A 137,801-nucleotide genomic window follows, 5' to 3' on the forward strand; every position below is an offset into this window, starting at 1 on the left:
CTAATATGACCAAAAGCAACAATTTTTCTTCTAGAAAAGCGGTGTGATTTGTGCGTATAGAATGACGTAACAATTTCAATGAGTGAACTTCAGATAATCTTCACCACACAATCTTGTGACTGTAATTGAAGAAACTGACAAGCACACTCCTGACCGTGGAATCAAAACAAGTTCAGACCATTTTCTGGTTATTGTCTTCTTTACATGGCGGTGATGACTTCTTTAAAAGGGCCCATAATTAATTAATGACTTCTTTAAAAGGGCCCATAATTAATTAATTTGGCTGTTTTCCTCTCTCACTAACTCAAGTTTAAAATGAAAAACTTTAAAAGGTTGTTTTAATGTCTAAATATTTATATAAAATAGAAATCGATAAATAGGTAAAAAAAAATGTTATCCTAGGACCAACTTATGGCCTATTTTTTTTTCGAAATTTTTTCTTACATTATTTCTGTGAAAAAGATTACATAAATTAATTGATATTATACTAAATAACTACTAGATATTTTTTATTGATAAATTTTTATTTTAAAAAATTAACTATTATTAATATTATTAAATCTAATTATGAAGTTAATTATTAAATTTATTTGAATCTACATTTGCACGGTGTTGCTTTCGGTCATGCATTATTTATGCAGGTAAAAGGGCAGGCAGATAACTTTTGCACGGATTTATAAAGAGTATAATGTATCTATTATCTTCATTTTATAAAATAATAATATTTAATTACTTTTATATGAAATAGTATTTAAATTATTTATATTTTTTAATAAAATGTATTTTATACTATGATATATAGAATGAAAAAGGAGAAAATAAAACTTCAAATATAAAAAAAATAGAAAACGGCCTCTTGGAGGCAGGCAAACAACATAGCCAAAAATTATGTCTACGCAAAGTTTTGACAAACCCATTTTTCACAAATCAGAACTGGAACTATCACAAGTGTTTTTGGTATTTTTCTATCAAAATATGAATCAAAAGAAATGAACATAAAAAATTTCAAAGAAAAATAACATCTTTAGTTATCAAAACGAAAAATGTCAATTAATTAAGAAAAAGTGAGTATTATTCATGCACTACTCATCGCGCGCAAAAATACTATTGCATTGGATTTCCTGTGAAAACATATCAAACAGAATCCAGTTCTCTTGATTATGACTTGTTCAACATAAAACAAACAAAACACCATGAATGTAATTAACCACTTAAAACATACAAAACACATACACACTAAACAAACACTAACACGAACCCTTTGAAGATTTTATTATTTTTTTATTCTATTATTTATTTAAGATTGGTCAACTATTAATGGTTCGATCATCAACCCACCAACTTTGGTAAGTGTCGACAGGAAACAAGGAATCTCGCACATCTACAACCTTTTTTTTTCTTTTTTGTTTTTCTCTATTGGCCTTTTAGACCATTTTATTTTTGTAACAATTTAAAGCACTTGTAAAGTTAAATGTATTTTTTATTTTTATTCTCTATATACAAGTTTGATAAATTCATATAAATTAATTTCCAATTTGTTATTATCCAAGGCCCATAGAATCATTTTTTTTTTCTTGTAGTTCAATGATTCAATCAAATTTAAAAATCTCAATTTATCATTGATTTTGAAATATTATTTTCTGAATGACATGCATGAAATTGCTCAAAGTCTTGACACGATTAAAATTTGAACAGTGGATAACTATGAGCTAGTAAAAATGGACATGAATTTGTCCCCAATTTGAAAACAAAGTTTGGGCTTGCCCCCCATTTTGAAAACAAAATTTGGGCCTAGGGACATGCCTTTGTTTAGATAAATCTAAACATACGCTCCTAATATGAGAGTCCAAATGAACCATAAAATGAGAAACACAAGTTTGACAATAATCAGGCAACACAAAATGGGATTTACACCCATTAATGATAAGTGATAAAAAGAAGTTAAACAGTTCATCCTTTGTCACTAATTGTAATATGAAATATGGTAAAAAGAGAAAAGTGGACATGGTTTTGGCTCAAAACAAGTGGTTGAACACGAAAATTAATGTTTGGGCAGAGTTTAAAAATGGGTATGGTTTGAACAAAATTTCATACAATTTGGGCTAAATTTTGGATAAATTTTGGGCCCAAAGGGGAAGGTTAAACTCAAAGATGAATTGGGGTGAATTTTACGGATTTTTTTACGTGAATAATAGACAATGCTATGACATATAGGGTATGTGTTAAAAATAAAATTCCTAATGAATGACCAAAAAGATGCCCCTGATATGCATGAATGCGTGATTATTTACCAGAGACTCTTTAAACAAGTTGATCACAATGAAAGAATGAGAGTAAATGCCCCAACAATTATAACCAAATCTCTAAACACATTATTTTTTCAAAATATATGTTTTTTTTCTTGTATTTTTTCTACTCATTTTTTTTTTTGCAAAACAGAAAGTGAACGTTGTTGAATGGATTTTGAAAACCACAATTTTATTCAAAATAGATAACTAAATTTGATATATATTTTTTTTGTTATTTTCTTGATAAAAACAAAAACATGTCCACATATCATCTCAAATCACGATTATCTTTATTTTAAAAAAAACTTATTCACAAAAAAATTAAATTGTGACAAGTTAGTTACTATTATTTTTGCATTTCTATATTATTTTTTTGTGTTTGGAGATTTGTTTGCAATAATTGTAAGGGAACAACCCTTGTAAAATTGTTCTTTCATGAAAAATGGACTGCGACGAAAAAAGATAGAGAAATGATGCATTTGAGCAATATCATGTCATGCGAATCAAATCAATGTTTCAAAATCAATGATAATCATCAATTTATTTATTTTGTTGATAAAAGGATGATTTATTTTGTCTTACTTTTTTTTGTCAAAAGAATGATCCCAGGAACTTGATAACAAGCATAAATGAAAAATAATTCAATATGAATTGAAGCACAACACATTTTTTTTTAATTTTTGTTATTTTTTTTTCACTCATGATACATTTATTGTTAAGAAAAAGGAAAATGTGAATAATAAATATGGAAACTAATCTCCCTTTTGTGTCCTATTTGGTATGGGTAAACTTATTTTGGTCTAAGCTTTTTATATGCTAATTCAATAGTAGTTCTAAGTCATCTCACAAATCTCTAGAGTTAAAGTCATCCTCAGGACATAACCACAATAACAGACGATCTAACAAATGTGGTATGCCAAGAGGAAGCAAACTCTAGATGAAGTCTTCCAATAGCCAAGTAGATCCAAGATCTAACATGACAATCGTTGGACCTCCATTCCTTAAGGATCACTCAGACCTGGGTATAGGGCCCAATATTAAAATAAATGTAATAGTCTGCCGTGTAAAGTGTGTGAAGGAAGAAACTTAAGACTACTAAAAAAACACACCTACAAAACAACTAGAAAAATCCCAGGCAGATATAACATGTCTTTTATCCTAGGGTTCAATATTAAACAATTATAAAAAAATGCAATTAAAAGAAGTACACAAACGCAATTACTTACCATAGAAAGACATACATACAACTATTCCAAATATTAAAAAAAAAAACACAATAATATACACGCTCAATGAGAAAAGGAGAAAGAAAAACATAAAGAAAAATCACATCAATTTTTGCACATTTAATTAAATGGCTTGACTCTCTTAAACTTGGTCCCCAATGGAGTCGCCATCTGTCGCAACCGAGATCGCGATGGGGAGACGGCGGAACTCTTATAAATAATTAAAGAAGTTTGAAAATCAGAGTTTGGAGTCGCCATAGTTTATTTTGGGAAACTACGGAAAAACAATAAAATAAAGACATGGTCTATGAAAATCAGATTTTCTGAGTTCAGGAGTCGGTTACCTGTACGGAAGATATTAACACCCTACAACGCCTTCCTGAAGACAGTACCTTTAATTAAATGTGCAAAAATGATGTGGTTTTAAAAATGATTATTTTCCCCAAAAATAACAATGCAAGACAATACAAATAAAAGAAAAATATTTTTTATTTTTAGGAAGCCCGACAAGGATTGACCTTGCTCCTACATATTCTCATGTGAGAAATCAGGGTACATAGTTCTTTTGAAAATAAGTTTGGAAAAAGGTTTGAGAAATTGATGTGGGAAATTGTTTGGAAGATTATTTTGGATTTTGGGAAAGTGAGCCTCACAAGGATTATCCTTGTTCCTATGTATCTCCACTTTTGATGGAGGATCAAGGATCACGTAGTTATGACTGCTTATCATTTGAAAAGGGTTTATATTTTTTAGTTTTTGAGATTTTATGATTTTTTTGGTATTTTTAGATTATCTTGAAGAAAAAGTTGTCATGATGTAATCAACAAGCTAGATATAGAACAAATAGATGATAAATTTATTTTTGTAGTTTTTTAAAAAAAGTTTTGTAATTTTTATGATTTTTTTACATAATTGAGATGATTGAGAAAGATTAAGATGAAGAAATAATTACACAAAAATTTACACTTACTTGCAAGAAAACTACATTTTTTTAATTTTTTTAATTTTTTTAATTATCAAACAATCCGAGACTTGACATGATAATAAAAATGATTATGAAAAATGTAATTACCAAGCAAGTCTGAGACTTGATATGACAATTAAAATTATTATGAAAAATTGAATTATCAAGCAAATCCGAGACTTGACATGATAATCGATATTTTTGTGATTTTTTATTAGAGATAAAAAACAAAATGGTTTATAAATAAAAATTAAGAATAAAAAACAAAAAAAATTATGGAACAATAAAACAAAATTTAACAAGATAATTCAAAATAAAAAGAAAAGGTGAAGGGATAAGAACCTGGATGAGAAGACAAGGAGATAGTCCGATGAAGATGCAAGTGAAAATAGAAGCTTCAAGAGATGTAGATGTTGATATGGAGGAGAAGAGGTGTGTTGAAGTGTTTGATGATTGGAATGAAGAGAGAAGAGATATGTGTATGTGAAGATATGTGGTGTGTGTAGAAGAATGACAGTAGGGGAGAGAAGAAATGTGTGGAAAGATATGTAGTATGGGAAAGAAGAGAAGGATATTGTGTGATTGTGTGTGTAAAATGGAATGAAGAGTGTATGAGTATTTATAGAGTTATGGATGGAGAAAGTTGATAATAAAAATAATATAATTAGTAGGTGGAAAAATTAGATGAAATAAAATATAATAAAAAAAGAAAATAGTAAAAGTTAGTGTGGAAATAAGTAAAAGAAATAATATAAAAAGTTGGTGAAATAAAATATAGTAAATAGTAAAAGTTAATGTGAAAAATAAGTGAAAGAAATAATATAAAAAGTGGATGGAAAAATTATGTGAAATAAAATATAATAAAAAAATGAATAGAAAAAGTTAATGTGAAAAATAAGTGAAAGAAATAATATAAAAAGTTGGTAGAGAAAGTGGGTGAAATAAAATATAGTAAATAGGAAAAGTTAATGAAAAATAAGTGAAAGAAATAATATAAAAAGTTGGTGAAAAAAGTATGTGAAATAAAATATAGTAAATAGTAAAAGTTAACGTGAAAAATTAGTGAAAGAAATAATATAAAAAGTGGGTGGAGAAATTGGGTGAAATAAAATATAATAAAGAAAGGTAAGTGAAAAAATTAGAAAAGTTAGAAAAAAAATTAAATAAAAATAAATATATAAAAAATGTAATAGTAAATGAAAACCGTAGGCTATGTGGAGGGTGATGTAGAGAGTGGGGTGTGATAAGAGAAAAAAGGTGGTGAGGAAGTAAAAAACGTGTGGAATTATTTTGGGCCATTGGGTTAAAGATTAAAAATTTAATTTGGGGTGCAAACAGTAAAACAAATAGAATTTTTTCTTATTTATTATTTTTTTTATTTTTTATTTATTTATTTTTTGTGATGAATTTTATTTATCCAGACAAAATTGGATGTTGACAAATATCAAATAAAATATTTTAAGATATATTTTTTCCAAATTATCTTTAATCATAAACATTTATCAATTATTAAAAAATAAAGAAAACCACAAGATCAAATTTTTGTTGTTTGTTCCCTCTTCTTAGCTTAGCCAAATTTCTTTACTTTTTCATGCTATGCTTGGATTGACTTTCTTCAATTGTAGAAAAAATAAAGAAAACTGCAAGATCCAATTCACTTCTTCACTTTTTGTTGTCTGTTCCAATGCTAAGGTCTATAATTAGGTTAGAGCTCTGAAGTCAAATTTCAATTAATGTAAAAATTGAAAATAATTATCATTAATGTTGTATTTATAGTGTTTTGACCTTATTGATCAAGGGTTCAACTTTTTGTGTATCCATCAACCGTAAAATTCATTGACCTAATTACTTATTTCAGACCCAACCATGAACTTTAACGATGTAAAGAGTCCATCCATTCTCTCAACAAAATTCTTACTAATTTTATTCACTTTTATTTATTTATTTATTTTATTTGTTTTTGCATAGTAAAAGAAGTTAGAAAAGTTGAAAGTTTTTTCAAAGCGCATATTTTCTTAGGAAAAGTAATTTTCAGAAAACTTTTATATTTATATATGTCTCTTTGGTATATTTTTTGAAGAAATATAAAATATAATTCTATCTTATGATTAAAAGTATATTCTAATTATTGCATTTTGTTTTTCTTAGCTAGTTGTACCTATTTTGCATAAGATAGTTGTTTTGTTTTGATTGGAATGAGTTTTAGAAGATTGATATGCATTAGTACGCTCAATTCAATTTGGTATTCTCATTTTTAGAGTGCACTATAATCATGTCAAAAATTAATAAATTTAAATTTAAATTTTGCACGGGTTTTCAAGATGTGATGTAATAAAATATTTAAATAGATTATTTTGCAAGATATTTTTATAATGAATTATTTTCGCAAAAGAGTTTAGTCAAGAAAAATAAAAGTAATGAAGCCTCTAATAGTTCATTTCAACTTTTTAGAACATAATTAATTTGCTGAACAATTCAATAGCTCACTCGGCTTTTGTTATTGTCATGGAATGAGTTTATTACGTTGATCAAAATCCTTTTAGGCTTTGTTCTTTTAGAGTGATTTGGAGGAGATGATTTGGGAGAGATGATTTGAATGGATTTGAGTAGATTTGAGGATAATTTTTTTGTTGTTTTTATGAGTGGATTTGTGGGTAATTGAGAGTGGATTTGGAGATAAAGTTTATGAGAATTAGTGTAGGATGTGATAGATTTAAAAAATTTGTTTAATTAGTAGAAATTAAAGATTACCAAAATGTCCCTAGTAATATAAAATGTTATTTGTTAATGTTATATTTAATTGTAAAAATGTTTATAAAGAGTAAAAAATTAAAAATAATAATTAAAATTAATTTTTTAAAAGTAAAAAAATTATAATTTAGTAAAATGAATTTATTAAAAAAATTATAATTTTTAGAAGTAAAATGAATTTAGTAAAAAAATTATAATGCTCAGAAGTAATTTGCAAACAACATCTATTAGAACATCAATTTTTGGAAGTGCTTATCAATTATAATAATTAGTTTTAATTATATAGAAAAGCATTTGAATGAATTGATTTCATCATTTGATTATTGTGGTATAAATTACAAAATTGATAATCTGATTGGAAAGAGTAAATGGGACAAATTCTACCAATTTAGCTCTAACAATTAACCTAAATAAAGGAAAAATAGATATACAACAATTTGCTAATAAAGACTAATTATTATAATTTAAAACTAATTATTATAATTGATACTACTGAATCTATAATTGGATTTATTCCTAGGACACTACCACACCCAATAAAAAGAATAACACACCTTTAAGAACTTAAAAATGTAATAAAAACCAGTTCAACAATTTATTCTAGTTTGGACCCAATTAATTTGTTATGTTTTGAACAATTTCTTCTATCTACGCATATTGTGGCCTGAAAATTTAAATGAAATGAAGGCAAAACATCACACAACACAACAAAATAGAGTATATACAGCACAAAGTAAACATGATACTTTTTTAAATTTCAAACTATTTTCATCAAACAAGTATACTTGGACTTATTTTCTATCATCCAAAACTTCTGTAGCTTACTAATATTTCTCAAACATACATTACCTTGTATAAGTCATCGAATCTTGAAACGAGAGAGGAGAACTCACTTATTTCCAATATCCCAACCACAGAGATTGGCCACTTCCGTCACAGCTTCTCTCCATCTCTTACCTTCCTCCATATTGCCTTTCATTTCTCTGAATCTGTATTCACCATTTTTCAAACTATGAAAACTCCAGAGTCTTCAATGGCTTGCAGCAGCTCGGGTGCAATGGATTCACCATTTTTCACCACTTTATCATCTTTCACTGCATCGATGCTTTTTCTGCTTCCACCGGCTGCTCACGTTTTAACCCAATACCCCTCCCCGTAACCAAAAAATAACGGTTTTCATACGTCTGTAACCGGTTACCCCTTTGAGGGAACCGAATACACATCTGCACACAATAATTCAGACCACTGGAACCGTATACCCAGTGCCTGTAATCGATTACGCCACCCACTTTGGCACTGTTGATCATCTTCTTGTCAAACCCGCGGATGCTTCTTCATCTTCAATCCGTAGCTTCTTCATTCCATCAACACGCACAACGTCCTTCTTCCTCCTCCTCTACAACCCTGCAAATGAAAACCAACAACATGTGCTTGGATATACATCACACTATGTTACTAACCTAACCACTTTGTCTTCTTCGTCTCAGCAAAACACTTTGTCTTCTTCGTCTCAGCAAAACTGGTCAAGTGATGAAAGCCACTCTACTTCCAGATTCAGGTTGCATCATTGACTGGATTCTCTCCCAGCAGATCATCATCATATGATACTGGTATCCTCAACCTATCATGCACAGATATAGCTTTTTCTTCAGAAGGTGCCGGTTCATGTTTATTTTGCACTTGGGAAACATGAAAATCACTGTCCAGATTAGAAAAACAACACCTCCATTGTCGCTGGATAAACGGGAACAATACTTTTTATCTTTTAATATTTTGGTTCATGTATGAAAGCACTGAATGGGAATTATGCAATTAAGTCTTTCTATGATAAATCATCGCAAATCCTCGCAAATCGTTGGATTTCCATCTGAGCAAATCGTCGCAAATCCACGCAAAGGAACAACGTTGTTTTTTTGAAATCCATCGCTTATTCGCGTGCACAATACATTCACTCCAAACGAACACAGGCTTTAACTTTCTAAAGTTGGTATCACAAACCAATTGTATGAGTATATTTACCTGCACCCCTTCTTCATTCCTTCGTTCCTCTTCACTGCCTTCGTTCTTTGTGGTTCCTCCTTTGTATTGTGGTCTTGCATTATGTCCTGATCCTTGGTGTTCGTGCTGTTGGTGTGCCATTTGTTATCCTACTAGTGCTCCTACTCGAGTTGTAAGGTGTCCTTTTCAGGTAAGTTTAACACAAAAATATATGTATTTCATAAATCATCTAATTTTTAAATCAGTTAAACTTTTAATTGGTTTTTAAAATCTGATTAAGAGATTTCCTGTTTCCAAAGTCAATTAGTAGGAACAGATCTCAAAATTCGTCCACACTTAATCCGTTTTTGAAAGCGGGGCTCTTAACCAAATTTTAAATGTGCATTAAAGGTTCGATGGATTTTGAAAGCGGGTGAGTTTTTAACCAAATTTCGAAAGCCGGTTGATGGTTCAACTAATTTCAAAATCCTTCATTCTTAAAGCAACTTTCAAAATTCGGTTAAGGGTTCGTTAGATTTTGAAAGTCGATTAAGTGTTGGACGAATTTCAAAATCCGATTCCTTCTTTTCTTTTATATATTTTTTACTTTTTTTTGTTTCAAATTTAATTTTTAATGTTAAATTTTTTTCATTAGTATGAATATTATTATTTTCTTCGTGTCAAAATTTTCTTCTTTCATCAATGAAGTGGCGGAGGAAGATTACACAAATAATTTTACAATTGATTTAATATTTTTCTTACGTGATGAGTTAATTGAATGGGTTCGAGGGATTACATTTGATCTTGGCTTTGTTCTCGTAACTTATAAGATCTAACACAACTACTAGTGAACACGGAAGAAAGATGTTTGTCTTATTAGGTTGTGGAAGGAGTGAGAAATACAGGAAATACAAAATTGATGTTCATCCGAGTGTATATGGCACAAGAAAATGTGAATATTTCTTTAAGTTGACGGGAAAGACCTATTCTAATGGAGAGGGGTGGGTGTTAAAGGTAATATACAAATATCCTATTGAACAGTCATTACTTGTTTACATGAGTAAAATTCAAGTAAAGCCTTCAAATATTCTACTGACTTTAAAAAAAACATAATGTTTTTAATGTCACAATAATAAAGTAAATATATAACACAAGGTATACATACAAACGATCTTTGAGAGGGTCAGTGATGGAAGCCTCCTTGGTTGTAAACTTCAATGTTAGATGCTGAAAACTCAATGTGCAGCGGATGAAGATTAATTGATGTGGTTGAAGTGTTATTCGGTGAAAGTGTGATATATGTATGGTGACTTTCGAACAAGAAAAACAGGAAGAAATTGTTAAGCATTTCTTTACTTGAATTCAAAAGTGATTTTACAAAGGCTAGGCAGTCCTATTTATAAGTAAAGGAGGCCTTTCACTCTATCTACAATTCCCTCCAATTTTCAAACTTCAAGTGAAAAAGCCAGCTGAAATATCACATTTTCCATGCCAATTCACACTTAAAACCTGGTAATCCATAACAACAGTAATTTGAGGAGGATTCTTGATTCTCTTTCTTTCCGCTTTTAAATCTTCTTTTTCCCTTAGACTTCATGAACTTGCTTAGCTTTTTAATGATCAGACCCATATTTTCTTCTTCTTCTTCAAAGTCCTCATCTTCTTTAATATTTTTTCCTTTTTCATCTCGAATTTGAAGGCCACCGTCTTTTTCTTGCCTTTCTCTTCATCTTCATTCAATCTTCTGAGATTCAGTTCATGTTCTCCGAATTTACCAAACAATGCAGCCATTGACATGGTATTGAGATTTTGTGACTCACTTATAGCGGTCACCTTTGGTTGTAGAGTCCTATCCAACGATTTGAGAATTTTTATATTTAATTCATCGATGTCGAAAGACTTACCTCATCCAATGAGATGATTCACAATGTGAGTGAACCATTTCTGAATACTGATTTTCTTGCTTCATGCGGAACATTTGATACTCTTGGCTTACAATATTCCTTCTAGCTCTTCTAACATCATCAGTACCTTCATGAGTGATCCTAGAACCTCCCATATTTCTTAAGCAGTCTTACATATTGAGATCGTATAAAACTCATCAATAGTTAAAGCAAATGATATTATATTTCGATCCCTTACATCTTGTTGGGATCTTCTCCTATCGTCAGCCTTCCATTGGTCACGACGTTTACGTTCCTGTAAATTGTTAATAAAAATAGTAGGAACAAAAGAACCATTTATGATAGTTTCCCAAATCTCAGTATCAACAGATTCCATGACTATTTTTGCATTCTGACTTTCTAAAAATCATAGTTTTCTCTAGTAAACAAAGAAGGTTTGTTGATAGAGGCATCCTCAACAAAGGCTTGATGTTGCCCCGTCATTGAATTACTATCAAAACAAACTCTGATACTAATTGTCAGAGAAATGCAAAAGAATGGTTAGTGTGAACAACAAACCAAAAGGGGAGTGAATTGGTTTCTTATCGCAAATTGTGCTTTTAATAACTTTCTCTTGTAATTTAATTTCCTTAATAATAAATTAAAGCAATTATAAATAGTGTAATTAAGAGAAAAAATTGCACAGAGAATTTTATACTGGTTCAGATCTCAAGGATCCTAAGTCCAATTGTTAATCCAAAAGAAGATTAAAGTTCCATTATCACAAAACCAACAAATTGTTACAATCACAAAGAAAACAACAAGTTTAAGGTTTAGAACACCTCTCTAGTTACCACAAGAGATGAAACTTACTCCCTCTAAAAGCCACAAGGGATGAACACCTCCTTCAAATTCTTCATGAAGGATGACCACCTCCTTTGAATATTCACAAAGGATGAACACCTTCTCTAAATCTTCACAAAGGATGAACACCTCCTCTGAATCTTCACAAAGGATGACAAGCTTCACTTAGCAACAAAAACAACACCCAATCACAACCCTAGTGAAAGTTCTTGCTCTATGTCAACACCAAGTTCTCCAAGCCATAGCACAAGGGTTGCACAAACCCTAGAACACACTTATCACAACACATAAGCAAACAAATAAGAATTTTGTATTTTTGTATTTTAGAATTAGAGTCTTAAATCAATATAGAAATATCTCACTCAAGGATACCTCCAAAAGTCCGTTGTCAGCTATTTAATGTGTGATAGTCGATTATCCACTTATGATAATCGATTATGCACTTAATGAATGCACAACGGCCAAAAACATGCATTAGAACTCCAACGGCTAATCGTGGAATCGATTGTGGTAATTCATAACCGATTATGGATAATCAATTATCATAGGCTGGTAATAGATTATTCCAAAGACAACATGAGTTTTTAGCTACTTCCAAAGATCTCTATGCTAATCGGTTAATGCAGAGTTTTTCTACTCCAAATAGAATTTTAAAGTATACAATACATGGAATCAAGGATAAATAACATTCTATACATAAAACTACTAAATTACAAAAGCTTTAACACAATACAAGTCTCCATGAGGATCTTTGCCAAGAGTTTTCCATCATCAACTATAATTTCATCGTAGTTCAAATTTATGTAGATAATGTTATATTTGGTGCTACTAATGAGTATATTTACTAAGATTTTTCCAAGATGATGTAGGATGAGTTTGAAATGAGCATGATGGGTGAATTGAAGTTCTTTCTTCGATTGCAAATAGAGCAAGAGGTCGACGCATACAACAAACGATGTACGTTAGGGAGTTGGTCAAGGAATTTAAGTTGGAACAGGAAAAGTAGATGAAGACTCTTATGCATCAAACAACTAGCTTAAGGCTAGATTAAATCTCTACAAAAGTGGACAACACCATCGACCGACAAATGATCAGTTCATATCTTACTCCATCTAGGCTTGATATAATTTTTAAAGTTTGCTTATGTGCTAGATTCCAATTTGACCCTAGGGAAACCCATATGACTGCTATTAAACAAATCTTTCACTATCTTATTGGAACCTACTAACCTTGATGTTTATTATAGAAGTGATATCTTTACCAAACCCTTAGTTGAAGAAAGATTTGAAAAACATGATGGGCACGAGACTTATTGAGTGAATGTCTTAATTTAATGTGTTTATTTCTCATCATTTAGCATTCAAAACTAAACATCATAAGACATATCATCTAGAGATGTCATGCTCTTTTTTATGGTCTAAGACAAATCGTCTAATAGACACCTCTGATTGCATGCATAATAGTGTTTAGTGTTGTGCCAAATTCTCAGTAAGCAACATCTAGGATAAAAAGACATTTCAAATTTCGTAAATTAAGCATAAGGTTAAATATGTTTTTAGTCCTTAAACTATTGGTCGTTTCTGGTTTTCGTCCCTGTTTCAAAGTAAGGTACAATTTCGTCCTCATTTTTTTCGAAACGTTCGTTTTAGTTCTCGAAAACTAAACACTGTTTAAAAATTTGGTCCTCATTTAGCAACAAATGAGGACTAAAACCAAAATTCCGAGGACTAAAACGAACGTTTCGAAAAGAATGAGGACCAAATTGTACCTTACTTTGAAAGAGTGAAGAAAACCAAAAACGGTCAATAGTTTAGGGACTAAAAACATATTTAACCCTTAAGCATAAACATATGACATGCATTTATTGAGACATGATGGTAATTATTACTCACCGGTCATAGTTCCCCAAAAACCCTTTTTTCCTCAAAATGTTATTGCCTTTTTCAAACCTTATAAACCAAGTGTGTAACCTATGTTTCTCACACTTTTCGTTCAAAGAATTTCTCCTTCTAAGATTCTCTCAAACCTTTTGCACTTTGCCTCCCTTAAACATTGCTCTAAACCTCAAATCTCACATATGGTCGATCTATTGAACCTAACTATTGAAGTAGCTTACGCCACAACAAGAATGACATGTTGCCTTAACTCTCACAAGCTTGAGAAAAAGAAGAAGAAGGATGAACAATGTATTGACCCTCAATGACTTCACACTTATGGATTCAACATCCTCGCTGATGTCTACAGATGTGTACTTAGGAAGGTTTCTAGATGTAACATTCCCATCTTCCCCAAGTACAGTACGAAGCATCTAGTATTACTTTGATGCTCGTATACATCATCTTCCTACACTTAGGAACAGAGGATTAGAGGATCAACCAAGGATGGGTCCATGGAATATGGTAAACAAGAAACTAGTGAATGATGAACACTGGACGTGCCTAAACCTATCTGGAAGAATACACAGAGATCTACCATATCAACTTTGTTAAAATCCGATAGAAATGTGTAACAACAAGGCAACGCACTGTAACCAGCCTAACACACTTTAAGTTGTTTATCACAACCTTACCTGACGACAAGATATATTATTGGATCAAGAGGTTCATCTGTGAAATGAAATTAAGAATAGTATCTCAATGTTGACAGCATAAACATTTGGTAGAAATGAAGAAATCACTTGTGAAAGAGTTGCCTCTACTGAGAAACATCGGGAAGAAATATAAAATCTTCCTCAAAAGATTTCTAAAAACATCATTTGGTATCAAATTTCTGAAGACATCGTCCAATCTCTACTCAAGAAGCTTCATAGGCCAACGAATCAATCACCACCTCCTCTCCTCCTTTTATTGTCTAACCAACTCAACAAACAATCACCTCCACTCCATAACCCTGAAACACTCTACCCATAAACCTTGAACTACCTTTTAACCCAACGTCTATTACCTTGTTGCAAAGAAATGCATGATATCATGGCACAACATTTTGCTCACACTGTTGCAGAACTTGCTATTATTCTAGCTTAAAAGAATGAGGGGTTCCTAGAATTGGTCACTACCATCAACACCCTCACACAAAAGATAATCCTTTCGCCTACACCAAACACCCAACCACTACCACCTCCATCTAGGAAATGATGTCCTTTCAAACCCTTTTTTATATTTATCAAATAAGAGGGAGAAAGTATGTTAAACACTGATAGGTTATCTAATTTAGGGGGAGTTAACGGGTGTATAGGGGTTAGGGGGAGTACATTTTCATAAAGAGGAGAACGTAAAGTCTTATCTTTGTTAAAACATTGAATTATTTTTGAAAACAATTTTTTACTCTTATACATTCTCACACCATTTCATTCACTCTAATATTGTCAATACATTTGGTCTATCATATGATCTCATATTATTTATGCATTTGCTTTGTCATATTTTCTCTAGTATATATATGATATGCAGAGTTACCCTGATACACATATACGTTGCATAAATTATTTATCACCTATGTTTGCTTTGGTATGTATGTGTATCGCATAAATGATTGATGACTTATGGAAGTCATATATCATTCATATTTAATGTTAAATAATTGCTCTGATGTTATGACTAACATAATTAAAATTATTATAAGTCATTTATGATCTCGCTCACATATTTGTTGGCTTTGATAAGTAAATGCTACAAGATAACGTTTAAACATATGAAATAGCTATAATATGTCAACTATATGAGATATCATTTACACTTATTTTTAGTAGTTTTGATATATAAGATGTCATTTAAACTCCATTGCTATAGCTCTCATATATAAGCGATATAAAATACCTCTTACACTTACTTTTGATTCAATAGCTCTAAGATGTAAACACTATGTGAAACATATCGTCTAAACTCATTTTCTCTTATAAATTGAATATATATAAATATTATATCATGAGATGAGCAAACAATTCATAAAAGTACAATTATGCTCTGATCATAAATAAAAAAAACATTTTTGAAATACTTTGTCTCTAATCAATATTGTCTAAATTCTTTCAGAACTCTTATAAACATATTTCTTTTAATATTTGTATTTGTTAAACATAAAAAAATAAGGAGATTGTTAAGACAAGATCGTCTAAAGAGAATAAAGTATCTAGCAACTCAAGTTTCAAAGTTTAACAAACAACATTTAGCGAAATATCGTTTAGTGTACAATAGTGTTTAAGCAATTTAAACATTGTTATTAAAAACTAGATAAATGATAACATGTCAACTATAAAAGGTTCAACAATATTTGACAAAAACACGTATAGAGAAAGTAATAAACACTAAATATATCTCATCGATTGATACTTCTTTGAAAAAGCTTAGACTTGCACTAAGCGCTAATATTACGAATCATGCTTCAACACTCTATCAACGTATAGAACATTAAATGCATGAACATACTAGATGTTGTCTGCTCTAATTTTTCTCTCTTTATCTATGTAGATATTGATAATATCAAGATCTACTCAAAAGTATTGCACGTGGATCAAAAAGACATTTTGAAATAGGAAGACATTCTTAGAATGTTTCCTAAAGCTTTATGTTCTGCCAAAGTCGTACAAGACCTCATTGTGAAAGCAACGCTTCTCTTCGCAAGCTATAGATAAGTACATATCGTCCTACGAGAAGTCACCTAATGTCAAGAAGATAAACTCTCTTTGAGTAACGACCATCTCTTGAAAAAAGCTATAAAAGGAGCACTCACACAAGATGATGGCAATGCTTTACCTAGGAGAAGCCAAATTTAGAAGCAACCAAGGCATGGTGTTCACGGTTTCAATGAAGTAATGATGTGCAAAATTTGTGGTGGTGTGGAAGGTGGCTTGTGTCACGGTTTTGATGGCTTGTATGGTGAAGGATGAAGTGTTTAAGGGTTCTCTTAAGATAGGTTGGGCTAACTCTTGGAGGAAGGTGGCTAGAGGAGGTCACTTGGGTTGCTCTAACCTAAGGTGACCTTACAAGAGTATAAGTGCACAAAATGATAGCATAACCTTACTCTATTTCAAAGGTGAATACATAAAAGAGAGATGTAAGACCCGTACAAAATAAAAATACATTTTATTTTAATTATTTTATTTTGTGATACCAAATAATAAATTATGGTGTGAAATGGTGTGCAGAAAATATTAAGAAAGTGAATAAAAATTAATTAATATTGGTTTTTATTTTTATTTTCGAAAATGCTTGAAAGAAGGCTTAAGTAGTGCTGTTTGCAATATATGAACAGTGAAAGGGACCTTGGCTTAGTGGTTGTGTGCATTTGTGAAGGGGGGCGCTAGATCTTGAGGTCGAAACCCCCATGGCCTAAATTAAGGTTTCCTATCTCCTTTTTATGGTGAATTTCGGTGTGGTAGCAAAAGAAAATCACATCTCGCTTCATGTAAGTTTTTTTATGCTTCTGGCATGGCCTCAGTTGTAACACCCATAGTGGGATGCGACGTATATAAATTTTTTTTCCAACACCAATTATATAAAAGATGTTCTTCGTATATTCAAAACCTTTATTTAAATATTTCACAGAAGCAAATACGACAAAACAAAACTGTTGTTCTCACAAGACACGAAAGGCTAACACTCAAATCTCTGTCTCTATACGAGACTCAACTCCTTAACGTATCACAATACGAAAAGTTCACTCAACTGAAAACATTACAAGGAAATTACATAGTCTATGTTCACATCACAATTACATACATATTCTCAATAACATGCATTACTCATCCAATCATAAGGATTATAATAAAATTCTCGTTACAATTCAGATATAGTCCCAATGATAAGTATTAATTCATCAAACACAAGCTTCACAACACCATGATAATTATTTAATTAAATTAAACACTACCAGGAGTAAGTAACTTCACATGAATCCACAATAGTATAATACCCCTTCGGTCTACAAGTCTAGGGAAAGATTTGCACACAAACTCAATATTGTTCTTCATGCCCAAGCATGAAATGGGCTACTATTACTTCTACAAAACCAAAACCCACTCGATAAAAAAAACAATTTTACTTCAATCTCTTTTTAAACAAAAAACAAAAAAGGGGCCTCACCACCTCACATACTAACATCTTTCAAAAGAAAGAACTCAAGCTGAAAAGAGGAAGCCTAGCTCTATAGACAAAGGCCATATACACCCAACATTTAAAGGGAAAACTTCTTCTTTGAAAATTGCGACATGGGACCTACAACATTTTTATTATTTTTCACTTTTCCAAAACCACATTCCTCCCTCCTTTCACACCAAAGCCACAACACTCACCACTTTTTTTTTCCACACTTCTTTTTCCCATGCTCTACATACCCTAACACATAACCACCTACCTCTTCTACCTTGTTTCTTCTACTTACTAAGCAGTCAAACTCCCTTCCCTTTCCTCTCTTATTTTTCATCTTCCAAATTTCCTGCACCCACCACAACATCATACCCTTCATTATCTCCTTCAATCCACTCAACTAAACACCTAACTCTTCTACATTGTTTCTTCTACTTACCAAGCAGTCAAACTCCCTTCCCTTTCCTCTCCTATTTTTCATCTTCCAAATTTCTTGCACCCACCACAACATCATACCCTTCATTATCTCCTTCAATCCACTCAACTAAACTCTCTTTGCACACTAAAACTGAGATTCTCTCTTCTTCTCTCGACCCACTTTCTCTGGTCTTCATCATTCCTTGAATCACTTCCCTTAGCAACCACAAATTTATTTCACCCATCAATCACCACTGGTTTCCCAGTGATTCACACGTTCACAGTACCCAATGAGAAGGTTAAGACCTTCACCCTCAACCCATTACGGTCTGCTTATGGTAATATCCTGACAAAAGCAAAGCCTAATGAGAGAGTAAGGGCCTCATAAACCCAACGAGTCAAACAAAGACAACCATATATATATAGATATGTATAGCATCACCAAAATTGTTCAAAGACAAAACACAGATCACATAAATATATTGATACGTTCAAAACACGATGTGAGGAACCACCCTCAACCTATGAAAATTCATTCATGCACCAATATAATTTCCTAGGGACATGAAGTGCATCCTAGCAACCCAAAGTAAACCCCCAACATAAAAGCTTTATTTTTAAACTCAATACTCCAAGAAAAACACATGGTTTTCTTCAACTACCTAAAAAACACTAGAAGGGGAGTTGAATAGTGTTAAATGGAAAAGTATTTTCGCAACCCTTCAAATATAGCACATTCATCGAGTACTAGATTTGTCAAATAAGTATTTAAAAGTTTGACCTTATAAATGATTAAGAATCGTTTAGTGCGAAAGTTACTAGTATGTAAAAATAAAATGCAGTTGCAGGTTTTAATAAGTGAAGAGTTTAGACAAAAAAAAATAATTGCACAGATATTTTATACTGGTTCACTTCAACTTAGTTATGTCCATTCTCCTCTATCGATAGAGGGTTCCACTAAAATCTTCAACAAGATTACAACTGAGTATTCTCACCACTCTTTGTATTCTCAGTCAATGAATAACCTTTTGTTACCCTAGACTGGATGAGTATTCGCATTACTCTTGGTATCCTCAATCGGCGAATAACCTCTTGTTACGCTAGACTGGATGAGTATTCCACCACTCCTAATATCCCTTATCAGCAAATAATCTTCTGTTACCCTAGATTAGTTTGAGTATGACTGCTTAGATTTCCTTAACTCCACTAAGTTCAACAAGTGTTTTAATTCTCTTTAGAATTGCAATCAACAATTGCTTACAAGCCGTTTAGACTACTACTATCATGGAGAGAATATATGTTCAATACAAAAGTAAGCAAATATTAGAATGAAGCTTGATAGTACTACTTGATTTCTCATTTTCTCTTCTTACAAAAATAAGTAGATATTGTAGTAAAGCTTGAGAGGACTCTAAGTATTTCACTCTATTACTCCCTCTTCTTTCTTCTTATGAAAGTAAGCTATTATTTTGATGAAGCTTGAGAGTATTTGTTTTCTTGAGTTCTTCTCTTTCTCTCTATTCTTGGTTAGAGGAATTTTACATCAATAGATCAAAGAGATTTCCTTACTCAATTTTGATGATGTTTATTCTTGATATTCTTCTCTCCTTGATGATATAGTCATTTTGACGATGTTTGTCTTGAGATTTGATAATATGACTATTTGAGGAAACTTGTCTCGAGGTCTGATTACTACTAGCTATTGGTGTAGGTGTTTGTCATAGGATGGAGTCTTTTTTTTTGCCATAGCAAACATGCTTTTCAGAATTTTATCAAAAGCATATTTGACTTCTCATTTGGCACAACTTTCGATGAATGAATTCATTCTTATTTTATAGATGAACGCTTGTAGTAACTGTCCTACACAAGATGGAGTTAATGTCTATATAGTAAGTATGCCTATTTCCTGTTTACTTTGATGTTTTCAATCGTTGCTCATTTAATATTGTTTAGAGTTTGTTCAAGGTCTACTATTTTACTAAGAGTGTGTTTGATATCTTTTAGTCTGTAAGAGGCTTTTGTTGTATATTGTATTTGGGTCATCATTTTCTAAGGTGAACATTCTGTGAATGTCATGCACTTTTGATTTATTTAGGTCGTAGGTGAATGTGTGTAGTACATTCATCAAATATCTCTTGTCACTTTTGTTGCTTTTGAATTTTGAACATTTAATGTTCGGGTTGACATCGGGGATCGATGATCGAGGCTTTGGGATTGAGTAATTGAAGATGATTGATTCGTTTATGTTTAGAGCATTAGGAATCTTATGGTTATTACCTCTAATCTTATTATTTGTTTTATCGGTAGCTTACAACATACTTGTTTGTCTTTATGTGTTTGTGAATGAAAATTATCGGCAATGATTGTATAATGTATTATACATGAGCAGATGATGTTATAGATTTTCCATAAGCATGATTTCTTCGAGCGATGACGGGGAAAGGTTTGGGATTTCTTTAAAAGTTATTGTGCTTAGACTTTTCAGACAATGTAATTGGAATTATTTTATTTCCTTATTTATTTTAGTTATTTTTTAATAATGTAATTAGACAAGTCTTTTGAAACTATTATTTCTTAAATAAATTATGCACATTTAAATATTGAGGTTTTTAAAAAATATGTTTCCCCGCTATGATAAAAGTTTGAAATTACCGATTTTTGTAACAACTCGTGACACCCTGAATTTAAGGAGTTACAATAATCGATTACAATAAGTTGAAATCATTTATGGGTCCACGACTTTGTTGGTAATCGGTTATAATATTATTGTAATCAATTACCAATGGTTGTAATTCAAATTACAGGTCATTGCAATCGATTATAATTATATTCCAATCGATTACTAAAGGCAAAAATGGGTAAAACAAATGAAAGTAATCGATTAGGGAGTTGGTAATCGATTAATAGAGGGATTTGGCCATAGAAAACTTGTGATATTTGCTTTATACTCATCATATATTGGATAAAATGTATAAAGTAGAAAATAAGATACAATATAAGGCATAAATGTAGTTTATTATTATTGAAAGATGATAAATACAAAGATGTAAGAATTATTGACGATATGGACAAGTCCCCTTATGATGACCTTCGTTGTTGTAGTAAGAACATTTTTAGGCTTATCTAAGGTCAGACGATCCATCTCATTATAGATTCTAGTAGTAGTTGGTCTTCTCGATGCCTTACGTCACATTTAAGGATTTGGTATGAAGTTTGGACCAGTATAGCATACGAATAATCTTCATTTCAGAAGGGGTGAAATTGTACTTCATATACCTTGTAAATATTGTGAAGAGTGTAAACCAAATTGGTATATTGCGTTAATGGTATATGTGAATATGCACAAACGAAAATGTCACGATGACATGGGGCGAATAGCTTGGAAGTGACCAAAGTCACACAACCATTCATTTAGCCTAACATTATACAAAATTTGATGTGGGCGATATTGGTGGGAGGTTGAGATTTCTTGAACGTCACATTCAAAATTTTCTCGATCAAAGCGATGATTATGAAAAAATGGCGATGGTTGTTGATTTTTCTGAATAATGTCAGTAATTTCTTTTGGATATTGGTGGCCTGCTATTAATATGTATTGCGTTTTTAAGCTTTGTTCAACAAACCTTGATTGTGTCCTCCCAAATGTTGTTTTGATTAAAGCACAAATTGATAATGAATGTGCTCCCTTTTAGCATAGAGTTCATGTACTCAACTAGATTTGTGATCATAAGTCAATATCTTCTGTCTCTATCAAAAGCCTGAGGCCACTTTAATAAAAAATTTTCTATCCAAGCTACTTGTTGGGGGAATTGGTTTGTCATTCTGGTAAGTTTTGTCATTACAATTGGTTGCTTCACCTCGTTCACTGCAACAACATAATAAAAAAATTGTAAGAATTCGTGTAGGAAATTTAAAAAGTAATTTGGTAGCAAAGACTAGTTAATTAGTACTTAATTTTATGAATTGTCGCCTGAGTTCTTGATTTTTGAATTTGTTGTTGAAGTTGGAGACTAGATGACATATGCAATAAATAGAATTTATACCATCCTTTTCCCAACCAACTTCTTTTAATCGTAAGGATGATAATATGTCCTTCCCTTTGTCAATGGTGATGCAAAGATTTTTGTTAAGGGGTAATATGCTATTGAAGTAATTGACAAAACCATATTAATGCCTTCTTTCTCTCACCTTTGACAATACCAAATGCCAATGAAAAAGATTTCTATTATCGTCTTGAGCAATGGTGGTGAGTAAAATTCCATGATATTTTGAGGAGAAAAGTTCCATCCAATTGAGTAAAGTTCCATCCACTTAAGAAAAGTTCTGCATAATATGTTGAGGAGAAGAGTGGAAATGTCGGTGACCCAACAAAAGTCTAAGGTATCGAGCCTATTGTAGAATCGTTCCCTCCTTTAGCAGAAAATAACAAAGCACAAAAAGAAAGAGAAATCCTCTCGAAGGCATCAGTCACCTACTCGATCACTTAAGTGAGGTCGCTTTGTCTTAGATAATGAGTTTGGGGAGGTACACTCTTCTTAGCCCTAATCATAGAATGTGTGAAGGAATCAAAATCATATTTACATCAACTGAGAATGAGATTGTGAATTGTTTGAATTTGAACATGCTATTTGATTCCTTCGTGGAGCTCCAATCTCGTGTCTTAGAGGTAAAGCAACAAGATTGTGAATTGTTTGAATTTGAACATGCTCTTTGATTCCTTCGTGGAGCTCCAATCTCGTGTCTTAGTGGTAAAGTATTAATTGTGATCATAACTAGTGAAAGGGGGCTCCTCGGCGGAGGTGGAGAAGCTATAGGTTGAGGTTTTAAATTTGAAAAGGTGTTTGAGGAATATGTCAAAGCAAAATGAAGGTTTTAAGAGGGAGCTATTTGATCATATGGTTGATTGCAACTCATGGAGTACTTGATGCTTGCAAACCGAGGTTAGAGAAAAGGAGACAAAGGTCAATGGTGAAAAGCCTTTTTCAGTCGCAATAAAAGCCAAAAAACCAAGGTCTCTCTCCCCCTAATGTAGATACGGAAAAACTCGGGATCAATCCAAGGACATGGTCCTTATTAAGCTTAAATTTGCTAAGCTAACCTAGGTTAAAAAAGAAAAGAAAATGCGATGGGGGAATGAAAATAGATTGAATGAATGAATTATTATCTGAACTATTTAAATGAATGAATGAATGAAAGATTTTTGTTTCTTTAACTGCAACTCAGAATTCACCTATGTAGGCCTAGTATGCATGAAACTAAGAATCTTGTTTAAAATTAGCCTTTGTGACAGCACCAGAATTTATACTAAGAAACATAGTTTTATGCACTTAAATGGTTCAGCTCTGATGTAAATGTACTATATGCAGTATGACATGAATCTAGCATTATTAAATTGGTCAAGAAGATGCCAAGTATGCAAGAACTCTAAATGGGTATTAAAGATTTATGCATGAGATTGGAAAATGATTACAGAATTTAAAATCCTAATTAATAGAACGCATGACAGATATTTTTTTATGCACTTTTTCTGGTGAATACATAAATTTGAGTTCTAAGGATGCAAATGCACTTGAAATGACCTAAATTAATGTAAAGGTGTTATTTCTAAACAGATGAAGCAAAATGATCAAGTGATTATTTGCAGAAAATGATATGAAACACACAAGGCCAATAACATTAATATGAAATGATGATTATGAATACTATAATGCAGAGAAAGAAAATGTCTAACCTAAAATCGCCAATTGGGTGTTAATTATTATGCACAGAACTAGAAATGTGAGTATAGTGCAGAGAGAGAAATTGGAATCATGAAAAAGATACAACTACAACTATTGAATTTCTCAAGTCCATCACAAAAACCATTCTTTATACTATTATTAGTCATAACATATATACTCAAATTAAGAACTACACACGAATAAAAGGTAATCCGAAGAATAAGAAAACACAAGCCATGAAGAAAAAAATTAAAGAAATTGGGAATTGAAATCTACCCAAGTTTGCTTTGACCGAAAATTTTACTAAAAACAGAAACTTGGAACCAGAAAAGAAAAAATTTGCAACAAGAAATTATAAAGATTAAGCATAAAGGTATCAACAATTGAAGAAAAAGAAATTTGAACAATCTGATTTAGTAATTTGAATGTACCTGAACCCATCTCCACTCAAGAAGACATCTTGGTGATGGAATGCGCACTTTGGGATCATTTAATTCCAAGAACGAATCACAAAATTTGTAGACTAGAATCCAATTCAAACAAACTACAAACAGGAAAGATAAAACCTGAACTGTAATTATAAAGACTAGAAACTATGTGTACAAGAAACATTGAAGAACATTAATCCAAAGACAATAAACTGGTAAATCGTAGAATCAGAATCAAATGATAACAAAACCAAACCATTTGCATTTAATTCAAGGAAAAATGGTACAGGAAGATTACATTATAGATTCATAGATTCATGAGGCCTCTTTGTACTCACAAGAGCCTGTAACGTAGTCCTAGCCTTATACAACAAATTCAAAGGGGTAAAGAACTCTCTCCGCCAAAACTGTTTGAACTCTGTACAATTGTAGAAGAAAAGTAGCGAAAGAAAAAATGGAAAAATCGTTGCTCTCATTCTACTCTCTCTATTATACTCCTATGACAGATTACCTCCTCTACGAATTACAGATTACATTATAGATTACACAACTCTCTTTTTTTTTACACGCTTTACTACCCAACTCTGTACTCTACTATCTGCAACTACAACCCCTTTTTTTTTTATTAACTTCGTTCTTTTATTAGGGAGAAGAAGAAGAACTCATCTCTAACCGCATTCGAAAGCATAAACAGATTCATGCTTCCCACGAATCACATTCTTCAAAACGGCCTCTGGTTGCACCCACTGGTTAGCCCCTTATAGGCAGCATCATCCTTAGGCCATGGTCCCGAAATCTGGTTCAGCAATGCCTCTCAAAAGGCTTCTCCTTGATGCTCTTAGGGTTGGCTCGAACCCTAACTTCGATTTGGGAAAAATTGAATTCCCTTCCCCACGCCTCTCAACTCCACTTTGCGTTTGGTAAGCAATGTGGTGCGTTTCACGCTGTGTTAACTTGAAGGTGAAACACTGTTTCTAAAGAAAGGAAAGCGATGATTTGCGTGGCAGAAGGTTGCGGATTTGCGAGCGAAGAAATGGAGTGATTTGTGAGATAGGACTCTTTTTTTCATCTCGCTAGAAGGAGGAGATTTACGCTGATTTATTCGCAAATTACGTGTATGCCCTCGTGATTTTGTTAAATACCACGAAGGAAAGAAGCGTGTACTGTGCATTCATGAGAAAGAATAGTTACAGCAGCAAGGGAGTTGATCGGAGGAAATATATTTTTGTGATTTAGATGTGGTTGTTGCAGGTTGGTTGGATGTGGTTGAGAAGACGAAGAACGGGGTTGATTGCAGCTTGATGTTGAGGAGCTTGATGGATGAAGATGAAGTTTACTGAAGCAGCTGCGCTTGAAGAAGAGTTTCATGTTGTTCAGGCCGTGTATCCGGTTCCACTGGTTTGAAGAAATTGCACACAGAGAGTATTCGGTTCCATAGCTTCTGCTATTCGGTTCCAGCTTGCATGGGATTTGAAGAATGCTGCGTATTCGGTTCTACAGAAGTTGTATTCGGTTCCAGTGAATGTTTGAGCATGTTCTGAGCGTGTATTCTGTTTGAAGAATGTTGCGTATTCGGTTCTACAGAAGTTGTATTCGGTTCCAGTGAATGCTTGAGCATGTTCTGAGCGTGTATTCTGTTCGTGGGTGCAATATTCGGTTCCCCATAGCTGCATTCTTCCTCCCTCGCGTTGATTCCTTTCCATAACCATGTAAACGTTTGGTTGATGCTTTCGTGTTGCAGGTTGTTGGCGTCGCTGTGCAGGAGATCATGTCCATGAACGTGCACATGCAGACGAAGAGCAATACAAGACAGAGGGAGTTGAACGATTCTAGTTTTAATGGCAAGACGCTAACCCTTTCTATCTTTCTGTGTTGCAGGGTTTTGGGAACGAGAAGGTGTATTTGGTGGTGCATGAAATGGTTCGAAAGGGTAAGAAGAAAAGGAAGTAGAGAAGCTTTGTTGCATGGTTGATGATGCAGGTTCAGGGAAGAAAAAATCATTACTGTTTGAAAGGAACTGAAAGAGCTCAGAGTTGGAATAAAGAGGAACTGAGTGCATAACAGAGTAATCCAGCAAAAGCAAGACATACAAGTCTCAGTACCTTTGGTTTCTTCAGCCATCTCAGTATTTGGTTGAGCATGAGCAAGGTTTGCATCCGACCATTCACCTACCACCACAAACCGAGAGCCCACATTTTTGGATGAGAGAAACCCACTGTGATTAAAACTTCCTGAAAACTAAAATTTTGATGTTCAAAAAACCGAATTATGGTTGTGCTTTTTTACTGCCCCAGGAGAGAGAGCACTATCACAAGTGTGGAACGAAATCCAATACTCAAACTTGCACACACACTTTTTCGGTGCAATTTTTAGATGATATTTAGATTAAATTTAGTTTTAATTCTTAAATTTAAATGTAAAATTATAATTTATACTTTTTAAATTTTGATATACTTTCATTTTTAATTTTTTTAAAAAATAGATATAATTTTTTTAATTTATATTAATTTACTATTTGATAGTAAATTATATTACAAACAAATACTATATTTAAAAATAAATTTATTTTACTAAATTATAATTTTTTTACTTTTTAAAAATTAATTTTAATAATTATTTTTAATTTTTTACTTTTTATAAACATTTCTACAATTAAATATAACATTAACAAATAACATTTTATATTACTTTAATAACTAGGGTATTTTGGTAATATTTAATTTCTACCAATTAAACAAAATTTTTAAAAGTGTCACATCAATCAAATCCTACACTAATTCTCAGAAACTTTACTTCTAAATTTACTTCTAAATTCACTCTCAATTATCTCCAAATCCACTCAAATAAACACACAAAAATTTATCCATAACTCTCCTCAAATCCATTAATCACTCTCCCCCAAATCATCTTCCCCAATCACCCAAAGTTACCACAGCCTAGGGCCTCATCTATTGCAATTAACTAAAAATATCCCCTTTGGCCAAGGATTAACTTGCAAAAGGAGAGAATTAGGAGAGAGGTTAGGTAAAGCAAGAAACCTATCCAAGAGAAAAGAAATTTTTATATTTTTTTTCTATAAGAGAGACACAATTTATTATTACAAGAAAATACTACTAAAAAAATTTTTAAGTGATTTTTTTAGAAAACTCTAAACTTTACACAAAAACTAAAATCTAACCTAATTATAGAAATTTAGAAACTAAAAGAGACTAAGAAAGTATTTTAAAAAAAAGATGAAAAAGTGGAGAGTTATCAAAGATGAGTGATGTTGATAGATATCCACAAACTAAAGAAAATGAATTTTCTTTGGAAAAAAAGACTTTTGGACTAGCCTAGAGGGTAATGCATGGTATAGAACCTAAATATTGTCCTCAGCACAAAACGACAATCTCGAGAAACACATGAAAAACAAATAATTATGTTAAGACAACATAAGTAACACTAATCAAGGATTAACATACCTTATTAATTAGCCAAGACTTAAAGCTACTATAATATTATAACAGAGCATGTATTTTATAATTGGTATTTTGACCTTTCATCTACATTGACAAGTCATTTTAGAGGGTTTTGATTTTGAAAATGACATTTTGATGGCAATCTCCTAATTAGGTTGGACAAAAATTAGAAGAAAAACCATGGAGGTAGTTATGGGTGGATGATTTGCGAAATAATGGTGGAAGGTGAGTTGAGTGTCACATGATTTTGGTGCTGTTATGGATGAGGGAGATTGGGTTTGTGATGCTCTAAGAGAGGTTAGGCAAACTTTTGGAGGAAGGTGGTTAGAGGAGGCCACTTGCGTTGCTCTAGCCTAAGGTGGCCTGATAAGAGTAGTATAGCTCATAATTGAAAGCATAATAATTAGAACTGTCAAAACGGGTAACCTAGCTCGACCCACCACGGGTTGGTCACTCAGTGAGCCAACCCAACCCGGCTCACTTATTAGCGAGCTGAAAAAATTCGAACTCAGTCCGACCCACCACTGTTGGTGGGTTAAACGGGTTGGCTCACTGACTCACTTAATTATAAGTTTTTTTTTAAAATAAAAAAATATAATTTTTTTAATTCAAATCTAAATAAATTTCACTCTAACTCCAAAGACAATTATATATATATATATATATATATATATATATATATGTATATACATATATATATATATATACATACATGTATATATATATATATATATACATACATGTATATATATACATATATATGTATATACATATATATATATATATATATATGTATATACACATGTATATACATACATACATACATATATATATATATACATACATATATATACATGTATATACATGTATATATATATATATACATATATATATATATATATATATATATGTATGTATGTATGTATATATATATATATATATATACATGTGTATATATATATATATATATATATATATATACACACATGTGTATATACATGTGTATATATATACATGTATATATATATATATCATACATCCAAGTGTAATCCAAAAACAAGCACAAAAGACAAACAAATAAGTTTTTAATATTGATAATTTTTGTATCACTTGTTCTTCTATAATATTAGAGTTTTGAATAGATAAATCTGTAATATTTTTCTCTCTTCAAACATCTTTGTTTTTTATCTCATCTACAATATAATAAAAAAATGCTAACTAATAATATTGAAACACTAAATAATAAATAATTAAATTAAATTAGGTGGATTGGTGAGCCAACCTGGCTCACCACGAGTTCAACCCGGATGAGCTGGTTTCTAAGTGAGCCGGGTTGAAAACTAACCCGCATAAAAAATTACATTTTTTTCAAACCCAACTGGCTCAAACCCATGGTTGGCCGGGTTGGCTTAAGGGTTACAACCTATTTTGACAGTACTAATAATAATACTCTAAATCAAAGTTAAATACAAAAGTGGGAGACACTTTTATTTATAGGTTAAAGATGTCTCCTAATTTGTAGAAGCTAGACCTAAAAGACCTACCTTGGCTAGCTTTGAGAGCAAGGAGAAATCGTCTCGAATAGAAGGAAAACAAGTGGCGAAAATCCTCTCATTGGAAAGGGTGACATGTGACCACTACGTATGGAAAATCTTTTCCATTCCCAGAGTGACATGTGGTTACTAACTAGAAGGAAAAACTCTCCAAAGGGAGAAGGACATTTGGCATGACTCCATCCCTCCTTGTCCACCAAGTTAGCTAAAAATGTTGACCCATCGATCAATACATGGTTTTGGACGTCCCACCTTGGTCAACATTGGGTCTTGGCCCTTTATTGACTTGAGTGGTCAAACCCTATTCTATTTGGTCCAAAATACAAAACTCAAAATAAATTCTAAACTACTAAACCCATAATACAAAGCCTAAATAAATCATAGATTACTTGACCTAGAATATAAGACCCAAAATTATTCTTACTCTACTATAAGTTTTATAATGGTTCAAGATGATAAAAAAAAGAGAATCTAGACTCATCTTCCACATATAACTCAACTCTATTTGGTGAAGAATATGGTATTACATCTCATAAGATTTGCGAAACCTTTCATCGCGTAAGAATATCTCATTCCAATGAGAACACATACTAATTGAGAAAAACCTTCCTCACTTTTCTTAAATTATTCAAATCATAACGTATCAAACTTTACATTCGGAAGAATGGCCCCAAACCTATGACTTGAAAAAAATAGGAAAAAGAACATATCAAAGAGAACATGAACAAACATAAATAATCTTTTTTTATTTATTTTTGTTTTAACTAAAAAAACATCATATCAATATTTCTTTTATTTCTAGTTGCCTTCTCAACTTAGATAAAATGCATGCAAAGCAAAAAAGAGAAATTTGTCATTACTTGACAAGAAAAAAGATTACATAGAGTCATAATTGTGTGCATCCTTCGGTCAAATTCATCAGTACACACTGATCAATTACCATCACTAGTAAAAAAAGCCTTTTTTAACGCGCTATATACACCTCGGTTTTACTGAAACTGAAGCATATAAAAACGCGGTGGTATTTTCGTAAATATTGAGTGGTTATATGCCTCGGTTATATATTAACCGATGCCTATAAACTCTACTGTTTCGAGTAGAAGGCGAACCGAGACATATAATATAAACTGAAAGGGTTTAGGCACCGGTTTAAATTTGACCGAGGTAATACCTTGAAATTTGGCACCGATTTAAATTTGACCGAGGTAATACCCTAGGTTAAAATCACCAATTTCTCTCTCGCACTCTCGCACTCTCGCCCTCTGTCCTCTCGCACTCTCGCCCTTTGCCCTCTCGCCCTCTCGCCCTCTCGCCCTCTGCCCTCTGCCCTCTCGCCCTCTCGCCCTCTCGCCCTCTCGCCCTCTCGCCCTCTCGCCCTCTCGCCCTCTCGCCCTCTCGCCCTCTCGCCCTCTCGCCCTCTCGCCCTCTCGCCCTCTGCCCTCTCGCACTCTCGCCCTCTACCCTCTCGCACTCTCGCCCTCTGCCCTCTCGCCCTCTCGCCCTCTCGCTCTCTGCCCTCTCGCCCTCTCGCCCTCTGCCCTCTCGCCCTCTCGCCTCCAATTTCTCTTCTCCACCAAACCCCAACATTAGGGCACGCCGCAAGCCGCCGTTCAACCCTTGCCGCAAGCTGCGTTCATCCCTTGCCGCAAGCCGTCGTTCAACCACGCCGTCGGCCGCTGCCGTTCCACGGTGCTCGAGAGAGGGATCTCCTCATCGCAAGCCTTTCATCGTCACGGTAAGCCTTCTACACTCACAAAATCATCTCCATTTCTTCTATCCTTCATTTTCCACCGAAGCATTCATAGATCTAAACCCTCCGTTAGGGTTTCTTCTCCTTTTCACCATTTCCCTTCGATTCCACCGATTAAAAGCTTGTTTTCACCGTTAGAAACTTTTTCCACCGATTAAACTTTGATTTACACCGATCAATCGGTCCAGAATAAGTTTCCTTTCTCTTCTAGGGTTTCTAGGGTGGAAGAGGGCTTTAAGGGCGGTAGTGGATGGAGGTTTGCGAGCAGTGGCGAGGCTATTGTTGTTGTTGGGGTCGAGGAGGACGAGGCGTTTGCAGAGGCATGCGGGACAGAAGCCGATGAAGGCTTCGTCGGGGTGGCGGGGCAGGAGGTGGAGGCACGGCGGGCCTGTGGTGGTTGGGATTTGGAGGAATATTTTGGACCTCTGACCATGCCGTTGGGGGAAGAATATTTCTGTTTCACCATGTGCGAAGAGGAAGAAATTTGGCTTCTCTGGCTTTCTGTTTCATCTCTGAGTTTTTTCTCTTGCTGTAATATTGCTTCTGAGTATGTAATTTTGCTGCTTCTGTAGAGAGAATTTTGACATTGGATATTATAATATTGTATCTTGTAATATTGTTGTTTCATCTGAGTATGTAATATTGTTGTTTCATCTCTGAGTTTCATCTCTGAGTTTCATCTCTGGCTTTCTGTTTCAATTTTAACGTTTTTGAGTTTGGGTTCTGGGTTTGAAATTAAAATAATTTAAGAACTCAAGCACGCAGAAAAAAAAATCCTACTACCTCGGTTTAGGTTCAACCGAGGCCGTAGAGAAAAAAAAAATAAATCCTACTACCTCGGTTTAGGTTCTAACTGAGGCCGTAGAGACAGACAAAATAACTCGGTTTGGAACCGAGACAAAAAGGCTACCACTTTTTACCTCGCTTGAATATGTCTCGGTTCAAAAACCGATGCCTATGAGTAAACTTAACCGGTATGGTGTCCTCTTCCTGTACTAGTGCATGCAAATATATTGAAATGGGTGTTGAGAAATAATTCTCACGTGCTTCCCATCCGTAACCATCATTCCACTATTTTCCCTCTAGCAACCATCATTCTACTATTTAGCAACCATCGAGTAACAATTAACTGTTTTATTTTGTGCCAAGTGGATGTAACTAAATATTGCATAAAATATACTAATTCAAATAAAACAGTAAACATTATTATTGAGGTTGTACTATGTGATGTCCGCAAACCAAAGCACTACTTACACAACTCGACAACTAATCTAGCATGAATCTATAGTTTATATATATGTTTTACTGATTCAGTTCAATAGTTTTTCAGATGATTATCAAGTTACGAAGCTAATTTAACACGTCAAAGATAGAAAGAAAACGAAAGTTGATTTATCATATATCTAATTCTACAACCAATGAATTTCTCGCTAACCTAAGTGGTATACATTATTCATGATATATGTTTTCTAATATGAGTTCTACCTCTACTGTGTCAAACTTTGATTTACTCTTTTCTTATAGTCCCATCAATTTATTTATGAGAATTTGAAGTTATAAATGTTTATGATAAAAGTTCGGGAAACAATTGCTGCATGCAACCCCCATTCAACTTCACGTGTCTAACCTCCGCTTCCGCGTATACTATCATAATCACACTAGTGAACACTTATTTTCAAGACTTTTAAGTGCTACTATAAAAACTTCACACTCTAGAACCAAAAGGCAAATTATTCATTCCTGAACTCCCTCTTTTCCTTGTGTTTCCACTCTTATTACTTACCGAGTTATTGTCCAAAGTGCTAAGTTATACCAACTTGCTTACTACTAAAAAAGATGAGCAATGAAGTTCATTCTTTACATGTATTCTTCATCCCTTTCCTTGCTTATGGCCATTTAATTCCCACCGTTGACATGGCCAAATTATTTGCTGAAAAGGGTGTGAAGGCCACTATCATCACCACACCCCTCAACGAACCTTTCATCATCAAAACCATAGGAAAACCCAAAACCAGCAGCACCATGATTCATGTCCAAACAATCGAGCTCCCATGTGCCGAGGCTGGTCTACCTAAAGGGTGTGAGAACACTAACTCCATCACTTCCGGGGCCTTATTTCCTGCATTCTTGAGGGCTTGTGGGTTACTTCAAGACCAGTTTGAGCAACTGTTGCTTGAGCAGCGTCCTAATTGTGTCGTTGCTGATGTTATGTTCCCATGGGCAATTAATTCAGCAGCCAAATTTGGAATTCCCAGCCTTGTGTACGACGGGACTAGCTTCTTCTCTATATGTGCTAACGAGTGCATGGGACTCTACGAGCCCTACAAGAATGTTTCTTCAGATTCTGAACCCTTTCTCATTCCCAACCTTCCCGGCGAGATTACAATGACAAGGATGCAGGTGTCACCTCATGTCCTCAGCGATGAAAGCCCAGGCGTGACAAAGTTGTTGGAGGAAGTAAGAGAATCAGAGTTGAAAAGCTATGGAATGGTTGTTAATAGCTTTTATGAGCTGGAGAAGGATTATGCAGATCACTTAAGGAAGGTTCTTGGAAGAAAAGCATGGCACATAGGCCCAATGTTTCTTTCCAACAGGGTTAAAGAAGAACAAGCACATAGAGGAGAAGAGCATGAGTGTCTACAATGGCTTGACACAAAGAAACCTAACTCAGTTGTTTATGTATGCTTTGGAACTACCACAAAGATGACAACTTCTCAACTTAAGGACATTGCTACGGGTCTTGAGGCTTCAGGGGAAAAATTCATTTGGGTGGTGAGGAAAAGCGAAGAAGATGGAGTTGAATGGCTACCTGAGGAATTTGAGAAAAAGATGGAAGGTAAGGGACTAATCATAAGAGGGTGGGCACCTCAAGTATTGATTCTTGAGCATGAAGCAGTTGGAGCATTTGTGACCCATTGTGGATGGAATTCAATTTTGGAAGGAGTGGTTGCTGGGGTACCTATGGTAACATGGCCTATTGCTTATGAGCAGTTTTTCAATGAAAAATTGGTGTGTGAGATCCTTAAAATTGGGGTGCCTATTGGAGCTAAAAAATGGGCTGCAGGAGTGGGAGATACTGTTAAATGGGAGGCAGTAGAAAAGGCTGTGAAAAGGATAATGAGTGGCGAAGAAGCAGATGAAATGAGGAACAAAGTTAAGGTGCTGTCGCATCTAGCTAGGGAAGCTGTAGCAGAAGGAGGATCTTCAAACTCAGATTTGAATGCTTTAATTGCTGAGTTGGGTTCACTCACCGACTGAAATAAATCAATTTTATAGTTTCATATCCTATTGAAAAACAGAGTGATGTATTTAGTATTTTAGAGCATCTCTTAGAGCTGCTTAATTAAGTTGTGTGTGCTGTTACGAGCAAAAAATTCGAAAAATATTCGAAAAAGTAATAAAACAATAACAGAAAAGGAATTGAAGCTGTTAATGGAAATTTGAGATGATTTTCATAACAAAGGGCACATCTGCCATACAGAGGAGATAGATAGTCCAGAGCCGTATAAAGAAAACTGCGTAAAGAAAGAATTTATGTTGAATAAGACTCATATGCCCCTTCTATATTTTGTTCTCTCAAATGTGCTTAATAAGAATTTATGTTAAATAAGAGTGATATTAGAGAGACTTGTTAACAAGTGAGTGAATTATCATGTGCTTATGTAAAAACAAGTGCTAAAACTGTTTGTATATACAAATGTTCTTTCTGCTAACTAATAATAATAACATACTAATTTTAACATTCTAATTTTTCATAAATTCAACTATTATGGAATTGGTCACACCTTCAATATTACAAAGTAGTCAAGTTAAAGAAAATCTATTATATTATATCTAAATATGACTTATAATAATAAAACATACCCAAAATCATGCATGACTATAAGATATTGCACCAAACCAAAACTGTATTAGGTCTTTACAAAAACAATGTCTTAGCTCCATCTCTTCTTAACATCTGTTTATCAGAGACATTTTTACCTAAACTTACATACTTATTGTTTATCATTTTATTAGTGCTCAATCAGTTTCATATATACTGTAATTTTAATACGAAATCTACTGGTAAACTTTGTTTGAAAATATGTTTTATTTTTTTTAATCATTAGTTATAGTTCAAAACGAATTTGACACATATATAAGAAACAAGAGCTTAGTTGTCGTGTGTAGCCACCAGAAAGATCTAAAGGTGCACAGAAAATTGGTGCAGGAATTAGTTGATGTTGGTTTCAACTGGAATTGGTGCAGAATTTTGTTTTCCTTCTCTGGATTTTTATAGTGTAGCATCAATTTTATATATATATATATATATATATATATATATATATATATATATATATATATATATATATATATATATATATATATATATATATATATTTTAAAAGATTGTTCAAGCGTTGGATTTTGGAAGAGAATCTTGGTTCTTGTTTCCAATAGCTAGTAGTTGCTGGACCAATTTTCAACACCAGTTGAAACTATCCCTAAATCCAAAAGCAAAGAAATTTCTCAAGACGACTTATCAAATGATGATAGGTCTATATTAGTCTCCTTGCATAAGGGAAGAAAATTGTAAATAGAGGCATCATTTCCTTCCTCCTCACCTATTAATTTTTCGTCACCTGTAAATAGAACATATGCATACAAATAGTTCCAATTCAAATTTAATATATGCAAGAGTAGGGAAGAAGAAAAATACCAAGAATTATACTGATACACCTTCACAACAAGAGTATACTAATAAAAGTAAAAAGATTATTCTTTTAATTAAACACAATTCATATTTAAGTTCATATATTATTAGAAATAGTTGTCTTTGTTTATACATGCTTCACTTGTATATATAAATTAGAAATAATTCTCGCTATAAGTTGTATATTTCCTTAAGTTCTAAACTAAGAATAACTTTTTTTCTTGGGGAATTGTGTTTAGCTATTTTCAATTTATTCTACTCATATTATATCACTGTTTGGATGTATTGTATAACTATTTATTTCAATGTCTTAACCTTTAGTTACGTGTAAAGATTGAATTTTTTTAACCGATAACGTCGTTTTCCTAAAGAAAAATTGAAAAATATATTTAATGTAGAAAATAAAAGAATTTCTACGTCAACTGATGTAAAAAGAATGGTTATGTAATACCAATTAGACTTTTGTCATTGAAATTGTATTAAATTTAATTTTATAGTATGGGACTTCTTTACATTTATTAAAGAATAAACGATACATACAAAGAATAAATGAAATTGATTATGTATTGTTTTATAAATGTTTTTTTTTTTAGGTTTATCGATAAAAGATGAAAGTGGAGGGTGGAGGGAAGGGAAAATCAGGGTGTGAAAAAAAAAAAGATGAAAAGAGAAAGAAATATATATGATACAAGATATAGTAGAAATGTAGAGAAAGATAAGGAGTGATTACTAAGAAAGTCAAAAGAATGTTTCAGAACACATTGTTATAGGAAAATTCACTCCATAGATCATGTTTACCACAATAGTTTAACAGCACATAATCTGTTCAACAAGATTTAAGTTAAAAACTTGTCGAGTAGACTTCCAAGAAAGAGAAGTGCGTCACAATGGACAACTTAAGTACGAAGTCTTTTCTTAGCCAAAGTGTTCCTCAAGTAATTTTAACAAATTTCTTATTTACAGATTCAAAACAACAACATATAATATTAACACAGAAATTCAATATAGATAGATATACAGTAAGCATTAACAGTATTCACATAGAATTTCAAGACATGAATAGTAATAAAACAATATTAAATCATAATATAAAAGTTTAGAAAGGTTAGCTCCCGTACCTCTATTTTAGACTTCTCTTACTCCTCTTCTCTATTTCTCTAGGTTTCTCACTTGATTCTTCCTCTCTTTGTGCAAAATAGTCTCCCCTCTCATGACTATTTATAGTGCAAAAATTTTACTATTCATCAATTTTTTTAATATTATTTATTATTTTAATATTATTTTATTATATTAATATCTTAATCACCACTTACATAATGCCTTAAAATCTGAAGTGTTTTATCCACTATCAATATTTTTTTTTACAAAAAGGTAGAAAAGAGCTTGAATTCATGTTCTTGAAATCACCACAATTTTCTACCATTTAAGCTACCAAAATTTCTATATTTAACTTATTAATTATATTTTCCATTCACAAAGAAATTTATTACTACTAGTAATAAAATTGTTACAATTAAGGTAAACATTTTTCACGGATCTTACATTCTCCTCAACAACAAAAAATTTTCGACCTCGAAAATTCTATACTTTAAGAAAAATTTATGATAGTACGATATATATATTAATTTATTTATTTAGTTTCAAGTCAATTACAACTTCTAATAGTTAAGTGTTAGTACATAATGATTATGGTAATATATTTTGATTCTTAAAGAAATTATTCACATAAGTCATACTATGAGTTATATATATATCAGATGTACTGTATGTATATCATTGTTAACTTCCTTTATGGGTTACCTAGTCAATTCAATTTATACTAATTACGCTACATACAAATACCAAAGCATTTTTTTTCTAAAAAAAAATAAATAAATAAATATAACAAACATCTAGCACTTTCACAAATCAAAATACCATACAAATTCATAAATATAACTCGAATTCTTCTACTTTATTCTTTTATCTCTTTCTTCATTGGCACTGAGTCAGACGACATTCCTTCATCTGCTCCCGTATAACGAATTATACGATCATTGCACATACCCAAACACAAACAAGTAGGGTGAGCTAACATGCAACCAATCATTTATAAAACATGCATAATTACTTTGATGCACTCAACAAACCTCATATAATAATTATGTCAGACACCCTCACACCATCATACAACAATCGCATCATAGATACTCATCAATTACTCAACAAACCTCATATAATAATTATGTTTGACACCCTCCTACCATCATACAACAATCGCATCATAGATACTCATACCATCATACAATAATCGCATTATAGATACTCATACCATCATAAACAATCGCATCATAGATACTTATACCATCATACAACAATCGCATCATAGATACTCATCCCATAATACCATAATTACTAATAGACACTCATCTCACAATACTCAATAGACACTCGTCCCACAATACTCAATAGAAACTCATTCCACAATACCCAATAGACACTCATTCCACAATACCCAATAGACACTCATTCCGATGATATGTTGATGAGCGGTCACGTGAGGTTATGCACTTGTGATGCCTTCTACTTCCTCCTACAAATACACTTCCAAAATACTCCATACCATTCATAAGGTTAGTCCTCAACATTATGTCCAAAACCGACACATAGACCAGGACCTCCTGCCCTCCACACCATCCACAAGGTTAGTCCTCAACACTATGTCCAAAACCGGCACATAGACCAATACCTCTTGCCCTTCTCACCACATAATTCATCCTTCCTTACTTGAGACTGGATGATTATTAGAGTATCAAGATAACCTCCAACTACAGGACCCTCAACATCAACATATACACAAATACCATATCATTACTGAATCTCTCCACGAGACTCATACCATACTAATATTCCTCAACTCACATTATACCCTTACAAAATCTCCCCATAATACTCATATCATGTTCAGACGCATAAATTCAAATATAATATAATAAAATACAATCATCACAAAAATCATACAAAATGAATATATCACAAAATAAATTAGCAATACTAAAATATCACCATAAATGGTAACCGGAGAAGAATCAAATGTTTGACGAATCAAACTCACCATAAACACCAGTACATATGACTAGTCACAACTTACTGGATTTGACCTGGGCTGCTCTATGATCAGGGATATACCAACTCCGATTTTTAAGATTCCTCTATCCTACAATCTCAATTATAATTCATAATTCCATATCTACCACAATAACATGAGTTCATAAAAAATTTCCATTCCAACAAGATATATTGCACAATAATTTAATAGTACATAATCTGTTCAACAAGATTTAAGTTAAAAACTTGTCGAGTAGACTTCCAGGAAAGAGAGGTATGTCACAATGGACAACTTAAGTACCAAGTCTTTCCTTAGCCAAAGTTTTCCTCAACTAGTTTTAACAAATTTCTTATTTACAGATTCAAAACAACATCATATAATGTTAACACAGAAATTCAATATAGATAGATATACAGTAAGCATTAATAGTATTTACACAGAATTTCAAGACATGAATAGTAATAAAGCAATACTAAATCATAATATAAAAGCTTAGAAAGGTTAGCTCCCCTACCTCTACTCCAGACTTCTCTTGCTCCGAATTTGTTTCCCCAAAAACCCTCTAGAGCCTCTACTCTTCTTGCAACTAAAAATTTCTTCCTAACTCTTTCTTCTCTATTTCTCAAGGTTTCTCACTTGATTCTTCCTCTCTTTATGCAAAATAGCCTCTTATCTCATGGCTATTTATTTATAGTCCAAAAATTTTACTATTCATCAATTTTTTAATATTATTTATTATTTTAATATTATTTTATTACATTAATATCTTAATCACCACTTACATAATGGATTCCTCAATAATGCCTTAAAATCTGAAGTGCTTTATCCACTATCAATATTTTAATTTTTTTTTTAAAAAAAAAATTTTTAATTTTTTTTTTAAGTTTATTTTAAAACAAAAAGGTAGAAAAGAATTTGAACCCATGTTTTTGAAATCACTACAATTTTCTACCAATTAAGCTACCAAAATTTCCTTTTAGCTTTCCACATTTTATTTTTTACATAAATTTATTATATTTTCCATTCACAAAGAAATTTATTATATTTTTCATTCACAAAGAAATTTATTACTACTAGTAATAAAATTGTTACTATTAAGGTAAATATTTTTCATGGGTCTTACATTCTCTCCAACAACAAAAGAATTTTCGACCTCGAAAATTCTATACTTGAAGAAAAATATATGATAGTACGATATATATATATATATATATATATATATATATATATACACATATAGATATATATATATATATATATATATATATATCTATATGTATATATATATATATATATATATATATATATATATATATATATATATACTAATTTATTTATTTAGTTTCAAGTCAATTACAACTTCTAATAGTTAAGTGTTAGTACATAATGATTATGGTAATATATTTTGATTCTTCAAATAATTATTCACATAAGTCATATTATGAGTTATATATATCAGATGTACTGTATATTACTGTTACCTTCCTTTATGGGTTACCTAGTTAATTCAATTTATACTAATTACTCTACATACAAATACCAAAGCATTTTTTTTTCTAAAAAATATAACAAACATAGCCCTTTCACAAATCAAAATACCATACATAAGAAATTTATCCAATAATTTCCCATACTCCTCACGTATACCAATATTATTATTATTATTATATTTTTTAATAACCGACACTGTGACACAACCGGTAGCAACAACTGGAATTGTTGCTACAGTGAAAATGTTTGGCTATAAATAGAGCATTCCTCCGCATTGAGCGACACTTGAGTCTCATAGTGGAGCGTGAGTTTACTCTCATTGAGTGTCCTTCGAGAGTGTCCTAATTCTGTGAGAAGCCTCTCTCTCTAAGTGTGCCTTTTGTTTTTCGTATCCGTGTAAGTGTTTCATCCTCTCAATCTTTCGTTTTGTTCCTTCTTTTCTTTAAGCTTTCTTTTAATCCATGTTCTTTTGCATTTATGTTTGTTCCTTGTTCTTGTTATACTAGTTTATTTGTTTTGTTATTTCACCACTCTTCACTTTTTTTTAATACTAATAAACTAATAATTGGGTATATGCTGGAAAACTGTTGTTAACCTCCCTTCGTTTGAAGGTATGATAGAGGAATTCAGGTAGAACAATGCTACGTACCCTAAAAATTATTTTAACTCAAACAAATCATGGATATAAACTTGTTGGACTTAGATCTAGTAAGATCCTTTGCGAGGATCAGAGAATACATCTAGACTGGACTTCAAACTAGACTATGGACAAAATTGAGTTAAAAGAAAACTAATTGTATCAACCCTCTTTGACACAAACATAATATTCCTTCACTTTTGTCTCTTAGAAAAATGAACAAAAATTTAAGAAATTTGGAAGTTCAAGACAAGCTGGGATATAAATGATGGAGTCCTACTAAAGAACAAGTTGCTCTACTAGAGGCCCTTTTTGCATTTGGAATACGAAATCCAAGTAGAGAGCAAGTGCACGAGATTGCAACGAAACTTAAAATTTATGGGGAAATTGAAGAGTATAGCGTTTATTGTTGGTTTCAGACCAATTAATAATAAACAATAAGTATATATGATTATGTATCATAAAGTATAGTGTTAATGATTTGATTATTAAATTATTGGAATTTGTTTTAATTCCTTAAAACCACACTAAGTTAAACCGTATATTAAAGTAGAGACATAACGATGAAAAATCCTTATGGTCAAACACTTTTAAGAGAGTGGAAGCTATCCATAAAGATGACATCAACTCTATCTTGTGGGTTTGTTTAAGGTTTGTGTTAAGACCTAAGTGAAAAGTGTGTGTCATGTGTCATGCTTTCATTGAAAATGATTTTCTTTTTAGAAGTGGCCACATGACGCCGTAGGAGTGGTGAAAATTTATTTTTGGTAGTGGCCACATGTCCCTCCACCATTAGAGAGGATTTGTTTCTAGTAATGGTTACATGACACTCTCGGAATGGAGAGGGTTGTGTTTTGTAAATGGTCATGTCCTCCCATCATTGGAGAGGATTTGTGGACACTTGTCCACTTTCCTAATTTTTTTTCAATGAGATCAAAGGTGGAAGATCATGCTTTTAGAGTTAGAAGGAGACACCCTTGGCCTATAAATATAGGTGTTTCCATCCTTGTATTTCATCTTGGATTAATGTAATGTTATACTGCCAAATTATGGTCATACACTTCCTAGATCAAGATTTGAGTAACCCTAGAGGACCCTCTAGTCACCTTCGTCCTTGAGTTAGCCTCATCTCTCTTGGAGCCACCAAACACTACACCATCACCACCATATCTCCTAGATTCCATGAGCTTCTACACCATCCACACCTTAGCTCATCATCCTTAGACCATTTACTACCACTTTTCTACACCATCCATCAAAGGAAACACCCCTCCATGCACATCTCCTAGTTTTGGCCAAACCTAGCTAAGGAGGTTCTCATCATTTGGTATCAAGAGCCTTGGTTCTTCAAGAGCTAAGTTTCCTTTGTTTCTTTATTTATCTTCATTGTTTTTATGTGTTTATGTGTTGTTCTTACTTGTTATAATCTTGTTTCCATTTTTGTTGTTTTTATGGTTCTACTTTGCTCTTGTCAAAGCGGTGCAACATAATGATTAGTTTGTATAACAAACCAAGAGGGGGTGAATTGGTTTCTTATGGAAAATTGAGCCTTTAATTATTTTCTCTTTTAAATTAAGTTCCTTAACGATAAACTAAAACAAATAAGAGAGTAAGGAAGAGAGAAAATTGCACAGGTGATTTTTATACTGGTTCATATCACATAGATCCTACATCCAATTGTTAATCTAAAAAAATTAACGTTTCACTATCACAAACCAACAAACTGTTACAATCACAACACAATTTAAGGTTAGAACACCTCTCTTGTTATCACAAGAGATGAAACTCATTTCCCCTTAAACTCACAAGGGATGAACACCTCCTCCAAATGTTTTACGAAGGATGAGCACCTCCTTTGAATCTTCACAAAGGATGACAAGCTTTAACTCAGAAACAACAACATCACTCAATCATAACTCCCATGAAAGTTCTCGCTCTATGCTAACACCAAGTTTTCAAATCCACACGCACAAGGGTTACACAAACCCTAGAACACAGTTATCACAACACACAGCAAAATAGATAAGCTTTTTGAAATTCACGTATTTCGTATGTTAGAATGAGAGTCCAAATTCAATTTAAAGAGATCTCACTCATGGATACTTCCAAAAATCCGTTGTTAGTTATTTAACTCGTGATAATCGATTATGCATTTAATGAATGCACAATAGCAAAAAATTGCTTGAAAATTCTCATAATTGCTCGTGATAATCCACAAGAGGATCGTTTAGATAAGAGAAGAGATAACTGCACAAGAGATTTTATACTAGTTCGCTTCAACCGAGTTACATTTAGTCTCCTCCGCAGAGGGTTCCATTATAATCTTCATAAGATTATAAATGAGTATTAGCACTATTCTTGGTACTCAGCTACCTCACCGAGATTTCCTCTGAATATTAACACCATTCCTGGTACTCAGCACCCAACTGAGATTTTCTTTGAGTATTCGGACCACTCTCGGTACTCAACAACCCATCAAGATTTCCTTTGAGTATTTAAACCACTCCTGGTACTCAACAACCTTGCCAAGATTCCTCAACTCAAATTGAGTTTAGTTGTGAGTGTTTTAATTCTCTTCAGAATTGCAATCAAGATTGCTTACAAGTAGTTCAAACTATATCTCTCACTAAGAGAATTTGAATACAATAGAATGCAGTTTAAACACTCGCAGGTGTTTCTCTCTTCTCTCTTACAATAGTAAGCAATATGACAATGAAGTTTGAGAGTATCTCTTTCTCTTTTTCTCTTCTCTTCTCTTTTCTTCAGCATAAATGTATTCTTTTTCGTGAGCTCTTTCTCTTCTTCTTTTTAGGATGAATATGTCTTTTTAAGCTCTTCTTTCTTAAGATATTTTCTTAAGTTATCCTCTTGATTTTCTTCTTGAGAGATATTCTATTTATAGGCTTCATGGGCATTTGTCCATTAGATTGAGTTTGTAGTTTATAGCCTTGATATTAGTGCTTTCTCTTTCTTCTTGTCACAACAGTCGTTAAATAAGTCAACTTGTCAGAGCAGACATGTTTTTTTAGTTCTTTGTTTGAAGTAGGTTGTATAACTATTTTAGACTTTGCTTCAAGTGAGGAACATTCTATGAATATCTCCTTTGTGTCTAACGTCCACTTTTTTATATTTAATCTATAGTAGTGTGAATGTGTGTAAAATAGCTTATATGCAAAATTACAGTAAAGTATGCATGTAGCGGATACATCTTTTTTTATCATTTTTGTTGTTTTTAACCGTTAAGCATTTAATGTCATTTAATGCTTGCTTAGAACAACAAAGTGCTTTTGATTTTCCTACCGTTAGGTAGCATTTTTCGATTAAGCTCTTTTCTTTGAAGATACCAAGTGTAGATATATACTTCATCATAAGATGAGGTACTTCTTAAGCTCATGACATCGTTTAGTCAAGTAAACGCTTCTTTAGCTTTTGTTTCTTTTTAGACAAATAGCGTTTAGCTTGCTTAAGCTTTCTTACACATTTTAATAATTAAGTCTTTTAATATATTTTTACAGAGACATTGTCTCGATCTATTTTGTTTTCGAGAGAAGCTAAATACCTATCATAGGTATTATAAGCATTAAGCATTTTAACTCAATCTCTCTTGGACGCTTTAGGCAGAACATCGTTTAGCCATGCGTTTGGGTATTTTAGCCTAGATGTGTTTTTATATTTCCTAAGACATGAGAGCTTTTGGGCGTATAGATGATTTTGTCTTTAACAATCATGACTAATCGTGCCATTTTGATATTATTGTTATTATTTACAGTAAGGATCACATTGTTGTTGTTATTATTATTATTATTATTATTATTATTATTATTATTATTTATTTGAGGTAAGTGTTTATTTTACTAATATTATTTGATAACATATTACATATTTTGTAATGTTGTCAAAACAGGCCATCTGGCCCGACCCGGTCCGGGTCACCACGGGTTGGTGACTTAGTGAGTCAATTCAACCTGGCTCATTTATTAGCAAACCAGAAAAATTTGAATCCAGCTCAACCCACTACGAGTTGGTGGGTTAAACGGACTGGTTCACTAGCTCACTTAATTACATTTTTGTAAATAAAAAATTATAAATTTTTGTATTTCAAATCTAAATAAATTTCACTCCCAAAATGTTAAACTCAAGACAATTCAAAATAATAATAAAAAGTACAATACAATCCACGTATAATGAGTCGGATGGTGTTTTTTAGGATTTCATATGATAATAAATTAATAAAATAAAATAGGTTGGTCGGTGAGCCAACCCGGCTTACCACGGGTTCAACCCAGATGAGTTGAGTTTAATTGAGCCGAGTTGAAAATTGACCTACATAAAAAAAATACATTTTTTCAAACCTAACCCGGTCCGAACTCATGGTGGGCCGAATTGGTCCGCGGGTCGTAACCCATTTTAACAGCTCTAATATTTTGTAACATTGGCCTAATAACCAAAAATTCTATAAATACATATGAAATTTCCAAGGGAATACTGACTCTCATAATTATTCTTTCTTACTAGAGTAAAGATTCTTTGACACACCTAAATATTTTACATTCATTTGAAATTATCCTTTCTTACTTTTTATTCTCTTTTTTCTTGAAACAATACAAAAGTTTACACTTTTTTTTACCATTCTATCTTTGTAGTCTGTGTCAAATGAATGTAAAAGTATGTCATAGTATCATTACTCTTCTTACTAATAAGATCACAACTCTTTTATTAACTTAAACGTCAGAAAGTCTTTCTATGTGAGTCTCTTTCATCAAAAGTACATGTCAGAACTTCAAAAGCATTCAGATCTCACCATTTATCCAAAAGTCTATACTCAGGATCATGATTAAAACAATGTTAAAATTTAAAATAAAATTGAATTCTAATTAAGAACTAAAAATATATTTATTTATTAAGAGAAACCGTAAAAGTAAGTATGTCGTTACTTTTAGTATGTTAGTTAGTTTGGCTCTCAATACGTGATGATATTTCAAGATAGAAACCGTTGAATTCACCTCTTCAAAAGAAATTTTCAATTATGAATAATTAAAGTAAGATCCTTTGAAACATAAAACAAAATAAAAGTAAGAAGAAAACAAAGGTGAAGCGGTGGAAAAAGGTGAAAGTATGTGACTTAGAAATAAAGACCACCCTTCCATTAAAGTTGAAGTGAAACAAACACAGGAGTAAAAGGACATAGTGCTTGGAGAAAGGTTGCTAGGATAAACGTGAACAAAACAAACAAAAACTTATCATAAGATCTCTAATGAGAATATGCTAAAGCTCCCCTTGATTGCCGCAATAACAATAATCAAATTCAAAATTCAAGTCGTGATCAGGGGATTTTTAATTTATTAATGTGTTTGTTTCCTAATCAATAGGATTACCCTAATTCTCTCAAACTATATAGGATCGCGAGATTTGGGATGTGAATGTGAAGTTCTTGGTCAATGCCATCAACATCGCTTTACTTGCGGCACTTCGTAGTTATCAGTCAGGTAGTGGATATGATTTTTAACAGATCCTGATTATGCCAAATGTTGCCTACATTAACGATAATTATTCCATTCTTTGCCGGCCATCACGTTGATAATGCTCAATTTTGTCACATTTGAGCACGATATGCGTCTCAGTAACTCATTTTCAGATCACATTTCAAAGTTACCTTATCTTATTCCACGTCTTTAGTATTTTGAAAATATTGTTAGTAGAGTTTACATTAAAGAGAGAGTGGACCAAGGCATTTACATTTCCCACAACCTATGGCAGGAGTCTGGGGATACGTGTGACCCTCATAATCCACTTCCCAACCTCAATGTACCTTCCTCAACTCATTTCTGTTTTCACTCCCACCACAACTGAAGAAACATAGACACCTTCGCTTCTTCTTCTCCTTCAAAATGAAGACTAATTCCAACAACGCCAAGCTCATACTCTTCCACCCTTCCCTTCACAAACAAAGCCCTCTACCGACCAACGCCACAACAATCTTCTCATCCTACCGCCTCTCCCTCTTCTTCTTTTTCCTCCTTTTATCCACAATACTCTTCACCTGCACCCTCATCACCACAACCTTCTCCTCCACCGCCGCCTCAACCTCTGCGGCCGCCCTCTCCACTCTCCCGCCCTCCGTCTCCAAAGCGCTCCTCCATTACGCCGCCGCCTCCAACGTTTCCGTCAAGCCCATGTCTTCCGCGGAGCTCGCCGCCCTCTCCAAAGCCCTCCTCCTCAAGCCACGTCCCAACTTCCTCGTCTTCGGTCTCACCCACGAGTCTCTCCTCTGGGCCGCACTCAACCACCAGGGACGCACCGTCTTCCTTGACGAGAACGAATACGCCATCTCTAAGTTCGAGCAGTCCAATCCCGGCATCGAAGCCTACGACGTTCAGTTCACCACTAAAGTCTCCGATTTTCCCAAACTTCTCTCTCAGACCCGTGCCCAGGTCCAGACCGACTGCCGGCCCGTCCAAAACCTCTTGTTCTCCGAATGCAAGCTCGCCATCAACGATCTACCCAACCACATTTATCAAGTTGCGTGGGACGTCATTCTCGTCGACGGGCCCAGGGGGTATTCTCCGGAGGCTCCCGGGCGGATGTCGGCCATCTTCACGGCGGCGGTTCTCGCCCGGAGCGCTAAGGCTGGCAACACTCACGTCTTCGTCCATGATTTTGGGAGAGAGGTGGAGAGGGTTTTCAGCGACGAATTTCTCTGCCAAGAGAATTTGGTTGAGTTGGTGGATTCGTTGGGTTACTTTCTTGTAGCTAGTGAAGTTCACAACGTGGAAGGCGCCGTGTTTTGCAGAAACTCGAGTTCCTCGTTGTCGTCATTTCCGTCGTCAATGGGTGTCGATGAAGAGGACTAGGATTATCTTGTGATTTTAGAGAATCTGTAAAATGCTCTTTTTTTTTTCTTTCTTTTTTCTTTTTCTGGTCTTTATATAAATATATATATTTTAAAAGAAAGAAAGTGTATTTTAAGTTGGTATTTTATGTAGGGCATGCTTTTCTCCCCAAAAAAGGGCGAGGAATATGAATGGAGTTTTTTGAATTTATTATTTTAAATTATACTACTGAACTAATATAATATAACTCTGTGTGGTCCATTAATAAGTCTAAATCTGAAGTTGCAGGCGGTAGGAGGGAGAAAATTCAATTGAGCGGGCTCGGATAATAAAGTCCTTTATTTCTGGTCCTAATTTGAGTCTCAGGATTTTTTTTTTCTATTTCTATTTCTATATAATATTTGGGTTTGAATTAAATTTTTACTGTACAGTGAGAAGTTGTTCATGATTAACAGTATACAGTTGATCAGCTTATGACTGAAACCACCAATACTTCTTCTTATACAACCAATCCTGTGGCAACACAACTAGGAGGTAAGTTGAAAAACATTAATAATTGAAAAACATTAATAGTTAATTTATAGGTTTAATGATTATATCAAATATAAATACATGATATTAATGAATAATTAATAAGTTATATTGTTTAAAAATATACTGTATTAATAGATAGTTAATAATAGTTAATGGATTTGATGGTTATAAAATCTAAAAATACGAGATTATTGTTTAATTAAAGATAATTTTTTCAAAATTACATTAAGATCTAGTTTAGAAGCATATTTAATTTCAATATTGAAGTGTTTTTTGCATTAGAACCATAAATGGAGAGATATACGTTTGACGAGTTAGACAATCGGAGAAAAACGAAGAGTTGAACGACCGGAGGAAGCGAAGAAAAGAAGTTGGAATGAATTCTTACAACTATTTTGTACAAATGTTAATAATAATGGTTAAGATCTGGTATTCGTAGTTTTGTTGAGAGTTGTCTTGTCACATGTGATACGAGTTCATTTATGACATTGTGAATATTTTAAAGATGTTTTTTCTTACCAGCTAGCCCAACAGCGGTCAGAATTTTTATGGCTGAGTGTCGGTGGTGGTACGGTCAGAATTTGCCAGCGATGATAACCTCTTTTACTTTTAGATTTAATATTATATATAATATTGAAAAATGCAAAGGAAAACTAAAATTATTGTTATCGTGGAACATGAGTTGTACTGGAGAGTGCCCGTACCTCACTGTGTCAATTTGCTTTGACCCTTCATATTTTTGTATGCATTAATTTATTTTTACCAATTATTTCGAAGTTTAATTATTTTATACTTTAAATATCTTTCAGAACAGCCTCATTCTTTGTTTTAGACTACGCCGATAATTTGATTATTTTTAAATATTTTTCTCAAAGCACTGGTTTTGTAAGCAAAACAGCGTATTTGTACGGACCAAATTTTGAAGTGCATTATTTATTTAAAATAAGAAAATTTTTAAGCATAACGCACACACTAGTTACTTTTTTACAATTATTTAAATGTTAGAAATATGAACAAATCAAACGTTGTTCTTAATTTTAAAATTTATATTTTGGGTTCGGAATGAGCCGAGAAGAGGCCTCAACCATCATATCCACACAAAAATATCACACGGATTATATACGGGTGTTACTCCCTCCACCACCACATCTGACTCTACATCTCCTCATTCCTCTTTTATCCTTCAATAGGATGTGAATATGCGTTAGATTCATAAACAGATATCGATCTCCGTTGAAGAACAAACGGATCTCAATATCCGTTTAAGAATATATTTGTAGCTAACAACCCACTTACCAATATCCTTCTACAATCAGCTCACCATATTCAATATCATTGTGAAAATTTTGTTAAGTTAGTGGAGGACGTTGACCTTTTGTTGGGGAATGGCGGCCACAAGATTATTATTGAAGCGAACAACTCCAAGACCTGTGCTGACGCTATCTGCAGTGAGTTCTAGGTATGTGTCTCCATTCTCTAGAAAACCAAGTCCCCCTCGTTCAGCTACACCTATTCCAACAACATCAGGGCTTTCCTTCTCAAAAAGTATTGCTGATAGTTTGAAGAAAACAAATAAGCTTTTGAATCAGGAAGTATTGAAGTTACATGCTCAGGTGTTGCAGTAACCAATCCAAGAAATATTATTAGCAGTGAGAGGTCCAAACCCGTGTGAGTCATAAGGATGATTTTATTCTTTAGTAGTTAATGAATCAGCAAAGTTCTAGAACCTCCCATTAGAAAATATTGTTAGAAGGGTTGGTTATATATATATATATATATATATATACATATGTATATATATACATATGTATACATATGTATATATATACATATGTATATATATACATATGTATACATATGTATATATATACATATGTATATATATATATATATATATATGTATGTATATATATATATGTATGTGTGTGTGATTGTAAGTTTTGTTAAGGGAATCAAGTAAAAAGTATCTTCTCTTCCTCTCTCTTTAGGAGGTTGTCCTCAAATACAGAGATTACCCACTATCTCCAACATTTTGGTGTTCTCATTGTCTTCTCTCCACCATGGCTGAATCTGTTCATAAGACTCAGTCAGAAAAAATGGATGAGATGCTCCATAACATGTCCTTTGTCATTTCCAAAATGGATGACATGAATCTTTGCCTTTCAGCCCTTGAAAATCGCCCTCCTTCTCCACCTCCTTCTCCTTCCCCATTTTCCTCACCTGATAATCATTCCTCTCATCGCCATTTTCTCAAGCTAGATGTTCCCCGCTTTGATGGTTCTAACCCCCATGGCTGGATCTTCAAGATCTCTCAATTCTTTGATTATCATTCCACACCGACCGAAGAACGGATCACCGTCGCGTCTTTTTACCTTGACGGTCCAGCTCTTGCGTGGTTCAGTGGATGTACCACAATAGACAGATTCACTCATGGCCACAATTACTGCAAGCTTTAGAGACCCGTTTCGCGCCTACTGCCTTCGATGATCCTCGGGGTAAGCTTTTCAAGCTAACTCAAACCTCCTATGTTGCTGTTTATCTAAGTGAGTTTGAGGCTCTTGCTAACCGAATTGTTGACTTGCAACCCCAATTTATTTTGAGTTGCTTCATTTTTGGGTTAAAACCGGAAATCCGCCGTGAGGTGCTTTCTCAACAGCCTCAAACGCTCTCTCAAGCTTCTGGGTTTAGAAACCGAGGCATATACGAACGAGGTAAAAAGTCTTCTTTTTATGCCTCGGTTTACAACCGAGTTAGTATTTTGACTTATATTGTCTCAGTTTAAACCTGAACCGAGGCAGTAAAATATTTTTTTTTATTTTTTTTATTTTTGCCACATCGTGGAGTACAGGGAAGCATTTTTTTTCTGGACATTGTGGAGCACAGGAAAGCAGAAGTGGGAAGCAGCGATGGGATGCAGAAGTGTGTTCAATCCCTTCATCCCTTCATCACCTGAAAACACCAGAAAACAGCCCAAGCTTTACCGAAAATCCCTTCATCCCTTCAATCCCTTCATCACCGAAAATCACCCAAGACCAACCCCTTCAATCCCTTCATCATCGAAAATCACCCAAGACCAACCAAGAGTTTAAGCAAAAAATAAAAGTTCAAGATCAAACAAAAAATAAAAATAATGCGTTCCCTGCACACACGCTTTAGCCACCCAGAAAACCCTCTCCCTCTGATACTCTCCAATGGTGTTTTCGGTCTTCGATTCCACTTGCGACCCAAATAGCAAGAAAGAACAGCCAGAATTACAAGCACAGACATCACAGCAAAAAATGGACCAACAGATCTGAAGACTTCCATGCGCTAGAACCAGTACTGCTCGGAACAGCTTCTCCCTCACCTTGTTCCTGCTCTGACTGCACCATTGAAGCCAGTGCTGGTGTTGCCATGGTGGACTTGGTAGTGGCGACGGCGGGGAGGCAAGGACCAGTGACGACGATGAAGAACAGGCGAGCGGTGGTGTGGCGTGGCGGTGGTGAACAGCGAGCAGAGAGGTTTTGCGGGAAGAGAGGTTTTGCGGGAAGGACGACGGGGGCGGTGGTGCGGTGGCAGGGGGAACTGAGACGAAGGGGCGGTGGTGCGGTGGCGTGGCGGCCGAAGCAAAAAGCAGTGGTGAAGAGGGAGCAGAGAGGTTTTGCGGGAAGGAGGGAAGGGAGGTTTTGCGGGAAGAAGAAGAGTGAAACTGAAAAAGTTTTGAACTTTAACCCTAAAACGAGGCAAATATAGGCCTCGGTTAATTTCCAACTGGTGCCGTATACCTTTTTCAAAAGCGGATTTAAAAGAACCGGTGCAGTATATTATTTTTCAAAAGCGGGTTTAAAAAAACCGGTGCAGTATACCCTTTTTAAAAACGGGTTTAAAAGAACCGAGGCATATAGTGTCTCCAAAATTACATTTCTGCCACCGCATTTTTATATGCCTCGGGTCTTCAAAAACCGAGACATAATACGCGATTTAAAAACCCTGTTTTTTACTAGTGTATACACCTAGACTATATATGTATCTAATTAGTAAAAATAATAACAAATAATATATATATATATATATATAGCAGGATACGTAATTATTTCCTTAAGCGATAATATTAGGGTTTCTTGACATTGTAAGTTGGATAATATATGACTTAATTAATTAATGATTTGATTCTATATTTATGACTATGATTTATTTTCTATTGTTAAATTAACATTAATGTTGTTTCGAAAGTATCACATATCAAAAGTTAGTTTATTTTTTACTTTGGAATTTCCTTTGATTGTTTTTCATTTTTTTTTCTTCCCCCACTTTCCTCTACCTGTCACTACCTTTCTCTCACCACATTCCACTTGTCATCTTCCTACATTCCATTGAGTGTAGTTAACAAAATTGATATTTTATTTAACAAATATTAAAACTTAATTAAGAAATAAAAGAATAAGAATATTCTTTTATAAGTAAAGATCATGCACCTAAATATAGAGAGATCAAACAACTAACTAAATCATAAGATAGATTTGAACTCAAATATGCTATTCTAAGGGTAATTCTTGTGTAAAAAGACAGGTGCTCTATCTTTTGGTTTGTATTGAAAACTTCATTTCTTTTTAGATTTGGATTTTATTTTTAAATAAAAATAGACTAATATTTTCTTTGACTTAAGTTATTTAATTTATGACTTAAGTGTGTGTGTCTGTTTAATCTCTGAATATCACTAAAAAAATGAATATTCTATGAAGGTTTTGGTTGCAATTTACGGAGATTTTACCCTCCACAAAAACATCCATAATTAGGTTTGCCATAGCCTTTTATGACTTTTAGTATTTGATTTATATTGTTAATGTTTTTTTTTGGATTTTAACCTATTTTATTAGTGAATATTGAAGGTCTAAAATCCAATTTATTTTCAACTACTTTATTACAAAAATTTTAATCTCTTGTTTTTTCCAGTTTTATTTCAACAGTTAACTTTAAATATATTTTTATTAGAGTTTCTTATTTTATTTGTTTTGTATTTTTTAATAATACATAAATTCTCGCATAAAAGAAATATTATTGACATATAAAATAATGATAAAAAATAATAATAATTGATAACTTTTCAAATAATACTCATGTATACCATATCAAATTAATGACATAAAATAATTGGAATACAGGATCCAGAGTGCTGAGGCTTCTAAAAGAAACACAATATTCTAAAAGTTAATACCTTTTACTAATCTTATAGACATTCTACAAAATTTATAACAATTTTCTTTAAACTTCCAGCTCTTTTATCCTTCCCTCAACCTTTATAGCTTTATAAGGTATTCAATTGCATCATCAAGCCTCGAAACTTTGTCATCCTGAAAGATTTGTACACTTCATTAATTTCAACAATGAGTGACAATCAAGAAAATATTCTTTATTTGTCAATGGCTCTATTGCTCAGGAGACATAAATCCATGTGCTCAAAATCAATAAAAGATAGCAAACGAATCATATATGTAATAAATATTAAATACAATAATTCTCACATTTTTTCGAAAAAATAACAAGCCAATAACCCATGCTAATGGAAGCAAAATATTCCTTCCTAATCCTTCAATGGCAATTACATCCTCCATTGTACCCCATTTTCACTAAAGTTGATAACGATTATACGTCTAATTGCATGTCTTATAGAACTAACAAAAACATCCAAGTTGAATACACTTAAGGCAAAAATTAACAAGATATAAAATGAATCAAAACATACAAGCTCTACAAAATAAATGTCAAAACATAGAGTAGAGATTACTTCATCTTAAAATAAAATAGTAGTATTTGATAAGTCATCCCAATAGCTCAAACTCTGCATTTTGTAGAGAACATAACAAAAATATTTATAAAGTTATCAACTTTCAAGTCTATCTCATGTTCATTTCCAACCCTTAACTAAAGAAGAGCTGGCCATTTTAGTAATTGACATAGAAGAAAATAAAGATAAAAGCCAAAAAAAAAAACAAAATTGAATTGTATTGGAAGGAGTCACAACTTAATCCTATTACTCCAGAGAAAGCACCCATCAATAAACCACCTTTGTGACCAAGTCAAAGGTTGAGCCTTTCAGATGCATGAAAAAAACCACATGGTCTAAACTCTAAAGGATGAAAATGCAAATTTGCAAATGAGTGTTAATGTAAATGATAATTCAAAAACATGATCATGAAATTGGTTAAAGAAGCTTCAATTTGTTTATCAGGTGATTTCTAATGATGATGATGAAACAACATACAATTATCATTTAAGTCTTTAGTTTAGTTTGAAGTTTCCATATCAAAGAAAAAATAGGTTTTTAATTTTCTACCAAATCATGAATGCACACAATGTAAAACTAAAAGATTAACAGAACACACAATTCACAAGCTAGTATCAAGAACTTTCATCATCAGCCTGTTATCTTCATTGGAAGATGTTAACTAAACTAGCCTTTTTGAAACAAAGCTTTTGCATTTTCTCTATCATGCGTTGCAAAATCTGCCTATAGTTGATATGGCTAATAAGGGAGCAATGTTCATAATTCTTTTAAGAGTTGAGACTTAGCAATAGAAGGGTCACCAACCATCATCATGTTAATGTCACTAAAGAAGCAAGACAGACCAACATTATAATTTTGTATTAAGTTAAAAGATAAGGAAGATCAACCAAAAAACACGAACCCTCACAAGTGAGTGCCATTCTTTAAGCTCTTCAAATGCATAATATCTTTCAGCTATATTTTTAATGATTTTGAGATCTTCAGGGTTGTAGATTGGTTCACTAGCCTCTTTGTTGAGAAGAGAAACATTTTTGGCTATGAGCACAATTACCTTAACCTGCATAAATCATTAATACGCACGTTCTAATCATGATAAAGATTTGAAAGTGAAAAGGGTGAATGAATGTGACCAAACCATTAACTCACTTAATCACACATTAATCTTCTTTACAAAGGGTATAAACTAAAGAGCGAGAAAAATGAAAGATAATAAGGCTAAAGAATATGAAGAAAATCATCTTTGGGTACCTTGAGATCATCAAAATCCAAGACATTACAATCAATAGATGAAACATAAATCAAAATCAAAATAAAAGTACTAACAAGTGCATGAAAAAGTAGATAAAGGCAGCGACGGTGTCTAGGTTTCAGAAATATGAACATGAGAATGTGAATGAAACTCTATGGCACCTACTTAATGGAGATAAAAGTTGAAAATGTTAAGAGGAAAAGGTGAGAAGTGTTAACAAGTGGACTTTAAGCCTAACTCAACCCTAAAAAATTGGCTTTTAAGATGAGGTTTATACCCACTTATATACTATAAATTAGCCTTATCTATAGTTGATGTGAGACTTCCAACACCCTCCTTCACGCTGAGGTATATACATCTCGAGCGTGAGACCAGACATTAATGGGTGGTCCGATATTGGCCCCATAGCGGGTGGAACAATATGTCCACACAAATCTCGCTAGAACAGGCTCTAACCTAGCTTTGATATTATGTTAAGAAGTGGACTTTAAGCCTAACTCAACCCCACAATATCGGCTTGTAAGATGAGGTTTGCACCCATTTATATATTATAAATTGGCCTTATCTTTACTCGATTTGGGACTTCTAACACCCCCTCACACTGAGGTATATACATCTCAAGCATGAGACAAGAAATTAATGGGTGGCCCGGTAACGGGTGGAACAACATGCTTGACAAACAAAAATATCGCTAGGATAGGCTTTAACCTGATTCTGGTACCATGTTAAGCAGTGGATTTTAAGCCTAACCCAACCCCATAAAACCAACTTGTAAGGTAAGGTTTGCACCCACTTATATATTATAACTCCACAAAAAGTGTGGGACTTCCAACACTTCTTTTTTTAAAGAATAATTTTGATGTGTTATTTCAAAGACTAGTGTACCATATATATATATATATATATATATATATATACACACACAAGGATCCTATAATTCCTGATCTATTAAAGGTATGACATCTACACAAATTATAATAATATCTAAATTATAACTAACACAATATTTGAATTCCTAATATTTGATAATAGAATATTTTGCATATCTTAACACCCTTACTCAAGTTGGTGCATTGATATCACACATTCCCAACTTGAATAGAGAGCCATTAAACACTCTACTTGACACTCCTTTGGTGAGAACATCAGCCAACTACAATTATGATCGTACAAAGAGAAAGTAAATTATTTCAGCTTCAAGCTTCTCTTTTATGAAATGTCTATCAATCTCCACATGTTTTGTTCTATCATGTTGCACATGATTGTGAGCAATTTTATAGCCGACGTATTGTCACAGTACAAACTCATAGTTTCATTTTGTTTAAAACCCAAATCTAATAGCACATTTTTAATCCACAAAAGTTCACATACACCTAGCGTCATGCCTCTTAATTCTGCTTCAACACTAGATCTTGCTACTAATGACTGTTTTTTACTCTTCCAAGTTAAAAGCTTCCCTCCTACAAAAGTAAAATATCCAAAGGTGGATCTTTTATAATCTTTTGAACCTGCCCAATCTGCATCAGTGTACCCTTTTACCTTTAAGTTTCGATGATTTAAGAACAAAATTCCTTTTCCAGGAGTGAACTTCAAACATCTCAAAATCCTCTCAACAACATCCATATGAAGCTTTTGTGGGTCATGCATAAATTGACTAACAACATTCACTACATATGTGATATCTGGATGTGTATGGGACAAATAAATTATTTTTCCTACTAGCCTTTGGTATCTCATTTTTTCCATGCTTGCTAAATTTGAGCCACTAATGCAAAAATAGCGTATAACGTCACGCTTTCAACGTCTAACCACTCAATAGCCAACATTAAAAGTGACTGGTGACAATTTTGTAAATAAATGCAATTATTAAACGCCGTTTAGACTTATAATTTGACGTAAAAAGATATTAAACGTCGAATGTCTCAGCGTTAGACGTCAAAAGGTTAATGAATTCAAAAAAAAATTGTGCGCGAGATTGAAAATTCATTCACTTTATCTTAGCACGCGAGACCCTCTTCTCTTCTCAAACTTTTCTCGAACGAAGTTTGACGACCATCACATGTAATCTGTTTTTCATTTGATACAAATGCATGTTAATTAACTACTTTAGGTATGATTTTCGTTTTGTTTTCACCAATTATTTTTGTGTTCTTGTCCTTCATAGGCGCATTCTGCTTTCTCTCTCATTAGTGGCAACACTTTATTTAGATGAACCCACCTTTTGAAGATTTGTTCTCATTTTCATTTTGAAGAACTTATTTGTTGAACTTGTTTGTTGTTTGATTGAACTTATCTGTTGTTTGTTATTGTTATTTGTTGTTGATTATACATTATCGTTCATAGTTCTGCTTTTGAAGTCTCGTAGAGTTGTAAAATAGGATTACATTTAATTAAAAAAATTGATTAATGTCATATATTGACAAAATTCGACGTTAAATTAACGTCGTATATTGACAAAATTCGACGTTAAATTTAACGTCTCCAAATATGACGTCATTTTCGAATTCAACGTGAAAGGCCAAAATATTCGACGTTGTACGCTGTTTTTGTACTAGTGAGCATTGAAAGATTTAATGATTTTGTTCAATTAGTGTATCAACTAGTGTTCTCCCAACCAGCCCAATTTTCGATAGTAAGTCAATAATATATTTTCTTTGGCATAGGAAAATACCATGTTTTGATCTAGCTACTTCAATACCCAAAAAATATTTGAGGTTTCCAAGTTGTTTCATCTCAAATTCAGATGCAAGGTATTGTTGTAAATTAGAAATCTCATCTTAGTCATTTTCTTTAACAATCATATCATCTACATATATAATCAAAGCTGTAATTTTTCCTTTTCCTCTCTCCAAAAATAAGATGTGATCAGAGTTACTTGCTTTATAGCTAAAAGTCTTCATAGACTTGGTAAACCTTCCAAACCATGCTCTTGGGGATTGTTTTAATCCATGAGCCTTCTTTAATTTGCAAACCTTCATTCCAATTGAATTTGTCATGCTTGGTGGAGAATCCATATAAATATCTTCTAAAATTTCTCCACGTAGGAAAATATTTTTCACATCAAATTATAGAAGAGGCCAATCTTGGTTTGTTGCTAGCGACAGAAGTATTCTCATACTGTTGAGCTTGGTTACCGGTGTGAACGTCTTTTGGTAATCTACACCATAAGATTGAGTGTAACCTCTAACCACAAGTCGTGCTTTATATCTCTCAATAGTTCCATCAACTTTATGCTTAATTGTAAATATCTATTTAGAGTCTACAGCTTTCTTTTCTCTTAGTAAGGATATAAGATTCCAAGTGTTGTTTATTTCTAAAGCTGTGATCTTCTCAACCAAATCTATAGATCCAATCTATTCTTAGAAATCGATAAGATTCCTGTATTCTTTTCTGGGTCGGAAATATACTTCACGAGAAACCCTCCACACTTGTTTTCACAACTCTTTCAATTTAGCAGAAGAAAAAGTATGATGAGAGACGAGTAATATTTGTAAAAATTTATTATAAATATAACCTACTTCATCCCATTACATTCTGTGAATCAAAGTATATACCTCAGAAAACACTACACAATCTCGAGTTACAAAAGCACTCTATTTCTGGAAATAGCAGAATATGAAAGCAAATGCCTCTTAGTTCTTTCTTGCGGTTTCGTCCAATGAATTTGACACGGTATGATATTAAACGATGCAGGGTTCTGACAAGACCTCGGAATCGAAAAAAACGCCATGCATTCCTTCGCTGATCTCTGATCCGGAAGACCAATAATACAGTTCTTCCTTACATCCAGAACCCCTCTTTGAATCAGCCTCTTGCACAAAGGTCCCACTTTCGTAAAATAATTGTAAGACAATGAAAGATTCGCCAAATTCCCCAACGCACACACCACTTCCGGAACCTGTCCATACAAAAGGTTCCTTGCCAGGTTCAGCTGCTCCACTTTCTTCAAGCACCCAAAGGACCAAGGTATTGACCCAGTTAAGAGGTTCGCACCAACATCAAACAACGTCACGTTTCCCAAGAACCCGATGTCGTAGGGAAGACAACCAGTTAAAAGGTTGTTCAAAAGCAGCACTTCGATCAACGTGGACGAGGCTTTTCTAATGCTCCGGGGAATGGGCCCGGTGAATTTGTTGTTGGCCAACGTGAGATAAACGACGGGTGTGTCTCCTAGATTGTTGGGCAGTGTGAGCATGAAATTGTTGTTGTTGAGGAAAAGAACATCTAATGTCTGCATGAAAATCTGTGGGGGAACCGTGCCGGTGAAAAAGTTGTACCTAATGTCCAAAAAGGATAAGGTGGGGATGTTGATGACCGACGTGGGAAATAACCCGGAGAACAAGTTGTTACTTAAATCAAGTTCGTATAGAAACTTGAGTCCCGCTATTTTTGGCGATATGGTGCCAGAAAATTTGTTACTGTTTGCATGGAAAAGAGCCAGGTCAGGGAGTTGATCGATGAAGCCATCAAGTGTTGGAGCAGTGAGTTGGAAACCATTGAAATCAATTGAAGCAATGGTTGTGGCAGTGAGGTTATCTGGTGGGTTGTCACAGTAGAAGCCTGTGTAGTTGCATATATCTGGACCAACCCATGTTGCTGTTATTCCCAAAGGATCTGAGGTTATTGTGTTCTTGAAGGCTTGAATAATGGGGAAGACCAGAGCAAGTCTTTGGTCTATGAAGTTTAAAATGTCAGGGATTAGTGGGATTGAATCCGATAGTGGTGATGGGGTTTCAAGGATTTGGCAACCTACTAAGAGAAGGCAAAGAAAAAATGTTAAGGTGCGGAGTGTTGAAACTGAAAATTGCTTAGGTAAAATCATGCTTTTGATTTCTGAGGGAAGGCCGCGATTGAACTGTTTTTGTATTGGTTAGTGATTTATAGTGGTCGATGAATTTTTCTTTGGTCGCATAATGAAATGATTTGCATGTTTTTGTTTTCTTGATAGTGGTTGGTGGGTGTTAGTCAGAAGGTTTGGTGCACATTTCGCACTCGGAAAGAGGTCAAGCCCACCAAGAACTTGTGCTTGGAAAATTTGGTAAGGTGCCATTATGCGCGTACCACCGACTTTAAAATGGAGCACATTTTGTGGCTTTTGAACTTTCTAAACCACAAAACTAATGGAACAAACACTTTGTGATGAGTTTTATGCATTGTAAACAACTTAATTATTAGAGCCACTTCTAACTTAAATGGATATGCATGAGTTCCCTCCTCTGTTGCTGTATAATTTATTCACAGCAACTAAGTGCAAAAACGTGATTAGATCTTTCTGCTATCCTTCCTCACAAATCAGTGATCCTTTCTTCAATTCACCATATTGCCGATCCAAAAAAAAAATAATAATAATAACCAGTTTACCATATATGGCCGTTCATTAAATTATACTAATACTGGTGTTTTCGTGGGTGTCTTTGAATCAAATTGAGAACTAAATCAACTTGAATCCTTTTCAATTCCAATTAATTCAATTATTTCTTTTTGGTCTGAAATAGAAGTGTAACTGTATAAGATGTTTATCATATATACTGAAGTGCCTTGCTAGGATGAATCTCCAACTCCAAAGCTTTTAAAAACCATCCGTCAACATTATCCCAGCCTTGTGTTTCATAGGAAATTTTACACACACATTTAAATACAATAAATATAATCTATCTCACTTATAATTGTTTAATCTTTTTAAATGTTTTTTTTAATAAGACAATTCAAACTTATTAAATTTTCACTCTTTTCATGTAGATAAAGTATTTTATTTACTACAAAATGCAAAAATAAACAAAAAATAATGGTTAGTAATTAAAAAAATATACATTTTGATAATTTATTTTTGTTGATCTTGTTTTTATTTTTCGGCCAAATTTCGTAAAAAGAAGAGGAAGCTTTTATTTAATATATATGTCAATCAAGATTATTTTCTATTCAACATTATACAAAATTATGAATGGATAATGCTCCGTAGACAACATTTATTTAATTAAGTGTTATAAATCAAAACACGGCACCAAAAGACAACGCTTTATGAAATAATTGTTATAAAAATGATTATACATAGACAAAACTTCATTACAAAGACAATATGATTTATATTATTTTTTTAAATAATAATTTGAAATGGATTGTGTCTATATATATATATATATATATATATATATATATATATATATATATATATATTCCAATGTTGTTTGATTAGGTATTTTTTGAGTCTCATTTGACTAGGTTAAGGGATGAAGCCTTTTATGTTACGTATTCATTCAAACCAATTATACTAATATATTTATTAGTTCTCTTAAAGTTAAGGTTGGACACTAAAAGGGTGTGTACCTTGATGTGAAATTGTTAGTTTCTACCTTTGTGTTTGCTTCACTCTCCATAATCACACACATGTCTAATTCTTGTTTCATGTTTATCCCTATTCAATGAAAAAAAAAAATAGGTATGCATGATGTCTTATGCTTTAATATGGTGTCTAATAACTTTAATAGGGGGCTAAACCTGATTCTGTTTTAGGTACTGATTTTGTTATGGCTACTGATTTGTGCCATTGATTCTAATAACCTTAACAAGTGGTTGAACCTGATTTTGTTATGGCTATTGATTTGTGTCATTGATTCATCATGTTCTTGAGTTTATTGCTTCTGGAACTTGTTTGCTCTTGAGAACAAAATAACACACCTTTATTTTTTTTATTCTAGTGATGAAAATCCCTTATTAGAACTAAACTTTAGATTTCTCTCCTTTTTCTTTAGGCTATGTAGATGTAACCCTCTTCATTCTCACCTCATCTTACAAGTCCTAATCAACCATGTGGTTGTAGATCAAACGATCTAGATATGTTATCTATAGTACATACAATGAGTGAAACACGCACATGATTATGCTTATTTGCAAAAACTAATGATATCTAGATATGTGAAATGTTTTCTTAAAGAAGTCCAACTTCAACATGAGGATATTCAGTTCATTAACTTGTAAGCATAACAATTTAATGTATTTATTAGAGTTTAATGTAATCTATAAACTTATAAACCATATTAATATTTATAGAATATATAGTGGAGGAAGTAATCAAATCACTTATCATAATAGATTATTAGCATTTATGACATTTTTGTGGTAGTTTATTTGCATATTGTCGCGGTTTTTCAAAACTAAATAATTAAAAGGTGTAGATAAAGTTAAAGGTATCTCACGGTGTCCAGTACTGATCACGAATAATGAAGAACAATCTTCTTTCTCTTTCTTTCATTTCCCATAAATATTTAACCACAGTTCTTCCATCGGCATCGGCAATCTCTTATGGCTATTATATTGGTAAGAAGGTCTAGGATCATGTTGATATGCATAGTAACAATGTCTTTTGTGTTTATATGTGCATTCTCTATTTTTGGAAATCTTTACCATTTGGAAATTTGTATTCCTTGTTTCCTCTAAAACTTTTTCCTCTCATATGTGCTTTAGATTGTTTACTAACCTACCTTAAAAACAGTGTTGAATAATGAACATGTTGCTACAAGCTTACAAACATCCTAAATTCAACAATATAATCATGATTTAACTATAAAAAGCTTGGGATTATTTAGATTTACATGCACAAAGAACTCCTACAAATAGTATTTAATATAAATTTATTATTAATATAAAGTATGTTGAGATCTTGATGCAACTCCTCCTGAATTTTATGAAGAAGATGAGAATAGAGAAATAATTTCAAGTAAACTTATATCATAACTAGAACAAGGGTAACTATTCACAATTCTGACAATCTTTTACTACAAGTTAAACACTTTGTTGTTAATCACAACAACAACATTGCTGGTGTGATTGAGTACCTGAACTGGCTTGGCTCATGCACAACCGTACTTGCTTGAATAGTCGGATGATGAGAGCATGGTACTCGTTAGAATTAAAAGTTAGATAACATGCTAACAAATCGTGCATTTCTTTTGGCTGGTTGATTTGTTTCTTTGTGATCATCTTTATCATTTAATCTCTGAAATGTTAAGACAAGATTGTCTAGAGGGACTAGATTGTCTAGCAACTCGAGTTTTGAAGTTTAACATACAAGACTTAACGAAATATTGTTTAGTGAAGTATAACGTCTAAGCAAAGTACATATTAGATCCACTTAACATTCTTACTCACATTACTAAAGCAATGCTACTCTTTTCAAGATGCATAACAATACAAATCTTCGCACAAAAATCCACCTACTCTCAAGAAGATCAATTCTTTCTAAGTAACGATTATCTCTCGAAGAAAGTTATATACAGAGGACTCACAGAAGAAAATATAATAACTTTTGCTATCATTGAATCGTTACATTGTTGTTCTCTCTAAAAGTTTAGATCTTCTGAGTCTATTATTAGAAACAAGAAAAAGTCTTTCAAGTTATCAAATTTCATTATATTGAATTTATCATCTCTTTGAATTTGAATTTGTACTTGTAGTCAAAACGCCGATTGTGTTTGTATATTCAGCAGTGAATTAAAGGAAAGGGACAAAAGAACTAGAAAAAAATAAAAGTTCCCTATATAAAAAACAAAGCAAAAGAATAAAAGGAAAGGAACAAAAGAACTAGAAAAAAAATACCAAAAGAAAAAGGACACAACAACAAGAGAACACTTTTTTAGACTTAAATTTTAGTGCAGTTTGCATTTTCCAGCAAATGTTTTGGTTTGGTTAAGCTGTTTGGTCTTGTTTTGTTAGTTTTATTTTGGTTTTCTTCATCCATTCTAACACTTATTTTTTAGGAATTCAATTTGAGTACTTACCTAATTGATTGCCTTAATTTTTTCTTGTCATTCTTAACTTTGTTTGAAGTATTGTCTCATCTTACTCCATTTGAGTTTAGCTTTCAAATTGTGCTTTTGTTACTTTCATTCTTTGGTGCTTGAAATCATATTTGGTTGGTGCTTTCTTTTGGGAGTGATGTCATACCCCCTACCATGGCCCAAGCACTTCAAGGAGAGTTAGAGTCAACTATGCAAGATGAAGCAAAATTCTTTCTCTTAGGCCATCATGGAACACCTATAGTAGATTACGAGTATTTAGACCTTGTATTAAGGGACAAGTAGTGTAAGTTTTTTTAGGCCAAGTAATTTAGCCAAGTAGTGTAGGTTTTTCCTTAAGCTAGTCATCCAAACCATATGGAAAGTATGTGTCATGTGTCACACTTCCGTTTGAGATGATTTAGCTTTAGTAATGGCCACATGACACTCTAGGAATGGAGAGAATTACTAAAAGTTAATGGCCATATTTCCTTCCCTCATTGGAGAGGATTTGTGGACATTTTTCCACTCCTTAGTGGGCCACTTGGATAGGCATGCAAAATTTTGGTTTTTAGGATTTTAAGGAGACACCCTTAGCCTATAAATATAGGTGTATCCTCTCATTTATTCATCTTTGGTTTAGAGTAATGTTATGTTGTCCATTTATGGTCATACTACTCTCCTTAAGATCAAGACTAGAGCAACTCATAGGACCCCTCTACTCACCTTCCTCTTTGAGTTGGCCTAATAATGGAAACCCATCATGGGAATTCCATTCAAAGAAGTACCAACTTAAGTTAAGGCTAAGAAAGGGAAGTTGGAAAAGGACTTTTAGAAGCTCTTTCTTGATTTTCTTTCCCTAAGTCTTAGAAGAATTCTTTTTAATATGTTTATATGTGTTTTGTAGGGTCCAATAAAGGTAGGAGATCATGGATGAACCATCAAAGAAGCTTGGAAAGCCAAGGGAAGAAAAGAAGCCAAAATAAGGAAGAAAATGAGGGCTTTCCAAATTTTGAAGCTTGGCTTCCGGATTAGAAGTGTGAAGGAATTTGCCTTCCGGAATGAAGAAGTTGCCTAACCAAAAACTTGACAAGCCTAGCCACTACGAGAAGTGTTTTTCACATGTGTGGTTTCTGACCTGGTTTGAAGCAGCGGTTGTGTGATCTGTGTAGTTGGCGCCTCTTACTTATTTTAATTTGAATTTGGGAGGGAATTTAAGTCAGAAGGATGGCTCATCTTTACCTATAAATAAGAGAGTCATCTCTTTGTATTTTCTCACCTTTGAAGTATAATGAAATGTTGTTGAAATTATTTCAAGCTTCTTATACTCTTGGGTCAGACCTTGTGTCACTATTCTCTCACTCTCCTCTAGCTTCCTTTCCTGGTAGGAAGGCCTTCTAAGCTTAGAGGCTCCATACAGTCACCATTTCTTCATTCACACTTTCATCAAACACCTTCAATACGCCAACTTCCATTGCTTCTTTTTTCATTATGTTGCACTTTATGATTCAAGGAATTATTCCTAGCATGATGCCTGGACATGCTTCCATCACCTAAGCTCTCTTAGATCCTTCAAATGCCATACCACTACCACACAAACACCATAGGTCGTGAACCTTTCTCCTCTGCCTCCATAGCTTTCGTAAATACCTTGTTTCTTGCACACCATTTCTGCATTTTCCACCCAAGGGACCAAACCTCCCAAGATAGATATTCTTAGAACATCACTAAACTCCACCTCCATCACCATAAAACATCACAAAAACGTGAGCTTAGCTCTCATTTCCATTAACTTCTAAAACACTCACCCTTCCCCCTTCACCATGGCTTTCTCTTCTATCTATGGCCCAACCTAGCTAAGGAGATTGTCATCAGGGAGTTTGACTAACTTTGAAGGTAGTATCTTGAAGGCTTGAAAGAAGGCTAATAGAAGCATTTCATTAGACTTTGGAAGAAGGAGACATATATGGATTTGGAGTGAAGATCAAAAGAGTATAAACACTTGAAGAAACCAAGATTTTGGGGTTGCTTTTGCAATTTTATTTTCTGTTTTGTATCACAGAACCTTTGTGTTCTTGTAATTCTTTTGGTTTCATTTGTTACTTACTTGGTGTCTTGGAAAAATGTCTTTGATACAATCTCATCTTCATTGCTAAAATTGTGTAACAATTTATTTTCCACTCTTAGAAATCAAGGTGTGTCAAGGGGCTTCTAAGTGTCACTTGCATCTTCACTAAGGGCCATTAGTCTTTACTTTCTTTCATAGCATTTACATTCCTTTTACTTTCCTTTTATACATTGCCTTGTTTTTCTTTTAAGTGTCTATGATGTCTAGGTTGTTTGAATGCATCTTAGATAAACCTTTCTTAGGTTTTAGGAGTATTCTTTGCATTTGCATTTGAAAACGTTTTGGAAGGTTTTTACTTAAAAGCTTAGGTAAGGGTAATATAAGAAAACTTTTGGCTAGGAAGGACTTGGTTTTTAAGCTTGTACATTGTGACTCACCTCTCCTTCTTGGGAGTAACTTGGAATATTCTTGCTAAAGTTGTTTTCCACATGGCAAGCTCTTAGTGGAGAGTTTTCTTACAAAGGTAGTGATCATGTGTCATTTTTCAAGTGGAGAAAAACGTTTGCTAAAGTGGCTTTCTACATGACACTCTAGGAGTGGAGAGTTTATCTAAAAGTTAAAGTGTCACATGTCAAGCTCTCCTTCACCATGATAAGATTTTTAAGGTTTGGTACAAGATAACATTTTAGGATTTTTGGATCTATTTTTAAGACACATTCATCTATAAATAAAGTTGTCTCCTTTCCTAGTAAAACCACTTTGAGATTTGTATTGCAATGTTGTTAAATTATTGAGCCATTAACTTATTTATAATTCATGGCTAGAACATCCCATGAGGTCCCTCTAACCACCCATTGGCTCAATCTCTCTAAGAGCACCATCAATCATCTTTATTCTATCACTTAGGTTGTGTTCACTTGGAAGGTTGAATTTGAGGGAGAGGAAGTGGATGTATTTGAAAGGATTTGAGAGTAAATGTAATGTTGTTTTTTTAAAGGATTTGTAAGTGATTGAGAGTGGATTTGAAGGTAAAGTTTGTGAAAGTTAGTGTAGGATTTGATAGATGTGATAGATTACAAAAATGTTTTAATTGATAGAAAATGGAGATTACCAAAATGTCCTTAGTGATAAAAATAATATAAAATGATATTTATTAATAAATGATAAAAGTAATATAAAATTATATTTATGATGAATATATTTTTTGGTAAAAATTATTTGAAATAGTAAAATTTTAAAAAAAATTAATATACAATACATTTTTTTAGGATACATTTTAAAAAATAATAGAAAAATAAAATGTTATATTTTTATCCTTAGTTATAAAAATAATTTAAAATAAAATATAATTAGTGTTAATTATATTAAATTACTTGTGAGTTATTATTATTATTATTATTACTATTATTATTAAATTTAAGGTTTAATCAATTAAAAAATTAAACCCAAAGTGAACTCTTTTCTCATAAAAGTAAAAATTTATTAATGCAAAATCAATTCTACCACCAATAACAGCCTCACATGCTACAGGGGTTGCACCACCATATCTTCAATTCCATGCATGCTTTATTTCAAAAATACATAAAGGACATTTAAGTAAAACTACATGAATCTCTTCAAATCTCTGTGAGGATTATTTTTTCTTGTAATTCGCAAATCCATTCCCTGATCATTGCAAATCTTATAAAGCAAAGACAATATATTCTTTTATCCATTTGTGTAATTCTTCAGTAAATTATGTTCAAGTGAACAGAACACTAAACTTTAAAACTGAGAACAATCACTACCATCTATATAACTTCTATGCCACTTGTATCTCCATAACTTTATCTTCTTGTTTTAGCCTAACTTAATTTGAGGAGGAGACTATCAAACAATAATAAAAAATCTTCTTCTTGCAAAAGCACAACAATGTTAGCATAACAGTGACAACGTTACATTCTTTAAAATTTCGTAAGTACTATTATTGTCTTTTTCCTTCTCGCATACGGTTATAAAGGATTGAAAATGCCTTAGAAATCTAAAAAACCAATTCAGAAACATGTGAATGGATACGATGTTAAAGAACAAGAAAGGAAAATGATGACGGTTCAAAAATTAATCATTATAGTGATACTAAAAAGAAAAAGGGAAAAAAGAAATTATTATTAAATAAGTGGTTTTTTTTTCTTCCTGTAAGGTACCGACTAGTTAGCTACTGTGGGTTTGTCCTTGGACCTTAATTATTAGTCACTAGCAAACAAGAATTCACCGTAACTTTAATGGCATTATACTATGAAAAAGATTCTTGTGCAGGAAGCAAATTGAAATGTTAAACAAATTTTGTATTTACTTGCACCAAATCAAGAGATTAAGTTGTCATCGCGTCTCGTTTTCAAGTTAAGCCTTCTTCTGTGGCGAAATGTTATAGTTCAACTTGGCGGCTAGAAGGATGCATTAAGGTCTACGGAGTAAACGCCTGAAATCAATGTTCGAACAGAACCCTTATCTTCATCAATATATTAATGCATGTTGGTTCCTTTATAAAATACAAATTGACGAAGACATTTCACCAGAAGAAACTGACGTTGAGAGAAAGGAAGTAGGGAAGGGGCGAGGAAAAAAGAAAACAAAATTGTTGTAACCAAAAAGAGAGTCGGAAAAGACATCACAGCTTTACATTAATTCTCTGCTTTTAAAATTGCCCAAACAAACAAATTTCTATTACAAGGTACACATCTTCTCATGCAAAGATAGTACAAATTTTATTCGACCACTTACAGAAATTACATTTGAGTGACACCAAAGAAGCAATAGTCAAGAAGCCCAATTCAACCACGGTGCTTATTAATGGGCATACAGAATACAAAAACAACAGCTAACAGGAAAGAGAAATATACAAAAGACAAGCACGTTCATTAATTAGTATCATGAACTCCAACAAATAGTTCACCACAAGTATGAGATATCTCATCCATCATAATCTCAAACGATGCGGTTTAAGAGCTTTGTAAGTCACCGGTGCAGAGGTTGGAACATTGGTTTCGGAACTGGGTTTTCCCCAGTGCGATTTACACGGCACTGTATAGAAAGAACTCGGATTCGGACACGTCTTCTTCGTCTTGTAAAAGTAATAGCATTCGGTGGGTGATCTTTGGTTTGGCAGCCCATGGATGCAATTATTTGAGACATCCAAAACCTTGGACTTGATCAAACTCCAGCAGGAGGGGCCAAGCTCGTTGAAGTAATTGTTGGCCAAGGAGAGATTCCCATTGTTGCGGAGAGAAGGAATTTGACAAAGGTTGTCGGGAACACAGCCGTAGAATTTGTTGTTCGCCAAATTCAGATACTGAATGCTCTTCAAGCACCCGAAAGAGAGAGGGATTGGGCCGGTTAGAGAATTCTTACTCACATCAAAGACGATAGCTTTTTTAAGGTTTCCGATTTCAATGGGCAAGCAGCCGTCGAAATGGTTCCCGAGGAAGAGAACTTCGGTGAGGTTGGGTGCGTAACCGACGCTCTTGGGAATCGGGCCGGTGAGGTTGTTGTTGGCGAAAGTGAGGTAGCGGGCCGGCGTGGAGCCGAAATTCTGGGGGAGGTACTGTGTGAAATGGTTGTTGTTGATGAAGATGACGTCGAGATCCTTCTGGAAGAGTTGGAAGGGAATCGGGCCGGTGAGTTCGTTGAAGCGGAGGTCGAGGAAAACCAGTTGGTTTGACTTAATGGCGTCGAGGGGAAACTGGCCTTTGACTTTGTTGTTACTGAGGTCGAGCTCGAAGAAGTAAGGGAAATTGATGACATCGCTGGGGACAGAGCCGGCGAAGCCGTTGGAATTGACGTGGAAGAATGTGAGCTCGGGTATTTGGTTCTGGCCTAAGAGAGATGAGAGGGGCAAAGCGCACCCGTTTTGACCCGTCACTCTTGCTCCGTTTAAGTCCACTCCTGCAACTGCTTTCTGTTTGTCCGTTGGATATGTGGCGCATCGTATCCCTTTGAAGTCACACGTATCAGTTTGGTCGTTCCAATTTTGCGTGTAACAGTTTGGGTCATCGATGAGGTTTTTGAAGTTGAGAAGCGCACGACGCGCTCTGTCTAAACGGTTAAGTTTGGGTGGGGGAGGGGGACATGGAGCTTCAGGGGAAGGGGAAGGAGCAGGGGAACCTCCACCACCTATTATAATTTCTAGTGTTTCTCTTTTCTCTGCTTCCCCTAATGCTTCGCTCTCTGATTTTGCCACCACCTCTTGTGCTACTACTCCTTCTGAAAAGTAAAGGTGAAGCAGGAGTGAGCAGAGTAAAAAGGAGGAGAAAATGGTTTTGGTTGTTGTTCCCATCTTGGTGATTGAGGAAGAAAAGATGGTTTTCCAACTCCTTATATACTGTCTTGCTCAAGATATTGCTAAGTCGGAGAAAAGTCAATAGGCTTGAATTCGATGGAGGCCAAGATATTCTGCACTCTCGTGAGAAGCTGTTAGGCTTTCTTTATCAATGAAGGACAATGATTTGTTCTATTCTACCGAGTCGTCCACTTGACATGTTCTCTACCTTTTTTTAGCCAAATACTACCAAAACAAAAAGAAGAACAAGACAACCACCATACACTAAATTTTTCTTTGGAAGTATTTCTTTATAATTTATGCTGTTTATATGAGTTTAAATGTGTATTTGCTAAAAACTATTCAATTCTTGGTTTGTTTTTAAATACTTTTTTTTTTTAAGAAATGCCTTTGCTATCGTATTCTCATTATATATTGGCCATGTTGGTTAGTCATTTTATATACATATTTACATATAGTTTACCTTATTACCAAGTATGGATATGAATTATTTGAAAAACTTTAGTTACAAAAACCAGGAAACAGAAGTATTATTGGGTAGTAAAACGGGTCAACCAAAATATATTAAATCTCAATTATGCAATGAACCCATACCATTACATCAACGGATAGCTAAATGCTATGTTAAATGTTATTAGATAATTAGATTTTAAATTAGTCTTTAATTAAAATTAAAAAATAATTTATTCATTAATTCTTTGATAATTAAGGTTAGAAATTAATTTAAAGTTTAATTTATAAATTAATTATAATTTTATATTCATAAATTAATTATTATTGTGATTTTTTTTTATCTAAAATTGGTTTTTGTTTAAGAATTTTTTTTAGTGTTATTCATATATCATTACTCTCACTTCTCTCTTTGCGTCATATCAGTTATTAGAGTTTTTTTTTTATGCATTTTCTCAGTACATCATATTGTTTATCATATTAGTTATTAGAGTTTTTTTTTATGCATTCTCTCTGTACATCATTTTGTTTATTTAAGTTAGGCATGTTTGCATATGGTGAATACTAAATAATATTAGATAAGTGTTGAAAGTGTAGTAAGTATTTTGAATTATATTTATTAAATTTAGTTGTGTAAGTAAAATTGTATTAAGTTCATCAACACTATCACCGTCATTTGTAGGACTATAAGACAAACATTTTAGTAAAAATTAATCATTTCATAGAGCTTATAATTGTAAACGTGTCGTGTCATTTTCATAGTGACAATGTTGATTGTTTTGCTCTATATTAATGTAAATGTTATTTATACATAATTTATCTTTGTGATTGTCTAACTTTGACATTCATTGTCCGTCATTTTTGTGTTAATTAAAAGTGTTAATCCCACCTGAATAGTAGTAAGATTTTAATAGATATCAATATCTAAAAAATGTCACATTTTAACCATTAGGGACATTGGATGCTTTCATTTCGTGCCTTCAAGCTCTGATGTGTTGTACTCGCTTAAGGACTTTCTTGTCGCTCCTAGATGTCTTGAAGTTCTTTTAAGTTCTTGAGGTCAAGGAGAAGAACGGTGGGGAAGACATTTTGCACGAGACGTTTCGATGATTGAGTAAATGGTAAAACAAAATATGTGTATCCATTTTTTTTTTGTGAAAAATAAATTCGTGAAGATATTAGTTTAACACTTTAGTATAGGATTGTAATATTTACCTAAAAATAAATAATATTTTTAAAATAGTGTAAATACATAAATTTAAGAAAATAATTATTATATTTATGTTAATATAAATAATGGTTAAATATGTTTTTAGTTTCTTAAATTTCACTTTCTAAAACTTTGACTCAATCTAATCACTAATTTTAGAAATATGTGAATTTAATCATTAGAATGTAATGACATGAACAATTTGCTCAGTTGTCTAGTAGCATTGCACCATAACTTTTTATTTTTTGACATTTCACTATATACATGTCACTTGATTTTTTTTTTGTTAATTAAATTTAAAAAATTGAAAACATGAACTATCACAAATTTTTCTTCCCAATTCAAGAAAATCTCAACTAATTCAAGACATTCGATCTGGCCATCTATGTGACCTCATTTTTTATTTAGATAATAGGCTAACTAATATTGAGTGTCATTTAGATGAAAAAATATGATGATTTCCCTAATGATGAATTATAGAACTTGTACTTGCTTCATGATTAATAAAATTATAATAGTTTGGGATAATCGATTATTACTAGCAGTTGGGAGCTGGCTTTTAAGCTTCTGACCTAGCTCGAACCTTCGCCTATAAATAGTGTGTTTCAAAATTCTTTAAGGGTTACTTAAATTATTTCAAAGCAAGAGTATTGGCTAAAAAAACTCTGAGTGTTTAAGGAACTTGAGGTTTCGGTGCTTGTAGAAGGAAGAGTTCTTACTTAATGTGTCTAAGTTGATGGTGCTTATCTATCAAGCAGAATCAGGTGTTAATTTTTGTGTGTCAAAAGAAGGTGTTAGTCATCTTTTATCGGTTAAGAGAGATGTTTTTTAATCTCATTTTTATTTCTCTATTATAAATTATTACTCATTTCAGTGAAAAGGTTATTCCCTTATTTAGAGATATTAACAATTGGACATAAGATCTTTTGATCCGAACCAATATAAAAATCAATTATGTAATTTTTTGCTTCCTTTCTCTACTTTAGTTATTTGCTTTTATTCAAAGTAAATTCTTAGATTTATCAAAGAAATTTTTAAAAGCAAAATTTTGTTAAAAAGAAAGTGATTTTTAACTCGAACCAATTCACCCCGCTTTCGAATTTTGTCTACGCTAAATATTTTGTTGCACATTTTCTACAAGTCTTGTGTTTGTAGCTCCGTACATAATGAATCTTGTTGAGTTGGCGAAAGTAAAGAAGTAAATAGAGGATTTGTTGGAAAAAAAGTTTATTCGCCCAAATGTGTCTTCGTGGGGGCTCCAATGTTACTGGTAAAGAAGAAAGATGAGAGCTCAAGGTTATGTGTAGATTATCGCCAACTAAATAAGGTTACTATTAAGGAAAAATACCCGCTACTAAGGATTGATCAGTTCTTGGACCAATTGAGGGGAGCCTATGTGTTTTCAAAAATTGACTTAAGTTATGGCTATCATCAGATTTTAGTAAAGCTGGAAGATGTACAGAAGATGACTTTCAAATCACACTATAGGCATTACAAGTATGTGGTGATGTCGTTTGGTGTTATGAATGCTTTTGCCATTTTATTGTATTATATGAACCAGATCTTTTGTCCTTGTCTAGATAAGTTTGTTGTTATGTTTATATGTGACATTCTCATCTATTCTAAGAGTCGAGAGGAACATGAGGAACACCTGAGGAGTTTTTGGATTGAGGGAGCATTAGTTGAATGAAAATTTATCCAAACGTGAGTTTTGGCTCGATGAGGTTCTGTTTATGGATGAGGTTTTTCTTTCCTTTCCATCTTCATATATTGAATAATTTTAGTTTAGTTCTAATTTCGTTTTGTCTTGTTGCTTCAATTTCATTTTTGTTTGTGCTTTCATTTCCAGTTTTCAATTTTGTTTTCCTCATCTCGTTTTCGCATTTAATTTCAATTTCGTTTACAGTTTCTTTTTTCTATTCAGTTTCATTTTCCCCATTTATGCTTAGCAGTTTCGTTTTCTAATTTCATGGTAGTTTCGATTTTGTTACGATTGATTCTGTTATGTTTTCTCTACTATAATGCTTTCAATTTCAACTTTGTTTTGTTGTTTTAGTTTTGTTTTTATGGTAGCTTAAGTGTGTTTGGTTGGTCATTAGTGAAATTACATCGCTTACTTAAGATTTTTGAATTGCACCGTTGTCTTTGTTGCCTTGTGTCACATTATATTAAATCTGATTGTGTTCTTGCAATTGGATATATGCTTAGTTGCCTAATTGGGGATTGAATCTCCACTTAGTTGATCAATCTGTATGGAGCATAATGGATTAAATAGGTACATTGCGTTTGCTTAATTCGTTTTTATGAAAATAGGATTAGTCTTGGCTTAGTTGGTAAACTCTATTGGATTAGGGGTGAAAGGAGCGGTAAATTGTTGTTAATTTGTGATTGGAAGCATGCAATTGAGCTAGTGACCAATACGTGTTCGATGTAATGATTGAACCAAATGTTGGTGCTTGAGAGACGACCTAGGAGTTACTTCCCTAATATATATTGTACTTAATTGCACATTAATTTGATTCGGGTACAGTTTCGATAAAGTGCTTCAGTTTTTTTTAACCAAAGCAAAATCTTGACATTTATGCTTCGATTTATATTCGATATCAATCCTTCTTTTCTTTTTTTACCTCAAATTAATATATTTCGATTCTCAAACCGTTATTAATTGTCGAAAAGAATAATTATTGTATCCTTTTGTTATACTAATAATTTAGCCCAACAAAGTCTTCTATCATATTAAAAAAGAGAGGATATGAAGGCCAACATCTTTGAATTAATAAAATAGAGGACTTATTAATTCACAAGGCGAAAAAAATCTATTCGTTTGTATGGTCACTCTAAGAAGATGAAGATTCACTACTCGCTAAATCGAAACAAATAGCCTTGGATATAATTCTTTTTAAATGTATCTCGGCTATCTACTATTTGAATGCAAATTAAATTGACATGAACTAATTAAAAGAAACAATATCAAGATTTAGTGTCGAGGAATGCATTCAAAACTTATAAATTTGAGAAAATTTGAGTCATCAGTTGTTTTCACATTCTAGACTTTTGCTGCTTTTTTTTTAATTGTTTAAAAAAAATTTACTTTACAATACACCATCTATGCATGATGCACCATTGTCAACGTTCACCTCTAAAGAACTTGTGTACAAATTCTTCACAAAAAGATTGGAATGATCACGAGTAATACAGTGAGGTGCACCAAAATTAGGTTACCAAAGAATAGTGGAATCATTAGAGGCAAAACAGAGTTGATGAAATTGAGAAACACAAACTTGAGGTTGATTGCGATAATTTTGATTATATCTATTCTAATAATCAACAAGTAAGATGACCTTAATTCCATTTATTATGAGCATTCGAACTTCCTTTTCCATCAAAATTCTTGCCACCAGAATTCCCTTAACCTGCTCTAGAATTGAATTTGCCCCTTTGAAGTCGCCTCTAGAATCACCACGGCCACATCGCGAGTTTGAAGAATGTCACTTTGAATCAAGAGATCCGAACATACTTTCTTTTCTCAAATTTCTCTTCTGGTGCAAGAAAGAGGGTCTGAATCTCACCAACATTGTATAGATCAAGTCGTGAGGTAATGAAAGTAACAAAATTGTCAAAATCATCAAGCAACTATCAGGAATTTGTATTACTACTTTTTCATACATTTTAGCGTTTAAGATCATTATAGTTTTAATTTATTAATATTTGAAAACTAAATAATTGTAAGTTTACAAACCTCTATATTTAATAATAATATTTACTGTTCTTTATTTTTAATGTTGAAGTACTTTTCCAAGCAATAATATACATGTGCATATATAAAAATACTTTTAAAGTACTGAATGGGAGGCATTAAAAAATTTATAGTTATAAAACTATATTTGAATATTTTTATCCACACTAATGCCATATAAAATGTGTAGCTAGATGAACTTCTGAACCATATCAACAACAAAAACATTGGAGATGTATGCCTTTATGCTGGATCCAACTGTCAATAATGTAGCTAGATGCTTGGGAGAAGATGACATACTATTTGTTGATGGGTCAGATCATGACAAATAGGTACGCAATTATCTTGTTATAAAATAATATAAAAAGTAATTGTGTTTTATTATTATTATTATTTATTATTTTTCTTTATTTTGAATGTAAGTAAGTTTATTGATTTATAAACATTACCGATCACAAGGAGTACTTAATGTTATAAAACATTATAACTACCTTTTACGTTGTAACCATATAATATTATAAAATGAATGAAATTTAAGTTTTTGTAAGTATGTTTCTTTATAATTTTAATATAAGTTTAAATGCAAAATACACTTTTCTTTATAATTCTTAACATATTTCTATATTTATATAGTGAGATAATGCATTAAATTATGATTTTATACTTACGAATATACATAGTTTGTTAGGATAAAAAGTTAGTCGTGCAAGAAAGACAAAGGCTAAATGATGCATCGCACGTGTTATCATGAGGTGGTTACGCATTACTTGAGAGGAAGATAAGAAAGAGTCGAGTAAAAGCCTTAGGACTTGAGTCCCTCGACCTAACACCTACACTTGCTAGGTACGAGATGTGGAAGGTTGGACTAAGTCTGATGAGAACATGACATCCTCTTCAGTTGTCTTGATCTTACAAAGAATTATAAGTACAAATTCTAAACATTAATTGATTGTGCATCCCATGTGTTTTATGTAACAAAGTTATTTGTTACATGCAAGATGAGTTGGTTGAACACCAAACTCAGTGTTCATTTGTTGGTCAAGGTAGGGACGACATTCTAACAACGGTCCTTGGAAAGCCCAAGCACCTCGACCGTGTATGTATGGTTGGTGGGACGATTGGTCTTCGTGACTACTTTGGCCTTACACAAAAAAGCACTGAATCCATGAGTAAAGAGGCACTGAGAAAGATGGATCTTCAGTAGGAGGAAAGGCTCAACCAAAGCATGAGATCTATGGAGCAACTACAAGAACAAAAAGAAATCCAAAGAGCACTTAGAGAGAAGTTGCATTCCATGACCCAAGGCACCATAGGGTTGCCCACTAAAGCTCCAACAGCACCTCGGGTCAGCACAAGAGGATCATGCTCTGTTGTAGACCCTACTGAGTATAGTTATCAGTATGAGTTGTTGGCTGATGGGGATCCTCCACGCGTTGTGGGTGTCAGACGAGTACGTGAGGAAAGGCAGACATTCATGGTGCTCCCTTATTACCCCACCACGTACGTGTGACGATTGGCGAAGTTCGTGATCCCCAAGCCCAGGTGTTTGTATCGACTTCAGAAATTCATTTTGTGAGGGAGGCCATAGGAATATTTATAGCATGGCCTAAAGCATTGATCATGTCACACATTGCTACACCACATGTATTATATTTCTATTATTAGTATTTATATGTTAAATTTATAAATATTGATTGATAACTTCGAAAATTTTAATTTCAGTTCATATGTCCTCATAAACAGCCCATGCATGAGCCAGTCATAGATGAAGATGATGACATGGCTGAAGTAGAGGATGATCCTCTTACAAAGCTCATCACAAAATTACCCAAGTTGTCCAAAGGACCACTAGAATTGTACTAGGATTTGAGAGTATTTGGCTTCCAATGCCATGTGTCAGTATATATCACATTGAGTGATGCACTAGAGGTCATTGAGGGAGATAGGATGTTGAATATTTCAATCCTTCAACTATGGTGCATGTAAGATAGTCAATTTTGTCTTCCATATTAGTTATATTTAGATTGTTAGTTTCTAATAACTTAACTTTGTTGTCATAGGTACATGGACACAGTCATTGTGGACCAAGGTCGGTCTTCCATGTACGGATTTGTTGAACCTCATACCATTCAACCTTCTGGTAACACAGTTGAGAGCAAACAAAATTATTTGCAAACATGGATACTTGAGTCAAATAGAGACATATATCTTGTGCCATACATTGATGGGTATGGGTTGCAAAATGTAAAATTTCATAAAAGTTTACTTAATTAATTTACTAACTATTTATGATTCATGATAGGTCTCACTAGCAACCGATGGTCATCATTCCCAAACAATACAAAATTCTATGGTTTTGTTTGTTGCACTGGAGGATGAAAAAAGGTTTGAAACACATGCTTGCAGGGTAAGTGTTTCTCTTTATATGTTTCAAATTCATGTTGACCTTAAATTTTTATGATGAATATAGTTATATTAATATTACCCTGTGTTTTCAATGTAAATAGAGTTATGGCTAAACCCCGAGGTCAGCTAATTCAAATCCTGTATCCAAAGGTTATAAGTCATTTATAGTTCTTATTCATTTTCTATGTTATTGAATGATCTAAATGTTTGACTATTTAGTTTGTCATTTTAGTGTAACAAGCAGCTAGATTCATGGGAATGTGGCTACTATGTCATGACTTAGATTAAAACCATCATTTGAGCTGATATTACAGATGACTAGACTGAGGTAATGATGCTTATCTTCAATACATTACAAATCAAATTCAGCTTTGAACATATGTAAACATAATGAATTTTTCTTCATTTTGCAGTGCTTCAAGAATATATCTCCTATATCAGAGGAGACAATTAAAAAGATAAGACAAGAGTGCGTAACTTATCTTCTGCAGAGATGGACTTAGGACTCATGCCCATGCCTTTAGGAAGACTTTTATTGTTGTTGATCATTAATTAGCTTTAGTTTAAGTTTAAGTTTTGATAGTTTAAGTTTTGGAATGTTTTTTAGATTGTTTACTATCGTGTTAACTTGAAACACATAGAATATATTATATTATGATGTGCTGGGATGATTTTCTGTTTTTCAGGTGTGGTTTTATTGTAAAAAGAAATTATTATTTTTTAAAAAAAATACAATGTAGACATCGGTTAGTGCATGTCCGACGTTTGTGGGCATCTGTCAGTGCATTGTCCGACGTCATCTTTGTCCATGGTAATCCAGCGATTTAGACGTTTGATGAGGGAGATTCTACGTCTACTTAAACGTCTGCCAAGGAAGATCCAACGTTTATTTAGACGTCTGTTGAGGGAGATTTGATGTCTATTGACATCCGATGAAGGATCTCACGTCCAATTGACGTCACCAATATGACGTCGAGACGGGATCAAACGTCAAAAGTCCAAAATAACAGACGTTAAAAGTCTTTTATGTAGTAGTGCATTTAGCTCACTTCTCTCTCATACACTTTTAGACAAGACATCATCTAGTCAAGCGTTTGGTTGTTCTAGCCTAAATCTTTTCCTATTTCCTAGGACCTAAGTGTTTTCCTATGTTTTTAATGTTTTGGGTTCTCGTTCTAGTTTTGTTTATTTTGGGCTTTTGACTCTACGTTTTTATTCTAGGTTCCTTTATGATCTTTTAACATGGTTTAATATTATTTGATTAAACTTCAAAACATGAGATCGTTTGTTCATATAAACGATTTTGTCTTTAACAATCTTTCCCTTTTTTATGTTTAAGAAATACAAATTTAAACGATGTATTAATTCTTTTAGTTCAACTTTTATTTTTAAGTCTTTTAAGTCTTATATGTTTTATATTTTTCTATTTTTATCTTTTGCATGCGGTTAATGAAGATAGTCGGAAAAATATTGTATAAACGCACATAACATTAAAAACAGATAAAGTTGTAAAAACATTTTATTAGAACAAAACACTCCCAAACAAATTACAAGAATGTAAACATGGACTCTTAAGATGAACTCTAAGAATCTAGACAAACTCCGTCTCATTTTATAATTTTATAATGGGTTAAATATGTTTTTAGTCCCTAAACTATTGGCCGTTTCTGGTTTTCGTCCCTCTTTCAAAGTAAGGTACAATTTGGTCCTCATTCTTTTCGAAACGTTCGTTTTAGTCCTCGGAATTTTGGTTTTAGTCCTCATTTGTTGCTAAATGAGGACCAAATTTTTAAACAGTGTTTAGTTTTCGAGGACTAAAACGAACGTTTCGAAAAGAATGAGGACCAAATTGTACCTTACTTTGAAAGAGGGACGAAAACCAGAAACGGCCAATAGTTTTGGGACTAAAAACATATTTAACCCTTTTATAATTATGTAATTGTATAATTCTGTAAGTCTATAATTCTATAATTTTATAATTTTATGATTTTATAATTTTATAAATTTATAATTTTATAATTTTATGATTTTATAATATTATAATATTATAATATTATAATTTTATTATTTTTTAGTTTTATAAATTTATAATTTTAGAATTGTATAATTTTATAATATTATAATGTTCTAATCTTATAATATTGTAATCTTATAAAAAAATTCTCTTAATAATTGTAAAATAATAAAATATATAATTTTAAAATTATAGATCATAAAATTTAAAAATAATAAACTCAACTCATGAAACCGATATAATACGGTAACAATTATATCATACACTAAAAAGGGTTAATTAAAAAACTAAATAGAAGGTATTTATTTTAAAAATATAATCTTATTAAATCAAAATTTGTTAAATTCAAATAGAAAGTTTCCAAATTTATATAATGTGAAGTTAATTAAGCCTTAAAATGAAAAGCAATATCATCTTATAATAAAAGCAAACAGAAAACATTCCAAACTCGAGTGGCTTAACCTCAAATGCCAATGAATATGTACGTCGGCTATATTTACATTACCAAACCTTTGCTCTCAGTCTTTGGGTCTCAACTCGCGACCTCAATCATATCGAATCAAAGAAGCCATTGCCAACCGATAAAACATGTTGCATTAGAATCTATCAAAAGACAAAAACATAACCACGTCTTGATATTTTATACAAGATCCTTCTTAGTTATGCTTTGGCTAATAACTGGGTTCCCTTAGCCCTCCCTTTGTTTCTTCTTGACAGCAGCTTTCTCAGCAAACCAAAGCCTACTTTCTTTTTACCTGGCACAATTGCCATTGATCCTGTGCCTTTGCTTCTATCATTTTTCTCTGAAGTGAGGCTTGTTGCTGGAGAATGAACTAAGTCATTAGGACTTTGCAGAGATTTTTCGGTTTCAGATTGAAGAAGAGGTGGCATCTGCGCATCTTTTTCTCTGCCAGTTTCTTCAGTTTGGAAAGACTTACGGATAATTCCTTTAGCTTCATCCTCAGCTTGCATTTGATTGCGTAGAGAGGATCGTTTGATCAAGTTCTTCTTCTGGGTTGGATTGGCCACAGTACTGGTTGTGGAGACAACTTTGTCAAAAAGTGCTACTTCACTAGATGAAGCAAGTGCCTTGAGTTGTTTCCCGAGGTTCAAGATGGTTTCTTGACACTCTGCCAACTTTGATGAAGCTGTTGTGATCTCCCAGCCCTGAATTACATATTTATTTTGTAGATTTATTTGAGTGTTTAGTTCAAAAGAAAATGCAGGTAATGTTGATAGATTTGACTCTCCATAAATGAACATGAGTACAAGAATTGATCTCTGTTGTTTATGAATGAATCATGAGTTGAGGTTTCCAACCTATCCATTATTTCTTACAGATATGCATGAGTTATTCATTTCTGATTCAAATTGATAAATGATAATGCAAATAGTATACATGCCCTTGCAACATAAAGAACCCACCAGAGTCAATGATAACAGTGTCCTAGTCATACATGATATATCTACAATTAGCTGAGCTTTGAACTACTTACAGTTTGGTATATCTTTTCTACTTCGTATCTGCCATATGTTGGAGATTCCTTCTTTGCAATGCTGTAATATTTTTTCATGTTCTCAAAGTCAGAAAGTTAGATTCATTGTGCATGGCTAAAGAAAATTGTAGTAGGAGTGGAAATCATAAAACTTATGAGAGGAAATTAATAGAATCTTTACCTCTCCAATTGGAGTTGAAGTTCTAGACACGTCGCTTCCAATTCCTCACAGGAGTTATTTTTATCCTCTAATTCAACTTCTAAGGACGAAAATTTTTGGAAAATGTCATTTAACTTAACCTGACCCATTGTAAGCTGTGTATCAAGGTCTTCATTTATGATTTTTTGTTTCTCAATCTGATCTTTCAGTGTCTCTATTTCAGATTCTAAATTTTTGATGTTATTCTGTGCTCCGTGATATTGTTTTGCATAGTTCTGACTCTCATCTGTTACTGACATCAGCTTTTCTTCCAAGTCTTTCTTCGCAGATTTTGCATTCCTCAAATCATCTTTTAACTTCCTAATATCTTCAAGGAGATCACAGTGACTATTCTTTGTGTTGAAGAGCTCACACTGATCTTCTTGATATGCATACGAGGCTGATTGAGAAGCCTGTTCATCTTCATCATCTATTTTATTTTCATTTTGTGATAAATGGCTGCTAAAATGCTTCTTGATCCTATCCCTTGCAATTGCAGCATTTGTGGAGGTGGCACAGTTATTAACGCTCCAGTCCAAAGCAAATGCTACTTCCTCAGTGAAATTTTCAAAATCAGCTCTCCCTGTTAACAAATCCTTACAGGTGTGAACAAGTTGGTGCAGGAGAGGATTTAAGTCTGTTACCTTCCATTGGAAAACATGAACAAAATAGTCTTTGGGTGTTGATGACTGGGATATGTCTGAATGCTTATTCTCCCCCAAGCAATCTAAACAATTGCTGCACATAAATGGCTTGGGAGCAATACCTTCAATGAGGTTGATAATCCTGTGGATTGACTTTCTCAAATTAGAACTTAAGTGTTGCCTGCTTTCTGCTTCTGTGTCAGGTTGACAAGCAGTTGGGTGATTCATGCAATCCAAAGCAATTTTTATGTCATCAAACAGTTCATGAAGACCTCGTTTTGATATGTTTTTCTCCTCTAAGATTGCATTCAAAACAATCTGAAGCCAGTCAAATGATTTTTCAGTTGTATATTTCAATTGTATCTCCTTTTTCCTCTCACTGAAGCCCAGAAGATCTTGTTCAACAGGCACTAGCTCCCTACCACTTATATCAGAGAAGCATCTTCTTTTAGGTGTATCAATAGAAACTATAGCTCGTTTTTCCATCTCAACAAAGTCATCCATGAAACTCATGTCTGAAACTTCAGTGGGTTTACTACTCTTACGAACTTTAGCCTCTGAAGTTCTTAAATGTTCAAGTTCTGAAATAAGAGCATTCGCCCAGGATCCAGAAGAGATAGCCTCATCATCACTATAAATGTCAAAATTCGACATCAAAGGAAGTTCATTTGATGTGGGATAACACCTAGCTAGCTCCATACACTTCTGATTTTCAGAAACCTTTCTAAGTAGAATCTCAGCCTGCGATAATCTGGAAGCTGTTTCAGCATACATAAGCCTAGAAGATTCCAGTTCAGAATTTTTCTTGGTTAAAATTCTCTTGAGAGCCTTGTTCTCCTCATCCAGATCTTGCAAGCGTCTGATCATTAAGGCCAAACTTTTCTCAGATACATCAGAAGAGTTTCCAAAATCATTGTTTTTGTTGATCAATTCCCTGTTGGAATTGGACTTTCTTCTTCTCATCATTCCAACTTCATTCTTCATATTCACCATACCAGCAGAACCAGGTGGTCTTTTTTGTAGCATTAGACGGAGTTTTTGACACTCGGCTTCTAACTTTGACACTTTCTGAGAACACTCAAGGTACTGTTTATGAGAGGCATCCGCATACTGACGGCTATAGTCAGTCTCCTCTTTCCGGATCTCAAGTTCCTTCTCCAGAACGTGAAACTCATATCTTAGAAAAGAATTTTCCTTTTCTGTGGTGTCTAATCTCGTCATCAATGTACTAAACTCAGCATCTGCTTCTTGCTTACATTTTACTAGGTCCCCAATTGATTTTTCCTTGGTTAGCAAGGCATTAGAAAGATGAGTATTCTCGGCAGTTAGGTCATCTATCCTTTTACTTGTGTTCCTCAACTTCTCTTCCAATTCTTTCTGAATCTTCTTATCTTCTATTGCTATCTTTGGAATGTCACCACACAACTTTTTCTCTTTTTCTTCTTGAACACAGCTTGGTGGCTGCAAAGGTTCCTTCAATGTTGCATCTGCAGGAGAAACAGTCACAGAAGACGCTTTTTCATCCAAGTCTTTAGCACATTTTACTTCCTGTTTTGTCTTGTCCTTACCTATTTTTTCTGTCAAAAGATTTGAAAGATCAGAATAAAAAAATCGTACGCCCAAAAATTGGAAGATGAGAGCATAAGCAGAAAACACTAATTAAAGAAAAATCACTAAGCACCATAATGGTGGGAAAAGAAGGTGGGGGAAAATGTGACAATAAGTTACCTCTCATTTCCTGTTGAGACTTTTGGTCATGTTTTGCTGAAGGGTCATCTCCAGGATGAGAATCAAGAATGACTGTTGCCAACTTCTCATTTAGACTTATCGATGATCTTTCGGATCCAGATTCTTTAGTTACTGGGAGTTTGTGTACCTGAAAAAATATATTACTGTGTCAGATCAAGAATTCTTTGTATGAATTCAGATCCAGTATCAACACTTTGGCAAGACTAAGCAGGTAGAAATATAACCGGTTTCTGATGATAGGCAGAGAACTAGAAAACAAGAGAATAGATAGATAACCGAACGAGGAAAACAGACAGCAACATACAAAATTGAGTAAACTGAGTACCTCTTCTTCGATGGGTCTAGAAGGACTGACATCTTTGTCCCCAGCAAAGACTGTTTTCTCCATAGATTTTTTCCTCCAAAGCCATGGCTTGTGGTTCATGATTTCAGGTACTATTCACGAACCAAGAGAAAATTTTCATGCTATTGAATGGTAACAATCAATATAGCTAATTTCTTTTCCTACACTAGTTTCTCTATCTGGTCTCAAGTTTCAATACAACAGCAAAATAAAGAAAGACTGAAGCAAATACGGGTTCAGGTTACAAATTCAAGTTCATTCCACTCATTAAAATAATTCGAAGTAAGCGAGAAAAACTCCACTGTTAATGAACAGTTTTACTGACATCTTATCAATCATTTGAAGCATTGTGAAAGCTCATCCTTTATGGCTAACCTTTTGACCGGATGAAGCGGAAATTAGCTTTGAATTGCCTAAAAGTAAAAACTCAACATTGTTAAGACTTCAGAGAGTAAAAAGACGTGTTTAAATCTAATTGAATGGGATCCTAAATATATATGAAGTACTTTATCAACAAGCACGCGTCACTGATCTTCGTTCAGTTAATATTCTGAAAGCAAGAAGACCCACCAATAAAATCCGGTACTCAATACCCATTCCTTTTTTTGTGTTCTTGGTGAAATTCAAAACTCGGTTGATAATGCTGAACTATCGAACACGAATGAAGAATCGAGAAAATAAATAAACATGGAAACAGAAAATTCTCAAATAAAATCTGCGTAAGAGGGAGAATGAATACTTTAACATGGCAACATTAATTAGTTTGTCTTTCCAAACAGTCACAAGAATGCTGTTAAAATGGTAATAATACCCAGTGTTCATGGCAGATGCAAACAGTGTATAACTCTAAAAAGAACCAGACAACATATTAAGACATATAATGACGACAGTTGAAATGGAAGGAAAAAAAGGTTAAAAGACAAGTACACTAATTGGAAAAGTTGATAGTGCAAACTACTAAGACAGCTCCTACCTGACAGAACTTAGCACGAACAAGACTTAAAAATAGAAAGGCACTCTTAAAACTCCAACTAGCTACCAATGGAAGTTGGAGGTGAATGAAAAACAAGAGGCAGATAAGTTATCAGAAAAATCCCAACGGGTATGTCATAGGATGCTTACCCTTTCCACCGACACCTACGAATCCTTGTCCGAAGGTGTATATATATATATATATATATATATATATATATATATATATTTGTAATATCCTATTAAAAAAGTTGAACGCTTGATACGATGTAACCAAAAGGTTAAAAATGAGATACAAAAAGAAAAGGCACAGTCACTTGTGAATGTACAATGGAGTGAAAGAGAAGTAACAGTTACGAAAAGGAGAAGTCATGAAATTGGCAGAAGTGGTAGAGGAGGTCATAAAAGACACGGGATCAGTATGGGTACAAAAGAGAGACCAATCCCTCAACACATTGAATGTTCTCAGGTTCGGATGAAATCATGATACGAAACTAGTGTTGATACCAATGGCCAAAAGATATTCTTGTACCATACCACAATTTTTTTATGTTTCTTTGTCTACTATATGATAATTGCAAATATATTTTGTGCAGCCTAACTTTTTTTTTCTCTGTCCACATCTGTTCAAAATTTACTACTCAATGAAACACCGCAAACACAAAAATATCTTGTAAATAATAGAAAGTGGTTTTTGTTTGGTGGATATCTTGTCCCGAGAACATATCCTAGCCTAAAAGTTGGTTGAGTGACTGTACCAGGAAAAGTTGTCAAATAGTTTTATTTAGATTGAGCAAAGGGACCAAACAGACAGACTGGTTTGAATTTCTCATGGATCATGTTTTTTCTTTCCAACTTGACTCATTGGTCCACCGGATCAAATTAGTGTACTGGTTTTTCTTTCTCTGAAATTTATAATAATTCGAACTATGAATTTATCAATTTAGTTTGGTTTGTTGGTCCTCTTGCACTTGGTTAAACTGAACCAGTCATTTTTGGGTCACCATTTTAATGCTTCGGTTTGATTTAATTGAGACAAGTTAGTAGTTTAAAAATTAGAGAAAACTACTTTATTTTCAACTTATTTGAGTGTTCTAGATGGAGATCCATAATAGCCCATCATTAGAATTTGGAAATAGTACTGCGTATTATTAGTCTAAAGTGATTAAAGTAATAATATCAAACATATTTATTGATTTTGCTACCGCATTTTTTATAGTATAACTATACAATATATCCATATCATAAATAACATTTTTTATATCCTATTATATGATTAAATAATATATTATTGTTATTATCAAAGTGATTTATCATATATATATATATATATATATATATATATATATATATTAAGTTTTTCTTATCTTTTCGTATTTTTTATATTTTAGTTTTGTAACAAATTTCATAACACACAATAAACTTATAAATATATGTGGTATTTCTCTAAGGAGTACGGTCACATTTTCATAATCATATAGATCCTAAAATTCTTTTATTTATTGACTTGAGCATCAAATTGTCTTTTGTAGATAAGTTTTTTTCATTTGTTTTGGACATCAAATATTAGAATAAGAATAAAAATGTAATATAAAGATTTGATTAGGATTTTGGTTCAATATTTATTGAGTTTACTACACAAACTATTTAAAAAATTTGTCCATAGTCCAATGTCTAATTTATTTTAAAAGATTCAATGTGGTCCTTTGGGTTAAATTGGTGTTAACACCCATCAAAAGGTGACTCCATGTATGTGATGTTAATATTCGTTTATAAAACAGAACTGTCTAACACCTTCCTATTTTGAAGTTTAACAAACAATTATAAACAAAATGAGTATTTGACAAAGTATTATCTTTGTGAAAATAATATCGTTGAGTGAAAGACATCTTATGAAACAAGTGCTATGGCATCTGAATAAACAAAGAAAAGTTTTAGGAAACGCGCTAGGACCAAACGATCTCATTGACAATAGACGAGTTATTACTAAATGATGATTTATTATGAAAGGGTCATTACATTAAATGATATTTTAGTAAATGCATCAATATGTTACATGATATTTTTGTTAAACGCGCTTTTACTATACCTTACTGAAAAATGCAATAATGTGTTACATGATGTTTTTAGTAAACACGCTAAAGCTATAAACAATGCTTTAAAAACAATGTGTTGAACAACACTTTCCTAAACGCATTCTTATAGTAAACAAAGATTCCTAAACGATGAGTTGTTAGTAAACGTCTTTAAAAGGTTAAATTATACCTTATACTAAACAATGTTTTTATCCAATGATGAAATTTGTATGAATCAATATTTGGTATCTTTTCAAAAGTGCTTAAATGATCTACATGTATAGAAAAATTGACAAGCATCAATTTATTTTTAACACACAATGCAAAGCATTAAATGCACAATGTTTCAAACAAAAAAAGTAATAAGAAAAAGAACATATATGTCATCTCTACTCTACTTTATGTAGATGTCTACTGCACATATTCACCTGCTTCATCATGAACAAGTCAGAAGTGGACGTTAGAAACAAAGTAGACATTCATGGAATTATCTCTCCATCAAAAGTCGTGCTAAAGATTTTGTACAACCTACTTTGTTAAAGTACTATAAAAAGCATGTTTCCTCTAACACGTTGACTTCAACTATGGCTGCTACCTACGAAAAGGCTACGAAGATCTGAAGATTAAAGACAAGCGTTGTCTAACCAATCTTTTCTCATGAAGACTATAAATAGAAGATACCTTGGAAAGAAGATCAAGAAGGATAAGCACACAAATAACAAAAAGATCATCTAAGAAGTGAAACTCACACTCGTGTACTCGTAGGAGACTATTGGTCATTCTTTTCTTTTATTTCCTTTGGATCCCTTCTCGAGGTTGATTCGATACGTCTCGTTCTGAAGGGAGTGTTTCTCTTCTTTTTCCACATAGAGTGGATTCTCCTTGAGATGAACGATAGTTCATCTTTCTTTTCTTTGTTGTTGGAGTATTCTTCCTCGTTAGACTCATTTGTGGGTTCCTCAGCCTTAAAGGTTTTTGTTGGTGTCCTTCTTGTAGGCTTTTGAGCTTTGAGAATTGTTCTCTTTTCTTTTCTTAGCATACCATCTTGTTGAAGCTCCAGCTCGTGGACTTTAAGGGTTTTAATAAGTTCCTCTAAGCTCTTCCCATTAAGATTTTTTAAGGTTCTTAGAGTTGTAACTTGCAGTTTCCATTGCCTAAGAAGGCTGCGAAGAATTTTATTAGTATTATCAAAATTTTCATAAACCTTACCTCGCGATCTCAGCTCATTTAAGATCATTTGAAATCTACTGAATTGCTTGTATGCTTTGATTGTCCAGCATCAAGAAGAGCTCATACTGTTTGGTCAGCAGACTGGGCTTATTTCTTTTTACTTCACTTGATCCTTCATAAGTGATGACTAAGGTATCTCACATCTCCTTTGTTCCTTTAAAGGCGTGAACCTTCTTGTACTCCTTTTCAGAAAGAACACACATTAGAGAGTTTCTAGCTTTGGAGTTCAGAAGATACTTGTGTTTTTTTATCATTAAATCATTTGCTTCTTTCTAGTGACTCACCCTTCTCATTTAAGGGTGGATAGTTTCCACTTTCTACAACATCCCACATATCAATGTGGCAGGACTCAAAGAATGTAATAATAATAATCGAACTTTTCTCCCTTAAAAGAGGAGTGTGATTGCGATATAACCTTCGTTTTTCATCAAGCAATTAGGATATTTTCCTCGTGATCTATTAAGAACTAATCCTTAAGGTTAACTCTAATACCAACTGAAATATATGAGAACACTAGAAAGGGGGAGAGAGGAGGGGAGGGGGGGCGTTTGAATAATGTTTTAAAGCTTTTTCGCAAATAGTGATTAAGTTACTTAGCGGTGGTTAGAAGCTTTTTCACAAATAGTGTTGTAAAGTTGTTTATTTATGTAACAAAAATTTTATTCAAATGTTTCATCTTTTATCAAATGCTACAAAGATTAGATGCTCTATTAGGAGCTCTATAGCTTTTAGCGCTTTTTATGTATACCTTAGGTGCTCTTGTGATATCAAACATTCTCATATTATTTGGTCATCTTTAAAGGTAGTGTTTAACACATTTATCATATATCATAAATGATTAATCATTTAGTTTAAACGTTACGTTAAACTTCAAAAACAAGATTTTCTTAAACGATTAACATGTTTCTCTATGATAAATATAATAAGTCTCTTCAAACTATATACTATTATTTCTCTAAAATTAAGTATCAAATATCAATGTCTTTCCGAATTTTTTTAAAAAAAGTTGTTTAGATAATAAAGTTCACTCTTAACACGAGGGTATGCTGCTCCTTATGTTAGGAATCTAACTTAACAAGGGTATATAAACATGAGTTCTCTCCATGTTTCGAATGATCTAAGCTCTAATAAGTTGAAGTTTTTCTAACTTTTCGGCATACATATAATATATATGAGAAACCTTCCTTTCATATATGCCTCCGAAATATTATATATAGAGTTTTATGAGAAAATTATGACTTTATATTGACATATATTATACATCAAAGAGGTTTGTGAAACATACTCTTTATTTTGATTAAGTAATCGCTTCTACTATAATAATTTCATTGATGATTAATACCTTTCACAGATCTTACAATAACATCTCAAAAATTGTTTTTAGAATTAGTGGACATTCCTTTAAATAGTCTAATAATAACATTTTAAAAAAAATTATAAAGTTTTTTAAAGCTATATTTAACCATAATTCTAAAACTGTTTTTTTTTTCACCACCTACTAATCACCAAATATTTTAAATTAAAACTAATCATTAGTATAATATTATAATATGATATATCTTTTTATATTAACAAGATTAACTATTAATATATAATCAATACAATATACCACAATATAAATGTGTAATGTATCCAATAATTATTTATTTTTTGTTAAATAAAACTTATAACACTAAAAACAAATATTAAGCGCCAGTACATAACAGTTTTTTCTCTTTTTTTTTAAAAAAAATAAGCTTCTACGTTAGATATGTATAAATTTAAATTTATTATGCAAGATAACTTGTAATTAAATGATAATATCAAATTTTAATATTAATGAATATATTCTTTTCTTTTAAATAATGAGAAATACCATCCACAATAATTTTTTTTCTGGTTTAAGAAATCTTAATTTTATAATCATTAATAAATTTTAACTAATTATAAGTTGGGTTAATTAAAATTGAACCAACCCAATTTAGAAATTGAAAAACCATAAACAATGAAATATTGAAGTTATACTGAAATTGTATTTGCTTTTTTATTGCAGTAATGGTGGGAGTTGAAGATTGACCAAATTAAAACTAAACTGCAGGACTATTATATTTACTTAATTTATGGATACGAAATGTTTTCTTACATCTTAAAAGATAAATATTAAACCTAATTTAATCTCCCAACACATTTTAATATAATTGCCTAATCGTCCTAGCATCTTCAATATAACACGTGTAAAAATACGAACACCTGACATGCTTCAGAACTCCATGCCTACTAGGACTTGTATGAGAACATTTCGGAACACTGCCAACAAGACCAACCTTTAATCATGAAAGATCTACGAGAATATTGATGATTTTTATGTAAGCTTTTTCTTTTTCGTTCGCTTATGAATGTGGCCCATGTCCAACGGTGGCTTCAACAGTAAGAAAAAGAAACAACCGACCATTGTCTCCGAATACGTGTTTTGAGTTGAACCATTGTTTCTTAACTAGTTTTAATTATTGTTTCATTGGTCATTATTTCACACTTACATGGTTTTTTACTGCTGATTTTGCACCCAACGTTAAGCTACTCTGGCAGATTGCCCCACATTACCTCCCAAATAAATTAGCTTTAAGAAAAGTGAAGACCATAAATAATCATACTTTTGACTTTGAAAATCATGAAATGCATACTTTATCACAAAGGGTTTTTGTTTATCATTTTCTTTTTGCAAAGGGAAAATTATGAGCACAGGTTGATGCTCTAGAATGCTATAGTTCAGATGCCTCAGTTTCTTATAACACACAGAAGTTTAGTTGAGAATGAGATTAAAAGGTACTTCACTAACGTACCTATAGTCTGTGCATTAGTGTTAGTAAACTCGGCTAGCATGACACTCTTACTTTGGTTACTGAACATAAAGAGATCAATTATAAATAACAATCAAACCTTACCATACAATAAATTTCAATTAAGAAAATATGGAAAAGTCAATCTAAATTTTTCATTAGAAAAAACATAGATAAAAAAGTGGTTTTCTATTTTATGAGAAGAAAAACAGGAATACATAACTATAACTCCTTTATGTAATTTTACTTTTGTAACTTTCAATATTTTTAATTTGATGCCTCGTTTAATTACAATATTGTTTATAGTCTTTACCAAGTTAATTTTTCATAATATATATCCTTAATCATATATTTATATTAATTAGATCACTTTAATAAATTGACTAATAAAATATAATGATTATAATTGTAAAACCTAAAGAAAAATAATAAAATAAAGTATATAATAAAATAAAATAAATTAGTTTGGTGTGGATTTGTATTAAAATTGTTGGTGGATAAATAAATTAATTTATATTTTTATCTATTTATTGTTTATTTATATATGATGTGTTCAATAGTGTAGATTTGATGTAATAACTCGCGTAATATGCTTCGATTTTGAAGAAACCAAAACATATAACGACGTAGTGACATTTTTTAAAATTTCAAGAACTTATAGACCTCAATTGTAAAATAACTGAAGCATATAGGACTTTTGACATCAGATAATAAAAAATCGAAGTTGAAAGGTGACCAAAATTTTCAATTTTTTTCAAAAGTTTTGTTATTTTTTATTTTTATCTTCTAAATAGATGCATGGCTTCATTTATTTATACAATCGTTCATATCTACTTTCTGTAGTGGTTCCCTAAACAATCGATGCCAAAAGGTTGATCAAAATTTCAAAATTGCTACTTGGTTTTCTTTTCTAGGAAAGACATATGGCCTCGGTTATTTGAACAACCACTGTTGTATCTCCTTTCTACAGCATTTCCCTAAACAAACGAGGTCATAAGGTTGATCAAAATTTCAAAATTGCCACTTTTTTTTTCTCGAAATGACATATAACGTCAGTTATTTGAACAATTGAGTTGTATCTATTTTTTGCAGCAGTTCCCTAAACAATCGAGGCCAAATAAGGTAACCAAAATTTTCAAAAATTGAAGTTGAAAGGTGACCAAAATTTTAAATTTTTTTCAAAAGTTATGTTATTTTTTGTTTTTATTTTCTAAATAGGATATAAAGCTTCAGTTATTTAAACAATCGTTCATATCTAAATTTTGTAGTCGTTCCCCAAATAACCGATGCCAAAAGATTGATCAAAATTTTAAAATTACTATTTGTTTTTCTTCTAGGAAGGACATATGACCTCAGTTATTTGAACAACCACTGTTGTATCTACTTTCTGTAGCATTTTCCTAAATAACCGAGGCCATAAGGTTGATCAAAATTGCCACTTGTTTTTTTTTTTGTTTCTAGGAATGACATATAGCCTCATTTATTTGAATAGTTGATTTCGTATCTACTTTCTACAGCAGTTCCCTAAACAATCGAGGCCATAAGGTTAACCAAAATTTCAAAATTGTCACTTGTCTTTTTTTTTTGGGAAGGACGTATGGCCTTGGTTATTTGAACAATCATTGTCATATATCTACTTTTTGTAGCGGTTTTACGAATAACAAATGCCATATGCCTCGTCTAGGGTTATATTCGTAAAAGAAACACATGTTACCATTTCACATTTCTCTTTTCCCTTCTTTTGTGAACGAGTTCCACCGTTCACTACTCGACTCATTTCGTCTTCAAACTTGAAGCTCACCCTCACTACTCGACCACCATCTCTACTTCGCACCTTGCTGTCACTATCGCACTATGTTGATTACTTGTTATTGGCATCCCTTTCGCTTGTCTCTACCGTTATGGTCAGTTTGATTGTCATTTTTTTTTTTGCACTTTTGTGTTTGCACAATAATGTAGATTTGGCATGTTAACTCACATAATATGCTTTGATTCTTGTACGCAATTACATATAGTGGTATGGTTTGTGATTCCAAGAGGGAAAAATTCTACGTTGGCTCATGTAAACCACACCCTGTCTTTGATTGTGCTCATTTAGTTCATTTGTAGGTTGTTTGAGATTTTTCCTCTAGAACGAAGATAAAGCTTAATACTTTTGTTTATATTTTGAAATGTTGTGGTCTGTGTAAGATTTGGAAGTTGCGCGATGTTGGATAATAACATGCAACAAGAGATGAACAAACGAATTCCCTGCGTGCTCCTCATTTATGGACTATGCTACCTTCAACCATCGGGAAAGGCAAGTTTGGTTCAAACGTTTTCTGTTTGAGATTCAATATAAAAATATTTTAAAAAAATATAAAAAAAAACTTTTGGCCTCGATTATTTCTATAACTAAAGCAAAAAAAGGTATGTTACAACGATTATGAGAAGAAGCGCTATCATAGACCCTTAAAATTAAATAATTATATCAAATAAGATATAATCTATTGTCTCGATTGTTTGTGGAACCGAAGTAGAAAATGGTCTATGATAATAGTTCTCCTCACAATTTTCTCATTTTTATCAAGTCTTAATATACCTCAATTGTAGAACATGATTATCGAAAATAACTACATTAGTAGTTTTGTATGATATATATATTTGTATTATTGTGTGTACGTGTAATTTAAAAGCTTGTAGCTTTGTGGCAGAGGCATGAGGCTTGCAGGTTAAGGGCTTTTGGGTTCAATCCATGATAGGGTTATGTTACTTCGGTTATTTAATTTGATGTGTATTTAGATTGGGAGAGTGGGGCAAACGACCTTAGGAGTAAAAGGAGAGAGAAGGTGCTAACTGACAATTTCTGGTTGATTTTTTTTGTATGGATAGGCCCACGGGAACATGAAAAAAAAAAGGGTTAAATGAAATGGTTAAAATGATCATTAATAACTCTTTAATTTAAAATCTAAGTCCTTTATGAAAATAAAAAATTATTGTAATTAAAATAGTATTAAAGAGTTAACCAAAAAACTAAAATATGAAGATATGTTATTGACTAAATAAATAAGGAAACATGTTACGTAATATATATATATATATATATATATATATATATATATATATATATATATATATATATATATATATATATAATGAAAAATAAAATCTAAACTTATACTTTTAAGTATACAAAATGTAATTAAAGATACTGCAACTTAACCACTAAACTTATTTATGAATGGATTAATACAATCCAATCAATTTTCAACAATCAACAAAAAAAAAATACTAATACTTCATAAATAAAATAACAAATCAAAACATTGAGTTATATTTAATATATAAAGAGTTATGTAATCAATAAATAATTTAAAAATATCTATATGGATTACGAGGTGGGAGGAGGAATCACTCAATGGTGTAGATTGAAATGTCTAACACATTCTATATTTTTCTATTACGTATTAATTGTAATATCCAAAAAATATAACATAAAATTATATACAGGTGTCATCATTTAATAATATAGTAAAACAGTTACTGAAAATAAAGTTACCCTTACAGTTATTACAAAATAACCATAAAATTTAAAACTTTACAAAAAGTCCTACACTATTCCAAAACTATGTGCATAACCGAACAATTATTACCAAATTAGGATTATAACCGAACGGTTCATACAAAAATATTCACAAGACCGAGTGGTCTTGTACTAAGCCGAGGGGTCCTCTCCTTCCAAGGACTACTCCACCGAGAACTCCTTTCCAACTGCTCACACCCATATGCTGATCATTGTAAAAGAAGAATCGAACAAGAAACATGGACAAAAACAGGAAATAAGGGTAAACTAATGTAATTTAATTGTATACACATACATACATTTCACACAAGTCCAAACAATGCAAGACTGAACACTACAACATACCAAAATCGAATACAAGCAAACATATACAAATCGAATACTCAAGTAATATGACCAAACATTATACTCATGCATAGACCGAACATCATAATTCATGCATAGACCGAACACTTGACTTGACCATCCGAATTGTATGAATGTGTAGCTATAGGTGTTCCTGCACTTGTGGTGGTGCAACAAGACCCCCATCAAGCTACCCCACAAGGTTAGTCCAGTGAAGATTACCTCGATACCCTGAGGTTAAAGGATCTCCTGTCATTCTCACACATGAGTTACTCCTCTCTACTTGAGAATGAGTAATCACAAAATATCAGGATAAACACCAGCTTAGCACGATACCCACATTCATACTTTACAATTCAAATACCATCCACGAGACATTCCTCCTTGGAATTCTCTTCCATATTACTTGAAAACATAAAGCCTCATCAATTAACATAGCATGTCATTCACCAATCATATACTCACTCATAATACTGAAAACCCTATGAACTTTGGAGACCGAACAGTTTCTCACCTCCCCATGACAGGACCGAACAGTCTATCATAGACAAGACCTAACAATTTACCGAACACTAACGAAGGTTGACTACTAGGGAAAGTCTAACACTATATTAAAATTGAGTATTAAAACTAAGTTGAATATCAAGACTAAACCGAATATTAGTATAAGATTGAGTGCTAACACTAGCATAACTGCTAGTATAAGACCGAGCGCTAACACTAGCATAACTGCTAGTATAAGACCAAGCGCTAACACTAACATAAATGCTAGTATAAGACCGAGCGCTAACACTAACATAAATGCTAGTATAAGACCGAGCGCTAACATTAACATAAATGCTAGTATAAGACCGAGCGTTACAACACTAGCATAAATGCTAGTATAAGACCGAGCGCTAACACTAGTATAAATGCTAGTATAAGACCGAGCGCTAACACTAAGATGAAAAGTATTATGATTTCTAAACCACTGAAAAAGATCACAATCCACAAACAAAAAATATGTACATGAAAATTATAAAAAATAAAACAGAAAGTAAATAAATTAATTTAAAAATACAAAACATAATAAGTTGTATTTAATCAATTATAAATCTGTGTTTACAATCTAATTAATAATAAATTTGTGTTTAAAATATAATCAATTATGTCATAAATATTAATAAGGTATTTATAATATAATTGATGGTATAGTTTCCATATATTATGTATTTATTAATATTTATAACATTTATATTGTAATTAAAAGTCGTAATTAATTGTGCTATTAACTTTTATTAATATTTATATTCCCTATTATAATAAAATAAATAAAAAAATAAAATATGAATAATAAATAATATTTTATTGTTTATGTTTTATATTTATATATTTCATTTCATACAATTTCATTTTTTATTAAATTTGTTCTGTTTTCACTCTCTCACTTTCAATTCTCTACATGTACCTTTTATTAACTCCATAGATTTTTTATATTTTAAATCAAATTTGGTTTTGATACCTCTCTAATTTTTAATTGTGAAATTAATTCTTTAACATTTCGAAAACATGACATTCTTTTAATATGTAATTTTACCATAATCAAAATTGGTAAACAAAAATTCAATATAACAACAACAAAAATTCAATGAAGGTAGTCCTAATCAATAAAGTTATAGCTACAATTAGTTGTCAAAATTAATATTTCACACCAATACTTGAACAGAAAATACAATAATTAAAGCATATTTTTAAAGAATATAAGATTCATTCAATATTAATCGTTATATGAAGAAAATCAACCTAAAGTCAAAACATAGTTTTAATGATATTGGAATAGTTAGTAATTAGTATTTTCATACATAGATTTTGGCGTAGAGTATTACTATAAAACAGGTAGAACAAATCAGACGATGCCACGTGATCCAAAACCCACATGACCATATACGTCACCCAACACCTACACATTGGCGTAATATACTATAACCACCGAACGAGGGCAATCTCGGGAAAACCCTAAATCTCCACGGCAAAATCTTCAATCACTCTCCATTTTCTCTCATCTCTCTCTCCCTTTTTTCTCTCCCTTCATTTTCTCGCCCTCACCGACTTTCTCCCTGACCCGCCCTGACTCACCGCCGACTCGGTCCCCGGCCGTTTCGGTCCAAACCGTCATGGAGATCGCCCACGAACCACCTCCTTCCCTTGACGGAGGTCCCATCCCCGTCGAGACACTCGCCAATTCCCCGTCGTCGTCTTCCCCTTCCTCCTCCTCTTCCTCCTCCTCCGCTTCGTCGCCGCGCGGTCCCAAGGGAAAGGAGATCGAGTCTACCTCTTCGGCGATGGGGACGGCAGCCGTGCCAGCCAAGTACGATGACGAGGAGGAGGAGGAAGAGGACGTATGCCGGATTTGCCGGAACCCTGGCGACGCCGAGAATCCACTCCGGTATCCGTGCGCTTGCAGCGGGAGCATCAAGTTTGTGCACCAGGATTGTCTCCTTCAGTGGCTTAATCACAGCAACGCGCGCCAATGCGAGGTTTTACCCTATCTGATCTTCAACGTGAATTAACATGTTTTTATTGGATTTCTGATCCGAATTTTTTGTGTTTGGGACTTGTTCTTGTGTAAACGACGTCGTATTAGTTATTTTTATCGCAGAGTAGCGTGTATTTTGTACTGCTTCTGATTGATGAATGAATTACGGTAACTTGTGCAGGAATAAGTTTTCCAGTGATGAAGTTAAAGATCCAAAAATTTCTTAATTTGTCATTTTGTTGCTAAGGATGATGGAAAGTGGAAACCAAATAGGGCTGCCATATGTTAGATTTCCTCTTCATGTTAAAATATTGAACGGCTAATGCTAGGAATGTATTATACCTGTTTATGCCTAATGGTTATAGTTGAAAGCTAAAGTCGGTTGCTGAGGCACAACAATTTGCAATTTTGAACTTGATAGCATCAACAAAAAGAGAATAAAAAATAATTATCCTTGGTCTTAGTCTTACAAGAGTTTATTAAGCACGCTATAGATTTGTTTTTGTAAATTATGCAAATGCTATGTTAAATGGTAGGTTTTTTTATTCCAAAATCTGTCAAAGTAAATTAACCCCTCCTTGCACCATTTTTATGTACCTGTTTCTTCCTTATTGGGATTTTTTTTTTCTTATAAATGTGCTTCATATGTGCTGCAGGTCTGCAAGCATGCATTTTCATTCTCTCCTGTTTATGCTGAGAATGCCCCAACTAGGTTACCTTTTCAAGAGTTTGTGGTTGGAATGGCAATGAAAGCATGTCATGTTCTTCAATTCTTTTTGCGCCTGAGTTTTGTGCTATCTGTGTGGCTTTTAATTATACCTTTCATAACATTCTGGATATGGCGGTTAGCTTTTGTGAGGAGTTTAGGTGAAGCCCAGAGGTTATTCTTAAGCCATTTATCGACAGCTGTTATCTTGACTGATTGCCTCCATGGTTTTCTACTTTCTGCAAGCATTGTCTTCATTTTTCTTGGGGCCACTTCTTTGAGAGATTACTTTAGGCATTTGCGAGAAATTGGGGGTCAGGATGCTGATAGAGAAGATGAAGTGGACAGAAATGGTGCTCGAATGGCTAGAAGACCACCTGTACAAGCTAATCGAAATGCAAATGGTGATGGAAATGGTGAAGATGCTGGTGGAGCACAAGGAATTGCAGGTGCAGGCCAAGTAATTAGGAGAAATGCTGAAAATGTTGCTGCACGGTGGGAGATGCAAGCTGCACGACTTGAGGCACATGTTGAACAGATGTTTGATGGTCTGGATGATGCTGATGGAGCTGAAGATGTTCCCTTTGATGAACTTGTTGGCATGCAGGGTCCAGTTTTTCATTTGGTTGAAAATGCATTTACTGTAAGTCTAACTGATTTTTAAATAACTTCTGATTTAATGAATTTTAATAAATTGCTAAATTCCATTACTTAGTAAGTGTTTATCAAAATGTATTAGATTATTGAGGTAGACAAGCTGTACTGTCTACTCAAGTATTATTTATATTATATATGCGGAAATGATCTTCTTGGTCTGCTTCTTTGGGGTAATGAATGAGATGTACCCTTGATAATTAACTTTTGTAATTCCATGTGGATGATAGGATTTTATATGATATAAGCTGGTTAAAATTTGTTGTCTCCTTAATATTAATTATAAGTATTAAGTACTTAGGAACTTGTAATCGCATGATTTTCAATGGTTCTGTTGGAGATCTTATGTTAACTAGAGATATGACCAAGTCTCAATATATAAGTAGGTGAAAATCTTACCTTATAAAGGTTGAGTTAGATTTAGATTTTACTTTCTTAAGATACGATATAGCCTATTATGCCATCCATTATTTGATTCCTCATGCTCTAGATGTTCAGTTCTCGGTGTGTTGGAGATCTTACATTAACTAGAAATATAACCAAATTATAGCATATAAGTGGGTGCAAACTTAATCTCATAAGTTGCTTTATAAGATTGAGTTGGATTTAAATTCTATTTGTTTGATGAGTTTGTTCACTCAAAATCAAATGTGGCATGAATTTTTTATCACTAAAGAAAGAATTTGTAGTTCACTTTATTTTCCTTATGTTGATTGATCATTCTGTTGATGCTATTGTTTGTAGTCTAAATTTTATTATATTTCACTGAAAATAAATTTTTCTCTGATTATTTACCTATGTCTAGGGTTCATTGTATATTGTTGACCGAAGAAATTCTTATGCTTTTTAAATTGTTGCTTTTTCTGATTAATTTTGTATGAAATCGTCTTCTTTTGTTCTCTGGAAAAATGAATTTGCTACTTGTCACATTTCTTACTTCAAACTGAATTTATTTTCTCTAAGCAGGTGCTGGCGAGCAATATGATTTTCCTTGGTGTTGTAATCTTTGTGCCATTCTCATTGGGTCGTATCATACTCCATTACCTATCCTGGTTCTTCTCAACTGCTAGTGGTCCTGTGTTGTCAGCTGTGGCCCCAATTGCAGACACATCTCTTTCTCTGGCAAATATTACATTAAAGAATGCATTAACAGCTGTTAAAAACTTGTCATCTGAAACTCAAGAAAGTGGGACAATTGGTCAGGTTGCAGAAATGGTGAAAGCGAACACTAGTGAGTTGAGTGAAATGTCAAACAACATAACATCTGCCTCAGCTGTTATCTTGAAAGGAGGCTTGATTGGAACCTCAAGGCTTTCTGATGTTACTACTCTAGCTATTGGATATGTTTTTTATACTTACTCTAATTTTCTGCTACTTTGGGATTGTTGCTTTAATTCGTTACACAAAGGGTGAGCCTTTGACCATGGGAAGGTTTTATGGGATTGCTTCTATTGCAGAGACAATACCATCCCTCTTCAGGCAGTTTTTGGCAGCAATGAAGCATTTGATGACCATGGTTAAGGTTGCTTTCCTCTTAATAATTGAGCTTGGGGTATTTCCTTTGATGTGTGGGTGGTGGCTTGATGTTTGTACCATTCAGATGTTTGGAAGACAATGGTTCACAGAGTTCAGTTCTTCTCTGCATCCCCTTTAGCAAGCTCATTGGTTCATTGGGTTGTTGGGATTGTGTACATGCTACAGATTAGCATATTTGTCAGCCTTCTTAGAGGGGTAACTTCTTGTCACACGATATAGTTTTTAAAGTCCTGCTTATATTGTTATTCACCGTTTCACATGATTTATTTGTTTGCAATGACAGGTTTTACGTAATGGAGTTTTGTACTTCCTTCGGGACCCTGCAGATCCAAACTATAATCCATTTCGTGATCTTATAGATGATCCTGTGCACAAACATGCTCGCAGGGTTTTATTATCTGTTGCAGTTTATGGGAGTCTGATTGTGATGCTGGTATTCTTGCCTGTCAAACTTGCCATGCGGATGGCACCTTCCATTTTCCCACTTGACATATCGTAAGCTAGCCCCTTCATCAATTTTGGTAGTTTCCATGGATATTGTATCACAGTTTTAAATTATGAATATGAATGTTTTTGCAGGGTATCTGATCCGTTCACCGAAATTCCAGCTGACATGCTTCTCTTTCAGATTTGTATCCCATTTGCTATTGAGCATTTTAAATTGAGGACAACTATAAAATCTCTACTTCGCTATTGGTTTACTGCTGTTGGTTGGGCTCTTGGTTTGATTGATTTCTTACTGCCTAGACCTGATGACAGTGTAAATCAAGATAATGGAAATGGAGAGCCAGGTAGGCAAGAAAGGCTACAAGTAGTACAAGCTGGAGTGCATGATCTGGGCTTGATGCCATTTGCAGGTGATAATTTGAACAGGGCCGTTAGTACAGTTGGAGAACTGAATGCTGTAGAGGATTATGAGAATGATGAGCAATCGGACTCAGAGTGAGTTCCCTTCTGATGGAAATCCTACAACTATCATTTATGAATTATCTTATATTTCATTCTCCCAATTTTTTTAGTTAACTCAATGCAAGAAACGAATCTAGCAGACTCATCAGTTTCTTTACATATGCTTGTTTTAGCTGTTGTTAGTTACCATGTCACCATCTAATTAAATATTTTGCTATGGCTATAGCAGTTATGCCTTTGTGCTTCGCATTGTTCTTCTGCTGGTGATTGCTTGGATGACACTCCTGGTCTTCAACTCTGCTCTGATAGTTGTACCAATTTCACTAGGCCGGGCACTTTTCAATTTTATTCCTCGCCTTCCCATAACTCATGGGATTAAATGCAATGGTATGTAAATGATTGAACTAGGTTTTCAAACTTTGCATGTGTTTATGACCTTATTTCTTTTCACAGATCTGTATGCATTTATCATTGGAAGCTATGTAATCTGGACTGCTGTTGCTGGAGTTAGATACTCAATTGAACAGATAAGAAAAAGGAGAGCTTCTGTTTTGTTTGGCCAAGTATGGAAATGGTGTGGCATTCTGGTGAAGAGTTCTGCACTTCTGTCTATATGGGTAAGGATGATCCTCTTGCTAATCACTGTGTTACTGAAGCTGGTCATTTGATTTTGCATATATCTGTATTTGCTTGTAAGTATATTAATTCCTATGTTTTATCAGATATTCATTATCCCAGTGCTAATTGGTCTTCTCTTTGAGCTTTGGTGATTGTGCCAATGAGAGTTCCTGTGGATGAAAGTCCAGTATTCCTCCTTTATCAAGACTGGGCATTAGGCCTTATATTTCTGAAGATATGGACTAGATTGGTGAGTTTGTTTCCTTTTATTATCAGCTTTTTTCCTGGCTTTAATTTTTCTGGTACAAAACTTTAACAAGTTTATTAAATACTGAATGGTATGTACAAAATATATTATGATTGATGTGATGTGGAAAACCTACTTTTTGTGTAAAAAATAAGAAAAAAATCTTATTTCTGCAGTACACTATTCCTGGTAAATTTATATCCTGCTGAATCGGTATTTATGGTATCAATTTTCTGGAATATTTCTCCTATATGTTTATTTTCAACCCAATGGCATTATGTGATTCATGTAGCCCCAACCAATCACTCTTAGTTTAAGACTTGTTACGTTTTTTTCTTGTTTGTTTCCTCATCTATTATTGTCATGAAAGACTAACCAAGTTTTATGCTAGTTGCTGACAACCTAAACATAAACCTCATTGTAATCTGGGCTGGGGAATTTGGGACTGGTTATGTAAGTGTTGGCTTCAAATCACAAAGAAGTTAGTATATAATGCCAATGACATGTTTTATTGATGTTGCTAACACCATTGTGGGGTTAAAGGTTGGTTATTTCTTCATATTTCTGATATAATTTTTTTTGGGTACATGGTATTTTTTCTTCATTTTCTGGTAGACTTAAAAAAGAAACATAATAGGGTATTGTGAAGTTAGGGGGGTGGGGTTAAATTGGCAAGGGTTGATAAATACTGAATTTTGAATGATTTATAGTAGGTTGGTAAGAATGAATAGAATTTGGAGAAATGAGTTTAGAGGGAAAATCTGGGTGAGTTTACTTGGTTTCTTGGAATTGTAATCAGAGGAGAGCTTTTTACTTGGAGATTTAGTTTGATGAACTACGACTTAGTTTGGTTACCATGTACGAATTTCAGATGATCAATTTCCATTCAGCTGACGAAGATGGGAAACCTTTTCTTAACAAACTAACAATTTGAGTTGCCCCCTTTTGCTCTTCCCTATCCTTTTATGTGTGAAATTTATTTGGCACATCCCGTTTGTAAATGATTATCTATCTCCCAAATGTTTGTTACATGATTGAGTTGAATGTATCTATTTGGTATTTTTAAATTGTTGACTTGGTTCTTTCATTAGGTTATGTTGGACCACATGATGCCTTTGGTGGATGAAAGTTGGCGAGTCAAATTTGAGAGGGTGAGAGAGGATGGGTTTTCCAGGTTGCAAGGTCTCTGGGTCCTTCGGGAGATTGTACTTCCGATCATAATGAAGTTGTTGACGGCATTATGTGTACCTTATGTTTTGGCCAAAGGTGTATTCCCAGTGCTTGGGTATCCGTTGGTGATCAATTCTGCTGTCTATCGGTTTGCATGGTTGGGATGCCTCTGTTTCAGTTTCTTGTGCTTCTGTGCCAAAAGATTCCATGTCTGGTTCACAAATCTTCATAACTCAATACGCGATGACCGGTATCTCATTGGCCGAAGGTTGCATAACTACGGAGAACATGTTGAGAAAGCAAATGAAGCAGCAACTTCTACAGAATTGCAGGACACTATTTTACTTGGTACGGGCTTAAATCAACAAGATCATGATGCAGATGTTGGACTACGGTTGAGGCGTGTAAATCATCAACATGTAGGCTGAAATGTATTTTCAGGTAGGAAGGCCACTGTAGGTTGGTGAAGTCTATCGGGCAGACGAGGTTCGTGAATCTCATGTATACTCCACCTATTTTGGGTAGTTATAACACCTCGTCATGACGCAACTGTGCTGTAGTTAACACTTAACACTTCTGTGCGTGCTTGTTTAAATTTAGCTAAAAGGGGAAAAATAAAATTGTTGATAGCGCATTTTTTTTTCAAAATAATTCTTTGTGAAATAGGGAAGTTGAAGGCATGCTATGAGACATACCTAACAACATAGTTATTGTAGTTAAATGTTCTGGTAATTACACATTAGTTACTAGTTTGATTGATACTTTTAACCGGTTAAACGTGGCTGGAATCTATGTACCCTTGATGAAAGATTTCCTTGTACATCCAACGCTAAGTAATACATCTTTATAGCAGAAGGGTGAAAGGTCAAAGACGATATTAAAATATAGTTATTGGGATCTAAGTATTAGTTTAAATCTCAATAAAAATGAAACAGTTAAGCACCGTATAATGAATAGATTTATTAATTCATTGTTTTAAAGTTTACTTAAGATTGGTATTAATTTTTTGTGTGATTGAGCTTGATTCTTATTGTGTTGTGTTTCTTTTGTGATTTTTTTTCAATAAATTTAACAAGTGATATTAGAATCAGGTTAGTTTTTCTGTTTCTTGGGAAAATTATTGGAAATTTTACATTGAGTAAAAATTGATATAAAGATGAAGATTTATTAAATTTAAAAATATACTAAATCAGTTCTAAAAATTTTCGGAATACATCCTACCCTTAGTTCAGATAACTGGTACAAAAAAGATTTCAATGTTGGTATTTTTTGGCCTTTAACGTCTAATACGAAATCGACATTATATCAAGAGTGTTAAATTAACGTTGGCCTATAAATCGATATTACTTGATGTCGAACTCTTATAACATGTGACGTTATATGGAGTTCAACACAATTCTCTCGCGCTTAGTAGTGATCAATGGGTGTGGCTTTTATGGGATGGGAAGGGAGAAGTTGACATCAGCTTTATAGGGGTCGCCGTCAAAATCGCTTAGCCATAAATTTCGCTCAACGAATATTTTCTCCTAGAGTTGCATTGTAAGTAAGTTGACGTTGGTCATGGTATAGGCTGACGCCAATATATATTTTAACCTTGAGTAGTGCATAGGCCGACATTGTTATAGGTTTTTTTTAATAAATGATTCATTTCTTTTGAATTTTACCACACCTAAAAATAAGAAAATCAGTATTTCCAATTGATATATCTAGAATTTATCTATTCACAATTCAAACTATATCAAAACTAAAAACTAAAGCTATCAATATTAAAACAAAAAATAACTTAAAGTAAACTGTTTTAGCCTAACTCCATCTTTCCAAAAGATATCATGTCCATTCCTACCTTAGCTTTCTAATTGTGGCATCTGTTAATAAAGATGGATTGTTGGATCGCTGCAAAATCAAGAAAATTTTACTATTATTTTCATTCTAATGTTGAAAGTGAATGTGATTTGTAAGATTTCAAAGCTAAATTATTACCTTAGTCCAATAATCTTTAATTCATACTCGGATGAAGGTCTTCATCCATGACATTATGTATCACCCGCATGCCTAGAAATTTGTCTGCTTTTTACACTAAACATGACAAAAAAAAATAGTATGATTAGAGCAGTCAAAATGGGTCACAACCCATGGACCATCCCGGCCCACCACGGGTTTAAGCTGGGCTGGGTTTGAAAAAAGTTATATTTTTTTATGCGGGTCAGATTTTAATCCGGCTCATTTAAACCCCGCTCATGCAGGTTGAACCCGTGGTGGGCCGGGTTGGCCCACCAACCCACCTACCTAATTTTATTTTATTAAAATTTAATTTTAATTTTATAAGAAAATATTTATTTTGTTTTTGCTTGAAAAAATTATTTAAGTTCCTTATTTTCAAAATTAATTAAACACACATGTTGGAAGTGAAATTTGTTTATATTTGAATTATAGAAAGTTTGTACTTTTTGTATTTAAAAAAAAATTGTAATTAAGTGAGCCAGTGAGCCAACACGTTTACCCACCAACCCGTGGTGGGATGGGTCGAATTTGAATTTTTCTGACTCGCTAATAAATGAACCGGGTTAGGTTGGCTCACTAAGTGACCAAACCGTGGTGGACTGGGCCGAGTCTGGCCGGGTAGCCCGTTTTGACAGCTCTAAGTATGATGGTCTAAATTTCACATACGAAAATTAGTAAGTTAAATATCAATGAATGTCAACCTTATGATATATTATTTCAATTTGCTTCAATTTGGGCCTACCCATAACTCTATTATTTTTTGAAACATTTGAAACATAAGTTAATATAATATCAGAATGAATTGATATGAAATAATATAATACTTACGTTTGTAACAAGGATTTCAAGTCAAATTTCATCTTCTTATGTAGGGAATAAAACCATCAACTTGGGCTTGTCTTGGTTGATCACAATCATTTGCTAATGGTCCCTATCATGTACCAAAAAATAGTGAATCTATTAATTAAATGTTGATAAAAGTGGACAATATTGAGTAACACATACCCATCAATGTATAACACGATATACAACTCTCTTTTAGACTCATCCATCTATGTTTGCATATATAATTGCTTGTATTTTAGTGTGTTTTCAAATGGTTGAATGACTTGAGGTTGAAAAAAGCCTTACATGGTTGCCCAACCTTGGTCCACTATGATAGTGTCCATGTACCTATAACAATAAAGTTAAGTATATATTAAAAAGTAATAATTTGAATTTTTAAAAAGTGAAACACAATTAAAAATCTTACATGTACCATAGTTGTATGACTGAAATGTTTAACATTATTTCTCTACCAACGACCTCCAGTGCATCATTTAGAGTAATATACAATGGCACATGATACTAGAGGCCAAATACTCTAAACTCCCACTCTAGCTCTATCGATTCTTTATTCAACTTGTGTATTTTTTTTCATCAACTTGGCTAGAGGATCATGACCATCTTCTGCTATCGTATCACCTTCATGGCTCACAAGTTTAGCCATTAGCTGTTTGTCAAGACGGTAGAACTAAAAAAAACATTTATAAAATTTATGAATAATTTATTTATAACTTGAACATTAAAATACTAAGAATAACAATATAATACCGCTAGTGGGCTAAAATATGGCATGATCATAACCTTAGGCCAAGCTATAAATGTGCCTAAGGCCTTCCCCACGAATTGTATTTCAGAAGTTGGCATAGGCTCTTGAGCATGGGGGTCTCTGACTTCATGAATTGTTACTCGCGCATGGGTGGACAATAAAAGACCACCATGAATGGTTTGTCCTCCTGCAATCTGTCATCCCACGATCACTACGTGCGGAAGATCTTCATTAACCAAAAGCTCATACTAACAACTGTAATCAGTAGGATTTGCAGTAGGGCATGAGCTTTTGGTACTCACACGACGTATGGTTAGATCTTTTGTGGGGATGTCCTCCCTCTTTTGTTAGAACATCATCTGAATTTTTTCCTTAAGAAGCTTGTGATATTGCTCTTATTGTTCGAGGCATTCCATGACAATGCTCATGCGCTCATTGAATTTTTCCTCCATTTGGAGCTCCATCTGTTGCTCCAACTTCCTCAACGCCTTCTAACTCAAGGCGTCTATCCTTTTTGGTTTAGGGCCAAAGTAGTTTCTCAGTCCAATAGATCATCTAACGGCACACACACGATTTGGGTGGTCTAGCCGATCTATGGTTGTTGCTAGGATGTCCTCCCTACCTTGGCCCACAAATGTACCCTAAGTCTATTGCTCAACTAACTCATCCTGCATATTGTAATGAACTTTGATACATAAAAAGGTTTGTTACATAAAATTTATATGAACTATGATAATGGGTTAAGAGTGTCTACCTACAATTCTTTGTGATATAACTTGAGTCGTCTGGGATGTCATTTGACCATCAGACTTAGTTCGTGTAGCCTTCCATAATTCATACTTAGCTGATGGAGGTACTAAGTCAGGTGACTCAAGACATAAAGCCTCAACACTAGTTTTTTTAATATTCTTTTTCTAATAATGCATAACCACCATGTGGGAGTATGTGTAATGCATCATTAAGTCTTTGTGTCTGCTGGACGACTATCTTTTTTTTCCTACGAAACCATAAAAATTAATAAGTTTAAATCACAAATTAATGTCTTGTATAACTACAAAAAAACATTAATAAATATACATATTAGTCCTCTCAATGTCTAGATGCTTTAAATTACACTCACTCCTTCTCAATTATTTTATATTTTGGATAAGGAATATCATCTATCTAGGGTCAATAATTTATTATATATTAAATGATAGAATTAAAATATACTTTCACTTGTATGGTAAATTAGTATAAAATAAATTAAATGGATAGAAAAATAAAGTGACACTTTAAAAAATAGTATAGAAAAATAATTAAAACCTTAAATTTAAGTTACTATTTAATAATTTATTAAATGATGAAGTAATTAAAAATTATAAAAGGATAAAATTAAAAATGAAAAAAATAGTATAAAAAATAATTATCACTTTAAATATAAGTTATTATGTAATAATTTATTAAATGAGTAAGTAATAAGAAATTATAAAATATTACAATTAATAATGAAAAATAGTATAGAAATGTATTTCCATTTTGAGGCAAATCAATTTAAAAATAAAATAAATAGATAAAAAATAAAATAAATTTTATATACGGCAGCAAGATAATATAAATAAATAAATAAATAAAAATATCAAATGATTAAAAATCTAATTTTTGAAATGCTTGTATGGATAATAAAGTAAATCACTAGTATTTAAGGACACATATTCAAAATAATAATTATTTATTTATTTTAAAAATCAAATTTTTTTAAAAATAAATATTTTAAGTATAATTTTTTTAACAATTTATTAAATGAATAAATAACTAAAAATTACAAAAAGATAAAATTAGTAAAAAAAAATAACATAGAAATTTATTTCCATTTTTAGGAAAATAAGCTTAAAATGGGTGGGTGGATGAGAATGGGGTGTGCCCGTTTGTGTATATGCATGTGTGCTAAATTTGTTAAGTGTGTTATAAGTAAATCACAATATTAAGTTTTTATTTATAGTTTTTTAAAACTCAAGAAATTATGAACTATGTGTTCTAAAAAAAATTAAAGAGACTGCTTGAAAAGTAAATTATGATTTTTATTTATTAAATTTACTTAAAACTCAATTGTTACACATTATTTTTGTTATTTATATATATGTTAATAACTATTAAACTATTAAACTATTAAACATCGATCTTTATTTGATTTTTCAATTAAAGAAAACTTTAATAATATAAATATATAATGCTTTCAGTTAATACGTTCTTTTTTACAATATTTACTTTACATATATACTTTAACTGTTTTAAATAATTAGAAAATATGTTCAACATAATAAAGAATACAATATATTAAATAGTGAAACAATTCTGCAGACACAAAATACAGTCACCAGTGGGTCTTCCCTGCAATTATATTGTACTTACAAGTTTAATCATTAAGAATAAAAGTTTAATTATATAATAAATTTATTGAGTATTAAGTTAAAATACAAGTTGAAAACATGTTTGTATTTTATATTTACAAAAACTATACAAACACACACACACAAATATATATATATCATAAAGGGATTTTTTCCAATTGACTCGTGGCATATGAAATATTAAATGCGTGTATTGAATGTTTATGTACCCTTACACCTTGTGAGAAAGGTATCAGATAGTCACATTGTGTAATCCTTACATAGAGTGCCCAATCTGATTTGTCTGTGATTAGGGTAGTTAACCAAAATAAATTAATATTGGTGGTATTTGGTAGAACTGAAGTTATGAAAAAGAAAAAAAAAAGTGAAATACAAGAAATTGAAAACTAAGAGGCCAACAGGTAGGAATATGTTTGATAGAAAGTAGGAAAGATATAGAATGCGAAATCAAAAGGTGAACAAAAATAAAAATTCCGGAAATAATTTCTAACAATGGAGCATTTTTCTTCTCTCTTGCATTGTTAATTCAGCAATTGTTAAATATAAATGATTGGACAATTAAATTCATTCAATACTCCTTTATTTCCTTTTCTTTTGTTTACCGCAATTGTGGACAATTTTATTCAATAATATTAGACAATGCAATATTCTGCCACAAGAATCCACTTGGAAAAATGATTCTTCTATTTATGCAACATTTTTCTTGCTTCAAAAACCTAAATCTGCTAATATATCAGAAATTTAATCTCTATCTCTCTTGGCGAAAACCAGCGCAGTTGGTTGAACTGATTTTGCCAAGACTTCATTCAGTCCTTATAATTCTCATTTCAGATTTATTCAATTCTTCAATTATTTTTTGGTGATCCACCTTCATCACAATAACTGTAGAGAAAATGAATCTTTTGACAGTTTTTTATTTGAAACAGAAGTTCTTGATCCACCCTCTCCTCAACATATGCATCATTTCCTAATCATTGGCTTCACAATAAACCAAATTGGTGGCAATACATCAAATAAGAGAAAAGTCACTTGGCAATTGCATATGAATAATAGAGAAAAATACGGACAGAAAATATTTTGCTGAAAAGTAAAAGAAAAGTATAGATTTCTTTTAAATCCATTAGCTGCAACTCAATGATCACTACAGCAATCATCATCATGAGGTGTGAAGAAGAAGCAAAGCAACAACACAAGCAATCACTTGATCCGGCGGCAGAGAGTGATTCCATCACCAACCGGAAGCATGCAGATTTCGATTCTGGGGTCCACAGCCAAGGCCTTGTTGAGCTCCAACACGAAGTCCCTGTAGTACCTAACATACTTCCTGAGAGGAGCATCAGGGGGTGCCACCACAGAACCGTTCCATAGGGTGTTGTCGTACCCGATCAAGCCTCCAACTTTGACAAGCTCAATCAACCTTTTGTGGTAGTTGATGTAGTTGTCCTTGTCCGCATCCACAAAGATGAAATCATAGCTCCCATGGTTCTTCTCCTGCATTTCACAACACACAATAACTACTCAGTTACCCTCTTTTCACTCCTCCAACCGATGTTTCTTTTTCATCTTGCAATTGGGACAGGGAGGATAAGAGATTAAAAAGCTTACATCCTTAATCATCTCATCGAGAACTGGAAGAGCAGGACCTTCTCTGAATTCAATTTTGTGGTCAACACCAGCTTTTTTAATTACAGGTAAACCCAGCTCGTAATTCTCCCTGTTAATGTCCATGGCCAAGATCTGCACCAAATACAAGCAGTAATCCAGGGTTTAGACATTTTTTCTTATCACGTGATGCCAAAACTGGACCCATTTGGTGAATGAGTGTGTGGTTAGATTGAAGTTCGAAGCTAGTGAAAAAGATAAACAAAATTTATATATCACTTATATCCGAACCTTATACTATATTCAGTTACTCTTTCCCAAAACTTGACCAAATCAATGAATACCCACTTCACTATGCTATAATTGCATAGAAAATGGTTATCGGAAAATTTTGGTTTTTTAGAGAAAAAATAGATTTATTACTGGTGGTGCAAACCTCTGGATTTTATACCTTTCCATCATCAGGAATAGCGAGGGCGGTGGCAAGCAGTGAATACCCAGTGTAGACACCAATTTCCATGGTATTCTTGGCATTGATAAGCTTAAGGAGCATGTTCAAGAATTGTCCTTCGTCAGCAGAGGTAGTCATGATGTTCCTGTTGTTTTCAAAAACTCAGAAATCCAGAGCAGAGAAACCAAGCAATAGGTGTCAATTGAACAGAGAATTACACATACCAAGGGTGTTTTGCCGTCAACTCTCTCAATTCTTTCATGGATTCAGGTTCTCTTGGGTAGACACTGGTCTCCAGAATATACTGCACACAGCATAACCAAAACCATTTTGTCAAGATCCCATAATTGACATGTTACAAACATTTGGGGGGCAAAATTAGGAAAAACATATAAACAAAGGAATGCAAATGGTGTACCTGGTAAAGAGCATCACTCTGGAGAAGACTCTTGTGCCCAACCTCCTGGTGCCTTCCAGCTTCAGTTTGATTTTGTTCACCGTTGTTTGCCATTGGAATATTTTTTGGTTCCTTTTCAATCTCCTTTTTCAGTGACTTGATGAGTTGATCTGAGCTTGAAGGTGTGGTGGTGCTGAAGGGAGGTTAATATAAGGAATGAAAAGGCCGGTTCGAACCGGTTGGATGAATGGAAAAAAGGACAATGGTGTTTGGTTGAACCGTTGGTGTTTGGTTGAACCGTTCGGAGTCCGGTCCGGGGTAGGTGAGGTTTGTCTATTAGTACAAGCATGGTTAAGGCTCCACTTCATAACGACCGCTAAGGTCTTGTTTATTTTGTTGGTAGAGAGATTTTCTGCATTTGTGAAAAATAGGTTATAACATCATTTTAATGAATTAGGATATTTTAATGATGTTCAAGGTTTGGCCATCGAAGTGCAGTTTTAGCAAAAGTATTTCTGAGTTACTATGCTTTTGGATTGAATTTATTTTGCTTGGATAATACGTCATAATTGAGAATTGTGAAAGAGTGGCGGGGCCCACACACATGGCTATTGAAGTTGGTGCGGAGTTGGTGAAGGCACTGTGTGTAGTTGCAGGAGTTGGTTGTCTTCTAAAGTTTTTCTATTTTCAGTTTACCAAATTCTTGAAGAGGAATTTAGAGTAAAATATTGGACTGTGATTAAGGTTTGTTTCGGTCGTTTAATCCTATTGGTGTAGATGCATGCAATAGTTGCCTCTTCTTTTGGTAAAGCTTCATCATTAGCCCTGTTCACAGTCCACGGCTAATGATGAACATGAATATTATATTTTTGCGTAATTATTTTTAAAAATTTTATCATTTGCAATAAACTACAAATAAAATAATTATGATAAAAGATAAAGACTCTTTTTATTATATTTATTATATGTATACAAATAAAAAATATTTGTATAATTAATTCCTTTTATATATTTACTTTCTTTTATAGTTTAATATTATTTTTCATTACAATAATTATTATATAAAATTGTTTAATTATATTTTTTTATTATCATAAAAGTATAAACATATGTTTATTATGATTAATAAATTTAATTAAGTTTAAAGTATTTAACAAATTCCGTACCTTTTTTGTTGTGCTTTGAGTAAGTAAAGTGTAAAATTCCAAAAAATGATATTTAGAAGTGATGATAGTTTAAAAATAGTGAGACTCAGTTATTTTAATATTAAATGGTTTAGTTATAAATAGTTTTGTTATAAACGAGTTTCATTATTTTAAAACGTATCATCTCTTTAGAAATCACTTTTCTAGAGTTCTCTACCTTCTCTATAAGTGTTCTCGCTCCTAAGTCATTTGTTTGACGATCAGGAGGTGTCTAGACGATCATAGTGTCAAGGTCTACAAATCCAACCGATCAATTTTTGTCTTAGAGCAAGTAAGTTTCTATTTGTTTTTCTGTCCTCTTTGCTTCGATCAATGATCATGCATAGAGTTGTTATGCATGTATCATTGAGTTCTCTTTTGTTGCTCTTGATGAATTTAGAGTTTTAAAAACTCTGTCCGTTTCAATTTTGGTGCCTCGTAGGTCCGTTTAGGAATTTCTTATGTTTTAAGCAACCAACGGGACGTTTTTGTGGGTTAAGGTTGTTTCTTGTAAGGTAAGGGAAGCTAAACCTTGTCTTAATTGTATTTGTAGTGTAAATTTTGTAATTTTATAAATTTTAGACGTTTTAGTAGAAATTGGGGTTGGAGTAAAGTTGACGTATGTGAAATTTGTGTTTTTATGAGATGGTGTTAGCGTAATTGATATGGAGATGAATTTGTTGTTTTATACTGTGTTGTTTGTGTGTGATGAGGATCTTTCATTGTTTGAAACATAATTAAAGTGGTGGTAAGGGTACAAATTAAGTTACTTAGACTTTAAGCTTAAAAAGAAGGGGTCTTGGGTAGTGAAACTTAGAAATAAATATGGGAATGTAATGGGATTTGTTTTAGTATTGTCATGAGGTAATTTAGAACTTGTTAGGAGGGTATATGGTTAAAATTTGTATGAAATGAAAATAGTAGTTTATAGGGATTGTTTTCATGCATTTTTGGCGTAAAAAAAGGGTGTTGAGTAGTGAAATAGTGAGGAAAAAGGTCTGCACTATTTTGGAAGGTTAGGAGTATGTTATCACACCTATTAGGACTTATCTAGATGATTAAACCAGTAAAATCTGTTCTGAACTGGAAAATGGCTTTGTAGGTTGAGTTTTTAGTCCATTTTAGGGTTTTAAGTAGGTAAATTTTAAAGGGAAGGAGTATGAATTGAAATGAACATTTGGGTATGTCTTTGAGGTGATTTGTAACTGTTTTGGAGTGGTGAGAATGGTATATAACTGATACAAGAATAGTTTATGGTTCATAGGTGAAGTTTAACTTGATTTTAGGCTAGATTTATGGCTTTTGATAAGTGATATTTTGAATCAGGTGTTTTGGGTTATAGGTCATGATTTGCAATCTATTATTGAGTCAATTAGGACTTGTTCAAATGGTTAGGTTGCATAAATTTGGTGTAGAAGGTGAAAATCCGAGTTTAAGTGCTTTTGGAGTATAAAAAATGGTTTGATACACCTAGTCTTGGATTTAATGATCAAATGATGCTTACTTCTACTTATAAATGTGATTTCCCACCAATTCTAATGTTTAGAAAACCCCTTTAATCATTAGAACAAGTTCCAAGTGCATCAAAAGCCAATTTCGAAGTTGTCGACAACTGGTATGGGGCTCGGGCACCCCTGGACGCGTCCAAGCACCCTCGTTTTTGTGCAGCTCGTTCCCAGGCGCTCCCCGAGCACCCCTGGGCGACCTTGAGCGCCATTGCAACATTTTTGGGGAATTTTCAGGGTTTTGGATGTCCGTTTTAGACGTTCTTTATATTGTTTAAGGGTTTTGGACCCTTTCAGAGCTGTTAATGAGGGTTTCAGAGTTGTTTTCCTTACCTAAGTATGAGTATCAAGATGCCATGAAGAAATTGTGTTATTGTATGATTTCTGATGACTTGTATGGGTGTTTCTATTTATTTGATGTATGATCAGTAGTCTCATGTATTGGTGTACTATGTGAATGTGAAGTGATATCAATGGTTTCAAAGGTATGGAAAAGAGTTCTAGGAGGAACTTCTCAGTGGTGGTTTTAAGTGTGTTAGTATGAATGCAAGGAGCTCAGTATTGGGGATTATCCTGACACTTTAATGGCCATACATTCACAAATAGAGAGGTTTAACGCATGCGGTGAGAGTAGTAGGAGGGCCAAGCCTGAGGGGCCTTTCTCCATTTGGCAAAAAGGCATTTGAGGACTAACCTTGTGATGTGTGGTAGGGTAAAACCCAATTGGCAAGGGCTTTGCAAAGTAGTAGTGGCCACCACAAGTGCACAACCCGCCATAACTCGACATTTATGCTAAGTCCGGACAATCCAGTCAAAGTATTGTCATGCATAATCAATTTGATTGGTTTGTGTGATATGTGTATCATGTGTATAATGTTTAACATGTTCCAATATATCATTAATTGTTTGTACTCTAGCTTATCCTTGCTTGTGTGTTGTTTGTCTGTGTTGTTTTCTCTTTTGCGATGATCACTTAAATGGTGTGAGCTTAGGGAGACAATATTTTCAGTTGTTCCAGCGAGAGATGATGGTGAAAGAGATGAGGAGTCAGATGGTTCCACATGTATATATAACATTTCTGTAGGTTTGTTTTCATCTAATGGTTTATCATCATATATATATATATATAATATTTTATTTTAGTAGTTTTATACTATTAAAATGCGATGTTACATAAAGAGTTTTATATATTTTTAATTAAGTCTTAATTGTTTAATTTCTTGTTCAGTTGTAACTTAATTATTGTTCGGTCCAATCGTATTATTTATTTCATCTTACATATTACTTTATAATTTTATTATCATTTATATGACAATTTTCTGTACAAATTTCAACCACTAGAATTTCACTATTCTATATACAATCCAAAATCAATAAATCGTTAGTGCAGAAATTATTGACCACGTCTTTGTTCGATAAAGAAATTTTTCAATAGGTCATAGGTTTTTGAAGACGCTTTGACTAGGGATGGCAATTTTACCCGCGGGCACTGGTATCCGCGGGTAAAATCCGCGGCGGGTAGTAACTATCCGCGGGTAACGGGTAGCGGGTATTTTAATATCCGCTTCTAAACGAGTCGGGTACGGGTAGTATACTTTCCGTCCCGCGAGTACCCGTTTACCCGCAAAAAAATTAAAAAATAAATAATTTATATATGTTGTAATTAAATTTAATTAAAAATAAAATAAAATAATATTTTATTAGTTTAAATTTAATTAAACTTAAATTTTAATTTAATTTAATTTAATTTAATTTAATTTAGATTATATATATATATATATATATATATATATTTGTATTTTTACTTAAATTTTATTTTTAAAATGTATTAAATATATTTTTTTTAATTTTTTGCGGGTATCCGCGGGTACTCGCGGGTTTTAAAATACCTGCGGGTATTTTTTAAATGGGTATCCGACGGATAGCGGGTCGGGTAGCGGGTACGATTTTATCCAGCGGGTCGGGTTGCGAGTAAGCACTACCCGTGCCCGACCCGACCCGTTGCCATCCCTAGTTGTGACGCCAGACAAGTAGTAGGAGATTTTTATTGTAATAATAATGTAGGCAAGATTAATTTAGTGATCATTGGTTGAAAAATAATATTATAATAATAAAATATTTTGATGAAAATTATTAAATAAGTGATGGTTATAAAATTATAATATTATAAATAATAAAATTATAAAATAATGAAATTATAAAATTATAAAATAATGAAATTATAAAATTGTAAAATTGTAAAATAATTAAATTTTGAAAGTTATTAAGGTAAGATGATCTAAATAAACTAGATTGTCTAATAACCTAAGTTTTGAAATTTAAATTACAACACTTAAGGAAATATCATTGAGTAAAACATCTAAGAAAAATGTATATTAAAACATCTTTATTAAAAGCAAGTAAGATAAACAATAAAATGATAAGTATAAAATATTAAATTGTATTTGACAAAAGCGCATCTAAAGAAAGTAATAGTAAACTTTGAATATTTTATCAAATGAAATACTACTCTCATAAACACAAACTCACACTAAATGCTCGTACTACAGATCATGCCTAAACGTTATAAGAACATTAAATGCATGAACGTATTATCGCTCTATCTGCTTTGCTTTTTCTCTTTTTTGTACAGATATAATGATTATACATATTCAAAAGCATTGCACAGAGAATCACAAAGACGTTGGGAAATAAAAAGATATTTATGGAATTTCAACAAATATAATACTAACAAAAAATATCTAATTATTACACATTTTAAAAAATAAGAAATAAATTAAGACCAATCAATATGGAAACTTATTTGAAATTTTCAAATAAATACTATAACCAAGAGAGTATTTTAACCTAAAATTAATTAAATGAAATTAGCTAATATTTATTAAATTATAAAAATGTTTTTGATTTTTTTCATTCCAACAACAAAAAGACACGTAAAAGAAATAATATATTTGAATTAACATTTGTGTAAAAAAATATTTAATTTATATTATTATGAAAATATATAAAGAAAAGGACAAAATTGGATGTTCAAAATAAAAATAATTATCAAGAATAAAGAGAAATTCATTTATAAAATCAATAATTTTGGTGAAGATGAATCCAAACAATTTTTATTATTATCGTCACTGTTATTCTTATTTCAAAACTTAGTCTAAAGTATTTTTTTTATCATCCTAGTAACAAATAAGGAAGTACCGTTTCTTTGTGTACTAAAATTTTGTAATATACTTTCATTTTAATAGAAAATAATCTCTTCAATTGATTAACTACTTCTAATTTAACTTAAATCAAACTCTTTCAAAGCTTTGAAATTCATCCATCTATTTAAAAAATATTAATTAAATTTATTTTAATCTTTTCATTCTTTTAATGAGAAATGTACGCTAATAACAAAATCCAATATTCATTAACTTACATTTCACCTCTCTAAATCATTCCTCATAATGTCAACCTTCACAACTAATGCCTTAAGGGAAAAAAAAGAATAAATAAACACCCATTAATAATAAATTCATTGTTAGGTAAAAGGGGTAAAAGAAAAAATAACTATATTAACAAACCTCAAATTCATGAAATATAGCGAAACTAATTTGAGAATAATTGAAATGCGATTTAAGTTTTTTCAGTAAATAGCAATCCACAACGAAATCAATTGAGATTTCACAGTTACAAAATACATTTATGTGTTAAATTTAGGATCAAAATAGTTGAATTTAATATATAAGTTCATTAGTTATACTTGACATAAACCGGGGATGTAGCTCAAATGGTAGAGCGCTCGCTTTGCATGCGAGAGGTACAGGGTTCGATCCCCTGCATCTCCATTTCATCCAAAATTCTTTTTGGCATAAATATAATTTGTACTGGCTTGTTTCAACTAATTAGATTTGAAAACTATTTAACCTATTTGATTTGATATTATTTATCTTTTAAATTTATATTAACATATAAACTAAAACCTAAACATGTCTATTTTTAATTGGTTCAACATGTCATAATAATGGTTTGAAGAAAATTCAATTTTAGTTGAGCTAACCCACTTTGCACCTTTGATCTATTAGGTTGAGTCAAACTCACGGACTAATTTTACAGTTTAATAAAATAATTTAAATTTTGTATGATATTAACAAAATTAGTTTAAGATTATATTCATCTTGGGCAGTAATAATTCATGTGGACTATATAATAAGTGAAACAAAAAAACATTAGAAAAGGAAGTTTGAATAATGTTGTAAAACTTTTTGCAAAATAATATTTAATAACTTTTGCAGCACATAAACTGTCTATAATAATTATTAGACACTTATGTGATTAAAAGTCATTTTGAAAAACATTTGTAAAGTAAAGGAGTAACAAATAACTTTTATATTGGTATCAATTTTCTTAAGCGGTTTAGCTAATCTTTAACAAAGATTATAACAAGTATCAACTATTCTTAATTTACAACGTGTATTATCAATCACTCCTAATATCAATGAGTATCAACCACTCAAGGTATAGAACAAGTGTAGAAAAAGTTAGGCCAATTATCTTAACCAAGAGGGGAGTGAATCGAATTTTCCTTTTTAAAAAATGTTCTTTCAAAAGCTTTTCAAAATTTTGAAGTTTTCTTGGAATGCAATCAAACAAGAATATGAACAATTATAAAAGAGAAGGGATAGAAAGATCAACACATAAATATATACTGGTTCGGCCAAGCCTACATCCAGTCTTCCTTCAACAACTTGAGTTGAAGGGAAGCACTATATTGATAGAGTTTTACTAGCAGGAAATACAAATAGTTCCCCTCAACTTGGTTATTAAGAGGCACATACACAACTAAAATGAATTTTTTTGGGAATTATAAGAAAATCTTTCTTGAGGAAATTGGTTAAAGAGAAATCAAGTTTCAAAAAAAGTGTCCTAAAATAGTAGAACTGAAAAAGAAAAAGGGAAAATTTTGGTTGAATCCATAGTTAAATGGGACTAGGATATTAGTGCTGGATAATTGGTTAAGATAATCAATTGTAACAAGTGATATACCAAGGAAAGAAACCAAACACAAAACCCAGTGAGTGTGTGAATCCTTAAACAGTTTAAGAGTTTCCACTGTTTGTTGTCAAGTTGATATTGCTTGAGTTTTCATTTGGATAACATCACACTTGAAGCATGGAAATGATCAAGGCAGTTTTGTTGAATTTAAATAACTCAGTGCCAAACATCCAACCTAGGAATAATCATCCTTTTGTGATAGCCCATTTGACTCTAATTGCTTTGAATTATGCACCTTAACCTTAACTTTAATTAGTATCCTTTCCCTCTGCACACTTTAGGGATAAAGAGCATAGGTGCATTTTATTCAATTTTAAAATGGGAATTGGTTGGTGGAATTGTACTTGGAAAAGAAAGAGGCTGAGTATTTTGTACTATAATTCACTCCTTAGTATTGTATAGAAATGTAAAAAAAAAAACAAGAAAAGGAAAGAAGAAAAAGAAGGAGTGAATAATGAATGTGAAAAGAAACATTGGGTTTTGAGGTATGAGATGGGATGAATTGAGAGTAGAATTGGAAGTGAGTTTAAAGTGTAGTTATGCTCTCTTTTCTAAAGTTGTGCTTTTGTTATCTTGAAAAACCATAATTCTTGAAAGCCCAGCCTCATTACAACCTTTAAAAGTCCTTGAGATTCATGTTGATTGTGTGTGTGGTTTGATTGAAAATGATTGGCAATTTTAATTTGTTCAATTTCGGTGGAAATGAGAGAAACACACCCTTGTAAGATTCAAGAGAGAATTTCCTTGGTTAGAATCAATGGTTCTTACAATTGATTGTCTTGAAAAATTTGCTGCACTTTTATCCTGCTTTTATTTGATAACTGGATTCACCACTTGCTTCTGATTTTGAATCTGTAGTTTGGAATACACAATTTGTCTTCTAAGGACTATGAAATTGATTTCTCAAATAACCAATTTCAAAGTTTGAGTTTTGAAAAGCTGTAGGGATCTTATTACTTTGCTTGAGGACAAGCAAGATACTAGGTTGGGGGAAGTTGATAAGTGCAAAAAAAGTAGTAAATTTTCATATGGAATTTTGGCACTTCTGTATTAAATTGTGTACATTTGTATCAAATTTCCCCAATCTAAGAAAGATGAAATGTAATCACATGTTTCTGAGTTGTTGATTAAAAGGAAATCATTTGATCCCTATTTTGTATATGTTCCAGGTAAATTAAGAGAAAAGATAAAAGAGAGAAGAGTAAATCCTGCAACAATTCGCCCAAGCTAAATTGATCTCGCTTAAGCTAGATTCATCCAGGAAGCCATTGATTTAAAAGTCATTCTCGCTTAAGCAAAAATAATTTAGCTTAAGCGAAAATGACTATCTTCTCCAAGAAGTTTCTTCTCGCTTAAGCGATAATCATCTAGCTTAAGCGAGAATTCACGTAGTATATATACTGACGATTCAGAAAGAAAGAAGGAAGACAGAGAGTGTGGAGAAAAGAAGACACAGAGCTACCCAAAGAGTTTTTCTTCCACTTTAGTTGTATGATCTTCTTCTTCATCTCTTAGAATGTTAATGGCCACCATGAGTGACTGATCTTTTCTCTTGGGATTGAATGTAATCGATTCGAACTCGGATGTAATTTGGTGATATTTATACATAACATTTATGTTTTATTCAATATTGGTATTTTTGTTTTGCTCTTAGTGCTTGATTCTATCTGATCAATAGTTTCATGAATGTGGGTTTTAGTTTTGACTAGAAAGTATTTCTAAAATCTGATCTGAACAAGAATACTTGATATCCTGCGATGCTAGGGATAGATTTCAGTTTATCAATTGCTTATAACACTTGAATATAATGCTGTAAAGTTTGTTGGATATGTGAGGAATCAATATTCAAGGAACTGATCTTATGAATTTTATACACAAGGAATCGTTATAAATGACTTTTGTGTGTTGCATCAATATTGGTAATTTCAGTTGCTATATGTTTATATTCATTAAGATTGCAGACGAGTGAGATAGATGAATTCAATCCCAACTTCTCATATTAAACTTTCTTTAACTTATTTATTGTTAATATTTTACTTTTACGCAACGTAGTATAAATTATCAAAATCCATTATGAATCAGGTTGAATACCCTTGTGTATATGCTCTTTGAGATAAATTTATCTATTTAGTTGAAGTTGTTCCTCGTGGGATCGACACTCTTACTTAAAAATCATTATACTACAGTTGACTATTGGTACGCTTGCCAAAAGTTTAACAAGTATTTTTTGTTCAAGCATAAACACAGATATAATCAAGCAATTGTTTTGCCATTTTGTTGTGGAAGAAACTATAAAACATTTCTTTTGTCATCATAAAAAACTCATGTGAGATATGGGTTCAACTGTACTTAGCTCTCCCTATCAACAAGTAGTATGAATCACTCCCGGTTTACATTAGTCAACCTGAATAGATTGTTTAGCTCATATGAGCTAAACAAACAAGTATTTTAATTCACTCATGAATTTACAATTATCAAAATTTTCTTGAATACAAGTACAAATTCAAATAACTCCCAAAGAGAGGATAGATTCAATACAATGAAATCTGAATACTTGAAAAGACTTTCCCTTTCAAATAAGTGTTAGATCATGTAGAGAGGCAACATAACAACAAGCTTATCTTTATGCACATATCTCTTGGTCTTCTCTTCATGCAATAATCTATATATATCCTTCTTCGACAGAGATTCAGTAGATAGAGAATTGACTTCCACATAGACTTCGTAGCCTTTTTAGATAGGTAGTCAGACTCAAGTCTACGTTGCAGAGTTGCAGTGCTTTGTCAGAGCTTTTACAAAAGTAGCTTATACAGTTCTATAGAGATTGAAGCATTAAGGAAACATTCTCAAAATGTCTTCCTATCTCTTAACGTCTTTATCCTTCTTGTGCAGGAATTTGAATAAAGGTCTTGCACTTTCATGATTTACACAGATAAAGAGAATAAAACATACAAGTAAAGATGTGTTTTTTGTACATGCATTAAAAATTTTAAACGTTGGTAAATGTTAAGGCGTATTGGGTGTTTACAACATATTGCCATATGTCAACTCGTTTGATAGAAACATCGTTTAGGAAGCAATGTGTCTGATATATGATCTGTAGACGATATAAAATTTTAAACACTTACTCAATAAAACTTTTTATAAGTTTCATTACATCATTTAACAAGTTTTTTTCTAAATGATTCTTTTCTTTAAACACTTATTTGTTCAAGACTATTGGGATATAAAATTTAAGCTTTAGTGTTTTACAAAGTGTACACTTAAACGTTTCCTTTTGTTAGACGTTGTTTTGTTAAGCATTGTTTGTTAGACGATATATGCTAAAATTTCTTAAAATGTTATAAATGCTTATTTTGTTCAACGTTGATCTTTTTTGATAAATGTTTATTTCATTCAACTTTATTTTTTAATAAACATATCCTTTAGCCGCTTCATTCAATAAACAATATTTCGTTAAGTATAATCTAGTTCTCTAAACGATCTTATCTTAACAATAATAAGAATTTCAATACAAATAACAATTAAGATAATGATCATGCTCATGATGACTATTGCAGTAATATTAGTAGTAATAATAAAAGGATACTATCATATATAGTCAAGGTTAATAAGTCTTGTCGAAAATTTAACAAATTTACTATTAAGTGTAAAATAAAATATAATTTTGTAAGAAAAAATATATAATAAAGTTTTATATTTTTTTTTCATTTTTACAAAGGTTGAAATTATTTCAATGTTGCCTTTGTTTAAGTGTAGATTTCACTTGTGATTAAAAATATTACTATTCTTTGTTAGCTTTTACTAATGTGTTATATTTATAAATATATATTGAAATAGTTTTAATTTATTGTTAGTAGTAGGGGGTGTGTATAGAGAAATTAAAGGGTATAGAACAGATTTCCTAGCCCAATGTTGAAAAAGGGGTTGCATTTTTTAAAAGCTAGGGGTGTAAGAGAAAAAGGTAACTATTTGGCCTATTTCAAAAAAATAGAGTGTATAAATGAAAATCAGGGTTGCTTTTAGCTCTTTGTAGTTTCCTTTCATGGATAAACTAATTTTTGGCCTTATTTTTCAACATGAACAATATAATTTCTTGCTTTAAATTAATCAATCTTTAACTCTAACGGCATAAAAAACATTAAAATATCCAAGACTCTCATAAACAACCAAACAGTTAACAATGTCAGCAAACCAAGGTTCAGGGTACATACCTTTAACAGTTGTCAAAGCTAGTAGGACTTCATCAGAAAAGTCATTCTGAATTGGAATGTCATCTTCTTCCTTTTCAATCCTACTAAGATGGTTAGGTACTAAGTTATGTTCCCCACTTTTGTCCTAAATCTCAATGTCAACCTCTTGAAGCAATAACATCTATCTAATCAACATTGGTTTGAAGTCTAATCATAATTCATTTGAAAATCATATTGTTGATTATTTTTATATAAAAAATTGTTTTTCATTTTTTAAAGAGGATTTCTAAAACGAAATAAGTTGAAAGCTTGTTGACTAGACTTCTAGGAAAGAGATGTGTGTCTCAATGGACAACTTAAGTACCTTATCTTTCCTTAGCCAAACTATTCTCCAACTAGTTTTACAAATTTCCCAAAAAAAAATATGATAAAAATCCAAAAAACAAATTTCCTAAACTAAATAAAATTAAGTAAAATAAATGATAGAGAAAAAAAATAAAGAAAAAGATAATGTAAATGAAAAAAAAACAAAATGATAAAATACCTAACCGTGTTTCCTAGCAACGACGCCAAATTTGATAATAATAACAATGCTTATCAATTAGATCTTCCTAAGGAATATGGAGTACATGCTACCTTCAACATATCCGACCTTCGTCCTTTTGCAGATAATAATGCAAAAATGGATCCTTTAAATTTGAGGACAAATCCTTCTCAAGAGGGAAGAGATGATGAATAGGGTCAACCAATGGACCTTTTACCAGAGGAATGGTCAGAAGAATACAAGAAGAACTAGAAGAAGAGGCATCAAATGCTAAAGAGTCAATGCAAATCAAGCTAATTTGGCAAGTAGAGGACTGCTCAGCATAGCCACATGGTGCTTCATAACTTGCCTTATGGACCAGACATGCGCCCATTGCTAGTGGAGCTTCTAGAGTAGTACCATTCTTCTTGTCTTGTATATGTGTAAACCCACTTTAAAAACTTGTTTCCACATGGAACATGATTCGTAAGACTTGGCTGATGATCAATTAAGGTTGATACTCGTGTATAGGGCTAAAGCTACTATAAACTCAACACCTCACCCTTTGTATTTTTTAATTTTGATGCTTAGTAAAGATATGTTGTTGAGATCACTCCAACTTCTTTCTTGCTTGAAAGTCACCTTACCTGAGTCCTTCTCAGTCTCCTCTAGCCTCCTTCCTTAGTTAGGTTGGTTGGCTAGGCTCATTATCACCAAACACTACACCTTCAATTCCACTTTTGCATCAATCACAAACTCATATTTCCCTGCATCCTTCAACTCGCTTACTTCATTTCACTAAAATTTGGAGTATAGTTGTTCGAGCACCTTGGGGTTGGCCACAAATACCGCTAAGAATCTAACCTTGTGGACCTTAGGAATAATAAATTCATTGGTGGATTGACATTGTCTATGCAAGAGACACACTCATTAGAAGAATTTGTTGTGTCCAACAATCCATTAGGTAGAGATATCAGGGCATTAGGTTTGAAAATTAGGGATTCTCAGATTTATTAGTGAATCCTATAAAGAACAATTTCATACTTGATACAAAATGGATAACGACAACATTGTCCGATATAAACACATTTTTGAAATTGAAATCGGGTTCAAGTCACATACCTCTACATAGTGAATAAAAGTATACATTCTCCACCAAGTTTCATCTCCTTTAAGTTAATGTCGAGTGAACTTCGATTAAACATCAATTAATAAGATGGTCAGTGAAGTGAAGCAAAAAGGTTATCAATGATGAATTTCGTGGGAAGAGTGCGTAAGGAATTCTTGTATCGAGAGTGCAAAAAAGAAATGCTTAGTGTAGAAGGAAATGGTTATAAAATAATGGAGGGAACATGTAAAAAATATGAGGGAGAAAAAAAAGTAAAACTAAAAAATATATTATAATTTCTTCACGTGATAAATTTCTTAAAAAAATAATAAAAACTTCATTATTATTATTATTATCTTAGACAACCTATCTACCATTTTAAATTATGTTAATTTATGGAAGGTTTTTGTAACCTTCATAAAATAGCTCTCACTAAATATAATTTTTTTAATCTTAAAATACAAATAAAATAACAAGTAGTATACATATTAATATGTAAAATAACAAATATTATTACAAAAATTAAATTTTAATTTAATAAAATAATATTTATAGGCATACCTTGTTAACCACGACCCTCATTTAAATGAATCACAATTATGGGTCCATTGACCTTGGGGTCCAATGACCAACTTACCAACGAAGCGATGCTTGTTTTTGGTTAAATCTTGTGACATTGGAAAGTCCTCAACAGACATATAGAGATGCCAGTAGGCGGTACCCGACTCGGTTTGTGACCTCATGATCTTTCTTGAAGTATGTGAAGGTTGTCACCCTAGTCGCAGACTATTTAATATCAGGTGCCTAGTAACTGACATCATATATATCTGACTTGTAAGCCTTAATTAGTAGGGTAGAGAGGTTTTAGGCCATATATAACACACTATATTTTAAGATTGCTAATTGTTAGAAAAGTGAAGCCTTATATCTCAAACCAAGAGGGGGTGAATTGGATTTTGCTTTAAAAATTGTTCTTTTGAAAAGCTTTGCAAAATCTTTGAGTTTTCTTGAAATCAATATCACAAGTATATGAAACAACAATAAAGGAGAAAGGATAGAAAGATCAACATAGCAATATATATTGGTTCGGTCAAGCTTACATCCAGTCTTCCTTCAACAACCTTAGTTGAAGGAATTCTACTATAATGATAGAGTATACAAGCAAGAATACAGAGATATCCTCTTTTCAATGCACTCTCTTTTCCCACTAAATATCACTTACAGTACAAAATGTGAACACCTCACAATCTTACAAACCTAGAAACCAATCCCAACTTTTTGAACACCTTGAGAGCAATCCCAACTGTCAATGTAGAACATTACGATTCTCCTCCTAGCCAACAACAATAGGAACACGATCCTCTTGATTGCAATGTAGACATTGGTCTTCAAAGATTACACCAAAAGTACATATATGATAAGGAATGTTTCAGCTCAACTTTCTTACAAGAATCTTTATGAATAACCTAAATGTATGATCTTGATTCTCCAAGACTTTCTTAGACGCTCTTGCAACCAATACTCAGCAAACAAGTTAGTTATGAAAGTGAATGTTCACAGAATTGTATTGAAACAACGCACAAGACACTTATTTATAGGATTTTCACATCCTGACACAATTTAATTGATTAATCAAATAATGTAATCGATTAAGTTTTTCCTTCTACTTTAACAATTTTACATATGTTTCAGATTTAACATATTAAACAATGCATACAATCGATTAAATAAATCATACAAGCCAACAACCAATTAATATGACTTTTATATGCAGTTATGACTTTGAATGAAAATGATTTTCACAAGATAAACAATTTAACCTATTATGAAACTTATGTAATCGGTTAAGTTCAACACTTAAGCAAATTTCAAATCATTTTTCATTCCAAACACATCAATGCACTCAACAAACACATGTTGGCATAGAAACATGTTTAAATCGATTATACAACGAATGTGATCGATTATTGCACAACTATTTTGCCCTATTAAACATGTACTGAAATATGAAGAAATTTAACTGATTTATTAATCAAATTTTTATTTTTTCTCAATGATATTTCAATCTAATTTCAAATAAAAGAAATAATAAAGCATGTCAAAATTCAAAACCATCTCTTCAACATAAAATTAACTAATTATAAATAATTAGCTTTAAATTAAAAATTATATAATCAAATTTCATAATAAAGTTTCCTTTTGTAATATAGTTATCAATATATTTATAACTTTTACACATTTTTTTAATAAATTCTAATTAATAATAATGATATTACTATGTTTCTAAATTAGATATATTATTAAAACTGTTATTAACATCCTAAATTATTACCTTAAAATTTAAATTTAATATTTATATAAAAATATTTAACTTTATAATATTAATATTGCTCAAGTGTTCTTCAAGTATTATTATTCATTAATTTGATATTTTATGTTGAAATTAACTATCAATGTTATTTTTTTATAAACAAAAACTTTTTATATATTTTTAATATTCTAAAAAATATTTAAGTGAATTTGATTTTAAAAATATTTATTTAGAAATTAATGTTTTAAATTATTAAACATTTTAAGTATGTTTGAGAAAAAGATAAGGAAAAAAAAACTGATTTGGTACGTAAACAGTACTTTTTTATTTGAGTAACTAGTGAGGGAAGGTTTGATAATTTTTATTTTTAGGGCATATTATTGAAGAAAAAATCACCAGATTTATACTATAGAGGATTCACTATTTCTTAATTTTTTTATTATCTTTTAATTAAAAATTTTTCTTAACAAAAAAAATATATATTTATTTAATTATTTGAAAAAAAATATTTAAATGTATTTTTCTTTTAATAGTAACAGTTATATAATTTTTAAAATTAAAATTATAAATATTTTAAATTAGATTATTTTTTATATTTAATTAGTTATTCATAAAAGTAAAAAATTTAAAAAATTATATGTATTTTTTAATATAACAAATACAAATGTGTGAACCGAAATACTTATGTAATAAACTTTTCCGTAAAGGATAAAGAGATTAGTTTTTATGAGCAACATAATTGATTTAATAAGGTGACAGCATCTCCCATGCAGTACAACATATGACCAACCCAAAAGGCTTTATTAAATATAAAACAACATTGTTCCTTCCTATTTTCTCTCGCTTCCGAAAATCTTGAACGAGAGTTTATAGATTACTGTGCGCTAGGTACTCTGTCCCTTTAATCCCTTTCTCTCTCTTCTTTTTCTTCTTTCTCTCTTCCCTTGTCGTCTTCTCATTGCTTCCTTCTGCTCCTGAAAGCCACCAATAATTTAATTAAACAAAAACAAACACTGTAATTCAAACAGTTGAATCTTCATCATCATCCTCAATTAAACCTACCCATTTGAATCTGGAGATCTCCTTCTGGTAATAAATTCTCCATTTCCAAATTCTTATTCATTCTTTTTATCTCAACCTCACCTTCCTCGTTAATGCTCTGACTATGCTTGTGAAAATCCCTTTTTGTTCTTTTCGGCTTTTAAAGTTATCTGAATTGCGGATTTTGTTTTCATTCCCAAGTTCTCATACCTCTTTCATGGTTCGGGGATATAGGATTGCGTTAAATCATTGTTTTTTCCCTAAGTTTTTCTTCCTTTTTTTTCTATTTTTTTTTTTAATTTTCAAGCATACCCTTTTGTGCTTTTGAATCAGTTGGAAGGCATGTTTGCTCTTCTTTATAAGTTTGATTCAAATTTCATTTCTTTAAGTTTGGATTCGGTTTATTTTAATTCCCCAACTTGATTTTGCTGCCTAGGATTGTAGGATTAGGTATTGTGAAGTTTCACTCATTTGATGATACGGCTGGTTTTATCTTCGTTCAGTTTAGCCTGATTAATCTCAAGCTATACTAATGTCTTAGTTTTGGTGCCTTAGGATGCAGACATTTTGTTGCACTTACCATCCTTGAGGTAGGGGAGAAATGAGGGAAAAGTAAATACTTTGTACGTTTTAATACTTTCTGAGGTGTTGATAAAACTCATTACTTGGCCTTCTTCTAACAACTTTAGCTTTTGCAATGGTTTGCTCTTGTCATTTACAAGTTATGATTTTGGAGCAATTGATTTTTAGGGAAATAGTGCAATACCTATAAGTTTTCCCATTCATCCCTCTTAATAGGTACTTTAATTGAGCATACTATGGATTATCTGTTGTCAAAACTATGGAATTTTGTCACTTGTCTCACAATGTGCCCAATTCTAATATAAATGGTATTTTATTGCATGTTGACATGCTTATTCTTGGCACAAAATATTAAGCTACAAAGACGATTTTAGGATCCACAGAATCAATGATCCATGCCATGACTTTTGAGCATCTTTTACTCCCATATAGCCCGTTCATCCTTATGTTTGTCTCTTTATCAGGAGCAGAAGCATTGCCATCAATGTGATTCCAAAAATATTTTCCTTTGACAAATATCTATAAATGGAATCTTCAAGTTATAGTTCTTTCCATTAAGGGGAACCATTGAAACATCAATTTTATTCTGAAGACATGACAAAGAACCAAAACTGGATTAGGAAAAACTGTAGAAAAGAACCAAGATGGTAAGAATTGTGAAATTTGAAACAAGGTGAAGAAAGAAGTAAGAAAAACTCTAATGGTGTTAGGATTGTAAGTCAGCTTGATACCATGTAAAACTCATAAAATTGCGTTATCTTGCTTGAGAATTCTCATATAAATCGCATTCTATTATAAGCTTACATCCCGATTCTCAGCTCAAAATATTGGGTAACTCGAGCACAAACATTTATCCCAAGTAAGAAGAGAATAACAATTAATTTAATGTCCAGAAATTTTTTTATTTATTCAATTTAAGGAGAGAATAAAAACTACAAAATATACAGCTAATTCAAAGTCCATATATTTTCCACTAATTCCATTGACAAGAACATGCCTTAATTCTTCTATTCATCTTTACCCAGTCATCAGCCAGTGGGGGGTCTAAAAAAAATATCCACTTATCTGCGTAATATTATAGTTATTGCTTTTCTTAGTGATAATGTACATGTATTTATTTTACTTTTTATTTCTCTTCCATCTAAATCTCCTGTTAAGGTGAGCACATTTAACAATACTCTTTTTTGTCAAAAAAAAAAACCTTCGTTTTTGAGATATCTGGGCTAGTTCTACCTGATTTATGTGTTACTAGAGTAGTTTTAGGCTTTTCATTGAACAATTTTGCTATCTGTTGTTTGTATATCTTACCTCATTTATTTTATTGCATTGATTAAATAGTTAAATTCCGACTGTATATGTGACAAAGCATGCCCTTTAATTTCATGACAACATCTGCAGGCTATATACATGACTCTGGCACTCCTTACTTATAGCTTGAGATTTGAGGATCTAATATATGTTTTCTGTTGATTAATTTAGGTGGGATAACTTGATTCTGATGCAAGGTCAAAGGAGAACTGTTGGATCGTTCCCAACAATTATTAGTATGATGCAAGGGCCCAGTTCTCGTGGCACTGATACAAATCATCAGTCTTCCTTGAATCATGTGCAAAATGCTGTAGATTCCCGATTTTCAGATTATAGGGGATCTTTTGGTGAGACTGCATATTTATGTAGTACTAGTCATGATGTTCAAAGCTTCAGTTGTTGGAATTTAGGGGAATCTAGTTCTAGACTGAATCTGACCAACCAAAGCAATGGGGAAGGGCTAAAATCAGAACATGATTCGTCATCTTCATATAATGCTACTAGTGAGGATGATCTCGAGTATGAGGAAAGACAATTTGAACCAAATAGAGTAATTTTTCCTGTTAGCTCAAGCAATAACCTACATGGCAATCAATCTAGAGTTTATCCTTCCCTTTGGCAAGGCTCTAGTTCTAATCATATTACCCAATATATTAGTCCAGATATGGGGCATATTGCCCATGCTTCTGACCGTGGGAAGGGAAAAGAAGCTAGTAGTAGTGTTGATGACTATAATACTAGTGGAATAGATAGAGAAAAGACATTATTTGGCAGTGCATCATGCAATTACATAGGACCTTCATCTGAAAACTCTGGATCCATGGCTTGGGTTGAAGGTGATAGTTCAAGTTCTCTAGTTAATTGGGGTCCTTCCTGCAAGAGAAAAGCTCTTGAAGGTAGTTCTAGGCAACTGTGCTCAGGAGGAAGCTCAAGCACGCTTGCACAATCTGAAAATGATTATTGGCCTGTTGGTCCTGCTGATCCTAATGCTTCTAGCAACTTAAGTGATGTTACAACTTTGGAGGATATTCCTGTTACCAGTCCTCGATTACTGCAGAATGTAAGAAATGAAGTGAGACAAAAAGTTTCCAATGCATTTCCTTTGATAAGTATTGCAGAAAATCTAGAAAGGCCTGTAAGAAACTTCAACAGAAGAATGAGCCAACTACAGGATCAGGAATCTATACATGTCAATTTACCATCAATAGGGTGTTTTAGGCATCATAATCATTCTTCGCTGAATCAAATACCCAGCTCTCAGTCACTTAATGATTCATTGGAATTGAGGTTAATAGCTGAAGTAACAACTGCTAATTCTGGTACTTCTTTAAACCAATCACCTGCCCAACGCATCCATTCTTTTCCTTTGAGTAGAATCGCCAATCCTAGGGAGGGTAGATCTTCATTTTCTTATAACTCTGGAGATAGAGTTATTCGAGAAGATTTTAATTTGAGAGTGTTTCCCAGAGATAGTACTGAGCACCTTATGAATGCACCTGCATCTTTACAATATGAACCTACACATTGGCATACACCTTCTGGTAATGTGAACTTTTCTGAAGGTGTACCTCCTCGATCCTGGATTGGATCTAGTCCAAATGCCCACGCTTCACATAACTCTGGCTGGAATTTTAATCATGAAGTCCCAATTGAAAATGTGCACAGTGTGTCAGAATTCAATCTTTGGCCCCCTTTTCCATCAATTTGCTCTGCATCTGGTGTTCATAATGGTCATTCTACTCCATCTTCCTCTGGTCCTCCCTCGTTTACCCAGGGTTCTGGCAACAATCAATCCTATCTAAGAACAACATTGTTAACGGAAAGAAGTGGTGCTGATGTTCTCTCTAGTCCCCATTCATTGCAAGCACTAACCTTCGGCAATGAGGGGAGACGACAACTACTATCCGAGGTATAATTTTTGTTTCTTTCCCTTTCTACAAATTATTTGTGCCGTTATTTGAAGGATACAACATGAATTTGTGATGGTTTTACAAAACAAGATATGTTATATAGCCAAGTTTAAATTTTTAAACAAGAAATATGGATGAGTGAATAAATAGAACAATTTTTTCAGATTCATATTATTCTTTGATAATTTTTAGTGTCTTGATGTTTGTGCAATTTCATGTGGTATCTCATTTTTTCATAATCTTTTTTTCAATTTACTTTTTACAAAATAGCTTATTTGTAGCAGCCCACTAACAAGCATCTTTAGGAAGTGAAATTTGATAAAGAAATTAGCTAAATTCGGTGACATCATTGTCGTATCTGTTCGAATTATCTATTTGTTCTTTGTGCCAGATTCGCGAGGTCTTGATGTCAATGCGAAGGGGTGAGAACTTACGAGCTGAGGTTTGAATCTCACTGTACAGATATATCTCGTGACACTTTACGACATTTGTTTGATGTATTGTGAAATTAATATTTGATTATTTATGATAATTGTATCACACTTGATAAACTTTAAGTGTGCTTACGTCTGTTTCATCTTAGCGAGAAATCTATTCAAGTATAAAATATTGGTACTAGAGTTGGGTTAATAGAAGTATCTGAGCAATTATCACAACTAGGAAGTTGATGCTACTTCTTCTGCAATGTTTATTATATCATGTGTTTCACATTGCCCCTAACAAGAAATGAAATGAACTTTGTATTTCAATAGCTCAAAAGAATTATTTGGATTCGAAGTAAGCAGAAACGGTTAGCTTGTGTAGGCCATGTTGTAGTTGAGAAGTACTCTCTTAACATTTTCCTTTGCCACTTGTGAAATATCAGGATTATGCGTTATTTGACACTTTCCTATATCATGGCATGGCTGAAATACACGACAGACATAGAGAAATGCGCCTTGATGTTGACAACATGTCTTATGAGGTAAAAAGGGATATATGGTCATGGTATCCTCATCCACCAGTTGCTTTCTGCTGTTTCTTCTAACTTCAGTTGGTGTTGTAGGAATTGTTGGCATTGGAGGAACGTATAGGAGATGTTAGCACTGGATTGAGTGAGGATGTCATTGTTAAGTTGATGAAGCAACGACTTTACACACCACTCATGACACAGTCTTCTACAGTTTTGGAACCTTGTTGCATTTGTCAGGTATGATTGATGTTTGTCTCGGTATGAGAACATGAAAACCATTACAATGGTGTGTTTAACTTCTGAGATAGATACTCACTGCATTTTTTCTTATTCTGATGGCAGGAGGAATTTGGTGATGGAGAGAATGTTGGATCACTGGATTGTGGGCATGAGTTTCACAGTGCCTGCATCAAGCAGTGGCTAATGCAGAAGAACATCTGCCCCATTTGCAAAGTAACAGCCTTAGCTACTTGATAGGGAGAAACCTTTATCCTGTGTCAGTATTTATAACTTGTTTTACTTTATGAAGTTCTTTTTGTCATGATCCGGGCACATGTCTTCTTAATACTACTTCCAGTCCTTGCTTAATTTCATTAGTGAAGACTCTACAATCTTACTCTATTTATGGATTTAAATATGTTTCAAGTCTATAAACTTAGACGTGAAATTGGATTTTATTTTTTATTTCAAACTTTAATACATTTTTGTTTCTAAAATTTAAAAATAACTAATATAATTTTTTAGCTTATTAAAATTAACATGTTAAATAATGTTTCAAAAACTAACATTTAAATTTTTAAATAATTTAATACGATCTTCTTCAACATATTTAAACGTTGTTTATATTATCTAATAGTAATCTTCTTTTATTATCTATTTTTTTTTTCAATTTGAATATCCACCAATCCAATTAATAAAAATAAAGATGGATCCATATGGGAAAAAAAGTTATATACAACACAAATATTATTTTTTATACTGATTTTTTTAATTAACGTCTTAAAAATTAACTTTTTATTACCAAATTTTAATATAAACTTCTATATAAAGATATTAAAATTAATATTATTCTATTATTTATCATAACCTTGTTTCTAAAATATATTTTAAAACAGAAATGAAAACTAAAGTATCATGAAAGAAGAATGCTTTTAATATTTGAAGGAACACGCTTGAAAAAAAAAAGGAGATTGGCAATGCTTTAATAAAAATATATAAAGCAAATATTTATACATTTGCCAATTATGGTTTTATTAAAAAATATATTTATATTCTTAATAGCAATTCAATTTAAAATTATTATTTTATGCTTTAATTATCTTTCAATTTAAATTTAAAATTATTATATGATATTTTTTATCATGTAAGAATATATTATTTATAATGTATGAACATATTAAAATTTTGTTACAAAAACTTTCTATACATAATTATTAAATTATTAAATATAATAAAGATATATTTATTAAATATAATAGTTATATAAAAATACCAGTACATCCATTTATTTATATAACTAACATATTAATAAAATTAGCATAGAAGTACTAGACGTAATTTCAGAAAAAAAGAATTACAGCTGTACATTTGGAATCACAGACCTATTTTCATACTAACTAAAGTACATGAAAAATAACTAAGAAAAGAAATTCAGTTAAAATAGTGATTAATGGAGTTCGATGAAAAACTTAATGATCATCAAATCAATAATATTAAGATTATAAAACAATAATAGATTAATATAATACGAAATTAAGATGAGCGTAAATTTTCTCTACGGTTCTCATTAGTCTATATTTGTTTCTAAGCCAACTTATGCTCCACTCATGTTTTGTTTGCAGATTTGAAGCTTCTGCTTCTGCTTCTGCTTCTGGAAAAGTCGGTTTTGCCACTTTTCAAGCACAATTTGTATATCAGTGATTCAGTGAAACCGTAGTTTGTGTATTCCAAACGTGATTTGTTTTGTCTAATTTCAAACTATAACGTTTGTATTGTGGCTTCCAGTCGGTGCTGCCTTTTATGGGAATGATGACGCCACCGCGTTTCCTCAAAAGTGATTACCTTTCTTTCTGTACCTTTTCAGATTAAAAAAGATGTTCTATTTCATTATTTAAATTTCAATTCAATATTAATTTGGATACCTGCTAGAGGTATTCTCACATTTTAGTTATTGATAAGTTATTACAGCTAAATCTTAAATATCTAATAAATACATCTCTTTATCTTATTTTTATATTTATAGGTTTTAAAATGAGTTTTTGATTAAGTTTGATTTAACTGCAGTCCAATATCATCTAAGTATGTTTTTATCTTATTAATCAAATTGTAAAATCTTTTATGTGAAAAATACCGAAGGGTTATCAAGTCGGTTGGTGACCGTTCGATTTACATTGTTTTGAGATTTTTGGAGTTGAATTTCTATGCAGTTGACCAACCGGGTGGTGTAAATCGTCAGTCTATATAGTACATAAACATTAAACATACATGATCAAGGTTACACTAAGTAATCTAATTTGTAAGATTATGAAGTTCATCTCTTAATTTGATCAATGATGAATGACTAATTATTTGTTCTCCCACTAAAGGAAATGCGCTAATTATCGAAGGATTATTACCGAAGGCTTTTGGGCCGTCGGTAATGCCCCTTTTTGGTAGTGTCCATTATTTAAAGATGGTTAATTATGTTCAGAAAAGTTAGTGAAACTCTTATCTTATCGACATACAGAAAAGTTAGTGAAACTATTATCTTATCAACATAGAAGAAGAGCGTTTTACTATGGTCACTTTGCTTGTTGTTGTTTTCTGAGTTTGGTTTGAAATATGTGGACTCAAGTGTGAGCAAACCATTGTAGAGTCGCATGTATATGAAAGAAAAGTTTTTCAACTTCAGGAATACTTTACGATAGTCGGTTATCAATAAAGATAAATTTTCATACCATCTTTAACTCACACAAAAATATTAATATATTTCTAACTAAAAACTTTAAAATAATAATTTTATGAATCTTTATTGTTATATAAGATTCAATTCTTTTTTTTTCAATGTGAAACTTAAAATACTTTGATTTCCAACAAATACATGGTCATTTAATTATATCATTTGTTAAGAAGTGAACTTTTAAGCCTTACTCATTTCGTCGAGGTATATACATCTTAAGCGTGAGACTAGACATTAATGGGTGGTCCGCTAGCTGATACGATGTTAAGAAATGAACTTTTAATCCTAACTCAACCTCACAAAAAACGGCTTGTAAGGTGAGGTTTGCACTCACTTATATACTTTAAATTGACATTATCTCTAGTCGATGTGGAAC

The 137,801-nt window shown here is 32.6% G+C and overlaps 6 protein-coding genes, 1 long non-coding RNA gene, 1 other non-coding gene and 4 pseudogenes across 11 annotated transcripts; 7 read left to right on the top strand and 5 right to left on the bottom strand.

The window, feature by feature from the left end:
- Window positions 1–22,094: 22,094 nt before the first annotated feature.
- Window positions 22,095–25,676, bottom strand: LOC148206511 (uncharacterized). The gene is made up of 3 exons (XR_015786104.1): window positions 25,275–25,676; window positions 24,605–24,717; window positions 22,095–22,318 (listed from the first exon to the last, which is right to left on the bottom strand). It is a non-coding gene; the product is annotated as an uncharacterized LOC148206511 (long non-coding RNA).
- A 7,433-nt stretch (window positions 25,677–33,109) lies between these two features.
- On the top strand, window positions 33,110–34,909 carry LOC148206512 (scopoletin glucosyltransferase-like). Its single transcript, XM_088113696.1, has one exon. It carries the CDS (start codon window positions 33,199–33,201, stop codon window positions 34,618–34,620), a length of 1,422 nt encoding a protein of 473 aa, XP_087969822.1. The 5' UTR covers window positions 33,110–33,198; the 3' UTR covers window positions 34,621–34,909.
- Window positions 34,910–46,795: 11,886 nt separating this feature from the next.
- LOC148206513 (protein IRX15-LIKE pseudogene) lies at window positions 46,796–48,231 on the top strand (annotated as a pseudogene).
- Window positions 48,232–59,130: 10,899 nt separating this feature from the next.
- On the bottom strand, window positions 59,131–60,491 carry LOC124832084 (uncharacterized protein At4g06744 pseudogene; annotated as a pseudogene).
- An 8,631-nt stretch (window positions 60,492–69,122) lies between these two features.
- LOC124823919 (uncharacterized protein At4g06744 pseudogene) lies at window positions 69,123–70,826 on the bottom strand (annotated as a pseudogene).
- Window positions 70,827–81,016: 10,190 nt separating this feature from the next.
- Window positions 81,017–86,188, bottom strand: LOC124823920 (filament-like plant protein 7). 3 transcript variants are annotated; one of them, XM_088104336.1, is made up of 6 exons: window positions 86,023–86,188; window positions 85,032–85,141; window positions 84,686–84,833; window positions 82,296–84,534; window positions 82,115–82,175; window positions 81,017–81,785 (listed from the first exon to the last, which is right to left on the bottom strand). In XM_088104336.1, the coding sequence occupies exons 2-6, from the start codon at window positions 85,128–85,130 to the stop codon at window positions 81,279–81,281; spliced, it is 3,054 nt and encodes a 1,017-aa protein (XP_087960462.1). In that variant the 5' UTR covers window positions 85,131–85,141; window positions 86,023–86,188; the 3' UTR covers window positions 81,017–81,278. The 3 variants fall into 3 exon arrangements, with proteins under 3 accessions (XP_087960462.1, XP_087960461.1, XP_087960460.1); XM_088104335.1 differs by having other exon boundaries at window positions 85,375–86,188; XM_088104334.1 differs by having other exon boundaries at window positions 85,032–86,188.
- An 11,838-nt stretch (window positions 86,189–98,026) lies between these two features.
- LOC148206514 (putative E3 ubiquitin ligase SUD1) lies at window positions 98,027–101,474 on the top strand. The gene is made up of 3 exons (XM_088104337.1): window positions 98,027–98,565; window positions 99,221–99,913; window positions 100,891–101,474. The coding sequence occupies exons 1-3, from the start codon at window positions 98,203–98,205 to the stop codon at window positions 101,335–101,337; spliced, it is 1,503 nt and encodes a 500-aa protein (XP_087960463.1). The 5' UTR covers window positions 98,027–98,202; the 3' UTR covers window positions 101,338–101,474.
- Window positions 101,475–101,511: 37 nt separating this feature from the next.
- LOC148206515 (putative E3 ubiquitin ligase SUD1) lies at window positions 101,512–104,467 on the top strand. The gene is made up of 7 exons (XM_088104338.1): window positions 101,512–101,655; window positions 101,744–101,955; window positions 102,040–102,402; window positions 102,596–102,756; window positions 102,823–102,986; window positions 103,092–103,237; window positions 104,326–104,467. Exons 1-6 carry the CDS (start codon window positions 101,539–101,541, stop codon window positions 103,137–103,139), a joined length of 1,065 nt encoding a protein of 354 aa, XP_087960464.1. The 5' UTR covers window positions 101,512–101,538; the 3' UTR covers window positions 103,140–103,237; window positions 104,326–104,467.
- Window positions 103,148–104,832, top strand: LOC148206516 (putative E3 ubiquitin ligase SUD1 pseudogene; annotated as a pseudogene).
- Window positions 104,833–111,400: 6,568 nt separating this feature from the next.
- On the bottom strand, window positions 111,401–113,020 carry LOC148206517 (caffeoyl-CoA O-methyltransferase). Its single transcript, XM_088104339.1, has 5 exons — window positions 112,858–113,020; window positions 112,664–112,743; window positions 112,440–112,584; window positions 111,992–112,123; window positions 111,401–111,877 (listed from the first exon to the last, which is right to left on the bottom strand). Exons 1-5 carry the CDS (start codon window positions 112,948–112,950, stop codon window positions 111,584–111,586), a joined length of 744 nt encoding a protein of 247 aa, XP_087960465.1. The 5' UTR covers window positions 112,951–113,020; the 3' UTR covers window positions 111,401–111,583.
- A 6,259-nt stretch (window positions 113,021–119,279) lies between these two features.
- TRNAA-UGC (transfer RNA alanine (anticodon UGC)) lies at window positions 119,280–119,352 on the top strand. The gene has a single exon. It is a non-coding gene; the product is annotated as a tRNA-Ala (tRNA).
- A 10,103-nt stretch (window positions 119,353–129,455) lies between these two features.
- Window positions 129,456–135,108, top strand: LOC148206518 (E3 ubiquitin-protein ligase MBR2-like). 2 transcript variants are annotated; one of them, XM_088104341.1, is made up of 6 exons: window positions 129,456–129,582; window positions 131,797–133,534; window positions 133,927–133,977; window positions 134,401–134,499; window positions 134,581–134,724; window positions 134,830–135,108. In XM_088104341.1, exons 2-6 carry the CDS (start codon window positions 131,816–131,818, stop codon window positions 134,959–134,961), a joined length of 2,145 nt encoding a protein of 714 aa, XP_087960467.1. In that variant the 5' UTR covers window positions 129,456–129,582; window positions 131,797–131,815; the 3' UTR covers window positions 134,962–135,108. The 2 variants fall into 2 exon arrangements, with proteins under 2 accessions (XP_087960467.1, XP_087960466.1); XM_088104340.1 differs by lacking the exon at window positions 129,456–129,582 and adding an exon at window positions 129,592–129,783.
- Window positions 135,109–137,801: the final 2,693 nt, after the last annotated feature.

The sequence above is a fragment of the Vigna umbellata genome, chromosome 1 (genome assembly GCF_029865625.1).
Source record: "Vigna umbellata cultivar VRB3 chromosome 1, Vumbellata_1.0, whole genome shotgun sequence".
NCBI classification, from domain to species: Eukaryota; Viridiplantae; Streptophyta; class Magnoliopsida; order Fabales; family Fabaceae; genus Vigna; species Vigna umbellata.

Coding starts and splice junctions, on each gene's coding strand:
- LOC148206512 (XM_088113696.1), top strand. CDS start 33,199: ATGAGCAATGAAGTTCATTCTTTACATGTATTCTTCATCCCTTTCCTT.
- LOC124823920 (XM_088104336.1), bottom strand. CDS start 85,130: ATGAACCACAAGCCATGGCTTTGGAGGAAAAAATCTATGGAGAAAACA. Junction 84,834..85,031: donor CTAGACCCATCGAAGAAGAG/GTACTCAGTTTA, acceptor ATATTTTTTCAG/GTACACAAACTCCCAGTAAC. Junction 82,176..82,295: donor CTTCAACTCCAATTGGAGAG/GTAAAGATTCTA, acceptor AAAATATTACAG/CATTGCAAAGAAGGAATCTC.
- LOC148206514 (XM_088104337.1), top strand. CDS start 98,203: ATGGAGATCGCCCACGAACCACCTCCTTCCCTTGACGGAGGTCCCATC. Junction 98,566..99,220: donor GCAACGCGCGCCAATGCGAG/GTTTTACCCTAT, acceptor TATGTGCTGCAG/GTCTGCAAGCATGCATTTTC. Junction 99,914..100,890: donor TGGTTGAAAATGCATTTACT/GTAAGTCTAACT, acceptor TTCTCTAAGCAG/GTGCTGGCGAGCAATATGAT.
- LOC148206515 (XM_088104338.1), top strand. CDS start 101,539: ATGGTTCACAGAGTTCAGTTCTTCTCTGCATCCCCTTTAGCAAGCTCA. Junction 101,656..101,743: donor TTGTCAGCCTTCTTAGAGGG/GTAACTTCTTGT, acceptor TTGCAATGACAG/GTTTTACGTAATGGAGTTTT. Junction 102,987..103,091: donor CTGCACTTCTGTCTATATGG/GTAAGGATGATC, acceptor ATGTTTTATCAG/ATATTCATTATCCCAGTGCT.
- LOC148206517 (XM_088104339.1), bottom strand. CDS start 112,950: ATGGCAAACAACGGTGAACAAAATCAAACTGAAGCTGGAAGGCACCAG. Junction 112,585..112,663: donor TTGACGGCAAAACACCCTTG/GTATGTGTAATT, acceptor TGAAAACAACAG/GAACATCATGACTACCTCTG. Junction 111,878..111,991: donor TCGATGAGATGATTAAGGAT/GTAAGCTTTTTA, acceptor TGTGAAATGCAG/GAGAAGAACCATGGGAGCTA.
- LOC148206518 (XM_088104341.1), top strand. CDS start 131,816: ATGCAAGGTCAAAGGAGAACTGTTGGATCGTTCCCAACAATTATTAGT. Junction 133,978..134,400: donor GTGAGAACTTACGAGCTGAG/GTTTGAATCTCA, acceptor GTGAAATATCAG/GATTATGCGTTATTTGACAC. Junction 134,725..134,829: donor AACCTTGTTGCATTTGTCAG/GTATGATTGATG, acceptor TTCTGATGGCAG/GAGGAATTTGGTGATGGAGA.